This window comes from Thermobia domestica, chromosome 9, assembly GCF_964235325.1.
Source record: "Thermobia domestica chromosome 9, izTheDome1.hap1.1, whole genome shotgun sequence".
Taxonomy (NCBI): domain Eukaryota; kingdom Metazoa; phylum Arthropoda; class Insecta; order Zygentoma; family Lepismatidae; genus Thermobia; species Thermobia domestica.
The window spans coordinates 184,385,989-184,530,167 of NC_137462.1; the positions used below are offsets into that span (position 1 = coordinate 184,385,989).

General features: G+C 36.0%; 1 protein-coding gene across 1 annotated transcript; it reads right to left on the bottom strand.

Annotated features, from left to right (window-relative positions):
* Positions 1-110,706: 110,706 nt before the first annotated feature.
* Positions 110,707-111,099, bottom strand: LOC145661103 (uncharacterized). Its single transcript, XM_081726547.1, has one exon. The coding sequence runs from the start codon at positions 111,097-111,099 to the stop codon at positions 110,707-110,709; it is 393 nt and encodes a 130-aa protein (XP_081582673.1).
* Positions 111,100-144,179: the final 33,080 nt, after the last annotated feature.

Genomic DNA, 144,179 nt, shown 5'->3' on the forward strand with positions numbered 1-144,179 from the left:
GGCTCTTCAATTGTGGAAAATCTTCAGAACAAAGGTTCATCAACTGAAATAAATTCCTGAAACGGGAGTCATGTCCTCCAAATGCGAGTCCTTGTCTTGCAAGATACTTGAGGTTAATTTTTTTTTTTTTTTTTTTTTTTTTTTTTAAGGAATTTCCTGGCTTTCAGTTGTTCATCTAAAATTTGTCTGTTTAGTTGGTTTTCTATTGGATTTTTTCTCTGCGTGTAGCGCACACCCAGTTTATGGCATTCTGAAGTTTTGTGTATACTTAATTTCTCTTTAGCCTTCTTCCAGTTGCAAAATCCTACAGTAAGAAAGCGTCTTCCATGGTTTTAGTAAGAACTTTTTTTAAAAAAAATGTTTTTCAAGATGTCCACACAGTAAAAACAGAAAATGACGTTAATTTTGTTTAGATCGACGTGCAGCCACGGAAGGAACCAGTTGGCACAAATTTCAATGTTCGACCTTTCAGAGACTGTTGTGAAAAATTTGTAGTTAACACTAAAGTCTAATTGGGCTTTGAATGGTTCGAAGGGTGGGGAGAATCTGAACCACTTACTAGACGTGGAGATTGAGAGGTTTCTTTTATAGATACTGATGGTGATGGTGACCGATACAAGATTTGAATTTCCATTGTCAGTTTCAAATTGTAGATTAATCCATCAGCTGAACTATCATTTGAATTAATTTTTCTCTTCTTTTCTTTAACAATGGCACTGCTTTGGCCCACGTGCTGTCTTCTTTTCTTTTTCTTATGACAAATTGATCCATTTTGTAACCACCTCTCCTGTGAGGGATTCTTCTGTCCTGAACTTGCATGTTTAACGCAAGCAATACAGGTATTTCAGGAATCAAACACTTGTTCGTTTACGAAGATTGCCGGCTTGTGGAAGGTAATTGCTTCAAGATACTCCTGTTCAAAAGTGCAACCTATCATCATACAAATAAGATAGTACACTAAATTTTCATCTGTTTTATTTTATTAGTAAGATTATTTAAGCAGTACAAGATTTGACATGTCTTCCTATAAACATCCAACAAGCATCAGAATTAATATACGTTTTCCTGCGGCAGTTCCTCGTTAGCATATTCAAAAACAGTGTAAGCAAATTTACATGCCCCACATTACATACAACGTATATCTGACGGTATGAGATCCGCGGTACGTATATATATTAATTGACATGTTTGAATTATACAATTATATGGCTAAATATCTGGTTAATACACATATCAATAAGAAATGAAATGAAATGAAATCTTTAAGTTTAACGTCTTACGGTTATGCCGGCTAGGCTAAAGGAGACGTGATAATGAGAAATGAGTGAAATGGGGGAATGAAGAAAGTGGGAGGAAACGGGAGAACCCCGAAAAAACCCACGAGCACGGTGTTTGTCCACCACAAAGTCCACACGGCGCGAGCTGACATCAATATGGGAACAGATGTAAGCAAGATAGATAGGTATTTCACTTTGATGGAATTTCGATCCGGAGGATCGAAGGCAGGATGACTTTTACTTATTTCTGCATTTTGCTATACATTTCCACATAAGATAACAATTTTTAAACATTAGTTATGAGAATTACAACGTTATTCTCTGTTTTGCACTCTCTATATATGTAAATATATTATCCAGTTACAGATCTTTTAAATCAATTTCTATGTTAACAACTGGAACTTTTGTATACAAAATCTTTTATGTATTCTTTTTTTTTTTTTTTTTAATAACGAAGAAATCTGCTTCGAGAATTCTTCTCTGAACGCGCATAGTAACTTGCGTACAGATAAACCTTATGAGGGCAATTCTAATAATAAGTTTAAACAACAAATTAACTCAATAATTCATTCTGAACATAAATGCGATAAACTAAAACAAGGGGAAATAAAAAGAATAAGATTAAATAAGAAAATTCCTTTAAGGAATACAAATAATCCTGTAACGCCATAATGTTACAATTAAAAACAATAAAACAACACTAAACAGAAACAAGAGATAAAAAACTTCATAACAACGTTATATTCACAGTAGCACACATAAACAAAGCTGTCTAAATAACGTTACTGTTGGACAAAACACGCTACAAAACATGCCCTTTCAAAAACAATGGCGCACTTGAGCACAGCCCAATTAACGAAGTTCAACAATACATTAGAAAGAACACGCAAAGAGACCTACGTTACCCGCACACGAAGGAAAAGGTCTTTTTAGGCAGGTTTTGAGTTCTATTTCCGAAACTAAACAGTGTTGTAAGTCTTCCATCGATTATCCAGGTTGGCGCAATAATGGTGGTATTTTTACACGACACCGATACAGCAAGAGTCGGTATATTAAATTAAAAAAAAAAACATTCCACATTTTCTCTTTTCCCTTTGTAATGTTATAAGTGTAGAGGGAAAGGAATATTTTTAGATACCTAGAAAGCGACAATTTTTTTTTCCTTGCAACTAGCGCTTTGTTGGTAAAGATAAAATCTCAAGGCAGAAATATTTGAAACAGCATGAAACTTTGATAAGTACTAAGTCAAATTCGAAATATTTTTGCCTTGGAACCAAGTTGTAAATCCTTCACAAAGCGGTAGCTATTCAAAATGAAAAGACACACTAAGAATTGCGTACTTTCAATTAGAATCTACTGTTTTCATAAAGATACTAGCTCAGACATACAATTAATTATAATGTCAATGATAGGCTATGTGGTGTTCATTGGGCCAAACACTCCAAACAATAAAGATTCATCTTACACTGGAGAAATAGTTATGATTCGTTTTTCATTATCATTTGACCATGAAACAAATGCAGGAAAGATATACTAACCTCGTATACAAATGTGCGGTGTTGGGATGTCTAATTCGTTAAGGTATGATGCTTTACTTTTTAAATTTTCAATACTTCCGCGTACTCCTAAAAAAATGTAATAAAGAAATAATGCCTTTTAAAAAAAATATTCAATTATAACTCAACAATCTTCACAAAATTTGCAATCGATCAGTGAATGCGGCATCTTTCCAGAGCTTGTAGTTTCCGAGATATCATTGTTAAAAGAAGTTGCCACAAACATATAAACTTTTCTTGACCACAAACATATAAACGTAGCATTTTAATAGATAGATATTTCAACATTTTCTTTTGCTGCAAATGAATGTGTGCACGCTTCATGGTAGTTTTTGACGTAGCTAATACAGTGTCGCTACTTTCTGTATTTCATTTATGTACCCTGGTAATTGTTACAGAATTTTCTTCAATGAAACTGTAATTCCTTTCAATTCCAGGAATTATTAATTAACAATCTATGTTCCCATTCCAGTATTTCATTATTTTTCCCGAGATATTTGGGGAAGAATTCCTACTATACAATTTTCTGGTGGGACAATCCCCTCCTAGAAAATTTCTGGGGGGATGCTTCCCCCTCTCCCCCCCGGTTGGCACGCCCATATGGTACGATTATTCTCATCTTTTAGAATGGTCATTGATATTGTAATCTTCACTCATCACAAAGAATAACAAACATATTCTTATTTTAAAAGACAAAGATATTACTTCGCTGCGACAGTTCCTAATACTAGGGTTGGGGAGTAAGTCATGGAGATCCAGTAATATTTGGACAATTGAAGGCAGTACTAAAAATGTTCTACACGTGCATACCGGTACAACTGAAACAGTATCCATCAGCGGCGTATTTACGATTTTGTTTCAGGGGAAACTTTGCTAACTTTATTCCTGGAAATGTGAAAATTCTGCAAGATACTTCATTTACTTTAAACTAGTAAATAAAATTTCGGGGAGCTTAAGCATGGAAACCTCCCTTAAATACGCCACAGGCATCCATAATTGATATTTTGTTCGTAGAAATCATTAAAGAAAATTCAAGCACCCTTGTGACATATGTATTAATAATACGCATGTTACAAACTCGTCTCATTATGATACACCCTAAAAATACGTCCTGGCAATCCAGAAATTTTTAATGATATGCAAATGTGGACAGAAAATACATACTGCAGAAGAAAACCTGACACCAGAACTTTACCCTCTGGTCAGTAGATAGCCCTGTGTATTGTACTAGATAAGCACATGACGCAGGGAAAACAGTTTGAGTCAGTTGTGGTGTAAAATGGAAGTGACCAGAGCGAAACAGCAATCGTACATTAAGGTACCCATTCTTCGGGGGAGAGATGTGAGTGTCACCAACAATTAGTAGAAGTGTTAGGAAATAATGTTTTGCTAATAGAACTATCGCAAGTTTGGTAATAGCTTTTCAGCTAAGACGCCAAGCAACCAGCGACATGGAACGATCAGGCCAGCCTGTGAGTGTGCGGACTGATGTCACATTCTTTGTTGGAACGTTTGTTGGAGAACGAGAAACGATGAACGCTGTGTGAATTAGAGACAGAGACTGGGAGCCTACCATTAATAAAATTTTGAAACAAGATCTTGACCTACATAAAGTTTCATCGAAATAAGTTTTACATGCCCTCACAGAGTTCAAAAGTGGACACGATATGCGGTTTGTTTCGGTCCCTATAGCGTTATGAAATGAAAACAAATAATTTCTTTCCAAGATCATCATCATGGATGAGGTCGGGCCAGAACATATGAACAGGAATTGATATCCCAGGCCTTATACTTGGAGGTATCCAGGATCACCGCGTAGACAGAAGTTTCAGCAGAATCCCTCGCTTACACCATTGATGGTGATTGTGAGATATGACACAAGAGTAGTACTTGCTTGTCACTTCGTTCCTCATGGCACCGCAGTCATATAAGCGTATTACAAAGACTACCTGCAGCGGCATCTACGACGTGCCGTTAGGGATAAGCGTCCAGATCTACTACATAATGCAATCTAATACAAAGTAGTGCAAAACCACTTAAGGCAGCTTGTGTACGGGGCCTATTGCGCCGACGGGCACCCAGTGTATTCACCAGATTTCTCACTGTGTCATTTTGACCTCATCCTTAAGGCGAAAAAACCTCTGCGTTGTAGATTATACACAATCCGCCTGAACATTGAAAACGCTGTGCGCCAACAGATCAACCGCTTCAGACATGGTGCAGAAAATGGTGTTGCCGATTGTATTCGACATATTCTACATTGATGACAACATGGTATGCCGGTGGGGACAATCCGTCGAAAAAGTGTAAAAAAGCTTTTTCAGTCCAGCCACCTGAAAGAGGTATTCCTGGGTTTTCCTCATTCACACCAGGTAAATGCCGGGGTGGGAGAGCGGTGGCTCAGTGGTAGAGCGTTTACCTCCGGTGCTGGGGGCCCCTGGTTCGATCACAGCTCGCGCCGTGTTTATTTTGTTGTGGACATACACCATGCTCGTGGGTTTTCTCGGGGTTCTCCCGTTTCCTCCCACTTTCTTCATTCCACCATTTTCATTCATTTCTCATTATCACCGTCTCCTTCAGCCTAATCGACATAATCGTGGGACGTGAAACTTAAAAATTTCATTTAATCGGCATAACCTTGGGACTATTTGTCATATAAACATTATTTCTTGTTTTGGTGCCATGAATTTGTGCTTTCATTTTTCGCCATTACTTTTGGGACACCCTGTATGTATTTTACTCTATTCATTTGTTTGTTTCATAAAATAGTTGGCACAAAATTAATTGAACGTCTTTGAGTGTTCTGAATATTTCAACTTCCAAAGCAATACACATTTCTAACATATCTAGAAATAAAAGTAAAAGTATATAAACGTTTAAGAAAGGAAAATTCAAAAGGATCATGTCCTTCATTTAAAAATAAAAAGTGCAACATAAGGAAATGCATCTGTTTAAAACATGTCCATCACAGTTAACACTTAAAATGTATATTAATAAAAGTTCATGGTGATCCGTTTTCAGTTTAGTCATCTGTAGAAAAAGCTCCGAAGTTGCAGAGTGTTGTGCATGCTAAATCAACCTTTACATATTTGCGAAGGGTCCCACATCACTTTAGACAAGCGCATTTGAGGATCACTCTTCAAGTTTCTGCAGATGCAGGCGATGTTGTCCATCTGAAAGAAACAATCGCACGAATAAACAATAGCATAGAAGTTAGATTCAGAATTTTGATATCCAAGCCTTTGAATCTGCGGATCGCATCCATCCAAAATTACTGGGAGAAGGAAGATGTTGTATTGGTTGAAGAGTTTGCCCCCATACATATCCTGTTCGGTAGACCACACGAAGAGCGTGCTGTTGCAAAGAATCCTGCGTTGGCGGAAGGTTTTCAATGCCTCTACTTTTTTGTCAAACAGTTTTTTTATGTTGCACAGTTGATGTGTGGTTCTTGCCTGAATCTATCATAAAGCACAACCACAAATCTTTCTAAAACACGAAGTAATTTGACAAGATCTTCCTTGCTTGATAAGCGACAGTGTTGCTACTGCTGGAGTCACGGCTTCGAATGAGTACCATGCCGACCATGCAGACACTTTCTCTTCCCCCACGAATCTAGATGTGGTGTCACAACCGGTTAGGACTTGAAACTCTGGTAAACCCTCACAACGTTCGCTGCTTAAAGATGCAGCAATGCCACTCACGTCGATGATTCTAAAATGTGTACTGGTTCCGAAAGATACAGATAACTGTTCAAACTGAAGTTTAGAAGCGATCCAAATGCCAAGAACTACAATATCCGTACCAACAGTTCATACCAAGACATGGCGACATCCACTAGAAAGACCATGCGCAGCGTGAAGAAATATCCTAGTATCTGCTTCTTCGTGGTTGGAGGGCATAAATCCACTTACCCGTGGTTGGAGGGAATTCGAGCTGAAAGCAGATTGTCCTGAAGTTACAACTGTGCCATAGAAGGAAGCTTTTGATATTTTGTGTGCCAAAAGTGAGAAAAGTTCTTCTTTGTTTGCTTCTACGCGAAGAAGTTTGTTCCATTTGTTTGGAACTTTGTCTAGGGTTGTACTTCACGCGTCTCTGCTTTTAAGCTGTCAGTCCTATGTATGTCAAAAATCACATCAATTCTGAGAATATTTGGATGGCTGACTTTTTGTATCAACTAAATGATGAATTTATCTGCATAGTCTTCGAAAGTGTCTGCTAAAGTTGACTTTATCATGTCGACTAAAGCTGTTCCATCAATGATGATCATATTTACAGAGCAGACTGATCGACCTTTTCTTCTATGATTTGCTCGTCCTTTCTTAGGTAATCTTCTAAACATTTCAGCAGATCAGACTTTCCACCGGATCGCATCAAACCATCTTTTTCTGTCAACGTTGGAGGAAACCGTTGATTTTTATGTCGGAAGAATCCTGAAAGATATCCATCCATCACGTGCTTGACAAGACATGTACATGCGTAGAGAAAGATACGGTCTTGCTTCAGAAAACATAGTTGCTGTTTCTGCTGACGAAAAGTTTTCTCTTATTACTAGGATTACTAGGACATACTAAATGTTCGATGGTCCCCTTCTGGCGAAAAAAGCACTTGTCCCAATCAGTATCACTACTTGATTCACTGTGTAGTGTATCTATTAACTGGAATGTTCTTTTTATTGTCAAAGATTCACACACTACCCATACATAGATATTTATTTCAGTCACTCACAACATAAGTTCCCACATATAAGCACAAAAGCGACTTCTCTAAACACTCTTTCAAGAAGTAATCCATTTCCTGCAGCGATAAGAACAAGAGTTAGTCTTTGACTCATATTACAGAACTCTTGAGCATAAATACGTAAAGAAGATCAACAGATTAAGTGATAATAAAAAAATATCTTGAAAGTGCTAACGGTGATATTGAGATGACATGGAAGTTGTTTTCAAATATCTTCATATTGGGAAATTGCAAATGAAACGTGTAGAACATATTTCGAAACGAAAAGAGCAATACTTCCGTTAGTTTCTTCAAATTGCAATCCGTGATTCTGAAAATTGGCCGACATTTTTGATCGCTGTGGTTTGAAAATAGTTAATTCTTTATACTGACCACCAGCATTCGCAGAATACTTTATCTGAATTTCAAGTTATCAATTTTCCCGTCTATTTCCTGTAATTACCATCTGCCATTTTGAAAATTGTCCTCCATTTTTTATAAGGAGCTTTAAAACCAATTATTCTTTCTCATGTAAAAATTACAAGTGGAATACAAAGAACACACACAGTAAATTTCACTGTATTAGTATTTAAAAAATATGACTTTTGTGTTCTTTCATAATAATTACGTTCAGCTATTTTGAAAATTTACCGCCATTTTGGATTAACGTGATTTTGAAAATGCCTCTATATCTTAAAATAACCAAATGATCACAAAGAACATTTGTACCAAATTTCATGTTGGTATACCAAAATGCATGATTTTTCCGTTATCCTCCGGACTAATTGGCGCAACCGGTGCGTCAAGGCTTTAAACTCCAAGGGTCGTATGCAGAGTCATTTTGACGCGTGATTAGTGCCATACTAAAGAGTTCGACTAACATATGTTTCCTGTAGTAGTCAGGCTCTTAGTACGACGCTAATCATACATCAAAACGACTCTGCATAAGGCGGCAATAGTTTCGCGCCTAATTAAGCTAGAAAGATAATTTTGGTTTCAAATGTGTTTCTGAAGGATGAATCTTTTCACCGATATGCCTATTTTATGTAGATATGTGGAGGTACCACGGCGGAAGAGAAGGGTAAATTTCTGTTTTTCGTTTTTTGAATCAGATCTATCGAGGTCACCCCCACTTAAGAGTACACTCATAAATATTAGTAGTGAGGCAATAGAGTAGTCCGTTACATTGTAATACCCTGTATGTATACTTGTTGCTTATATGCAGGCCCGTATTTAGGTAAGTGCTATTCTGTGCTCGAGCACAGGGCAGCAGAATTTAGGAGGCGGCAAAATTTTGGATTTTTTTTAAAAGATTCATAATAAAGTAATATTTAAAACTAGCAACCTGTAGAATCCTTCGCAAGCGCGAGAAAATATGCTAATGTGTTTAATTCGCTCTAGTTACAGTAGTTACTAATTAGCTGGTTTATCTGATTATTTTTAAAAGATCATCCTCTCCCACTCCCATCCCAAGGGGTGACAATGAACTTGAACGTCATGAAAACTGATACCGTTAACACAGCGACTTCGAAAACTATGAATACAACACTAATATCTGTTGTTTTCGATCATTTTTAAAACATCGCCCCCTCCCTGGGGAGTGGAGTATGACCTTTAAGTTGAATTGGATTAAAACTATCACTATTCATCTCTGCGACCCCAAAAACTATGAATTTAACTCTAGTATTGGTAATTTTCGATTATTTTTTAAATACCCCCATGTTATTCTTATGGGGATTTTGCATAACGCATAAGCCCATTACATCCCTGTAGGCTACTCTCTCTCTCTCTCTCTCTCTTGTGTGTGTGTGGGGGGGGGTTCGGATATGGCTTTTCTTCCACTTCCAAACTATCACGGATTCATCTTGCCCAGCGACCTTTGAGTCAAACACTTACCTTTGGGCAGTACACTACATCATAATCATCATTGAAAAAATTAGGCCATTTAAAATTACGTTGTAACTTTTGTAATACCCAAACTGCTACTCAACAAGAACTTGTATGTTTGCAAAATCACACCTTGTTTCATTGTTTGAGACATAAGTTTATGTGGGGGAGGCGGCAAATTATTTAGAGTACAGAGGCGCACAATATATAAATACGGGCCTGCTTATATGGGAGGAGGAGGGGTGTAGAGTTGGCCATTTTTTTTTTTGAGTCTCAGTTCCTATTTTTATATTTTTAGGACATTTTTGTTTCTTCTTCTTTTTCTACGAACAGGGTGGGAATTGACAAATATTAGCTCGTTGTAATCTGTGTTCCATAAGCTTTGATGTATGAATCATGACTCTGTGATAATTAGGAGGGTAACAAGGGCCCCCAACATCAGAGGCTACGATTTCGTTCAAATCCCTGGCGGGGGTAGAAAGGTTAGGTCAAAACTTCAGCTCGTTTCACGTAGAACATTTCTATTTGTATCAATAAACTAACTTAATTGTAAACAAAGTATGCACACGCTTAACAAAACAGTATACGTCGTGATGTTTCGGTACAATACCAGTATCTTCATCTGACACAAGAACTTCTTCCTTTCTATTAGATCCTGTAAGCTTGTGGCAGCTTTAAATCATGTCTATCATTTTTTATGATTGTGTATTTCCAATTTTTTTAAGAAAAAGCTCTTCACTATGCTTCTCTTGAAAAACAACTATCTCTTGCGTTAAAGTATACTTGTACATGCTTGTTATTTTTCTTCCAACAACACTGAAGGCAATAGGCGTTAATTAATTCAAGTGAAACACGGGATGTGTTCTTGGGAACTGGAAACATGGCATTATCACACCCATCCTCCACAGCAGGTGTCCATATGATTGCAGTAATTATTTCTAGTGCTACTTTTTAATTCTTTCCACTCCTCGATCTCCAAGAAAAAGATTGCCTATTAGGTTTAATGTGAAAACAGGTTTTCCTGTTAATTTTAGCAAGTTCGTTCCACAAAGGAGTCTATTTGTGTACAATCTTGCAAACACTTATAATAATAGAAATACCCGCTCTTCGTACGGGAAGAAATAAGTTTAATAAATATAAAACTGGAAATTTGAATGTTATTGCCTCCTGTCTCCCTTTTTGGAGCGGAATTTTTGGAAACGCCGAAACATTATCTTTAATTTTCAGTTTATATACTGAATTCAACACCGCCAACTTCTGCGAGTCTCCACAATGGGCACTTTCGGGATAAATAATCGAAAATTAGAATTTCGAAAAATAGAATTCAAAAATTAGAATTTTATTGTTCCCTTCCCACTTCCATAAAAGGGGACTTTTCGAAAACGCCAAAAAAAAAAAAAACATATTTTCCATTATTTTTAATTAGGAATTTTATGTACCGAATTCACAACCTCCAACGTAGGCGAATCCTCACATTGAAGATCTTCTGAATGCAGAAAGAAAAATCTGGATAGTATAGAAATTGCTCCCCTTTTTCCCTCTTAGTGGCGAAATTTTCAGAAACTGAAATGAAATACATACTTAGTTATTGTTAATGAGGAGTTGATATGCTGCCAAGTTTCATCTTCCTAGTTTCAAGGTTTCTTCAGACACTTTATTCCAAACCTTAGGATACCTGTAAGAAGTAAAATGATCAGATATAATGTTCTACCTAATTATTGTATTCGTTGTTACGGAGTGAGAGTCGTTGTACAATATTATTATTTTTTTGAACCAAAATCTTAACCAACTTCAATACAGCATCCTTTGAGATGTTCTAGGTTGAGCTCCAAAGATTAATACCAAATCCTAAAGAAATTTATATGGGACTTCCAAGAAAACATACTCTTTCAAACAAAAAAAGTATCTTCAAAATCGATACACCTATGTCGAATTTATATGTGAATATACCCACAACAAATATAAATAGATTGAACGAGAACGTTTTAAAGTCGATTAATAAAAAATGTCCGAAGGTGACGCATATATCGGTCGACTGATCTGATTGAACTGATTAAATTGATAATCTCTGTGTAGTGATAAATAATAAAGTGTGTGTGTGTGATTCTTCGTTTATTTATTTATTTATTTATTTGAGAAATAGAAGAAAAAATATTCCCCTGCCCCTCTGTAAACTTGAAGATTGGTACTGGACGATAATCACTTCGTTATGAGTAACTGGAGTCGAGGTTTATATTAAGATCCTAGCAAGACGATAGTATACGGTATGGTTGTAAGATATTAAACAACATTATGATTAACTACTTAAAATTTAATTTTAGGTTAACTATGATATAATGTTGTCTAAAGCAGTGGTTCCCAATCTTGTATTCATTTGACACCCCCTTCGTAAATTCTGCATACTTCGCGCCTCCTTCCTTCCAGCTCGTTGGTCATACGTACTTTTTTGTCTGAGTAATTCTGTGATTTCAGAAGCATCATTGAATTGTCAATTCTTCATTAATACTTATAATAATTATTATTATTATTATTATTATTATTATTATTATTATTATTATTATTATTATTATTATTATTATTATTATTATACACTGACTGACAAAAGCACCTGGAATTAGTGGTTTAGTGTCGATAATTTTGTACACGTGCATACCATCGGCGGATATAAATTTAGAGTTGCAATGATCAGTGACGGCTAGAATGACCACTAACATTAGAATACATTAGTTTTGTCGCCACGAGACCATTTTATCAGGTCTGATGGGATATATAAGTGGCGTGCTCAGTGTCAGCCAGTTATTGAGCACTGTGAGAAACCACAGAGAAAACAGCATTTTCGTGTATAACAACGTTACAAATTTTTGACAGATTTTGAAAGGGGCTTTATTCTGAATCAGGGTGGAATCGTACAATATCTAGGCATGTAGTGCATTTGGATGTGAGTAAACTGATATTTCACTGAATGGAAACATCGGGGAAAACACGCTCGTCGTCAAGGTTCGGGTCGAGTAACTTTGAGCACACCAAGGGATGATCAGCGTATTGTGTTCCAAGTACATCTGAATTCCTTCACATTTGTCATCTGCGCACAAATAATGGACTTAATATAACACCTCGTGACATCCCACACCATTGGTCGGAAAATACAAGCACCGAGACTACTAAATCGCCGTCTTATTCATAGGTTGCAATTAACACCGTAACACATGCGGCTGCGTTTGAAGCGGTGCCATACCCGGGAAGCATGAATTGCTGATCGATGGCTTAGCATTTTTACCCATGAATCTCTGTTCGGCTTCACCTCGGATGATCATCGTCTGCGAGTATGATTACATAGAGGGGAGAGGACATACTGATATTACTCTTGGCATTAGGGTGTGAGGGGACATCGCGTATGACTAGGTCGCTACTGGTAGGGATTCAGAAAACTTTGGCGGCACAATGGTACGATCTCGTGTGTTACCTCAAATGAGACAGTATCCTGATACGATCTTTCAACACGACAACGCTCATCTACACACACAGCACGTGTCTTTATGAACTAGGTGCATGATATTGAGGTACTTCATTAGCCAGCAAGATTCCTCGATCTGTCCCCGATAGTGTGTGGTACTAGTTTAGACGTCAAATCACTCTCTGTGCCAATAGCCAACATATAGAGGGACAGTTACGACCAACGCCATAACTTGGAACTTTTCCTCTGAAGCCTCTAGAAAAATATGAAGTTAGGTTAGGTTAGGGTTGGTGTGTGTTGGAAGCAGCGTTTTTTTTTTTTTTTTTTTTTTTGTGAGATCTGGTGCTGTAGGTTAGGATTAAAATCGTATAATGCTGGTATACTTTTCCCCAAACCTAAGTCAAGTGTGTTTGTTTAATCGTTGTTGTCAGCAGGGTTGACACGATTATAGCAACTTTGTTTAAACGGGATTTTTTTTTTTTTACTTTATCTCCCCCTGGAAAAATCGCCTAATTCGCACCCTGTTCCGAACCGAATCTATGATGCATCCAATCCAGAGGAGGTACTGAAATAAAATCACATAATCACAATGGTAACAGCACTAATGCAATCTGTTGAGCATTCTAGGGTTGATTTACATACCCGCCGATCAGAAGCGGCGATTAGGGGGCAAGAGGGAGCAGTTGCTCCCCACTGTTTTGAAGTGACCTCTTAATGTATATACTTTCTTTTGGAAATGTAAAATTTTTGTATGTATTACTCGTTCATAGGAAAAAATGGCGCCATATAATATTTGCGTTCCGTGAGTACGTATTGGTTATTCGTCTTCCCGTGGAGTTAAGAAAGCTACAGGAATTGCGTTTTAATTGCAATTCAAAGCAATTAATATTGCAATTGCTTATTTCTTTAAATGTCGTAGCTAATGCTTGTAGTATTTACTGTACTTCATTTTCTAAGAGTAATAACATAGATTTAATGGCATGTGTGAAATTAAAAATATAAGTTGTTCATTAATCCCCAATTTCAATACAAACTTCTACAAAACAAGCCTTATTATTCATTATTATGATTAATATTATCCTTTCTAGTTATTTGTTTTGCAAATTTGTCATCAAATAATCTCATTAAATGTTTTATTAATTAGTACAATAATAAAAATAATTCTCACCAATTTACATATTTCCAAGCAAAGACTTCCGCATACACTGAGAAAAAAAATTGTAGGTGACATACTTAAAAAGATAGGTTACATGCATAATTCCTGTAGTTTTTGGACTTAACGTACAGCAGACGTATAACTGAAAACGCATGTTTTATAATACTTTCTTTATAAGTGTTCCATCAATACGTACTTTCCGTATGAAACAATATAGACGGTCAGCATCTCACATACAAATATACGTATATAACATACAGCTGAGGAATGTAACATAAGTATATGCATGTGAACTACGGAAAACTGTTACATGTCAGACATCCTGCAACCGCATCATGTAACATCGAAGGGCAGTGCCTATGTAGCATATGGATAACGTGTGCTCCGTACTGATTTCTGTAGTAAGCAAGAGGATAACGTATATTTGTACAATATACCGCTGTCCGGAGAACGGATTTTTCTCTGTGTACCATTGTAGTGCTGTATTAGATCTTGTTTTACCAATTTTATTCTTAATAAAACCACAGTACTTACTTAATAGTTCCTTTGTGTTTGTACCAGAGTTGGCGTGGGTCAATGAAAACTTGACCCACGACCCACTGACCCACCACCCACCGTGACCCACTCTGACCCACGACCCACCATGACCCACCACCCACCATGAACCACTGTGACCCACCATCCACATTGACCCACTCTGACCCACCACCCACCGTGACCCACCACCCACCATAAACCACTCTCATCCACTGTGACCTATTCTGAGTAACCAAAACCCATCGTCATCAACTCTGAACACGATCCACGGCCTCTTCTGTACTGACTAAAGAGTTTACACTTATAATAAAACAAGACTGTGAAATTGTCGCTAATCGAAGTTTGAATTTCTAGTCAATCTCTCAACCACCACTCTGTTAGAATAACGGTGGATCTGATCTTTATGATATAAAATGGTAAAGTGTTTGTCAGTGTGGAAATACCCCTGTACAATATGGAAAAGGTTATGGTTTCTCAGTTCACAGTATTTTTCTCACAAAAAACTTGAAAATTTAGTTTTTCATAGTTTATAAAGGTGCTCGGGTACCCTATGTGAGAGCATCTCCATAAAGTAAGCTCATAATTGTAATTTGTGTAATCACTAAAACACCACGTTAAATTTAAGTTACAAATACGCATAATTGCAATTATTATGAATATTTATTCAAAGTAGTTTACCTAAAGCATAGAAGAGACTTACTAAAAAATAGGTACAAAGTTGAATAACACAAATAAGCCATTACTAATACAAGTATATATTTTCTATAACTCGTAATTTTCCACCTTAAAACAAATCTGAAATCGGGTTTATTTCCTGTTGGTAATATTTTCGTTGTAAATCATCCGCAGCGGAATGATGTTCATCCCTTAGCCAAGAAATGACTAGCTCGTGTACTTTGAGCTTGTCTAGCGGTGGGCCATTAACATTGATGAACAACAAGTTAGACAATGTTTGAGCACTTAGTCTACTTCTAATATCAGTCATCTGTAAATTCATAAGGGGAAATCCCCGTTCGCACCCTGTCGTGGAAATTGATAATATTTCTACCCGATTTCTGCAACTCCTCATCGACAGTCTGCTTGTTAGTTTTAAGTCTGATAACGATTTTTCTTAGTCAGTTTTGAAATACTCAGCAAAAAGTATAATCTCTCTATCACCATACAAAATCTTTTCCATATCGACCATGTCAGTTGGCAAATGTCGACTCATGGAGAACAGAAACTTTATCTACCACGCTTTCGATAGGGAATCTTGTGAATAAATTATCAATTAAAGCCTGATAAACTGATGATTTCTTATTTGTTTATAAATTTAATTTTTGCAATTACACATGAAGGTTTGATGCCATTACCAAGTTCCCTCCCCCGTCTAGAAAGCGAAAGGGAACGAGGTTCCTGGAATGTTCAGAAGTGAATGGGAATTTCCCTCCTTCTTCCTCTTCAACTACCACACTGCTGCTTGCCATGTGCCAAATTACGATGAATTTCAATTAAATTATCATAGTATAATTATTTCCTTGTTGAATTATCAATACTTTTCAGTGGAAAAAAGGATGAAATTTGGAAGTTCCAAATCAAGGTAAGTAGACCAACGTAAAGGGAAAAAAGTGTAAAATTTTCCATATAATTATGCGTACATTCCAAACTTAAAATTTCCGCCGTATAATTAAGCTTACAGTACAAATTTTATGCCTATTTTAGTCATAAGTTTTTGGGTTGATTGCCCTGTGCTGAAAGCGCTCCATATAATAAACATAAGCTTCAGCAATTATTATAGTAGAAAGCAATGGATATATGAAGCCAAGCACTGTATTTTTTGTTTCTGATTTTTTTTTCTTAAATAACATCGATCGTTTTCGATCATTTTTACAAACCAACTCACTACCAATTTTCCATATATAGAAAGTGCCCCCTTCCTTTACACACATAAAGGAGAATTATAAAAAATGCTAGGACACATTGTAATGTACCATTACAGTTGAAAGTAATGGCAATTTTTTTTTTACGCACCCTGTACCTAGTAATTTTTTTTTTATTCAATTTCGGTTTAGCTACACAATTTATTTACTCCCTTTACTTCGAATTAAATATAATGAATCGAAAGGTTTCATTAATAACCATATTTCCCACTGTATAATATATTTATTTATATTTTGATTAAGTGTAAATCCCATTTTCTGATATATAAGTTGAAAAGTTTCCAGGTTTACCATTCTGACGTCATACCGAAACATAGTTCTGTCATTGGATATAAATTTTCTTAATTTCAGACCAATGTAGAATTTAGTCAGGTACCTAACCTTTTCCCTCACCCCCTCTCAGTAGTCCTTAGTCACTTTCAGATCCGGTTATATCTGGATTTACCAAATTTCCATTCGCTTTGTAATTTCCGCGGCTAAAGTTTTCTTTCTGATTGGAGGAATTCTCCTACCTCTGGCTTTTTCGGCGCAATGTTATCAGAATAATCAAGAACGACTCTACGAGCACAGCCGTGGAAATCAACTACGCTATACTGGCTGGTAAAGACGTGGATTTCGAGTGTAAAACAGGTAAAATTTAGACTAAATGTCATCGTAAACGTCATGTGATTAATCGGGAGCCAGGAAACCCATATTTTTGTTGAAAGAACTGCAAAACCAGGGGAAAATATTTGATTCAGGATTTCGGTTTGCAGGAAGCCATGTTTGCTGCCCAGCTATAACAGCAAAAGTGAAAGAGTGACTTTACTTTTTTTTCTTGTTATTCCAAATTCAATTAGGGATTAGGGAAATTACGACCTGATTAGTGCATGTTGGTCGTGTATTAAGTAAATGTGATTTATTATTATTTATTTCGTAATTGCATGTATGTAGTAGGTTTGATAGTATTGTAAATAATCATAATGGCAGCTTAAGTTAGCTTAAAAGGGCTCCTATCCCCTTTTCTGAATTGAACCGGTTCTAGCGGGGGAATGGGTTAGTTATTGTTCGTTTTAGGGCCTTTCCCCTTTCAGGGGAAGGGTCCCTACATAAACCTCCTTAAGGTGCCCCCCGGGCATCAACTTTTGGTAGTCATTATGTAAACAATTGGTCAGGTCAATTGGACCTAGTGGTTATCTTTCTCATTTTGCCCCCTCTAAATTTAATAGAGCCGACGGTATATATCAGAAGGGAGTATTTATTTTGTCAACATGCATGTAACTAAATGGTGCATGTTTGGTTTAGTTAGTTGTTTTTATGTATAGTATTAGCAGTGGTGTATGTAGTTAGTAGTCTTGTGTGAGTGTGTGAATTTTTGGTTAGGACAGTGTATAAATATGTGTTAATTTAGTACCATTTTCCTAACAGAAATAAACCAGAGTAAATATTAAATTTCTGATTAATGAGTACAAGTATACATTTCAGTACACGGTAAATTATGCCTCCACTACAGCGCCACAGCGTCCGGTTTCGGTACTCAATTGTTTGTTGACAATACGACATCGCATAACTTAGTGATCTAGGTTGTTGGATTTTAGTCATTTATTCAAAAATTACTTTCATTGGACATGGATTTCGGGTCAGATGAGTATACCTTCGTATAAAATAGCATGAGATCTTACTGTACTGAAAATTTCAGCTTGCTAGGGTTAGTAGAAATTGAAATATCCGCCGAAATAAAGAATACCTATTTTCTTAATAGAAGTAAAGCCCATATGCTGTTACTGTTTGGTTCAAAATGTAGTATTAAATTCTTTTTTCCCGTGGCTGTCGAAAATTCCATTGTTGCTTCAGTTTTATCAACAAATCAGAAATAGATTAATCATTGACAATTTAACTTTCCGTAAATACATGTATGATTTTTTTTAAACCTGCAAGGTAAATACAATTTGGGTGCTTCGAAATAAAGAGTACGTGGTTCGATGAATGTGATCGTGTGGTGGTTTGAGCGTGATAGATTGTGATAGTTATATATATATTTATTACTGCGTAATGTAGATATGTGTATGGCTTGCGTGTAAAATGTACGAAATAGGGTGTTTATAAAATATTACTTCGTGCGAAAATTAGTAGATAATGAATGAACGTAATGATATGTTAATAATATGATATATAATATGAACGAGATGACGACCCCTATATTTAAATGGATAGGCCTAGTGAATTTTATATAGTGAAAATATGAATATGTTTACGAAAAAAAAAAAAAAATCTCTCGCGTTTTGACTTCCACACCAGTGCATTCATCCAACCGAGTTTGCTACTTGAATGTAAATTATAGTTGGGAATTGTGTGTTACTTTGCATTTATGTACCTCATAATAACAGCCCCAGATCTTAAGCCTTTCAATAGATAGAGTAGTATCATGTGGGAATTACTTCTAAAGGATGACAGAAATGATAATTAAGAAAACCAACTGCTATATCCTGTGATCATCGAAAAGTACAGGTTTCGGTCATTTGTATCTTTAGCATTCATAGCCTCTCCGAGATTTTTTTTTTGTTTTTGTTGCTTACCTTATTTATTTATTGTGCAGTGTTCATATAACTCAGTTCGGACTATCCGATTAAATTAACTGCTACTAAATGTAGCGTACCCGGACGTCGACCCCTAGTCCCCTTGAGTATTTTTCATGTCTTTTCTTAGTTTAATTAGATGAGGGAAATTAACGACGTCCCAGACGGTGGCATGTCTGCGCTGGGTAGCCATCGGTGATGTTTCGGTAATTGAAATCACCGATCCAAAATTCAGTTTATCTATTTAATTTTTTTTTTAATTTTGGCGAATTACTAATTAGGGATACCTTAGCTATTACTCTAATTTCATCCCTATTCTGGAATCTTCTAGTTTCCAAGAGGTCGGATGATTTTTTTTTCTCGAAATTCTAAATTAGCGCCTTCTCTAACCTTCCGGACGATTTCCGGGAACCTGCTGGTTTGGGCCGGATACGGGGATCGGATTTCAATCTTACAACCAAACTCTTGTGGGATTGGGATCTGATGGACACAGAACTTGCATCCTTGGCAGCAGGGCGTTCCTTGAGTCTACGTATTTGAGTAGACCACCCTTTTGGCATGTTAAGAATATTTTGGCTATGGATTTGTTGAGATAGAAATTCGACTTTCGTCTTTGTAGCGTTAGTTACTTCTCACTTAAGTCTTTGGCGCCACTATTCTTCGTCTTCCTTCTTCTCTATCTCTCTCTGTCTTCATTACTTCGAGATTTTTTTTTTAATTTTTCAACCTTGCCCCCCCCCCGGTTTCTAAAACTCATGAAAATGTACAATATTCATATCACTTATTTCGATCGTATGTACTAACTGAGACATCGAGGGATGCAATTCGTGGAGGTATTGCAGCACATCTCGGGACCATTTTCGCGATATTCAATCCACCACTGGAGAAATTGATGGGAAGGTACACTATGCTTTCGGATTCCTAGAAACATTCGTTATTCATGGATCATACAAATTATATCCATTGACAACTGATTTCTGGTTTTTATTTCTATTGATTGGTCATATAGTGTGTATGTATTAGTAGTCTGGGCCCACTAGTTTCCAATAACATTGATTTTTTTTTTTATATATACATCTATATATGTGCTTACATAGTTTTAAAAGTTACGTGCCTGCTCAATTTGTTACATTTCCACCTCTTATGTCACTAAATAACACCAACTATTTTTTTTATATATATATGCGGATCTTTAGTAAATTGAAAATGATTATTGATTATCGGGTTTATACATAGAAAGTACAATGTTGCAACCTTATGAGAGAAAAAAGTGAATTTTGATAGTCAGGGTTTTTGTTTTGTCTTTGAGCCAATAAAATATAAACATTTATAAAATATGAATACTTGTCGAATATGAACGGTTATGTAGAATTTAAACGTCGACAAAATACTACGATGGATATTAAAGTGAAATTTATTGTATTGAATAATATGAATATATATATATACGAGTATGTATGTAATGGGCTCGGTATTTACCCTGGTTTTGTTTAGGTTGCCATAGGTTTTTGACACCCGACCGTTACCAACTATTTGTGACATATAGTGTTACCGCGTATATTGTAATAAATTACATTTTGTTGAGTGGTTACTGATGTCTGTAACTATTAAAGTTGAATATAATGTTAAATACCGCATGTAAGTAAAACGAGTAGCAGGTCGTAAGATAAGTAAAATAACCCTAATCCTCATCCAAATTTATTCGCAAGATCAAAGTGAAATTAATAACCTACGAAACAGTGTGCCCCACCAACGAATCTTCTATCAGTAGACTCTGAAACAAATCCTTCCCCTACGATCAGAAATTTAACTATTCAGTGACTAGAATCTTTTGACTACAAGATCTATACTATAAAGAAAATTACTGGTCTTAAATTTAATGAAGAGAAATTTAGTTGATAACTTAATGTGAATACCGGAATATGGAAATATGTTCTCAATATCTGTGACTGGATTCAAAATTTTTTTTAACCTTGATAAACTTTGAAATTTTATATTGAGTGCGTCGAGTGACGAAATGAGAAATATAAATATATATGTGATATGAAGCGACTATTTGTCTATAGCTAAAACAAAAACAATTAAACACTCTCATGGACACAAACCACAGTGCGAAAAGAGAGTTGGAAAAAGGAGCTATTATCGATGTGAGAACAAAGACTCATAAAATCGTCGAAATGTCTCCTCTTGGGACAGAGACCTAATAAAATGTTACTAAAGTGTTTTTTTTTTAGAATGATTAACCAATTATATATATATATATATATATATATATATATATATATATATATATATATATATATTTTTTATTTATTTTTTCTTTCTTTTTCCGCAACGATATATATATATATTCATGACATTGAATCCTAAATGTATTGATCTTTGAATTTTTTTTTTGTCTTTCATTTTTTTTTTGTCAAATTCTCTTTTATGTAATTCAACCTTTAATATATATATAGGAAGAGAAATGTGTTATTTGGTCTTGATAAAATTAGCGAATTTCTATGCATGTTAATGAAACATTCTTTCCATGTATTAAATTTTTTCCCTGTTATGTCCAACTAATTTTTCTTTTATTGAAATGTAATAAATGTATATAGTAATGTAGTTAGGTTAGTTTAATTTAACTAAATACAACCCGAAGTATACATTGTCCTGTATGAATGTGTGTGTGAGTGAAATGTAGGTTCATTATTAAGTGCATCCATTATTTTGACATATATGTGTGACTTATTATAATTAATGGTAGTTATCAATTAAACTCATTGAATGTTAATACTAACTTAAGTTGGCTCTATGAAGGAAGTAAAAAGGACTGAAGTAGCCTGAACGAATGATCAGCATGGGAGAACTGTGAGAGTCAAAATCTTCTACGAATATGTAATACTCTGATTTTTTTTTTCTTTGTGGTCGATTCTAACATGCCATCAACTTCGTCGTTTATTTTTCAAATATTGGATATTAGTGGAAATATTGAATAAACTGTAGAATTAAACTTTCTCATCTATCTCAGATCTAGATCGGGATAATTTGGTAGTTAGGGTTAAATGGATCTAGATCGGGGATGTATGGGTTAACATGCGTCTACCCTTAATCACATGAATACCAAATATTAACCCAATAGCTATTGGAATTCGATAATTATTCACTTTTCTTTACCATATTTTTCAAAATATTCAGTAACAGCTTCCTCTTTATCACCTTCCTACTTTACCTCTTTCCTTTTCCTTTCTTCATCTTTTTCTTCTATTTTTTAATAAAACTGAAAAAGGGGGTCGTGACTGGGAATCCTAGATGTAATAAACACGGTCATGTATTTAGTTATTTTATTTCATTCTCTTTAGAAGTCCGATAAAAAGTTTTCTCGTTTCGATCGAATCTAGTATGTTCAAAATTAAGAAACGGCTAATATATTCCAACGTAATTAGACATAAGCTGATAGATTCATGAACATCCCCACCAGGGGTGAAGGGTTCCCACTTACGACTTATTTTTTTCTTCAAACAGTTTTAGACTGACAAGCAGTGACAGGATTCGTTGTTATGGAAACGGTAGTTTCTATGGCAACGACGACTTTCCCTTTTACAACATTCTGTTTATTTTCAATAAAGAGTTAATACACTGAATTTCAGCTCCGTAAGTTTAACGGTTTGCGAGATACATTTTTTTTTCAAAATTTCTCATCCTCTCTATCTCCTTAGGATATTATGCATTATAATGAAAGCAATATAACATCCCAATTTGGATTAAGTTCTAACTATATACCAAAAGTAATTTCATTTGACTTTGCAATTTGACCGTGATGATCAGACACACATAGTTACATTCAATTTTTATATAATAATTTATATATTACAGTGATTCAAAAATGTATTTTTTCCAGTAGTTAGCTCCTCTAAAAATTCACAGATCTCGAAAGCCAAGTAGTAGTAGAAGTCCTATTGCTATTATTACAATTAAAAATATCAATATCCAAAAGTTCTGAAGTTCTTTTTTCACTTGGTTAGATATACTCACCTCAGGTAAGTAGACAGAAACAAGTGGAAAAGGAAGGGAAATGAAGGCCTTGAAAGTAAAACGAAGACAAATTTACCAGTCTTCAGAAGATACTGTCTACAATGCAGTGAGCAGAGGGGGTCAGTAGATCATACTGAGTCGGTGGGTCGCAGTGGGTCATGGTGGATGGTGGGTCGCAGTGGGTCACGGTGGGTGGTGGGTCGCAGTGGGTCATGGTGGGTGGTGGGTCACAGTGGGTCACATGCTGTTGACCCACGATCCACTGACCCACTCAGAAAACTTGACCCACTGACCCACACCATCTCTGGTTTGTACGGTATTCAGTGATTTATCATCTCTGTTACATTTCTAATATGGTATTTGTTAAATAACCATAAGAAGCAGTGTAATTAAGTATATATTTTGGCTTCTTGTAAATTAGTTATAAATTAATTAAATGTCGTTTTTATATATTTTATATATTTTAAATATTCCAACAACACTGACAACCCTTCCGATAGTAGGAAAATAGTGAATCCTATTGTTAACCAAAAGCTTAGGAGCGAAGAGCTATGGGTAATGTAGAAAGAAGAGCAAGCAGTATTTAGTTTTTAAAGAGTAAAATGGGTGCGTCAACGACGCGGTCCTTTTGCACCCATCCAAAGATACATATGACTTAATCATAAAACATATCCAAACACAAAATAAACAATAATAAAATCTGTAATAAGTTAATTAAAATACAACAAAAACATCCATACACGAGTTAAAATTAAATGGCATGCAAAATTTAGAGCTCTTGCAAAAATAGCAGCAGTCCGTGGAGGAACTGTGTGTCGTCATTCAGGAGCAAGTGTAGGTCTACTGCAAGCTTGTAACGTTGTCGATGTCGAGCCAGTGCGGGGTAATCGACAAGAAGATGAATTGATAAAACATCCCCACAAAATAATAATAATAATACATTCTGGAACTGCATCTCCACGTAATAGATAGACATGTGTCAAATGATTGTCCAATACGCAGTCGAGTTAAAACTATTTCTTCGCGACGAGACTGTCGGAACTTGAGCTCCAGACGCCTAAGTGTGGTTTAACGGCATGCAATTAGTTGACATGTGCGTGATCCCATTCCGACTACCATTGGTGTAAAAGACGAGATATGAACACCGGGTAAAGACGAGTACAAGGGAGGGGCGTCACTGGTGCAACACCATGAAGAGTTGGATCTTTTGCCACAGGATCCGTCTCCTCATTACCAGAAATGCCAACAGTGGCACATGTGGGGTGTATTGTAAATGGTTATTACAAGTGGGTGTTTCATTCATAATTTTACGATTTATTTCTGTCAGTAGCTCCTGCCTCCGTTGATCACTCTTCACGCCTTGCCAGTTTAGGAACTATTGGGCTAAATATTGAGATAAATTCCAACTAAACAAAATAATGTAGTTGTGGGTAAATTCCCCTTGTATCCCGAAAGAAAACACACGGGACCAATTTGGGAACATACGTACAAAAAGCATTGCGTTAGCCACTATTGTAAGTTTTTTTTTTAATTAAACTATCAAGCATAATTTATTTATTATTTAAATTTCTTTCTTGCACTATGAATTCTTACCAGACTCGATAAGCACACACGAAAACTCAGTGGTACAGCGTTCTTCTCTGGTGCGAGGTGTTCCTGATTCGATCCCAGACAATGTCGAATTGTGGTGCACATCATTTCCTTGAGGTTTTACGTTTTCTCCCACATTATTATTTCTCAAATCCTTTCATAATCGCTCACTTCCATTAACTATTACCGCAATCGTTCACTTAACCTACAGACACAATTGTGGGACGTAAAACTGAAAGATTTCCTTTTCCTATTATGATCACATTAATGGAACTTATAAGATTGTTTGGTAGTATGTCAATTTCTCCATATGATAACTTTTGAATGACATATATTTTTTAAAAATCTGTTTTGGTAATAGATAGCTAGATTATCAGCCTATCACCTTAGGCACTCCGCAACACCACACCGGTATTACGAACAGGCACTTTTAATATTTGGTATTAATAGTATTGCCAGTATTTTGTACCATTGTAGTTTAGAAACATTCTGCATACTTAGCCATACGAATTAAATCGTACCCATACCGTGCTCGTAGAAGATTTTTCTTCTCCAGATATCATGATAACGTCACAGCGTCAGAGCTCAGGCATTGGTGAGACGTTATCCGTGGGGGATTGTAAAATGGGTGATTAAAGGGAACACTGAATCTATGTAAATTTTGTTTTAAACTTGGAGAAACGGCTTTAGAGACGGGTGAAATGTTGCAAGCAGCGGTACATTACTTAGCCGTGCAACTATCTTTCAGTGTTTTGCACTTTTCCGAACTAGAAGAATGTCTGTGGAAGACAATTCCTGCTGTAGCGTCCGTAAATATCATTCAATATCTGCCCCCCCCCCATTTTTTCTTTTTTTCTTTTCTTTGCATTTTATTGCAACAGAATTCGCGTCTCATTCACTTCTTTTAAACTCCGAATTCTGTTGGGAACTTTCGCTAGCTGGAAGCCAGACATCCTGTCTGCCTTCAAGTCTCGCACTCGAGTTCCCACTTTCTGACCTGTAGGTCAAGAGCAGTTAAGATAAACATTCTCCCCTTGTTATGCCCCACAATTATTCTTGTTTATACCTTTTGCTTTTCATGTTGTTTGTTTATTTGTATCTTTTGCTTTCCTTGTTTATATTCGTGTTTGTCCATTATGTAGATTTTATTTGTTATATGTCAACCTAGTTCTTGGTCGGTATCAGAAATTAATCTTTGGAAAACCAAATTTAATTTATAAAAATTATCAGAGAAAGAAGGAAGATATATGACAAAAGAAAGAATTAAAAATTGTGATTGGTAATTGTGAATCCGTTAATTCTTAACTGCAAATTTAATGAAAATAAGAATTTCAGAAGTTATTAATGTGTTTGAATCTTTATCTGCTAAAAGTTATATAATTTAATTCGTAATTATTCAAGTTTTGAACGTGTTGTGGATATTTTAACGGTGCCAGTAAAGTAATAAATATGAAGAATTAAATACTTTCTTCTGGGGCTTAGGCCTTATTCTTCCATACCGCCACATCACCTTAAATATGTTTTGATAGAAATTATTATATAATCTGCAAGTATACAATCAAAATTCTAGTAATCTTCTATACATTTACAATAATCATAACGTCTATTATGTTACTGAATCTTTAACGGTATAACTGAATGCAATATGAATCAGCGTAGCATTAAACATAATCTATGCCATTGTATAAAACAGAGTTAGTCAACGAAGTCTGAATATTGAACCATGAAGTTAGATATCATATACAGCAATGCCAAAACGATTACGATATATACAGAGGCTATATAAAAAGGGATAAAAGATATAATTATAAATGAATATTAAAAGATAAACGTATTTATGGAAGTTTTAAATAATGTGCTTAATATATGATAGTATTTATACTTAAAATATGTTGCCTTTGTGGAATCAATGAGCTTTAGGTAATGCTGACTATATAAATAGTAACTTCAGTGTCATAAGAAGATAAACTCTGACAATGTATAATGCTTATGCGAAGATTCTTAATTAATTTCAGTGACCAAACCAGTATTATTAGTTTGTCTTCAAATCAGCTGCTATCTATTTAAATCATATTATTGAAATCCGAAGTTTACTTGAATATTTTTCATACATTCAATCAGTTAGTCACGGTTTCCTTTCATATCGCACCGTGCAATGTGATCAAAAGGTATTCATGATGTTACTTACTTCCGAAATCAAGAATCTGGATCTAAATACGATTTTCCACGTTTTGCATAAACGTGGTGGCGACTCAGTTTTAGGGCTATACATAACTCCTTGATTTATATAAAATAAAAGTCAGATATGTCAGAATATGAAGCGTTGTCGAGCACGACACCCTTTTGGTTCTATACAGAAGCCTGGTTCTTTTTTCTATATTTATGTAGTCTTTTAACAAGTTAGATTATTATTATTATTAGTGGTAGAATACTGTTAAGAAAACCCACATAGTTTTGTGTATCTTTTAAATGTCATTTTCTGCTTCTAAACGAAGATTCTTTTTCGTTCTTCAAAACATTAAATATATATGTATGTCTTTCGTAGAAAACAAGTAGATAAACTGTCGAAGGGTCTTGAGTTCATTATGTATAAAACCTTTCAAGTTTATTACTTGAAATCTTTTATGTTTAGTATCTGTTTTATAGTTTATGATACTGTTTGTACAATTCTCTGTAAATTGAGATGCAAAATCATTCTTCCAGAGAAAGGGGCTCACACACCTAAACCCAAGGACTACACATCACACGCACACGCATGCGCACACACAAAATCTTATCTTTTGCCTGGCTCCGCCCAAGGCACCTTGTTCTAACCAATCTAGATGTTAATGGCATGGCTTGTTCCAATAGCTAGTGTCTCCGCCCCTCAGAGTGGAACTCTTCCGAGCTCCTATGCACCCAAACCGTGTGCAAAGCCAATAATCTTTCTTTTCAGGATACTGGTCCCCCTCGGGCTCCGCCCTAGGTACTTTTTAGATCTCCACGCATGCTCAACCTCTGACCTCACGGTCTTGGTGCAACGTTTGCACACGTTACTATTTTGCACACAGACCGTAAATTGGTGCCGGTTGCACCCCCGATCGAGGCCCTTAGAAACGCGTGTTTTGGGCTCTCTCATCGGACAACGTCCCTCTCCTGAACCCCTCAGAGACGTGCGGCCTACGAGGAGTACGCAATTCGTTAGGTACGTCTCAGTTCAGGAACTTATCACGAAGAAGTCTCTAGTTGTCCAACCCTCTGCCTTCCAACCTCTCTGCCTCCACGGAGGCCTGCCTACTCACTCTCTTGGTTACCTACCTCATTCTCTTGGTTTACCCAGTACTTGGCAATCTGTTTCTGAAAGCTCGATGGCTCAGCCAGGGTTCTCCCATATTTGCTGGTCGGCTTAGGAAACTAACGGTCAAAGTACTACCCTACCTAATCCTCACGGCAACTTGGCAATCTGTTTCTGAAAGCAAGACGGTTCAGCCAGGGTTCTCCCATAATTGCTGGTCTGCTTAGGAAACTGACGGCTAAAGTTACCTCCTTCCGAACTTGGCAATCTACTTCCGCAAGTTTCGCTACAGCCCGGACTCGCTCCAGAAACTGCTGGCAAACTTAGGAAGTTGACGGTTAAAGTTCTGTCGCACCCCTATTTGATGTGTGTTTTGACAGACTCTAAGTTTATTGCTTAGCTGGCTAAACACACGGGTAATCAAATAGTTACACCCTGTTTGATGTCTGTTCGCAGACCGGTAGATCAAACGGTAAATCCTTACACCTTCCTTGTTTGATGTCTGTTCGCAGACCGGTAGATCAAACGGTAACCTTAATTCCTTCTGGTAACCAACTTTGTTTGATGTCTGCTTAGCAGACCGGTAGATCAAACGGTAACCTTTACACCTACCCTGTTTAATGTCTGTTCGCAGACCGGTAGATCAAACGGTAACCTGTTCCTAACCTCTGGTAGCCTACCCTATTTGATGTCTGTTCTGCAGACCGGTAGATCAAATAGTATACCTCTTACCTACCTACCCACTAGGACTGATTTGTGCCCTCCCAATCTAGTGCAGTTTTGTTTTATTTGTGAACAGTGTAACAGTTAACCTCTTTTTAATCAGTGAAGTTATTTAGTGAGTTTATTTTTTGAGTGAGAACTATCTTTGGAACACCGCCGGAAAAATTTTGATCGTCGGAATGAGTGAAAGAAAGCACTAGAAGCTTCCAGATCTTTTTTCTAACCTTATTATTGTTGCAATAGGGGAAAGAACACACTCGAAACTTCTGGAAAGATTGAAGGGTATAAAAAATACTGATGCATTTGCATGATGTGTACATTTAGAAAGAAGAGGGCACCAAGAACATCAAGTGTTAACTTTGCGAAGAAGATATTTTACTACTAGAAGAGACTGGAAGATTGGTAAGTACTAACGTTGTAGTTTTCTTGTATTATACTTGTTCATTTTTATATGGGAAAGGGACATATTGTAATTGTTTGGAGTATAAGGGGACGGAAGTGTTTGGTTTTATCGGGAATTGATTGCGGATTTTCCGGCATTGAAAATGATATGACTCGGTGTACTTTTATGGAATTATAACTTGACTAAGATATAGTATAATGTAATATGTAGGGTAGAGGGAATCATTATTAATGATTGCACCGGGACACGAATGAGTATTCTCCCACGTGGAGAACCGTACGCTAAATTTTATGCTTGCAGTGCGAACTTGTTACTTATATGTAGCTATGAATTGTGTAAGACATAACAGGTATATATAAATTATATCGTACAGAAAGTTAGCAGAATGCGCCCCCGAGACTCGAATTAGTATTTCCCACGTGGAAAACCGTACGCTAAATATTTTGCTTAGCAGATATTGTTACTTATACATAGCTATGAATTGTGTAAGACGTATAACTGGTATTTAGAAAGTATATGGGAAGTTTTATTGAGCAGGGAGCCATGATACTGCCGGAACTCGAACCAGGGCTATCCCACGTGGAGAACCGTACGCTAATTTTTATGCTTGCAGTGTGAACTTGTTATTTATATATAGCTATGAATTGTGTAAGATATAACAGGTATATATAAATTATATTATACAGAAAGTTAGCAGAATGCGCCCCCGGGAATCGAACCAGAGCTTTTCCACGTGAAAAGCCGTACGACAAACATTTTGCTTAGCAGATGTTGTTACTTATATGTAGCTATGAATTGTGTGAGATAAATAGGTATATATTAATTATATTGTACAGAAAGTTAGCAGAATGCGCCCCCGGGAATCGAACCAGGGCTATTTCACGTGGAGAACCGCACGCTTGCTTGCGCTGTAGACTTTTTTCAGTTATAAATGGTATATTTTACAAACTTATATTGGATAGATAGTTAACAGAATCTGCACCGCGAATCGAACCATGGCTCTCTTACATGCAAAGCCAATATGGTTGAGAAGGTTAATGCTACGTTGAATATCATATTTTTGTAATTTAAAAAGTCGTAATAGGGTAACTAAGTACACTTTTTTTCTTTTCTGTTTTAGGTGCTGAAGCAAATAAGTGATAGGAGCGAGAAAAGCAGAGAGCACGAAAGGCGTGGATTTGAATTGGATTATCACTTAAACAGAGATAAATTAATATTCGGTAAGTATTATTATTATTATTATTATTATTATTATTATTATTATTATTGTTGTTGTTGTTGTAAACTGTTGTGTTTTGTTTCATAAACGCTAGTGTAACAATGAGGATATATGGCGACAGAACGTTTAACGTTATCGCAGATTGAACTTAAGGTTTTTTCATGTTGAAAGCTAATGCAATAAAAGGAGACCCGAGATTGTTTGAACATATTACCCAGGACGAAATGTAGTAGTGAAGTTGAAAGGGAAACTTTATACATATATTTTGTAATTGGAAGTTGTAATACATCAAATAACTAATTCTTAATTTCTTTTATTGTTTTAGGTGGTGAAGGAAATAAAAAAATCTTAATAGAAACACTGGAGAACAAACCTTATTTTCCTGAATTGTTCGCTGTTGAAATATAGCGGTGTTTTTAGTGAAAAGGAGTTATAGATTGGTTTTAAAACATGGATTCAATGAAACCGTTGGATTTTAGTACAAGAGGTGAAAGTGATCTTGCAGAATCATCATCTTTGCAGGGGACAGAGGTTTTATTCCAACCGGTGGTGATTTTGCACTTTCCACCACTGGAAACAGAAGTTATTCCGGCCAACTTGGATGTATTACCGGGAACAGAATTTTCATCCCAACCGGTGGTGAGCCCGCAATCTCCGCCACTGGAAACAGAAGTTACCCCGGCCAATTTGGATGTATTACCGGGAACAGATTTTTTATCCCAACCGGTGGTGAGCCCACAATCTCCGCCACTGGAAACAGAAGTTTTCCCCTTACTTGATGTTGAAAACGAAATAGAAGAATATCCCCCTACACCTTCACCAACAGTGAGTAATTTCCCGGTGGAGAATTGGGAGTTGGAAGAATTTTTGAAGTTACCATGTGACTGTACTGTGGAACATACATCATTGGATTGTATAAAAGAGTGTATAATATATTGGAAACCAGACGATATTTGTATTTGTATTGCATGCGGTTTTTTGGAAGGTGGACAATTAAAGCATGATTGTTTGATGTTGGATACGGAATGTCTTGAACGGAAAGCTATAGAAACCATAACAAAAGTTGAAGTTCGTAAAGAATTATTATCAATTTACAGAAAAAAGCATGGACATTTGTTTTTGATTACATGGAACTTTATTGAACGTTTCCGAGATCTTGTGTGTGACTTTGAATACAGGCCCACTCTATTAAAGATTTTACTAGAAAAAGATTTTGGGAAATATACTGATATGGTGTAAAAAATGTACAAGAAGAATGTACGAAAGTACGTTAAAAGTAACCTTAGTGTGAGTAAAAGATTTTTATATTGAATTAGAGTGTAGAATATATTACCAATAACAATAAGACAAATATATATTTTTGCATTTATGTATTTTATTATAATAGAACATACATCGTGATGTTATATTAACGAATTGTTTCTTGGAAAAGATTTATTTTGTATTGCCCTGAAACATATTATTAAACAGACAATTCGAATAAATTATTATTGATTGTAATATAAGACGGAGAATGCATAGAACACTTTATTAAATGTAAGGAAAAAAATGTGTTTTACACATGCGCAGAAGCTTTTATTGTAGGTATATAAATAGATGTATCACACTTGAAAAATTATTGTATTTGATTGTTTTGCTGAAGAGCAGAAAAAATGACTACCATGGAGACTGTTTATGTTTCACCTAGAGAAAAAGAAATTCAGCGTGAAAACGAAAAACCTATACGAAGTGAAATTTCTCGAGTTGCTACTCGCCAAATTTCACAAGTTTCGTGAATACGAGTTTCTTTTTTCTGGCTTGAGAGCAAGGAGAAAACACTTATTCTGGCATGAGTCTTATATACTCATCTACTTGAGACATTTTACAAGTAGGCAACGTTGAACGGTTAATGATTGTAAAAATGTTGGATATGAAGAAAGTGTTAGGAAAGGGAGAACCCCAAGAAAATCCACAGGGTGTTGTCCATCACAAATTGTCATGGTCTGGGATTGAACTAATGGATCCTCGTGCCAAATGGATACACTCTACTAATGGACAAAAAAAAACTGTTTCCGTTCAAAGAAGTATTCCGTACAGTGATAATTATGAATGTTGTCTAATAGTTTTCTTGTAGGTTTTCGTGCGTATGTTGTTAAATAAAACATTTTTTCTACTAATATTACAATGGACAAATGATGAAAGCGAATATGTATAAGAAATAATAAAATATTAAATGGTCGTATAAAATAATCTCTAATATTAAAAGTTAAATAAAATTGAATTATTCGCACACAACTCGTGTTCAAAAATCAATACATAAACTTTTCATCCACACCTGTATCGTCCTCCTATAATGAAACTAGATAGTTCGTTCGTTTATTATAGTTTAAGTTGAATGCATGTTCTGATGAAATTTCAAATACGTATTAAGAGTCCAGATAAAGAAACATTTCGTCTTTTGAAAGTTCATGTATCGTTAATTTTAATACCAACAGATGTTTCGTGAAGTTGTTGTTGTCCACCAGCACCACTACCCATGGAATTTTTGTCCATCACAATTGCACATGTTCTGAGATTGAACCATGCAATACCATTTTACAAACACTACCTGGTTCACTTTTCCAGTTTTAGCTACTGGCATAAGCATACAAACTCATCATCTGAGAAAAATAATCGATATATTTGGTGGTCAATCTCAACCACGGATAGTTTCAGCTTGAAAACAGAAGCTGTTTTCCGTAATTCTTTTGCACGGTGGGAGTTTTCAAGTTTATTTCACCTTAGCATGTTCTTATTTTCTTCATTATGTTTATAGTTTCACATTAAATTTTAAAAAGGTTCCAGCGAAAACATTTATTCCAAGAAGAAAATGAAATGAAATGAAAACTTTAAGTTTTACGTCCCACGGTTATGCCGGTTAGGGTAAAGGAGACGGTGATAATGAGAGATTAGTGAAATGGTGGAATGAAGAAAGTGTGAGGAAAGGGGAGAACCCCGAAAAACCCACGAGCACGGTGTTTGTCCCCAACAAAGTTCACTTGGCGGAAGCTGGGATCGAACCCGGAACTCCCAAGCATCAGAGGTAAACGCTCTACCACTGAGTCACCGCACCCCCTTATTCCAAGAAGAGTCTTATACAACCATCTAATGGCACTAAATTTTTGAATGCATGTGTATAAAGCTGTAAAATTAAAACTATAATCCGTGAACCATAGGTAGTTCTTGAAATCTATCCTTCTGGTCCTCTTAAACATTAGTTCAAAAGAACACAATAAAATTCGTGTAACCTGTATCACATAGTATAGTAAGAATCTCAAACAATTATTGATACTACTGTGGTATTATAAAATATTCTTCATCGCCTTCAAATCGTTCACCTCTGGCGCGTGATGGGTCCATGGCTCGATCTTAGCCCGCCAAAGGTTTATTATGTTTGGCACACAGCATGTAAGCAAGTTTTCTCATGATTCTGACATTTCCTCCCTGAGAAACAATCCATCTCAAGTAATTTTTTTTTATTGTTTCCAAAGAAATCGTGAAGTAAATTAAACCTTCAATAAGGATTATTTAATAATAATTATAAGGTATGATCATAGCCTTGTAATGATTCTATTGCAAGAGAGAAAGATCGAATAAGCTAATTAAGCCAATAAATAAATATAGGAAATGGAAATATCAGTAAAAAAAGATGTTGTCCGCCACAAAGTTCATTTGGTCGGTTTTAAATCACAAACATCAAAATCTCTTCTACCACTGAGTCACCGTGCCCTCCCCCCATATCCGACTATACTTCACTGTGGGTCTACAAGTTTCAACAGGTTACCGTACAATGTTTATTCTTTTTAAAATCATATACCAAGTAAGGGTCTGCACATCCTAAATTTTGTTGGAGGGTGGATTCTGCACTAATAGTCACTGCGTTTAAGCATTATTGAAGTAACATTATTCTAGTTGCAATAAAACGACACGTAATTTTTACAATATTGTCATCTATATTCTCAGCAAAAGAGTACGCTAACTTCTTTTTTTTTATAAGACATAAAGAGTACATGGGTACTATAACATCGACTTTTCTACAGTATATCACGCATTTCTCTCCGACTGCAGTCATATTTCTCTTAAAAAGTATTAAAATGTTTGTTGGGTTATATAGCGTTTTAAAATGTGGTCCGCGTCCAAAAAATCCCTCGCGTGGGTACACCCTTAATTTAATCCGTTTTGTATACAAAATTATATGTTGTTTTCATTTAAAGTAAATGCTTAAAGAAAGGTTTTGAAGTCTTCATAAACACAAGGTATCAAAGTCAGTGCCTCCTGTTCAATGAACAACAGGTCATCATTCACTTACGTTGGTAATGTCTGTAAAAAATCTAAAATAAAGTATTAAATACTTTCAGTTTCCTACCATATTCTTCGAAAACCATTATTTTTTCTTCTAATGCACTGCTTCTTAAACACTAGTTTCTTCATATTGTATACAAAACAACTAAGATTATTTTTTCTAGTATCAGTTTATTTATTTCTTTTAAAGAAAACAATACATTACTCTCACTGACAATTCAGTTGCCAGTAATTCAGTATTTTAGCTCTAACTATTATTTACATGTGTCAGTCCAATGTTTGTAATCTATTAAATTCTTAATATTACAATACTACAAATTTATCCATTTATAAAATAATATAGTTAACAGTTCAATTCTCTGTAACCCTTTGTAATTTCTCAACTTACATCAAAGTATTTAGCCCTAATATATATATGAGGATAAATATGTTCTTCTATACATACACAATCAAATGCATATGCTACAGTGTCTCAGTGTTCATTTACAAATTAAATAATTGTTTATCTTTCTCTAAAAATATTTCTACTATTTCTTTGATATAACAATCACACTCTGTAATGTATTCATATACCAAATTAAATTTTTTCTCCAAAGTATAAGTGTTCTTAATGTTACAACCTTTAAAATGCTTCTTTAAATAAAGTTTATAGATTTTCTCTCTCATTTCACGTTTAATTAAGATCGTCCACACCTTTTGTAATAATTCGTAATCATACTGCAGCAAACAGTTGTGATCTTTTTCATTTTCATTATGTTCAACACATGCTTCACATAATAGTGCTGAATTTGGTGTGTACTCATTAAATAATTGTATAACACATGTATCACTAATAGTTTCACTAGTACACTCACAGTCATTAGCTTCCACTTCAAAACAGTTAATATATGAAACATTGTTATCATCACTTTCCGGGAGTATTTCATCATTATATCTATTATAGCGTCTAAAATAATACACTTCTTCTATTTCTTGTGATGGATATATGATTCTCACTTTATCACGTAATTCATCTGGCAAATCGGGGTCAGACGGGTGAATTAACAGTATAGGTTTTTCGTTTTCACGCTGAATTTCTTTTTCTCTAGGTGAAACATAAACAGTCTCCATGGTAGTCATTTTTTCTGCTCTTCAGCAAAACAATCAAATACAATAATTTTTCAAGTGTGATACATCTATTTATATACCTACAATAAAAGCTTCTGCGCATGTGTAAAACACATTTTTTTCCTTACATTTAATAAAGTGTTCTATGCATTCTCCGTCTTATATTACAATCAATAATAATTTATTCGAATTGTCTGTTTAATAATATGTTTCAGGGCAATACAAAATAAATCTTTTCCAAGAAACAATTCGTTAATATAACATCACGATGTATGTTCTATTATAATAAAATACATAAATGCAAAAATATATATTTGTCTTATTGTTATTGGTAATATATTCTACACTCTAATTCAATATAAAAATCTTTTACTCACACTAAGGTTACTTTTAACGTACTTTCGTACATTCTTCTTGTACATTTTTTACACCATATCAGTATATTTCCCAAAATCTTTTTCTAGTAAAATCTTTAATAGAGTGGGCCTGTATTCAAAGTCACACACAAGATCTCGGAAACGTTCAATAAAGTTCCATGTAATCAAAAACAAATGTCCATGCTTTTTTCTGTAAATTGATAATAATTCTTTACGAACTTCAACTTTTGTTATGGTTTCTATAGCTTTCCGTTCAAGACATTCCGTATCCAACATCAAACAATCATGCTTTAATTGTCCACCTTCCAAAAAACCGCATGCAATACAAATACAAATATCGTCTGGTTTCCAATATATTATACACTCTTTTATACAATCCAATGATGTATGTTCCACAGTACAGTCACATGGTAACTTCAAAAATTCTTCCAACTCCCAATTCTCCACCGGGAAATTACTCACTGTTGGTGAAGGTGTAGGGGGATATTCTTCTATTTCGTTTTCAACATCAAGTAAGGGGAAAACTTCTGTTTCCAGTGGCGGAGATTGTGGGCTCACCACCGGTTGGGATAAAAAATCTGTTCCCGGTAATACATCCAAATTGGCCGGGGTAACTTCTGTTTCCAGTGGCGGAGATTGCGGGCTCACCACCGGTTGGGATGAAAATTCTGTTCCCGGTAATACATCCAAGTTGGCCGGAATAACTTCTGTTTCCAGTGGTGGAAAGTGCAAAATCACCACCGGTTGGAATAAAACCTCTGTCCCCTGCAAAGATGATGATTCTGCAAGATCACTTTCACCTCTTGTACTAAAATCCAACGGTTTCATTGAATCCATGTTTTAAAACCAATCTATAACTCCTTTTCACTAAAAACACCGCTATATTTCAACAGCGAACAATTCAGGAAAATAAGGTTTGTTCTCCAGTGTTTCTATTAAGATTTTTTTATTTCCTTCACCACCTAAAACAATAAAAGAAATTAAGAATTAGTTATTTGATGTATTACAACTTCCAATTACAAAATATATGTATAAAGTTTCCCTTTCAACTTCACTACTACATTTCGTCCTGGGTAATATGTTCAAACAATCTCGGGTCTCCTTTTATTGCATTAGCTTTCAACATGAAAAAACCTTAAGTTCAATCTGCGATAACGTTAAACGTTCTGTCGCCATATATCCTCATTGTTACACTAGCGTTTATGAAACAAAACACAACAGTTTACAACAACAACAACAATAATAATAATAATAATAATAATAATAATAATAATAATACTTACCGAATATTAATTTATCTCTGTTTAAGTGATAATCCAATTCAAATCCACGCCTTTCGTGCTCTCTGCTTTTCTCGCTCCTATCACTTATTTGCTTCAGCACCTAAAACAGAAAAGAAAAAAAGTGTACTTAGTTACCCTATTACGACTTTTTAAATTACAAAAATATGATATTCAACGTAGCATTAACCTTCTCAACCATATTGGCTTTGCATGTAAGAGAGCCATGGTTCGATTCGCGGTGCAGATTCTGTTAACTATCTATCCAATATAAGTTTGTAAAATATACCATTTATAACTGAAAAAAGTCTACAGCGCAAGCAAGCGTGCGGTTCTCCACGTGAAATAGCCCTGGTTCGATTCCCGGGGGCGCATTCTGCTAACTTTCTGTACAATATAATTAATATATACCTATTTATCTCACACAATTCATAGCTACATATAAGTAACAACATCTGCTAAGCAAAATGTTTGTCGTACGGCTTTTCACGTGGAAAAGCTCTGGTTCGATTCCCGGGGGCGCATTCTGCTAACTTTCTGTATAATATAATTTATATATACCTGTTATATCTTACACAATTCATAGCTATATATAAATAACAAGTTCACACTGCAAGCATAAAAATTAGCGTACGGTTCTCCACGTGGGATAGCCCTGGTTCGAGTTCCGGCAGTATCATGGCTCCCTGCTCAATAAAACTTCCCATATACTTTCTAAATACCAGTTATACGTCTTACACAATTCATAGCTATGTATAAGTAACAATATCTGCTAAGCAAAATATTTAGCGTACGGTTTTCCACGTGGGAAATACTAATTCGAGTCTCGGGGGCGCATTCTGCTAACTTTCTGTACGATATAATTTATATATACCTGTTATGTCTTACACAATTCATAGCTACATATAAGTAACAAGTTCGCACTGCAAGCATAAAATTTAGCGTACGGTTCTCCACGTGGGAGAATACTCATTCGTGTCCCGGTGCAATCATTAATAATGATTCCCTCTACCCTACATATTACATTATACTATATCTTAGTCAAGTTATAATTCCATAAAAGTACACCGAGTCATATCATTTTCAATGCCGGAAAATCCGCAATCAATTCCCGATAAAACCAAACACTTCCGTCCCCTTATACTCCAAACAATTACAATATGTCCCTTTCCCATATAAAAATGAACAAGTATAATACAAGAAAACTACAACGTTAGTACTTACCAATCTTCCAGTCTCTTCTAGTAGTAAAATATCTTCTTCGCAAAGTTAACACTTGATGTTCTTGGTGCCCTCTTCTTTCTAAATGTACACATCATGCAAATGCATCAGTATTTTTTATACCCTTCAATCTTTCCAGAAGTTTCGAGTGTGTTCTTTCCCCTATTGCAACAATAATAAGGTTAGAAAAAAGATCTGGAAGCTTCTAGTGCTTTCTTTCACTCATTCCGACGATCAAAATTTTTACAATATTCTCCAGCAGGAGCTGTCGCGTTACTTGTGCTGCATATTAATGAATTACCTTGTTCTACGTGTGTGATCTGCATATTTTATTTCCGAAAAGGTCTTTTCTGTATTCTGTTTGTCCAATTAACATTTCTTTTGACCGGAAACCATTTATTATGTGTCATGTTACCTCCGGCCGCACCTGCATACATTATGTGTCATTAGTATGCGGGGAAAAAGGGTGTATCCATTTTTTCAAACGTGCATTACCAAGTGCTACCATGTCAGAAAAGTACACACTCATGAATATTCATGATTGTTTACTTTTATTTAACATACTACTAAACGCATACCGCCGGCCCGCCACACTGCCTTGGTCACCCGTTCATGAATCAGAAAGAGGAGAAAATTGCCCAATTTAATTGACTTTTTTGCTCCGATCATCGACTAACTGACTCCATGAAATTGCAGGAATATTAAATATTTCATTTACCACATGTTACCAACGCTTATACGAAGACCTAGCCTAGGGATATGGCGTGTATCGGCGAAATTCGTACCGAAGATTCTCGTATAGGACCACAAAGACATTATGTCAAGAAACTAGAAGAAGCAGATGCTAACATCCGACATTCCTGACCTGACCTGACCTGGTTCATCATATTATATCATCACAGGGGATGAATCATGAGTTCACGAATACAACCCGTTAACGTTCAAATAAAAGTCACCTCGATCCCCGAGACCTAGAAAGGCCAAATAACTCTGATCCCAGGGGAAAGTTCTCGTCCCTATGCTTTTACAGCATCCGTCCGGGAATTAAATGAACAACTCTGATATAACTATATAAATGACAGTTTTTGAAAAGGCTTTTAATACTTCAATTATAATGCAAGAGGTTAATATTGCATTGTGTTCTTTTCACTAATGGAATATTTTGCAAAATAATGCCTTTCGTAATTTATACTAATATGAAAGCGTTTAACAGTAAATAACATAATGAAAAAACTTCCTGTTTTTTTCTTTCGTTTTAAAATATTAGTAATACGTATAACCCTTTCATTTGCGCTAAAATCTAACTTGTTTATACATATTTAATGCATACGTATATTGACGATAATTATACGTTGGTGCTGGAAAATTGCATGAGAAATTATTCTGCTTTATTACCTTGAAAACAGCATTAACAGAGGAATAGACATGACGAAAAAAAAAAGAAGAAGAAGAATGGGTTTAATTTAGTTATAAGCGTTTTGTTTCATGCTGTTAAACAATTAAGAAAATCTGTTTTAATATTTATAATGTTCGTTATTTGAAATTTAATCTACAAGGACATAGAGTAACTCCACAAAGATGCATTACACTACATACTTTCACTGAAGAAATAGTAAGCGCTATGTTATTAGTGTGTTGGCGGAGGTTTAAAAAAAAGTATTAATGCTGCTTTTCTGGATTAAATCAAAGAGAGGGAGCCTGAAGAAAAATGCACATAATAGTCAATTAAAATATTTTTTTTTTAAAAGTAATTGTGAAAAATACTTTGTTATCAGTACGAAGGAGTATCGAAAAATCACTTATTCAGTATGTAGCCCTTTGAAATCTCAAATTCGAATTTATATACAGACTGGTTAGTAAAGTCAGTATCCAACAAGGGCGCCCATGTTGTGGTTTCCAAGGGGGCCAAGTATAAGTGACGTTTCAAAAATAGTTTCAAATTTTGCTGTAACTAATGTAAAAATTCTATTGGATTTTCGATATTCTGAAGTACAATTTCCTCTAGGGGGGGGGGGCAAGCGCCCCACCTTGCCCCAACTGATGGGCGCCCTTGTCAGTATCTATTTGTAACAATGAATATTTCAAAAAGTAAGTAACCTGTCACAGTTTTGAAATGAAATGAAATCTTTAACGTCCCACGTTTATGCCGGTTATGCTAAAGGAGACGGTGATAATGAGAAATGAGTGAAATGGTGGAATGAAGAAAGTGGGAGGAAACGGGAGAACCCCGAGAAAACCCACGAGCACGGTGTTTGTCCACCACAAAGTCCATACGGCGCGAGCTGGGATCGAACCAGGGAACCCAAGCACCGGAGGTGAATGTCACAGTTTTGAATACATTATTAGGGAGTAAAATGTGGTTATTAAATTACATTTCAACGTATGCACCATCATTTTCCAGCACTTCTGCAATCTTTTTAGGAATAGAATCCACTGTTCTTTTTAGCATCTCAACTGGAACATTTGTAAACACTTTATGGATATTTTGTTCAAGACTGTTAATATCACTTGGTTTTAATGTGCACTTGTTCCTTAGCCCAATACCAAACGAAGAAGTCGCATGGGGTTAAACGTTGCATTCCTACCTCGCTGTTGCCTCCACCATCTCTGCATTTGCACTATCGACCTCCAAACTCCATACTTGGCGACAATCTTAGCTCTGTCTTCTACGCTGTATACACCAGCCATTTTGCAATTTTCACTGGACCAACTTCTGAAATCATAAATGGTAAACCTCACATTAGTAAACACAGTATTACATGCCAGCTACAGCTGATGGTAGTTTCTAGGATACACACACACACACACACACACACACATATATATATATATATATATATATATATATATATATATATATATATATATATATATATATATATATATATATATATATATATATATATATATATTCCTTCACTACCTTAATGCTATACAAAACTTATAAAGGGATATGCAAATTTAAGTTTGTTTCCAGTTTGCTACACAAAAATCAAATTTAAAAATAATAAAAGAAATTGCAATCGAAGTACGTATACTATTCGAGAGGTAGCTCATACGTTATTACGCCAAAGTTTAGCGTGACCAGATTTCTCAGAAGAGAATGTTGTGAACGAACTTAACGGCCGTGTTAAATACATATTTTATTAATTTATATAGTTACGATCTAAAGAGTGGGTGTCATATATCTTCACAATTTCTGCTCTTACAGAACTTCGAAATGAAAGCAAATCTTTTAACATGTATTTCGAAAATTCTAAAGGGTATGATTTCAATGAAATGTATAGCAAACTATACTCAAATCTCCTCGGACAGTTCGAAGTTTTTTTCAGTAAGGAGACCATACATGTAGTAAATTATAATAATAATAATAATAATAATAATAATAATAATAATTATTATTATTATTATTATTATTATTATTATTATTATTATTATTATTATTATTATTATTATTATTCGAGTTCAACGAAATAAAAAAGTCCAAAGATGAGGCATGTATCAATCAATAAATCTGATTAAGCTGAACAAAATGATGTAGCTTAATGTAAATCCTCATGCGTAGCTCCAGAGAGAAAATACGGAAAATCATTTTTTTATATATAAAAGCCTAAAAAATGTCCTTTTTTAGTTTTATGTCCCATGATTATGCATCGAGGTTACGAAAAACGATGATGGTGAACAATGGTGGAATGGGTAAAGTGGGAGAAAACTCACGTACGTGTTGTTTATCCACCACAAAGCGCACTTGGCGTAAGTTGTGATCGAACTAGGGACCCCACGGGCCAGAGGTGAACGCCTAAAAGTTAATGTTGCACGATAACCATGCCATCTTCTACTGATAATATGAAACTGCTTCTGAAGTATATACCCTCATTAAAGATTTTCATTAACCTTTAACGCGCAGTTTTGCATACATGCAAAGTTTACTTTAAAATTGTATTGCACCATGTAGTTTCTTGTTCGGACATAGAAAAGCAGCTTTGCGTATCAGCTAAGATGCCCTTTCACTAATGAATTTTTGAATTTCCCGCTAGATGTCATAGTAAGCCAGCGCAGGACTTTGTCTTATTGTTGCACGCTAAGTTTCACCATATTGTCATTTTTGAGCTTTCTTTGCTCCTTTAGATGGACAGGTTTTGAACTGTTGACTTTTTCTGTGTTATATAGATGTATAATGAGTGCAAAAGTGCAAGTACGCCGACATTCGTCGCGTTTTATTGGTTCTATCTGGTTTTAGTGGACTTTGCAGATGCCAACGCACAACTTTGCATAGAATCTATATGCAAACACCATAAAATATCGAAATGCCATAACACCATAAAATAGAAATTCCTTTCAGTTTCACAATCTTTAAGATGCTTATAAACCTCTCGTTACATGTATACTCTCCAACCAATTACTAAGTTTTAGAGATATCAACTTTTCAAACAATCTAATCCTGTCGTATCTTTATTCTTTAAAACGCTCTTCATTTTAGCCACTCTATAGCCTCTTATAGTATTCCATGAATACAAAAGACCTTAAGACTGAACACTATTTCCACAAACTCGGCCACTTATAGCTCGCAGCAAATCTGGAATAACTTCAGCCACATCGGATTTACTTTCACCTACAACAATTCATCCATGATAAACATGAGCATAGTTACACCCGTCAATTATTTTTTCCACAAATTAAAACTGTTCAATAAATAGGTAAATAACATCTTTGCCACTACAGAGGTTGATCCAGTTATTCTGAGTCGAATTCAATGCGTAACTGCACGGCGCGTGTGCAAACCATCGCTGTGAAATTGCTATGAGCCAAGCAACAATATATCGTTAGTAACGCAGTAGAGCAGTGTGATCGAGCGTAGTGCGAAGCCGCCGAAACAAACAGATTCTGGGAGGGCTTCATTGCGGCCCTTACAGACACTAAGTGCACGTTGACACGCATCGTAGAAATATGTAAAGTATGTAATTTTCGTGCAGAAAGTGCCACTGTAAATCGTATTATGTGGAAATATGCGAACAGAGTTCTGGGCCCAACACACTGACGCGATCAGCTAGAAACCAGCCTCCCGCGTGGTTCGGCGTATAGCCACTTCCGTAAATCCACCCACAGAGAGTGCGATGGCCAGCAAATGGCGCACGCAACCTACAGCCTACAATCAACCTCGCCATTCACAGAGATTTACGTTTCAGAGCTTCGTAAGAGCAATGTGCACTCTCTGAAATTATATTATGTTGCAAAGCAAAAAGGGAATTGTAGGAGCCTGTATAAATGTCATATCGCTGGTAGTCGGTGGAAGTTTGTTGTTACCCTTGATGAGGCGTGAATTTAGCTCACAGACTGTGATCAAGTTCGTGCCATTACATACAAAGAAAGAGTTTTTCCAAAAAGGTTTATGTTTGTGGCTGGTTTCTTGTTCAGGGATAAACTGCACAAATGTCAACTGCGAAACGTCAAAATCAATTCTGTGTACTTCCAGACTCATGACCTGACTAAAATATACTAGAATGAAATCCCAGCATTGTACGGACAGGACGTGAACCAGGTTGAACTGCACTAAGACAAGGCATCCAACCTGAAATTCTATCGTCGTATGGAACAGGAAACTGGAATTGTGGCAATTCCCTCCCCTGACATTCCTGTCAAGAGTTCAGATGCCAGCTTAATGGGCTATTGTGCTTTCGGACTTCTCTAGTGACGCTTGTCCCATCGTCGAGTCCGCACCGTCTCCGACCTGTGGAAAGCCTGTAAAGAGTAGTGGAGCGCAATACCCATGACCCAACTGCAACTCAATCTCCTGCAATGAAAACTTCTATGCCGGTCAATAATCAGTAGAGGTGGTTGCAGATCGAACGAAGCTGGTAGTGGAAGCCTGGCATTTAGTAGGGAAGACACATTTAAATTCGGCTCAATATTACTAATGAATACTTTATACTTTATTGTCTACTTAAAAATTGTAAACACCTTAGTGAATATTTTAACTACAACCAATATAAGCTAACGTGTAAGTACAACCCCAAGACTTATATAGTGCTTTTCCTACTAAATAGTACTGAAACACCAAAAAAAGATATGGTTCATATTAAGTGTAATGTAAAACTGTTAAAAAAAAAAAAAATCCCATATGCAATATTAAATGGGCCAATAAATGTGTACTATTTACTACAATTTAATGGAAATTTCTTGAAGCGGGTATAATCAGATGGACACGTGATAATGCTGTCATCTGTTGATCGTTAACTATTCACAGATGACATTATGATTTGACCAAATACATTTCCTTGGAACCTTGTTAGTCTAAAAAAAATCGGTGGATATATCTTGTAGCATCTGCTTCTTTTTAAGGTTATTTTGTACAGAACTTATTATTTAAAAAAAAATAATTTATAGGAAAAAGTATATTTATCGAGTTCTTTAGCAGTCTCGGTTCAACCATTGTGAGCCTCATCTTACAGTTGATTGTATACGCGTGGAGTTGTGCATGTTATGTTTTTCGTGTGTATGTTAGATATTTGCTAACTTGGATAGTTTGATTTCACACATTTACTAGAAATGGAAGCTCATAGGCAATAAACAAATTGTCAACAATTTGACGAAGGGTAGTATCTCAAAATCTCACTTCTTCAGACACAAGGAAAGAAATAATAATTACGTGGACAAGAAGGCAGTTGAATATGTAATAACTCGTCACCTATTTCAGATAATAATTATGTGGAATTATTCATCAATTATTGCATATTTAACTTTTTCCTCCTCTGTGGAATTATATTTCTTTCTTTACGTCTGAAAAAGTGAGATTTTGAGATACGACCCTTCGTCAAATTGTTGATGAAATGTAAGATTTAAAAAAAAAATTGTAGTTCTTTTGGTTGGTACAGGTAACTCATAGTAGGATGGTACGGTAACTCAAAAGCTTCATAAGTTTGGCGATCACTGCTCCAAGCCATTTTCAAAAATATAGCATATGCTCACTTCTGTATACGCTCGTTCATTCGTAAATTTGAAGTAAGTATACGCAGAACTATTAAAAACATTAAGTAGGTATACGCTGTATACACCCGTATATGCTCCATTACATTCCTATTTGGAAGTCTATTGTATAGTTTTAGAATGCAGTTCCTAAAACTAATTTATTTAAAAAATAAAACTACTATGTGCAAAATCGTTGTATACAGCAGATTTTTTTTTACATATTAGTCTTTTTAGACTACAGAAAACTGTGCAATCGTTCTTTCTGAGAAAATTTCCTTGTGCTTTTTCTTCTACAAATTAATTTTGGAAGCAAACGAACAAATAGACAAAGAAATTAATATCTAGGATATCCGAAATTAACAATATCCCACGTGGTGTTGTGTATAAACAACCCTTTACGCTAATGTTTACAAACACCACCACATGGTTTAACAAGAGGATTCTACACACCAGATGGATCCACTATCATCTGCAGACGACGGACTTCTGGCTCCTCCCACGGAGCAGACGATGACAAGGGAGCAGCAGCGCCACCAGCACCCAAGGATCCCTATAAATTGGATGGACGATGGCAAATCTGTACCAGTTTTCTCGTGTCCCTCCTACTGTTTGCCACGGAACATTAGGAGTAACCTAACCCAAGGCCTCTAGTCTGCTACGGGACTACGCCTATCCTATTTCCTGGCTTAGCCTGCTACGGGGCTTTGTCTGGGAATCCTAAACTCAGCCGCTTAGCCTGCTACGGGGCTAGGTTGGCCACTTAACCATCCCTCTGCTTGCTACGGAGCATTGGGTCCCCACCTCCACTCTGCTTAGCCTGCTACGGGACTCTGTAGAGATCCTGTCTGCGACCATTACGGTCAAAGACTACCTGTAACTAATCTTGCAAACTTGGAGAGATTATTTGTACAGAATTTTGTAAAATACTTTTTATAGTGAAACTTTTATAATAGAAGCCGGTAGTGGGCATCGATTCCTATATGGGACAAAGGAATCCTCTACCTATAACCTATATGGGACAAAGTTTTACAATATGCAGGTTTCAGCTGCTCTTCTCGCTGAAACTGTGGTGACTGTGGTGCCGTTACTCAAGGGAGTTAGGTACCACGAACTACTAAAAGTAAGAACGAATCAAATCATTCAGAGCACGTGAGTCAGAGAGAATTAGCCAATGATACAGTTAGCTACTGCCAGCAGTGTTGCCAGACCAGTCAGTTGGAAAAGCAGGAGATTCAAAGATAAAAAACAGAAGAAAGCAGTAGACACATACAGTGGTGGCGTTTGTATGTAAATCTGGGAGAGGGCAATAAAATTTGCCATTATTAAGAGGGCAGTAGTCAAAACAAGCAATCCAGAACTCATTTCCGATTAACTACGTTGAGCAAATGAAAGTGAAAATCCCGATTTATATTAATACTATTTGATACAAACATGTGTGAAGTAAAACGTAATGAAAGAGCAAAGTAAAGTGGGAAAATGTCTTTTCATGCACGTAGCGATAACGTAGCTATATTGTGCAGTCACACGTGACCGTGGCGTAACACGATTTCTTGCTGACGATCGCGGAGAAACGATCTAAGCCACTCTTCCAGCCCAAGTCCCAATTTATACAACACTTACTTGTAAATCTTACAGAAAGTCATAAAAACGCTAACCATAATGCATATAGAGAATGACGTACAGTTGTATTCCTTGGATTCATATTATATACAGTCAAGCTCTATAACTATATGCTCTACAGAGCTTTGTGTATTATAACAGAGAAATTTCGTCTTTTTATGTGAGGAAACATTGAAAATTCAATATTAATAATAATAATATTTCTTCAACTTCTCGAAGTAAGGAAAAAGCAGGAGATTGCTCACTTTTCATTTTCTTTCGCAGTAGATCAGTAGAACGTAGGAAAAGCAGGAGATCTCCTGCAAAATCAGTAGATCTGGCAACACTGACTGCCAGTAGCAGACGATGAAGTTAGTTACAACTCTAGTTGTTAGTGTCGCCGAGTCACTTTCGTTGCATTGTGGCAACGATTTGAATTTCCATTGAGAATATAGGGAGTGGTTTATCAGTGTAATCAGTAAATATATGTTGCTCAAGAGATGGCAGAATATTTATAAAGGCAACAATAAAAAAATTGTTAAACCTTAGTGCAGAATTTTTCACCAGTTAGTGTTAAGTAAGTTACCAAGTTTGACGCATTTAAAACGAAAGTAATTCTTTAAATTAAACTATTACTTCCCTGAAACTGTGTATAGTAACATGAGTTCTCAAAGATAGTCTCTATGTAGGTGAAGGCAAATTGTAGTTAAAAAGTCCATTATGTATGCTATGTACTTTGAAGATTTATTTTTGATTGTGGAGGTGATAACTAGAAAGAAACAAAATACAAAATTTTATATTTTGAGCCATTCCTCGTAAGTCAATAAGAACAAGAATCTCGATGTTCCATGGTATTTAGATCGAAATGCCATGTTTTAAGTTTTCATAAAAGTCTTCATATTCTGTATACGTCGTATGCGGTATACCACACTAATCTCTATCTTTGTTGAACCCAGTGCATCAAAGCCCATTTTCGACAGTGTAGTTAACAAACTGGCTTCTGACAGTTCCACAGAGCACATGGTGTAGTGGTGGCGATGGTGCCAAAAAGCTATACAATCACAGAGGCAGCAACTAAGACGACATACTTTGGACGTTTATCAAGTTACAATTCTATAATTGTAATAGTATGAGAGAAAGGCATCATTTCCAAATAATAATAATAATATTACTTAGGACAGTGGGTGTGGGGGTTGATTTCGAGATTCGTCCCCCTTTCAGCAGAACACAGGCCCGAAACCAGCCACAGAGGTTTGGGGGGGGGCCAAGTCATTAAAAATTCTCCTACAAATTGTTTTCTGTATTAATAATAGCATTTTGTAATGAGGTCTGGGGGGGCCGCTAGAAGTTTAAGGGGTGCCAGGCCTCCCTAGCCCCCCTCTGGTTCCGGGCCTGGCAAGACATGGAATATAAACATTTACTAATTATAATTACACGAGAAGAATGGAGATCTTCAGGACGGAACAGCGTGTTGTCGATAGTGAAAATATTACAGATGTGGTAAATGTGAATTCCTACCCGTGCAGGAGAAAACAGATGACGATCATGCGCTATTCGACGGTCCATGACTACTAACCAGTTTAACCACAAAGACAACAAATGAAAATCGTGTAACATTCAGTGCTGGCAACTTACTAGAACAAAAATGGCGGGCATTCAAAAGTTGTTCTTTATAAAACGCCCTTTACTACTATATCGAAATGTAAAGGTGATGAGTCCGTACCTTGCCTTCAAAATAAAAAAAAAAAAGGAGTTCCGCAACTATTGATGTAAAAAAAAAAAAATACAATAAATAAATTTTATAACACTAAAGTTATGTACCGTTCAGAATACATATATGTTGTATAACGTTAGTTAGAAAAGCTATAATGAAAAACTGATTTCACATATTCTAATGAAACTTAAATGTTATCCGACACCGTAACGAATGGTTTTAAAATATTGTACAACATACACATTATATGCAATAAATCTGAATGAAATCGTGTAACAAACGTTCACTGATGAAGCGTAACGTTTCTTATTATTATACATTAAATAATGTTTGTTATTTTGAAAATAGGCAGAAAAGTAATATTTATAACAGATCTATCCATTCTATTTCTTCCCTCCTTCGTAAGAAAGCGATCGAGAGGTGTAGGCATGTTGAAAAAACCTCTACCAGTAGTACAAGTCTTAGCCGCTTGAAGCACTATGTGTAAGCACTAGTGGTGGGCACAAAAACCTGTTTCAAAACATCGGTTTTTTTACAAAACCGGTTCGGATTTCACCGAAACCGGTTATCGGTTTCATCCAAAACCGGTTTGGTTTTTCACCAAATCCGGTTTCGATTTTCTTCAAAACCGGTTCCGGTTATTTTTAAAAATTTGTTCTGTTTCTGACCAGAATAGTATTTCGTTGTTTTCCGGAAACGGATTCCGTTTCCACATAAATAGCTTTGTTTTCCAAAAGTTTTCACCGAAACCGGTTTCGATGAAAAACCAAACCTGTTTTTTGGAGAAAATCAAAACCGATTTCTGTGGAAAACGAACCGGTTCTGTAGAAAGTCGAAACCGGTTTCGGTGAACAACCGAACCAGTTTTTGGAGAAAGCCGAAATGTCGGTTTTTCGGATTTCGGTTTTTCTAGAAACCAGTTTCCGGGTTTTATAAAAACCGGTTTTGCCCATCCTAGTAAGCACCTGCTAGCGTTGCCTACAGGTCGAGGAAAGACAAACATGAAAAGTCTCGTCTTGCTTTCGAGGCGAGAAATTTCACGAATCTTATGGGTGGGGGGGAGTAGTTTACCAAAGTCGTAGATCTCAAACACTATTTTAGTATTACATGATTCATAGCAATAAAACTATAAATTGATAAAAGTGATGGTACAAACACAATGATGAGCATTTGTTGATGTTCACAGATACGCAAGCCATTACATAATGTGTTTCAGTAATGAATATGGTTTAAATGCTGTTGTATTGCTCCTTTAAAGGACCTCTCATGACGCAATGATTTTGTTAACTTCCAGATGGAATTAGAAAAATCAGGCAATATATTTTGTCCATAAATATACAGTACGACACGAGATGATAAAATCTCCTTTCGAGAAACGAGAGGAGATGAGAAAATAATTCGAAAATCGAAACGTAACGAGACTTTTTTTTTTTTTGGTCAATTCTCCTGTCGTAGGCAAAACTAGTACTTGCAGAATAAATGGAAGTTGTACGAATATTGCCAACTCATTCTCCAATGGCGAATAGAGTTATCAATAAAGAACGTTCAAACTGACGATTTGCCAATCAAAATATTCGAATTAACACCCAGAAACTACCAAAATGGCTGCTATATCATTACTCGTATAAATTCCATTTACTCTGGTACCTGCCCTCAGGTCTAACTTACAGTAGGTCTACAGTCGTTTGATTGCTTACCCAGACTACATTTCAATATGGTGAAGCATCTAAAATCAGCTGCTCAGAGAATGTCCGATTATAGAGCACGTATGAATCATGTGAGAAATCAAAAAAGACTTGGAGCTAAACGTCGCGACATAAGAAGAGTTCGAAAGCGGCTGAAATCTTCCCTAGTGATCAGTGGCGAAGCGTAGCGTAATTTCACAAGTAGGGTAGGCCCGACAAACTAATAACACAAATAACATTTAACGCAGGGATGCAAATAAGCAACAGAATTTTACTACTCCAAGAAAAAAGCTACTAGCCCTCATGCCACAATAGAAATCATTTACTTACTTTTGAAATAAATAATAGTGATATTAACAACTCTCCCGTACCGATGAACCACCGCCCCGGGCGAGTGGTTATTTGCATCTCTGATTTAACATATCATAAAATGTTTAAAATTACACTCAGAATTTTATTTTCCTTATTGAGTTAAACAGAAAAAGCTACCAAATCTGTTTATTTTAAAGAATTTTCTTAGTAGTATTTCTAACACTGTTTAGAATTGAATTTATGTGCATTTTTTGTTGTTGTTCTTTAATTTAATAAGAAATAATGAATATATAAGCAAAAGTAGACAGAATGTAGTCTATTATTATTATTATTATTATTATTATTATTATTTATTATTATTATTATTATTATTATTATTATTATTATTATTATTATTATTATTATTATTATTATTCAACAATATTTACATGAGGAAAACATGCAATATGTTTTAATGGAATATTCCCATTTAGCTCTACTACAAATATTTTGAAGTGCAGTTCATACTTTCCCCTGTCTGGGATTTGCGTGGGGGAATGAGGTTAATTTGCTCCTCAGTTGCTGCTTTCATTTCCTGCAAATTTAAAAATGGAGGGAGAGAAAAAGGTAGTACATTCTTATACTTAGCTGTCAAATTTCTTGGATAAGCGTTTCCTACTTGCATCTCTCACTTTAAAGGAAGTGCAATACTGCATTTAATTAATGCATCACGTGATAATGACTTCACTAAAATGTTAATGCTCAGAATGACCTTTATTTGAATCAGCTCAAGATATTTAATATTGTATTCTATGGAGTGGCATATTTAAGGAAGTGGCTTCCGGGCTTAAGCACTCACCGAAATTTTATCGCAATGTTTTATACATATTACAGAATTTTCACATCTCCAGAAATAAAGATAGCAAAGCCCCTCCCGAAACGAAATCGTAAATACTCCACTGATTCTATGAAATGGAAAACTCAACTAAAATTACACACGAATGTAATTATTTTATCCTGTACGTTAGCGTTTGTAAATATATACATACGTTTAATGTATCAGACTTAAATTATATATGCTTTATGGACAAGGCCCCACGTAGGAAATAAAATGCTACTCGGAATAACTCCTGAGAGTTCATACCCAAATTAAACAAGTTATCACTAACAGAAATGCATAATTCTACACAGAAACTTCTTATTCTGTGTTAAGGAAATCATTTTATAACATATTAGCATTGAAAGATGCCTTCAACGTTAAAACTAAACTCTCAGAGGCGAGCCTTCGCACCTTCCCAACAATGCGTGCAATGTCAAGCGAAAATAACTTCGCTCCCTGAGCAACATAGCCCGTAAACCTCTCTAGCGAGCTGGTGAGGCTCGGATGGAAGGAAATCCGAGTGTTTCCAACCTACTATTTTGTTACCAAAAAAATTGAAATTTGAAATATTGACTTTATTTTATAAGAAACCAAAGATAAAGAAAATATACGGTAGAAAACAGAGTAGGCCCGGCCTCAGAGCCTCATAGTACGCTCCACCATTGCTAGTGATGGTGCTCAGCATTTCAATAACCGACCACGCTTGTGTGCCTAAGTAAGGTACACTCTTGAATATAATAGGGTGTGGTGAATGATACTATCTTGAATCGTACCACGGAAAAGGCCCACACCATGGGCAGTCTCCAATGTAACATAAAAAAAAAAAAAACTGTTGCTGCGTCTCCAACTTCTGAGAGACCTGATACAAATGATACTCAAAAATTAGCAGCTGTGGCTATATTCTTGTTAGGTATTCATACAAGAGACATCTTGTTCGACAATTTACCTGTATGTGAAGAACATGAGTTAATAACTAACTAACTCTGTGGTTTATGAAACCCAAGGGTTGAATGCCGCGTTCACAAAAACTCTCCGTTAACTTCTATCCTTAGTCAACAGGATCCAGTTTCTACTTCGTATTCCTGTGTTAACACAACATGAGTTAATGCTTGAGTTGATTTTGAAATTAACATCCCTTTCAACAGCGAGGCTATGTGAGGCGGGACCCACTGATTAACGTGCAATGCGAACCACATGAGCTCCAGCCGGGAATCGAACCTAGGTCTCCCACGCCAAAGGCGCGTATGCTAACCACTTAACCACGAAGGAACTCCGTGTGCAATTCATGCAAAAACGGAAAGAACAAAAAACAAACATACTTTCATTGATGTAATACTAAAATGTGTTGACAGATACATGCTCTCAATCATTTTTAAACATATATAGCGTACTAGCAGCGTTCACCCCGCTTCGCTGCGGTCACCCCGGAACGCAATAAACGTTGTTACTTAGATAATTTTTACTTTTTCGCTTTCAAGTGATATGATAAAAACCATAGAAGATTGCATTAAATGTTAACATTATATCGCCTGTCATTTATGTTAACCCGCCCCGCTTCGCTGCGGTCACCCCGGAACGCAATAAACTTTGTTACTTAGATAATTTTTACTTTTTCGCTTTCAAGTGATTGCAGTAAAGCGCCTGTCATTTATGTTAACCCGCCGAGTGACACGGTCATGCGGGTTGCATATAAATACGTTTATTTTTACCTATGATGATCTAACAAAGGATTTGTACGTTATGCACACTTGAATGGTCAATTATCTCAAGACACTGGTAATTAAAAATTAAAGTGATATGATAAAAACCATCTAGGGTCCAAATCCTAATAACCCCCCAAAAATAAAAGAAATTGGTTCAGCCGTATTAGCGTGATGAGGGAACAAAGGATTTGTACGTTCTCTTTTATATATATAGATTACAATCCCATATACCGGTTCGTTCGTTTTCTCGTAAATTTAAGGTGAGTATACGGTGGACCAAAAAATTATTAGTCCCAACCCCATATACGCCTCATTATATCCCTGCGTACTTTGTATATTCATATATTGATCGAATGATGATGTAAAAAGAGATATTCTCACATTTAATAGTGCGTAAATTGATGAAAGCTATGAATCAGGGGAAGATTTATTTCTAACACAGTTTGTAGTGTTAGTTGTCGACTTGAGCCCGAATTGAAAACATCAGTGCAAGCATTGAACAACTCAAGTTTTGAACCTATATGCCAGTTTAATATTAATTAAACTTTCGCTTGTTGTTAAACGCATATAATAATCGTCTGGTACGCTTATAAGGAGTAAGTGTTACACGATTATTGTAATTTTCGATGTATTTAACCGTATAAAGATTTTTTCCTGGTGAAGATTTGTTCGAAAATCGTCACGTTTCAACAGTTATCTTCAATTGAGAACAGAAAGCATAAGTATTATGAATAAAAAATATCATAAGCGACTCGGTAACGTTTGTTACAATAGGGTAATATTTGTTACGAAGATAATTGTATTGGTTGTTACGAAGATAAATGTTTATAATTAAGAAAAAAATCTTTTATGATCTTTAGTCCTGCTGCTTTTTTTAGATTACAAAAACATTCCGCCTTATGCAGAATCGTTTTGACGTATGATTAGCGTCATACTAAAGGCCTGACAACTGCAGGAAATATATGTTAATCGAACTCTTTAGTATGGCACTAATCGCGCGTCAAAACGACTCTGCATAAGGCTCATTATGTTTATTTCAAACGACAGAGCAGGGTTTTTTTTTTTTTTTTTTTTTTTTTTGTTCTCGAGAATACTTGTTACTGCATGTAATATTCGTTACATATGTTCCAACTTCAATATATCAATAAAACAACACCAAAGACAGCAACATCTTTTAGTTTTAAAGTATCCTTTATTACCATACGCATCTGAAAAGTTCTGTTTCAGATAATTGCAAAAATACATTTACTAACTCTAAATTGTGTGGCGGTGTAACGTATGTTATAATTGAATGACTTGAATGTAGATACGCATATTAGTATCATAGATATCTTTATCATCTTAGTGATCTGTTGCATTTGTTTACCTTTTGCTTTGCAAAATATTAAAAAAAAAATGTTTCTATAACTGAAATGTTTCTTGCAACCATCTTGATTACTATTAGACTGTGTCTTGGAAAATGCACAGAATACTTGAAAAGTTAAAAGTACTTGTATTTTACATAACGAGAAGTTAAATAGCTTTTGCGCACTTCAAATTCCCAAGAAATGTGATCACTTATCACGTACAAATATGACCACTGAATATACACAGTGCGGCAATTAGGAATCGAGATTGAGTATGTAAAAAATAAACAAATCAGAAGTGAAATCAACCTACCTCTATTTATTTAAAATAGGAACCTCCTTTGCCCACATACAGCTTTGAAGCTATATATGGATGCAGTAAGTTATGGAATGATTCCTGGAAGTCATAGACTTTAAAGATATCAGCGTCCTCATCACTGCTTTCTGCATGATGGTAACATAGTGCGAAAAACAACCTTGTATTGGTGCTTTTAATTTGAGGGAAAGAAAAGTCTGACAAATATGCGGAGTGCGGAGGCAATGATTCTCTTTTTCCGATTTCTACTCCTGCGCTAAGGAATGGAGCATGAAAAAAAAAAAACTCCTTATTGTTTAGTGAATACCCTAGTTATTTACCTCCACCAGACTTAATATTGTCTGAAATTTGTGTTTCGGGCATTCAAAATAAGATCCCGAATTTTCTCAACCATTTCAGTTAATCTGATAAACCTAGTTGAACCTGGGCTCTCGAGAGGGCTTGCCATCACTGAGTCGTTTATTCAATTCGGAAACACGTCAATGAGAAATATAATTGTGCCATAAGCCTTTCTTAACATCTCGGATATCTTCGTTGGAGTTTTCCCTAAGTGTACATAGAGCTTAATGTTCACTCTTTATTCCGTTGTTGAAATGGTGACGAGATATCATTGGCAACCGGCCGAGCTGAAAATTTGTACATGAGTTCTCAGGTTCATACGACGGATTTACTGCTATCAAAAACTTTTGTGCCTAAACTAGTTTCGCAGAAAAAATCTAAATTTCGAACCGCCACATTGTGTAGCTGCCAGCAACTAAAATATTACTCTGAAATTACACAAATAAAATTGCAATAGCATGGATAAGTTGCAGTATACATTGTTAGACAACTTTGGGATGCATAGGCAGTTCCAGTAGGGATTCTCTGTATTACCGAAAATCCTACCTCATCGAATAACCATAAAGCTCTACCTAAGTAACGGAGTAACCGTTTGCAGTGAACACTTTAATCAAGAAAAAAAAACCTTTGTGTTACGAGAAATTGCAAATTCTACGTGTTTTACTACGTATAATTAATTTAGGTAAACTTCAAAATCGACTTTTGCCAAATTAGTATACAACAATGTGATCAACGAGTAAAGTCATCCTTTGCATATTTCATGACCTCACTGTAAACAGCAATTGCATACTTGTTTTTATATAATTACATAAAGGTTAGTATGCTTATTTTTCCTACCTTCGTAATACTTTTCTTGACTACTGGAAAAAAAATTATAATCTCCCAAACAGTTGTAAACATTTATAATAATTATTATCAGCATGAATATAGCAGGTAAATGTGTTAAACTGAATATACGAGCACAGTTACTAAGACTGCGAAATTTGCGTACATTACTTAATTTCAAACATATGTATATATGAATTTTTCTACGCACGTTTTTTTTTTTTTTTTTTTATTGTGTTCTGTTTCATTTTCTATTATTTTTTTCCTCGTTGAATTTGAACAGAATAACTAATGATCATTTGCATTTTTAATGAATCGGGTGATAATACACAACGAAAAGGTTCATTTATGTGAGAGAGAAAGTGAGAGTGGGAGAGAGAGGTTTTTAAAAATTGTCACTCGTTGCATAAACGGATATCCGGCTTTGGTAAAACAGAATTAACTGCATTGTATATGGAAGTGTGTTTGCTTTTCATGAAGAGAGAATGTTAACGGTGGTGCAGAAAGGGATCAGGAGGCGGCCTACACTAAATGAATAAACCAATCTCCACTACTGATTGTAAATATTAGACGTCAGGTTGAATATGTTCCATGCTTGAAACCAGAGAAGAGATAATTTACTCTGAGAGAGAAAAAAATCGAGCTGGAAATCTTTGCGGTATTATGTGCTTTACCTAAATATGTGAAATAGGTAGTAAAAAGTAAACGCTGACGTTTCCGAAACATAGGTGAACGTACGCTTTGTTTTTAACGTGTGATTTAACACGACAGAATTCGCTTTTTTTTTACCTCATGAATATCCTAAAATTAATTTTTTTTTCCTTTCCATTCTCCATTAGTTTGAGCGATTAGATAGTACAAATACCATAAAAATGAAAAGTAAAAAGTGAAGTCATGGTATTGACAGACATACACGTTTGAAATAGCACGTATCTAAACTTGGATTCCTACTCTACCAGAGGATTTAAAGCAGTCATATTGCAGTTATTATAACCTCTTCTGCGGAGATGATTCAGACACTGGACCGATGCAGCTTGCGCCTCTACATCTCAAAATTGCTCACGTAGAAAAATATTAATCGGGTTAAGATGAGGTGATTGTGGCATCGTTCTAGAATGAATCTATAGATCACTGATGAACAAACGTTTTTTAAAAAAGGAAATCTTTTTAAGAAGGACAAGAAGTCATAGAAGTTCGTATAATAGTTGTTATGTAGAGATGGCCAATTCCGTAATTTTTACTTTCCGGAATCCAGAAGATACAATAAGCAATACTCCGGAATTTAGAAAATTCCGGAATTCAGAAAAATTCCGGATTTTAGAAACATTTCAGAATTTGGAAAACTTTCGGATTTCGAAAAATTCCAGGATTTGGAAAAATTCCGAAGTTCAAAAAATTCTAGAGTTTACAAAATTCCGAAATTTTCCTGAATTCCAGAATTTTTCCGAAATCCGGAAAGTGAAATTTCCGATTCCGGAAAATAAATTTTGGACATCCTACTTTTATGTAACTATGGCGGATTCTAAATTCTAAACATAACTTGATTCATGCATATATAAATATACTGTAGCTACGTCGTGAGTTAGTTTTAAAAAGGAGGTGTCGATGAATTTATCGTAATCATAAGAATGACATTTGAATACATGTGTCACGCATAACTGTTTGTTTTCTCCGAAGCCTTCAGGTCGCCTAAAATTCCTATACGGTAGCAACATCTTTCGGCGTTAGGTAGAAGGTAGCACAACTAGCGATAACTATTAGACTGACTTAGAACTATCAGGAATTACGGTAAAAGGTGTCTTGCGTTTAGAATTAAGAACATCTAAATAGGATGGTATTTTCACTTGTATGTTGATGCAACCCCTAAATCTTAAATGTTTTGAAGTTTTTATATTAGCGCTGCTCAGTGACTGGGATGTTTTTGTTCTATAAATAGGTTTTCAAGACTGAAACTGAATCATGACTCATATAAAATTTATTATTTATTATAATGTAAATGCCAGGGTGTAGAAATTAAAGATTAATAATACTTTTTTATGTGTAAGGGGCGAGTACGATGAGTGCACTATGACTTCGACGCGATTTGTTTCCGTGTTTCGCAGGCTCGAGTGCGATGAAATTCATAGTGCTTGTGAATTCTAGTAAACGATAGAATACTACATTTGTTTATGTTTACACTGTGCTTATTAAGAGAATACCAATATTTTCTAAGTCATGTTGTAAATTGAGACAGTCATGGATAGTCTTTATCCTAGCGTATATTTTGAGGTAATTCGCAAAGAGCAATTTGTCACTTTATGATATATGATCAGGGAAATTGTTAATGAACAAAAAGAATAATATTGGACCTAGGTTGGAGCCTTGTGCAATTACAGTTGATTTAAACAATACATTCAGCTTATTTAAACTCTTTGGGCCTTATGCAGAGTCGTTCCGATGCGTGATTAGTGCCATACTAAAGAGTTCGACTAACATACTTTTCCTACAGTAGTCAGGCCTGTAGTATGATGCTAATCATAGGTTAAAACGACTCTGCATAACGAAGTTTGTAGATAAAATTTTCTTTAAGTTTGCTTAAATATGATGAGAAGAACTTGGTCAAGGGAGAAGAGAAATTATAGTTACTTAGTTTATGTAATAATACTTGCGATTGACTATCAAACGGCCTGTCAAAATTTACCCATCTGATATCCAACATCTAGTGAGTTTACTATGAAGTCTGTGATAATTGCAAGATTTGTTGTTGATTTGTGTGGAATAAACCCATATTGATATGAGATTATAGGTTGTATATGGTCAATTATCAATTTGCATAGGATTTTTTTTTCAAATACCTTCTCAACGTAGGTAAACCTGATATGGGCCCGTAGTTATTTATTTCATTTTTATTATTGATCTTTGGTATTGAGCAAACATTAGAGTTCTCTTTAAAATATTACTGCAACTTAGATCTAGAATCCGCTGACACTTCAATCCACGAAGCACTACAGCCAACTAGAGACCACATGTTGAACTAGGTGATCAGTGTTCAGCACCTGTGCTTCCAATGTCATAGATGCAGGTTTCTAAACTGAAATTCACCGCCTTTTACGCAAACAACTGCCCGAATTATCTCAGGATTGTGGAGCAATACTTAAAACATCTGTGCCCTTAATAGTACAATCAATTCCTGGACTATATACTCCAAACGCAAACCACATGGTAATTGTTGCCTGTTAATATAGAAAAATAATGTGCTCTCGTACTAGGATAAACAAGTGCTCTACGATGCACAGCAACCCAATGGCCTTGCGCTGAGAATGTCTAAAAAAAAATAAATTAAGCTAGTCGATTCTAATTTGGAGCCGTTTCATGTGACAACGTTCGTTTCTCCTCCTCCTCTCTCTCTCCTTCTATCTATCTCTCTCTCTCTCTCTCTCCACTTGCTTTGTCATTTGTTACGCTAAAATTAAGCGCCACACTGTATTAATCAGTGTTGCATGATTCAGGGAACAGATATGTAATACCTAACTGCGAATATTGCATTTTTATTTTCGATCTGGTGCACAGGCGTTAATCGCTTTATCATGGCTGTAATTTACACTTCATCAGGTCTATTCAACAATCCATTATTTTTTCTTTCTCTCTTTTCTTTTTCCTCTTAATACAACGTGTAGACAAAAGCAAGCTTAATGGGTCCAATTTGTAAATATTTGCGGCTAAGCAACGAGATGGTTTTAAAAAACTCCCATTATCGCTGTTATATTATACTTTGGTAGCACTATTATTGCTTTGCTATACTGCGCGGTTGATTTATTTGAGAGTGATATTACGTTCATGCGTTTACTTCTACCGTAATACCAGATATATATGTATATCTCGCCTAGACATACAGTACATTGAAAAATATAGGCTATGTATGGCAAAAAGCAGACTAAAGCATGCATGTTTAAATTAGCTGCTATTTTGTCATTAAGTTCTTTTTCTTTCTCGATTCGTGCATAACGTTTGGAGTTTGATTTGAGCATCCCTAAACATAACCTGGCAGACATAACACATTTGAAAACTTGGGGAGAAGAATTGCCAACTTAGACGATAGTCATAAGTCTATTGAATTTGTCACACAGATACGTATGTTCAAGCGAAACTACACAGTAAATTAACCAAGTACTTTCTCCAGAAGTCTATAAAATAAAAATGTAATCAATTCTAGTGCCAGAATAATATCAAGAAATTCAAACGAAAACCAGGCACTTGTTGCTATTTCGTTTCCTCTAATATATTATTATTATTATTATTATTATTATTATTATTATTATTATTATTATTATTATTATTATTATTATTATTATTATTATTATTATTATTATTATTATTATTATTATTAAGTTATCATTGTACGAGGGTTGAATGAAATATGTGTTGCCTGAAAATGAAAGACTGAGCGTAGGGCGATGCAAAGGTGTTAGATTTTGATGTAGGACCCTTACATATGCTTTGCCGAGCGCTCCCCCTCCTCTGGTGAATAGAAAGTTTTTCTTCCTGTGTCTGGAAATAAACTTCCACAACGCAAGTGCGACAGCATAATCTATAGCGAATTGAGATTCAGAAAAAGAAAGTTTCTAAGCTGAGGGAACAGATAACGATCTGAAAGTGCCAGATATGGTGAACAAGTTGGGTAAAGGAAATTAGTTCGCTCGGAACCACACTTTTTGAATTTTGTCCGTAGACAAACCTGACGACTGGCCAAAAGGATTATCGGCGGCATGGAACAAAAGCTGTTTCATCATCATTCCTTTTGTTTTATTACATCCTTCAGGTTGACTAAATAGTAGTAGCCACCTGTGCTGTAATGTTACACCTTATACAGTAGATTAAATATATTAAACTCTGCTGAAGACAACAAAGGTGATCACGCGAACTGTATATTTATGAATAAATGGGATATGGATAGCCAATGTTAAAGTTACCGTTACCCTTGACGGTGTTAACGGTTTGACTGCTTTAATGAGTTTGGCCGAGATGATCGCTCTAACTATATCTATACAAAAGAGGGAATACAAGAATTATTTTCGTTCAGGAGCTATCGCGTGGAGTAACGGACCGACGGGCGGACGAACATTACAGTCTTACAGGCCAACTAGCGTGATCCCAATAATATAGTAGCACACTGTAAAGTATGCGAAACATGTCTACTAAACTGGCTAACGCCCCTGGTCAGTGAGTTAAAACATTCAAATTTTCCTACAGTCAAGCTGGGTTTTTTTTAAAGGTTAAAAAAATCGAAACAGACAATTCTTAAAATACGAATCTTATTACACTGTAACTAAAAGATTTGTTTCAGAGAAAAAAATAATTTTGTTAAAGTTTCACATCCACCAGGCAAACATATCACTTTTGTTATCATTATTAAGTATTCTAAGTTTTGGCACGTTCTGTTTCTAATTTTAAGTTTGGGCCCGGAAATATTTCTTCCACGTTTCTTGATCTTCAGCCTCCTCTTTTAACTCCCAATATTTTCTTCTCTTTTTCATATCATCAATCAGTTGTGTTCTTCTTCCTATTCCTCGCTCTCCTTTCATCTTTCTTTCTATGGCAGTACGAAGAAGACAGTTTCTTCGCAAGGTATGTCCAATCCAATTGGCCTTCCTGCGAAGAATGCAGGCTAAAAGCGCCCTCTTCTCCCCTATCCGTTTTAAGACATCTTCATTTGTTACTCTGTCCGTACATATTATATCCTCCATCTTCCTCCAATACCAAATTTCGAAACTCTAAATATTTTTTTAACTTTATAACGTTCAAGTCTCTGAACCATACAGTCCAATATTCCATATATATAACAATTGGAACAACTTCTTCCTTAGCTTTATCATACTTGTAATTTAATATAATTTCCTTAAAATATAATAAAGGTTTCATGTTACCCACGAAACGAGAATTGATCCAATAAGTGTTTTTTTTTTTTTTTTTTTTAATTCGAGACGACACGAGAAATATGGACTTTCTTGTCTTGTTTTTAAGACGAGAATTGAGGCAAAACGAGAAATTTCACGTCTCGCAGACAACACTAGTTCATTCAAGTGTTATGAATCCAGCACTGTTTTAATGTTAAATGATTTTCAGAGTAAAAAAAAACTATAAGTTAAAGAAAATGATTATGTGAACATAATGAAAAGGGTTTACTGTTTGAAGTCGTTACACAATATACTTCAATAATAAATATGGTTTAAATGCTAATATATCACGTCATTGGTGGACTACTCGTGACGCAGAAGAATCCTAAAAATTTCTAGATTTTTTTTTTTTTTAAATCAGAGCATAAATTTTGAACAAATATTTTCAAAACGAGACGAAATTTTCCGAGATGAGATGAGAAAAGGTTTTGTCGAAAATCGAAGTGAGACATCAAGAAATTCTTCAATAATCGAGGCAAGACGAGAAAATCTTATTTCACTTCTCGTCTCGTCTCTTCTCGTAATCAACACAACATGGGGTTTATGGCTACAATAATTCTACAACATTATTAGGGATGTTAGAGAAAAAATGCCAAGAGATGAGACATATACTATTAGATATATATTTCGCTGAACTAATCAAATTATATAATCACCATCGTCATCATCATCATCATCATCATAGCTATTCTGCCATTTTTGGTAGGTCACTTATCGCATACTGAGAAACTTCGATGCACCACGCGGTCGACAGCTAATCTCCTCAACTTGAGTAGGAATTTTTTTGTTTTGATTCTCTCCACCAATCTCAATTCCGTCTTTCGCCCCTCTCTCTCTCTTCACTTTAATCGTGTTTTCCAACATGACCTTCATGATACAGTTCCTTTTCCACTAATCCTCCAATCAGTTTTTCTTCCCTTTCTCAATTACATTAGCTTTTTTTTTTAAAAAAAAAAAAACTATTATTCGTAACACTTCATGATTAGTTTTTGTTTGACCTAATCAATTCTCTTCATTCTTCTTTATATCCACACTTTGAAAGCCTCCAATCTTTTTTTTCATTGCTTTTATGTAATGTCAATGTTTGTGTCCCATAAGGTCCAGTTCCTTACACAAAATGTTTTATATTATTATTATTATTATTATTATTATTATTATTATTATTATTATTATTATTATTATTATTATTATTATTATTATTATAACTATTCTATCCTGGGACTAATGAGTTTTTTTAAATTCTATTTTAGGTTTGGGCCTGAAAATGTTTCTTCCACATTTCACGATCTCCAGTTTCCTGTTTTAAATCCCAATATTTTCTTCTATGTTTCAAATCATCGATCAGTTATGTTGTTCTTCCTATTCCTCTCTTTCCTTCCATCTTTCCTTCTATGTCGGTATCAAGAAGACAATTTCTTTGCAGCTGTGTCTAATTCAATTGGCCTTCCTATAAAGGATGCTGGCTGAAAACGTCCTCTTCTCCTCTCTCCGTTTCAAAACATCTTCTTTGGTTACTCTGTGTGTGTGTGTGTGTGTCTACTTTGTCTTCCCCATCTTCCTTCAACATCACATTTCGATGCTCTCTAAATAATTCTTCTCTAACTTCCGTAATGCCCAAGTCTCTGAACCATACAGTTCAATGATAAAGTGGATAGTTTCAAATATCTAGGATCAATATTAACAGACGAAAATCATATTCACGAAGAAATTAAATGTCGACTAAAAGCAGAGAAATCGTGTTACTATTCGGTTACTATCTCTTGACGTCGCGAATTTTTTCGAGGAATTTAAAGCTTAAAATATATAAAACGAAAATCATGCCTGTTGTTCTGTATGGTTGCTAAACATGGTCGCTTACTCTGAGCGAAGAACATAGACTGAAAGTATTTGAGAACAAGATCCTAAGAAGAATATTCGTACCCAAGAGGAACGGGAATGGGGAATGCCGGAAACTTCGTAACGAGGAACTACATAATTTATACGGTTTACCCAACATTGTTAGGTCGTCAAATCTAGGAGGCTTAGGTGGGCAGGTCATGTAGCTAGAATGGAAGAAAGTAGAAACGCTTTCAAAGTCTTGACTGAAAGACCCATCGGAAAATGACCATTAGGAGGACCTAGGCGCAGATGGGAGGCCAATATTAAGATGAATCTCGCAGAGATAGGAATACAAAGTAGAAACTGGATCCAATTGGCTAAGGATAGAAGTCAGTGGAGAGCTTTTGTGAACGCGGCATTGAACCTCCGGGTTCCATAGGCCATAGAGTTAGTTAGTTAGTTTAGTTAAAAGAGATCTACGAATCTTTTCTTGACTCTGTATTCAGAAGCCCACAAAATAGATTTTTCTTCTTCTTTCTAAATACTCCTCTCGGCTATTCCTATCCTTGTTTTTATTTCACATTCACACTTCGTATGAAAATACTAAACAGGTGTCGCAAATTAGATTTGTTCAAGTCTTTATCGAAATTTCGTACATTTATTTCATTTATAGAGCATTCTGAAAAGAAAGTTGGACCGGATCCAGGCTGTTTTGTAATTTTAACCACTTTGTTGAGAATAGCCATCCTCATGTTCTAAGAGAGAATGAAACAGGATTAAACTACAAGTTCTTATATATACGTCTTCATATGGCCCTAATTTTATACATATACTAGTATCTTTTCTAGCTTTTACTAAAAGGACGCCGTCCTCTTGCGTCTCCCCTTACTTCCACCCCTGTTCGAAAACGAGACGAAAAACACCTTTTAAAATTCGAGGCAAAACTAGAAATATTAGTAATTATCATCTCATTTTAAGAGACGAGACAAGAAATCTCACGAGCCTCGTGGGTAACACTAGTTTACCCAAATCTTAGGTCTCAGGCACTGTTTAGTGTTAACAAGATTCATACTATTGATTGATAAACTGATTGTGCGAACACCATGAAAAGCATTTATCAACGTTTAACTCTTTCGCTGCCTCCTTGATTTCAGTACCCTAGCCTAATGTGCCACCTACTCTTTTAGCAACATTTAGCCTTTTGCAACAAACTAGTTACATCTAGCGGAAACCAAGTGCACTACAGAAAATGATCACACCAACACTATGTCACCAGGTATAAAAGCTCTATACTTGCGTACCACTATACAGAGAATGTTTACAATGAGAACTATCTCTTGACGCCAAATGACGTCAATGCCACACAGCAATATTTATTTATTTATTTAACAATCACCCGATACAGCTCACATGCCATTTTATACTGGATATCTAACAACAACAATGGAAAGGATTTGGGAAGGTATCGGCCAGGGCCTGTTTACTAGGTACCATCCCGGCATTTGCCTGGTAGGACTGAGGGGAACTCTGGAAAACCCCAGACAGAATGGTTGGCAGCGGGAATCGAACCCAGTACCACCCGAATGCGAAGCCAATTCTCTACCACTTGAGCTACTTCGCTCGGTTGAATAGGTGTGAATGACGCCAAATGGTGTCAAGTGGCAGCGAACGAGTTAAAGTTACGCAAGTCTTTATACAATATAAGTTATTCCAATATAATATGATTTAAATGTGGTTATATCACACTGTTCGTGAAGCATTCATGACCCGGAAGGATTCGGTTAACTTGTAGATGAAGTTAAGAAAAAAATCAGTGCAAAAAATTTGTTTTAAAAAAAACGTGACTAGAAAAACTTTTTCCGAGAATCGAGACGAAATCTATAAAATATACGAGACGAGACAACCGTATTTCTCGTCTCATTTCGTCACGTAAACAATACTAATTCTGCTTGAATACATTACCGGTATTTATTTTCTGGTCAGTGAAGTATTTAGGATTTTGTTTCGTGGGGGCTATTTACAACACATAAATAAGTACTTATATTTTTCCTTTTGAGTGACGAGAAATTTTAATGAAGTTGTGCATATATCAAATTTATTTCGGGGGGGGGGGGCTTCAGCTCGATAGCCACTCTCCTAAATACGCCACTGTTTACTGTATATGTAAGAAGTACACTGTTAAAGAGCAAATTGCAATTATTGTTATTTGTATTCTAGTAATGACAAAAAAATAATACCCTAGTGTTATTGCATAACCCGTAACTCAATTCTCTCAACGACGAAGTAATAAGCCACTGGGATGAACTAACTCTGTGCGGATAAGTTTGAATTATGATGTATGCACCTGCCATCTTCTTCACATTATTTGGAGCCCGCGCATAAATTGTGAATGCTTGGTCTTCCGTAAGGACGTAAAGTAAAATATGTGTCAATCAATTAATAATAACTTCATATTCATGAATGTTGCTTGTGATTATGGATGAAATAAGTAGCAATGTCACGTGTACAACACGTGATGGAGTTTGGTTATATTGAAAGTGGTATGTAATCAACCTGACGTTATAATTTTATATATATAATATGAAAAATAAGGAATCGATTTTTGATTATCAATTTCTCGGGACCCACTGGATAGATCACCTCTATCAACATACTCGATTCCTAACTTTCTATCCTCTATTTGTCTCCCGAACAGGAGCGCACCCCCGGGAGTCCACCGAGTCTGACCCCCCCCTGAAAATTTCCTATCTCAACATACATACATTTGTACTGAACATACATTTGTACAATTTCTCAATATAACTATACTTGTTTAACAGGGGAATGATTTATGTGGCATGAAAAATTTGATCCTACATTTCATCTGTACTCTTTTTCTTACAAAAACAAGATAGTTCCATCATTTTCTTTCTAAAAAATATAGGAGGAAATATTTTACAATTACTTCTCGTGCTGTGGGATGGAGAATAATACCCGTTCAATACTACAGAGACGTAGTAGTATCTAGTAGTATTGGATTCCCCCTAAATGTTGGATCCCTCCCAACAAAAGTTTCTGGGGGCGTGGCTACTCCCGGCTGGATAAATAGAATAAATATAGAAAGGAGTTTTGGTAAAAAAAAATTCTTTAAAAATTGTTCATACTTTCGAGAAAATACTTGTTTAAAACCTATATATATTTTACTATTACTACTACTATTACGTACTTCATTTCGCTCAGGATAATTTTAAAGTGCTAACAGAGTTTAAATTTTGATTATATGAGGACAAATATTCGTTGAATCCAAACAGGTTGCAACTTTAGCAAAGTAACCTATATAGAAATAAATATATTACAAAATGTTTCATAAGACAAACGAATTAACTTCTCTTCTATGGAGTTTCTTCCTTTCTCCCCCCTTCCCCTCCCTTCTATTACCCATTTGGTAATATAAAACCCGATTAAAGCAATAACATTAAATCACAGTACATCACGTTTTACAATATAATATTTTTTCTTTCTTTTTTTTCTGTCAGAAAATTGGTCATCCTCTCTCTCTCTCTCTCTCTCTCTCTCTCTCTCTCTCTCTCTCTCGGTTGTATACAGTATTACACTTGCGCCTATAGATATCGACCGAACCCGTTCATGAACACCCATATATTACATTACCAAAGATAATATCCATATCCATGTAGTTTGTGTGCGTATGCGTAACAAAGTGCCCCCGCCTCAATTTCCAGTACATTCCACTAAATGGGGGCAGATTAGATAAATCTTTGTTTCACCATGTCACTTCGGGTGATTTTATAAACCGGAATTTGTGGCTTGGGGTTGTTATAGTGGAGAATGGGCTCGTATATCCATTTATTAGAGCGAAGGTTATACAACAGCAATTTGTTCGAACAGTATAATAATAAAATATTTTTTCTTTGCTTCTTTATATAGACCTATATACTTGGATATGACGTAGTCTTCTGATCTTATCTTCTAATGGGTTAATACTACTTCATTTATCGTGATTAAACACACAGTATGTATTCTATAGTAGTTTTGGCGGTTTCAAATTATTATTTTGACCTTTTCCCTTTGTTTTACAAACACTTGAAATCGAAAGAGATTTTAGATCATGTATATACATAGTTTCTATTTGAAAATGTTATTAGGGAAAAGAATAATCAGATTAAAAAACAAAAATGAAAATGTAATACAATTAAATCTCTTGAAGGACAAAGCTTAATGGTTTCATGTTACTTTGCATTATTCTGGTTTCGTTCCTATTAACAGTCTGTTGGTTTATCAACACGTAATATTTTATAACTTAAACCGAGACATCTTCAATATATATACAGTGTGAGATATAAGGCTCCATGCAAATGGTGAAGACAGTGACTAATATTTATTTTCGTTTTACAAATGGGATTATATTATGCTACAATTCAAGGATATGTTCTAAATGTCGGCCTTTCATGTCCAAACACAATGATATGCTCTCTAACTGATTTTGGCGAACACGCGACAACGTTTCTCCTGTTACGTGATTGCAAGTTTGTGTGATTCTCCTTTTAAGATGGTCAACATTATAGATTTCTTCTGATATAAAATCAACTTCAGATGTCCCTAAAGGTATGCGAGAGATCTGGTGACCCAGCTTTAACATGGATACCACACAAGGGCGCCCATGTTGTGGTTTCCAAGGGGGGGAGCAAGTATAAACAACGTTTCAAATATACTTTCAAATTTTGCTGTAACTAATGTAAAAATTCTATTGGGTTTTCGATATTCCCAACCACAATTCCCTCTTAGGGGGGGGCCTTGATACCACATGATACTGGTTTCCGCTGTGTCAAATTTGGTCGGGCCCCTTTTATCGGTCTCCTGGTCAGCTGCCAGCACCATTGTTGACGTACCTTCATCTGTTGCTGTCTTTGGTCTTCGAAATCTGCGTTCGTCGTCGGTGTAACCTGTTCTTAATTCCTTGGTAAATTTGGCCACGGTGTCACGGGTTATTTGCGTTCTGTGGGTTTAGTTAAATGTAGGTGCTATATGACAAGTGGTATCACTTCCAGCCAACAGAATGATGTTAATCCCTTCTTCCTTCATTAGTAGCATCTCTTTTCCATTGGTTCACCTCCCTGAAAAGGAAAACTAAACATTAGTAACCGTTTTCATAATTTGTATGAAAATTTATGACTCACCATATATATATATATATATATATATATATATATATATATATATATATATATATACTGCAAGCATCCGTTGTATTCAGAACCTGAATAAAAAAGATGATGAATATCCTTAAAGAATTTCCCATAATGATTCCATTCCCTGAGCATTTGTCATCTGCGTTGGACTCAAATCCCATCTTTATTCAGAGCATAGTAAATAATGTAGCATAAGTAAGAGAACTTCAGTGGTTCTGATTCCAACCATGTGAGTTTGTTCCTATAGCTGAATCAACATCCAGATTCGGCAGACAAATGTTATTGAGTTTTAGATTTCCTAATGGAGTTTTCCATTATTAATATAATAAATTGAAACTTTAATGTGTCCATGAAGCTTTCTACGGTAGAGTTGCATTAACATATATCTATCATTAGCATTGATCTATTGTGTCATTTTTTTCCTCTAAAAACTTACACTGGCGGTAGTATTCCAATATTATGAAATTCGGGAGAATAGATCTTTCTATTTTTAAATTGTCTTTGATTGTTTAAGCCTATTCGTTAATTTTTCACAGCAGTTTGAAGAAGCACCCCCTGCGGCAACAGCTGCGTCAGGTGACATAAATTGCTCACACCCATCTTACTTCTCATATGGGGGAACAAAAAGAAATTATTACATGTTAAATCAACTGCGTACGGATAATGAGTCATTAATTCGACACTTTTACTGGACAAAAATGAATGGTCTGGTGTGCTGACTGTAAACTGGCGTTATCATGGTGAAGAATTATGCGTCAGTTTAGGATTGTTTTACGCAGGTCATTAATGACCTCTCGCTAGCAAATTGTTGTCTATCACTCAGTATTTACAATCCTTCGACCTTCTAAAGCTATGGTTACCATATGACTGGTGTAACCGAAGAAACAAGCAATCATTTGATTGGCAGCACTCCTCGAACGAACAACTTGTGTTGCTTTCGCCTCTTTTTGAAACACCCAAACAGTGTGGGTTCTGTTTACTTTCGAGTTCGTATGAATATATTTAATTTTGTCGTTTAAATAACAATGTAGTACACCAAATTTGACTTATTTCCGTTGAATTTTTGAGCATTTCCTTACACCAAATGACACTAGCCTGTTTTTCAGTTTTAGTCAAGTTGTATGGGCTTTAAAGGCTTGAAAGTTTTCATACGTTCAAGTGACCATGCAAACTCGTGTGTATTGCTTTCATGTACCGGTAAATGTGCAAGGATGCCTAAATCTTACGGTATGTCACATGCCTATCTCTCTCAATCATTTCGTGCACAGTATCAACATTACTGTCAACAATAGACGTGGATGGACCACCTTCAAAAAGAATTCATCACTGAGAAGTATGGAACCAAGCTGAAATTCGGAAAATGAATTGTACACAGTCCTATTGAATTGTGTTTCATCCCCAAAATCCAAATGAAGTTAATCGATACATTGTTTAGGTATTAAACTATATTTGAAATGATTGCCCGAGAGTGTTCACGAGAAATTCCCATTTCTCACACGAAACTACTTCTTCAAACTGATCCAAAAAATAAAATCTTTAAAAAAAAAAACGATATTAAGTGACTTCAACAAAAGCGCTAAAAAGTAGAAAATAACAATAAAGTGCTTAAAAGCATAAAATAACTCATTACTATTTTCTATAAAGAGAATTTGAAGTCTGTACCAAGACAAACATATTAACGCCTCATAAAATTATCATTGAAACTAATTTTATATTAGGTATTAATTAATACTAAGCCCCTACAAAGAGAGCTAACCCTCCTTTTAGGTATCTTTTAGGATAAGAATTAGGAATTACATTTCTAGCCATTAGCAGCATATATGACCTTTAAAGCCCATCATATATGAGGGATGACGTCCCTCGGCAATCACAGTATCGGGAAAGTGAGGAAGAAAGAAAGAGACAGCAGCCTGGAATCTTTATGTTAGGTGGATCCTGACATTTTCCTGGTGTGAATGAGGAAAACCCAGAAAACTCTCACTCAGAATGCTTTTACACATTTCTGACCGAGTATCCCCACAGCAAATCAAACCCAAGACTGCACTCACCAAAGGCGGGAGCGTTAGCGACTACGCTACGTGGGGCCATACTACGCCTCTTTTATGTACGCGTTGCAGTAAATGCTCGCAGTAAATGCAGCAAATACTACCGCAGCAGATGCGGTAGTATTTGCTCAACCACTGCGTTTTCTAACTACATTGAGTGAAATAATTCATTTTATTCCTTCAGAAACGCTGTCAGTTACGATTCGCTGCGGTTGGGTGGTTTCTATCTACATTGTGTCATGTGGGAACTTTTATCCATAGCATGTCAATTGACAACTGCCCGCAGCAATGCCAATCCCCAGAATAACAGCTACATTTTCAGTTGCTTGTTGTTTGAAGTTGCCGAATCTAAACATAAGTGGCTTCAGTACATGAGAAGTTATATAAAAACACTCATTTAATAATTTAAAAAAAGAACAATCTGAAAAGTTGAATTCGTGAGTTGAAAAATTTCAAATTTAGAGAGTGAAAATGTGATATTAAAGAAACAATTAGCTGAATACCGATTAGATTCAGCAATACAATAGACGTAATTCTATTAAAATTTATGACGGGAACCAAAATAAAAATTCTTTTGAAACTATTATGAACGTTTGTCAAACTTTGGACGTTGATATCAGGGAAGAACAAGTTGACATTTTTCATAGAATGAAAAAGGTGCCGAATCAAAAAGATAGAGGTATTTGTTAAATTTGTTAGGAGAACGGATAAGGAAAAGACACGAGCTTCGTATGTGACACGAGCTTCGTAACACATACAAATGACAATAAATGATATTGATATATTACCAAAATGTAAGAGGATTAAAACGAATTTTATGTTAATAGTGCCGATGCTATATATGATATAATAATAGTAACATGAAGTTGGTTGCATAGTTATGTCCACAGTTGAGAGTTCATTAGTGATAATTATGTTGTTTATAGAAACGAGTGGATTAACAGAGGTGGGAGAGGCGTATTAGTGGCTATTAATACTTTTTATATGTCTGATAAAATAGAGTTTAAATGTAATACAGAAAGCTCATATCTCATAGTAAATATATATATATATATAATATACTATATTATTACTTGTCTTCAAATTATGATGATTATATGTCATTCTTTAATCATGTGAATCTATGGTAGACATATTCACAAAAAATAAAATTATAGTAGGCGCTTGTAATCTGCCGCATATTAGTGTTTCTACCTATGATCTTAATTAGGATGGGGCATGTTAAAATATACTTGCAGATTTCGTTTATATGAATAGTTTAAAATCAATAGAAGATTTGAGTAATGAAAATGAAAAAAACGTTAGATTTGGTGTTAACAAATATGGAAGAAGCGATAAAATTAACTATAATTTACAATCCATTTGTTAAAGAGAATATATATCACTTAGCTTCAATGTTGGATGTAATTTTATAAATAAAGAATTAACAAACTAAGAGTGAATATGTATCAAAATATAATTTTGAAAAAGCTAATTTTCTACAGATTTATACAATGATTAGGAAGAAAAATTTGAAGTGCTTAAGAATTATAATAATGTTGATGAGATAATAGATCATTTTTATTCTAAAATTAATCACATTTTTATTTAAAAATGTAACATAAGTGATATCTTCAACTAAAAATAAATAGCCATGTTGGTTTGACAGTGAAAGAATTACGATAATTAAGCAAAAAATTAATACATCGAAATAGAATGAAATATTCAGAATATGATAAAATAATGTTTAGACAACTCAGAAAAACAATCTAGTAAATTAATGAAGAAAATAGAACAAGTGTTGAAGATAAATATAACATACTTTTGGAATTTGTTAAGTTTTAAAAAACGTAAATACTAAAAATAATAATAATAGAATTACATATGAAGAAAATGCACTAGATACAAATAATTCAGGGAGCTCCCTCGTGGCTAAGCGGTTAGCGTACGCGCCTTTGGCGTGGGAGACCCGGGTTCGATTCCCGGCGGGAGCTCATGTGGTTCGGATTCCACGTTAATCAGTAGGTCCACGTCTTATATAGCCTCGTTGCTGAACGGGACGCTAAACTAAAATCAACTCAACTCAACAAATAATTCAGTTGCGAATGGCTTTCCTGATTTCTTTAGATCACTTTATGAACATTCAGATGGCTGTAAAAGTAATAATCTAAATCAGTTACAGTTCAGTCTCATACACACTAGTGTTGAATTTCATTACTATTGAAGAATTTAGAAAAGTAGTTAAGAAACTCAAGCCGAAAAAAGATAATTGACCAGATGTTTTCTACCTTATATACTGAAAGCTTGCGCAGAGATATTAAGGAAACCACTATGTATTAATTACAATTTAATCATAAAGGCTAAAGACATATCCAATCTTATGAAAAAAGTCATATTTCATCTATCTTTAAATCAGGAGATGTTAATAAGATTGAAAATTATAGATCACTTGCAATTTTATGTGCTTCGTATGAATTATTGGAACATATTTTATATAATCGTATTCTTGCTCATGTTAATCTACCTATCTACCTTTTAGAGATGAAGTTAGGTTATGATGGGTCATTAAAGGAAAATGGTTAATTCCTTTTTCACGTAAGTATCGTTTGATGATTCCCTGGGTGACACCTTCAATTTCGCCTTGGACTCAATAACAGCAGAATAGATACGTTGTTTCCACAGTAGTAACGTCTAGCATCTAGACTTGAACGCAAGTCTGTCAAATGCAAACTACAATCGAGGAAAGAAAAGGGACAAGAGTTTAAAGTAGGTTCGAATAATAATTCGGTTCCTAACTTCGCCTAATACAAGTACGTTGCCTGTGTAGCCTCCTCCATACAATCATAGTACCGTCTTGACTTTGCAGTAAAATATCTGGAAGAAAGAAAACTAATAAACTCTGATGAAGACACGCGAAACGTACATTTATGAATGGATGGACTTATGTTTATAATCAGGATTTAGAATATTGTAAATATTTTCGCCTACCTGTTTATGAAACCCGTTAATCATATACGTTTAGAGATTTGCATTTTAGTGTTACGCTAAATACACATTTATGAATGAATGGGGTATGGATAGCTACCGTTAGCCATTAAGATGTTAATGAATTAACTGCATTAGCGAATTACAAAAGAAAGAAAAAAATGCAAAAATACACTTTCTTTCCGAAGTTATTGTCTGGAGTGACAGGCGGACGGACAAACGTATTAACACTACGATTATATAAGACCCTTGGGTGGTCATAATATTGTTAAAAAATTAGTCACTTAGAGAATATGGAGTTTGATTATGCCAATGACCAGCACATATTAAAAATGGAGCAACCGAGGGACAAGGTCGTGACCTTAGCTTCTAATGTGTTGGAAATAAGCGGTTCGTGTGGTAGTTTGTGTTATGTATGTAAACTAAAGTTATAAATGAATCTAATTAGTATTGTGTGCGTACGTGCACATAATCTATTTCTACACAGTGGGTGTTCAAAGCCCATGTGGGTAGAATGTGAATACACATTGATGAATGCGTAATAACAAGAATATGTCTACGTATGATTAAAAAAACAGTGCACGTGTGTTAAAATATTTGTTGGTAGGCGTGTATTAAAGCATTGAATATGTAGGTTGTATGGAAGTGTTATCAATATTTAATATTAATAACAGGGTAATTCGATATAATAATGTTAATGTCACTATTCGTCTCATTGTTACCGTTCTATCTGGTTAATTATAGAAAGTCAGTGTGTAAGTCGTTATATAAAGAAACATAAAGATTATACGTTGTACCAGACGGAGAAAAATACAGTATTGGGTAATTGTAATAGTCAAAAAGAATGAGATATGAAAAAAGTACGTGAGCTACCTATCGTACTTTTAAACCTGTTAGAAATTTCTCTGAGATTCAATCCTGCAAATACACATTTATTTGTTTGTTTATTTGGTACATAAACCACATGCTAGAGTCTAACAGATCCCAGAGTACTTGAATGATTTTACATAATATTTTGAAAGTCATTAAATCAAACTGTGTCACTGAACTACGTGTGATACGAATGTAGGAAGACAATAAGAAGGTATGTTGTCTAGAGCATTCATATGAATTTCTAGCCTAGAGAATCGTGAAGTAGGCCTATGATTGGTGCTTGATTTCAAATAAACCCAACTGTGCTTCAGAATACATACTGTATGTAAGTAGACATAATTTCAGTGTTGAGTAACAATTAAAATACTAATAAGAAATTATTCTGCACAACCAGGACTTGGACTCAGTGTATATGTGCTAGTAGTCAGTAACCTTTGACCACTAACTAAACCTTAAGGCTGGTTTACATTTTATGAAGGAGTTTGGCTTACCAAAACTCCTCTATACTGTATATTTACTCTGTCCGTCTGTCCGGGAGACAAAAAAAATACCAAGATTACCATCAATTTTGGCCAGAATGAAGAGGCTCAAAAGTTATGAGCAGACTTCCTTGAAGACTTTGATATGGACTCCATCCACAGGAAGTGAAAGTATCCAACAATTTACAGTTTAAACATTGATCATTATAGAACAAAAGCGGTAATACATACGAGAAGTATTTTTCTGTAATCAATTAAGCATCCCAAGAATACATTTCATCTCTATCCTTAACTCTCTACTAAAACAGGAAGTGAAAGAAATCCATTACAACTTCCGGTTTCAATATTGATCCACCTGGAGCCAAAAGAGAGAGCGGGAAACGGTTTTCTGGAATCGATTTAACGTTTTAAGAATAGATGTCATTTTCTCTCTTAACTCTTTGTTCAAGCCAGAAGTGGTAGAAATCAATCACTTCCGGTTTTAAGGTTGATCACTATAGAGTAAAAACTGTAACAGATAACAAGAAGCGGGTCTCTGCAATAAGTTAAGCGTCCCAAGAATGTATTCAATCTCCGACCACGTTTGGTTTCAATATTAAATGAGAAAAATAACGCGTTGTACAAAACAAACTCTTCCACGTGGTATACACGTTATATTGTTACTTGTTATGTGTTTATATGAACCTAAATTAAACTCGCTGCTAGAAGCTTTACATCATACTTTGAAAAGACTTATCTCATACGGAAATTATGAACAATATTTTCCGAAGCTGAGACTGGGAACTAAATTTACCTTTACCAAGTCTCGTCCATTAGTCACTGTATAAATATAATATGTAATCAAGGTCCTACAAATCTCAGCAGACCCGCAACCAGGGAGGGGCTAAGGGGGAAACCCCCTAAATTTTTCCTGTCCCCTAGACATAATGCGTCGTTATGTGGTTTGGGGATCCTATGGTACAATTTGTACCATACGGGGTGTTTCATGGTACATTGCGTTATAACTCTCCTATTTGAGCTTTTTCGTCCGGTTTTTTTTTTTTTTTTTTTTTTTTTTTTAGTCCAGAGGCATTGTAGAAGACATTACGTATGGTTTCACACCTTCCTGCGTCGAGACATAGGAGGTGATGACGTCATAAGTCTAAAATTTATATTTTCGTGTAATACTTTTTTGGGGGGGTTATGTAAAGTATTTTTGGCGGGCTTATTTTTGCACGTAGAAGATTGAAATTTTGCACAAACATGCAGTCCACCGAGTAGTATTTACCAGATTTTTTTTTGAGATTTCTGCATTAAAACAGAGGGGTACAGAGGGGCTAAACCTTGAAAAAGGGAAATTTTTACCAAAAAATCCCTTTCATGGGCTTTTCCCGCCTTAGATACATGATGGAGACACGTGAGTCATACCGCCTGAAAGGCAGTTCTATTCTGAAGAGAATGATGGGCGAAACATGACCCTAGGGTAATTAGGGATGTCTCAGGAAATTTTTTACCTGAGATCATGGTGTTTTACGTGGTAATTTGGGGCATGGTGGGAATTCCTGATAAAATTTCTCCCGCCCTTGGTATTCAAGATAGAAACTTGAAATTTGGCACTCACATTCAGTATACCAAGTACTATCATCAGATTTTTTTTAGATGGCTACGTTCACACAGGGCCGCTCCAGGGGGGCCAAAGTGCGAGAAAAAATTCCCTCTGAAGTTTTCACTTTGACATCATTTTTCCCGCTCCTGGTATATGGTATAAGCATGCAAGTCATACCACTTGAAAGCCAGCTCCATTCTGAAGAGAATGAGGTATGAACCATGATCCTAGGATAAATAGTGACGATACAGTAGCTGCTGGACTGAAAGTCTAAAAAATAGCCCAAAAACCCATGATCCGGAAAGGGTTAATACAAAAAATACAAATTAGACATTGGGAAGACATATTTTATTTTAAATTCATTTTAATCCTTTTAGTAAAATACAAGAGTAAGAAATATAGAAAGCAACTATGAACGACTGATAGATAGGGAGAATACTAAAAATTTTACACAGATTTCTTGGTAGTTCCTTAATGGCATCATAAATAAAATGCAGCTAGTGAAATTGAATGACGGTAATCGTAGTAAGTGGATTGGTGCAAAACACATATGAATTTATAAAAATAAGGATCAAAATCCGTGAATTTCGACTGAAACAGGGACGTTCTTTTATCTATGAGTAGAATCTAGGACCAAACAACTGAAAATAGATAACTATATGAGAAACAAGGAAGATACATTTTTTTCAAGACCGCTTTTATGTAAGTATTTTTGTTTTTCAATTACTAGAGGACAGAACTTGAAAGTTATAGAGTTTTAAATAGGAGATTACAAATTTCCAAAATTTTGGAAGAACTTGGTTACTTAGGTAAGAAATAGTGCAATTGCACTCTAGTTGTGCAGGTTGATATGACTGACAATGTATGTCTTCCGGAAGGTTTTGTAATCATGTACTTCGTAAAATAAATAGCAGTGAAATTCTTACACACTTCTTTCTACGGCTGGTATTCTTTTATATGCTATTCTACATCTGCATATTTTTGCTTTCAGATGACGATAGGACAGAAGAAACTATGACGATCGTGAAAATAATCGAATTCAACATACCCAAAGTTCCTTGGCGTTGAATTGAATATTACAGCCATCATATAGTGCATTTCAAAGAAATAGATACCAATTTACCAGCAATTTAAAAATCTGACTTTTCCCAAATGATTTTATTTCGAAAAAGTCATATCCGATTACGTAGATGCTTTTCATTAGCAATAAAGAGCATAATGCAGTTTACAGCAATTTGATAATATACCAAACCGTCCCGAAAAAATGAAAAGTGGTAAAGGTTGCAATACTGCTTTTAAAAATGGCGTATTTGTGGGAATTTTTAAAAATAATTGTATTTACTTCTATAACATTACAATAACACTTTTTGGTAGGTGTAATTAAAGTAATATATTGGAATTACATTATTTTAAACGGTACTGCAAACTTTTATAATGACCATCATATGTCAAGGATGATCTGAGATATCAAATTGCTGCAAGTAGTATTATGATCATTACAACCATTGAAAACCATCTGTATGATTGGATGATACTTATTTAAACAGTTTTTGAAATAAAGATTTTCTTTCTGAAAAAAGTTAAATTCTCAACTACTTTTAACTTTGTTCCTATTTAATCAAAATCCATCATACCATAATCGTAGTATCAGACACTAAGGTACTTTGTATGTGCATTCTCCCATCTGTCCCACTTGTGTTATTACTAGTGTACAGTCCTCAGAAATCCGGATGTTTGTGAAATTATAGCGCCAGTATTGCAACACTGAATAATAACTGTAATATTTTAAGTTCTCAGTTTACATGTAGATTTGAAATGTGTAATTACCTGACGTAGTGCCATTTGAGTAAATGTAACTTTATGTTTGAATTGCAACACTGTTAAGGTGATTATATCCAGAAGTATGTCAAACAATGTCCTCCTGTCGATATTTGCATGATACAAAATTTCAACGCTTTTTAACTCTTAGTTTAAAAGTCATAAGACTGTATCAAGATAAATGGATCACCCTGTGTATAGATAGATATGGATAAATAGATAGATATATTTACACATATGAGAGTATTTATTTGTCTTCTTTTTTGTATAATTATACATTATGTCATTCATCTCTTCTGTAGTCCTTTCTATTATCATTCACTCTATTATCGACATTCTTCAGAGCGTATTTCCAGTTTTGCTATTATGTTTAACGTTTTAGTTCACCACTACTGGTTACCCAACAGAGTTTAATCATTACATTACATTTTTAGATTATTTTTTATAAATTCTCAACATTATTTTTTACTGTTTTTTTATTTTCAAAGTTTTACATTGAATTTTGTCATATTTGTTCTCTCTCTACATTTTTCATTTTCTTCCTTTCTTTCATTTGAATTTATATTTTAATATTCACGGAATTGAGTTTCCGTCCTTCTGTTGATACATTTCAATTGAAACCAGCTCATTTTATATGGTTTAATGTTTTCTACGTGTATAAATGTATGTGTGTTATATGTATTTTGTCGTTGTAGTAACATCTCTAATCACTTTCTCCATTGAGGCACTTTTTTTTCTTTCTAATGCGTAATCATAATGAACCATAGTAAATCCTCTACTGAATGAAGGTATCTAAGTGTATAGTATCACTAACTCTTCTTCACGACCATCTTTTTTGACCAAATCCTTTCTCCATTACTTTTCCTTGCGATTGCTCCATTCAACGAATGCTCCTTGGTTTAATCACATTAACTTATATGAGAACGTCCCCTACCTCATTTTTTATTCCTTGGCTTTCAACCAAGAATTGTTTCTGGCTATCAAGTATCATTCTTTCTTAAGATATATCCAGCCTACTGGCACATCAAAGTCTTAATTCTCACAACAATGTCCGTCATTTCTGTCACCTTTTCTGATCCACGTGATACTTCTTCTACCTTTACGGATGATTCTCAGCCTACATCCTTTCCACGTTCCGTTGTATAGTCGGTGAATATCTGATTTTGTTAAGTGTCCAAGTCTTGAATTTATCGGTCAATGTAGATAGAATGCATTCACTAGGAATTTTACGCTTCAGACACATTGGTATATGTTGTCTTAAATAGGTTATAGGGTCTATACAATAAAATCCGAGAAATGATACACGTAAATATCAAATACAGTTCATTTTCTGGTATGTGGCAGCATTGTTTAACCTGTTGAATCAAAATATTAAATTTACTTAGCATCGTGTGTTGGATACGTGTCTTTAGTGTGCATTGCTAAGGATTCGATTATTGTTAGGACATAATTTTTTTTGTATTTACCTTTTTTTAAGCATTCTGAGACAATTTGGGACCTTGTTGAGTTAAGTTATAGCAAACGTTGATTTATGAATACCAAAACAACGGCGGTGAGAGTTGGTGTGAATAGTCGTATAGCACTTGTAATGGTTTTTACTCTACTAACTCTACACTTGTAATCATAAAATACATGGTATTACTTTGTATTTAAATCAATCACCTGCAGAAATTTGTTCCTTATAAATATATGTTCGATCTACAGTGTTTAATTTTATCTGTAAATTTTGCAAAATGTGGTGTGCCTAAACTTAGCATGCACCATATAATATTTGTTAGTGGTTAGTCCCAAATTTGCAGAGATTATAAAACATAGTAAGGTATAAATATATATAAATATACAACCAACGTATTACAGATTGTTATTGTATTCGTTCTCCTTAAGTCAGTGTAGTAGCAATATTTATCTCGATTTGTAGAAATTTCGCTTAAGATTAGTGTTGCCACGAGACGAGACATTTCTCGTGTCTCGTCTCGTCTCGTCTCGTCTCGTAAACGAGACGAGACACGAGACGGGACAGAACCCTCTTAGACGAGACACGAGACGAGACAGACTACTTGTCCCGTCTCGAAAACGAGACGAGACACGAGACGAGACGGGACGTCTCGTGAAATGTCTCGTCTCGTCTCGTGTCTCGAAAATGAAAACACTGGCGGGAATGGCCAAGATTGAAATTGCCAGTGGTCATATAGATTGCAAAAGGAAAATCCCCTTTGTGAGAAAACATGTTGAAAAGCCTTCATAGAAAAGTGTCCTCTGTCTATTGAATGAAACAATCGTGATACATGAGCTTCCAGGAATATCATCCTTAATGTCTTGTCCCCAATTCCCCTTGCTGTAAACTGAGGAATTCTCATTTTTTTTTTATTTCTGGCTGGAATGATGACAAACAAAATCAAAGACAGGGAAGATTTTTACAAGGTCAAGAAACCGAACTACCACCACCATCTATTCAATTTGAAAACTGGGTAAGGTCTACACTTGTCTTTATTCTCTGGTGGCGGTATTCTTTTTGCTATATGAACCGAAAACGGCAATGAAGTATGTCATCTTGCAACTAAAATTTTGTCTTCTCTCTCCCCCCCTCTCTCTCTCACACACACACATACACACACACATAAAAACATACTTTTACCATTTTACCAATCGCTCGCTTATTATACAGCAGTCATGTTGTAAAATTCACCTCTTCGTTTGGAAGGCGGCCGGACGACAAAAGAAGCAAAGATATTATCGACGAACCCTTCAAATTGTTTGCTTTCAGCAAATTTATGATACTAATAATAACACTTTAGGTAAAGAAATTTTACAGAGGGACCTTCGTTTTGTTACGCGGAAATGTTTGATCTGACCAGAGTGCGAAATTGCCCTCTGCTTCCATGTTCAGAGGAGGGGAATACTTCCCTTTCCTAGTCAATAATATTCATTAGGACCTGAATTATCTTCAGAAATTTTTTCTTACAGGCGCATTAAATCTCTAGAACTTGATAAGTGTAAAGAACATTTGGTATAATATTCATGGAACTCCGTTGAAAGCAGAAAATATCATGAGAATGATCAAAATTCGAACATTGAAGAATATAATTAACAGAAAAGAAATAGGATACCCTAACCATGTTTTTAAACCTGCTATAAAATGTATATCCTATATTTTTACTAATTCCTTACTCCCATGAAAGTATCCTGGGGAAGATATTCTCTCCATTTTTTCAGACTGAAATCCTTTTATCCCGTACGATCCCCCCCCTCCCTGACACAGTACGAAAAAACAAATGTTGTTAAAATCCATACACATGACCCTTCCGGGACTCAACCCGGGGCCTTCAAGCAGATGGTCTATCGCCGCAGACCACTCGGCTTGGTATGAAGATGTACGTTGTATGATTGCGAATAGATCCCGACAATATAAGGAACTTTAATCCAAAATGGCCACCCAAAAATCAACTTTTTTTTTAGCCATTAGCTAATCTGGGTGTACTGTCATGAGTTTGTTACGCAAACGGGGCAAGCACCACATAGTAGCACACACCCCGCGGTTATGGGAACAGATTTGAACCATGGAGATGAAGACAGGCCCCAAGCATTCTTTCGTCCAATGTGTCGTTCAGCTCCCATTACTATGGCACTTTAAGTAGAGCTTAGTGTGCAGTAACATATAAAATTTCAATCAAATACTTTCCATTACTCAATAAAATTATTTGGTTCCGAGCTTTTTTTTAAAAAAAAATAATTGCAACAAATCTATATATGCTAAAATGGAAAGTAGTTTTTGGATTGTTATGGGTTAACACTGTGAAACCTAAAGGCTGGAATATATGAAATCAAAGTGTACACACATATCTCTCTCTCTATTTATCTATATATCTTTCCATCTCTCTCTCTCTCTCTCTCTCTCTCTCTATATATATATATATATATACAGTCACTATAAAGCAAGTGGGCTGATAGTATACGATAGTGTCGGGGATGATGACACCTTTACATCGAATTTTGCTTGTCGTGTAAACATTATTTAACATTAGTGTCTTCATCTTCGACGTACCTATGAGCAATTTACTGTATATTCGTTTATTGAAACTGGTGAAACAAATTTCAATGTTTTAGAATAAAAAAAAAAGAAGCCAGGGTCGAGAAGCCTCAGACAACTAACAGCAGAGATATATTATCTTGTAAACTATTTGTCCTTGCCTTGTGAGCTTATTTCAATTTATTTTTAAGACCTTTACGCAACTTTGGCCGAATGGATGATAATGGGAAAATTAGTGGAATGAAGAAAGTGGTAGGATACTAGACAACTTCGGGAAAACACACATTCGAAAAATGAAATGAAATGAAATGAAATCTTTGAGTTTTACGTCCCACGCATATGCCGGTTAGGCTAAAGGAGACAGTGATGATGAGTAATGAATGAAATGGTGGAATGAAGAAAGTGGGAGGAAACGGGAGAACCCCGAGAAAACCCACGCACAGGGTGTTTGTCCACCACAAAGTTCACTTGGCGGGGCTGGGATCGAACCCGAGACCCCAAGCACCAGAGGTGAACGCTCTACCACTGAGCCACCGCGGTCCCCACACACATTCAATGTTTGTCCACCACAAAGCTCACATGGCACTAACCGAGATCGAACCGACTACCACATACACCAGAGGTGAAGGCTTCACGGTGTAGCTATCGTGACATTTCTTGTCTTGTGTGTTCTGGGTAATACTTGTAACTTACAAGGGAAGAGAGGGAGATTATATATCGAAGTGGAAGATGGTTTATATACCAATCGAAAGCACTAATGACGCCTATTACAAAACTGTAATAAAAATTTTCCGAATGCATATACTATGCGAGTTATATGGATATATAGAGTGTCCAGATAATCCGTTACCACCCCTTGAAATCGCAAACGATAAGACAGATGCCAAAACTCGAAAACATGTGTTTGATCATTTTAAAAGTACAACGTATCAAAGCAAAAATTCTTGTCCCAAGGCCACCCGCAGTGTACTGGGCGGGGTCCAACTCAAAAATTACAAAAGGTAAGGGGGTCAAGTAGCATATCGTTCGAAACTTCTTGGGAAATGAAAGAAGACGGAACAAGTCTCAATACTCTAAAATTACCTTGTGCAAAATGGCGGCCGGCCAAACTGTCAGCAAAAACGTCATTGTAAAGTCGATGGCCACCCCCAAAAAAATCCTCAAACGGTGAGGCAGATGTCAAAACAGGAAAACATGGTGTCATCATTTCAAAAGTACAATGATTGGAAGTAAAAATATTTGTCTCAGGGTCCTCCACAATGTCCCAGGCGGGGTCATGTTCAAATTGTTCAAATGGCAAGGGAGGTCAAGTAGCACATCGTTTAAAGCTGTTATTAAATGAAGGCAGAAAGAACAAGTATGGACGCTCTACGATAATACTGTGCAAACATCTTGCATTTTAGTTGTTCTTTCTGTAACCGGGTTTTAGTTTATTTTCACTTTAATTCTTGTACTCAACGGAAAGAAAGGAAATGCCCCTACTGTGAGATTCTGCTCTTTGAGCCTAATAATATCTAAATAAAGAAAAAAAATAAAATAAAAGCAAATTAAGACATAAAGAAAAGAAACGACAACATTTGACATTTTTGAGTATAGAACTGACTAGTTAACATATAATGTACTTCCACGAACATAAATAAGTAGAGGTTGGAGCCATCAGAAGTAAAGACTCTTACCTCTACTTATTTATGTTTATGACTGCACAACAGTGGTACTTATGCTCGTTATCTGGTTTATCAATTATAAAATGATTCAAACGAAAGAATTCCTTGCATCAGGAAGAGTAAATACGTACAAATGTCTCAGAATGAAAACAAGTGCCGATTGCAAAATGGAAAGTGAACGTGCTCAGAAAATCGAAATGAAGATGTACATTTTGACCGGCCGCCATTTTACACAGGTTAATTTTAGAGGATCGAGACTTGTTCCGTGTTCTTTTATTTCTCAACAGCTTTATTTGACCATATTTGCCATTTGAAAATTTTGAGTAGGACCCCGTCTGAAACCTTGTGGAGGACCCTGGGACAAACATTTTTACTTTCAATCATTGTACTTTTGAAAAGATGACACACATCTTTTTCTTTTTTGACATCTGTCTTACTGTTTCAGTTTTTTTTTCTTTCTTTGGAGGGTGGCCATAGACTCTACAATGACGTTTTTGCTGGCAGTCTGACCGGCCGCCATTTTGCACAGGGTAATTTTAGAGAGTTGGGACTTGTTCGTCTTCTTTCATTTCCCAAGAAGTTTCAAACGATATACTACTTGACCCCCTTACCTTTTGTAATTTTTGAGTTGGATCCCGCCTGGGACTCTGCGGGTGGCCCTGGGACAACAATGTTTGCTTTGATACATTGTACTTTTATAATGATCAAAAACGTGTTTTCCAGTTTTGGCATCTGTCTCATCGTTTGCAATTTCAAGGGGTGGAAATGGATTTTCTGGACACCCTGTATATTCATATAACTCGCACAGTATATGCACTCGGAAAATTTTTATTACAGTTTTGTAATAGGCGTCATTAGTGCTTTCGATTGGTATATAAACCATCTTCCACTTCGATATATAATCTCCCTCTCTTCCCTTGTTAGTTGTATCTTGATTAGCATGGCGCAGCCTGCTACATTTTACTTTCGTTCCCATGGTATGCTGCTATATTTTTACGAGACAAGACGAGACAAAACGAGACATACGAGACGAGACGAGACGAGACGGGACAGAACCTCTCGAGACGAGACACGAGACGGGACGAGCACATTTTTTCGAGACAAGACACGAGACGAGACATGCTTTGCACGAGACGGGACGAGACAGCCTGAAGTCTCGTCTCGTCTCGTCTCGTGGCAACACTACTTAAGATAGAGTCTATAATAATTTTCAAGAGTTGTTAGTAGAGACTGGATATTGGGCAACATGCCTATTTTTTAATACTAAAGATCAAAAATAACGTTTTAAAGTTTACATGGGGGGTCGTAGTTTAAACTAAAAGCCAATTGTATTTTGCCTATTTCTCCCCTTACAGCCTAATATTGCCTATTCCATGCATTTTCTTCAAAATAAAACTTTATAGGGAAAAATATATAATTTAGTATTTCAAGAAAGGATTCTACCGCTTCCGAAAAATATAAGTGCTGTTTGTAGTGATAAGATGCCGCAAAAGTTTGGACTGCTATGTGTACTGGTAAAGTGCTGTATAGAATGTATTTACCAAATATACATGGAACGCATATCAAGCTTCGTTTTATATATATATATATATATATATATATATATATATATATATATATATATATATATATATATATATATATATATACAGTGGCGGATCCAGGATATGATCAAGGGAGGGGCTAAACCATAATTTGCCGTTTTATCCAGTGTAAACCTGAGCGTCAAGGGGGGGGGCTATAGCCCCGTAGCCCCTCCTTGGATCCGCCCTTGTTTATATATATATATATATATATATATATATATCGGGTGTTGCAAAATAAGTGTTACAACTCTTGGGAGGTGACTCCTGCCACTGAGACAAGAAAAAAGTTCTCTTGAACTTTCGGCTACTGAACATAGTTTCGGATCTACAAGGTGCCGAAAGCGTGGGAAAATGACTTTCGGACGCCAATAGTTAGGAAACTATTCAACGTAAAGAGGGCGGGTAAAAAATTCACTGAAGAAGTCATACCTGCTGTATTGAATTTTGCATGTTTCACAATCCTACCATGCACGTGCAAGGGATTTCTCAAAGGAACGTAGGGAGTCCCGGATAATCTGCCAAATGAAAATTGGTCTACGTGGATATGATTTGATAGCGTTTCTACCAGGTAACAATAATTCATTTGTATTAAGTCGATATCTGGAACAAATACAAACTGGCGGAGACCTTCATGCCCATTGTGTGTGGTTGCATAATCACCAGGTACGGATGCTGGCCAACAGTGACGTTCTGAGTATTAAGTGTAGCGAATTTGTTCTAGAAAGACATCTGGAGTGTCAGTAGAGAACAACAGATGAAGTAGGGTGATTCACATGTGTGGAAACACGTAACGAAAAATGCCCAGAAATGCACTCATACTCAGTAAACGTGAATTCAAAGTGTCGGAAATGTAAAGATTAGCATCAAGAACATGAAAGCCATTACCGATCCACCAAAAATATTTCCTCAACCCGATGCAATATGATGTGCACGGTTGCATACCAATAAGGATGCAACAACTGAGGCCAAGTTGAAATTGTGCACGGGGACTCACAAAGAAAAGGGTAAAGTAAATAATGTCACTAGTGGGATCGCATGATCGATATTGAAATGTGGCCAATGTGTGTGTCCATATCAACATGTATCTAATGGACAAATGTCAACATGTCCCACTACTGCTGGAACACCGTCCCACGTGCGAAAAATAGGAAAATAACACTCTGGTCTTGAATCTGAGGCCGTGGGCTCCTAGTAGGATTGGAAACTGCGACCACGCGAGCGAAAGCAAGCACTCTAGCCCTGAGGCTTCGAGGGAGCCTCACTTTGTCTGTATTCATTTCTTTGAGGGGTACCGACTTTGTTTGGCAAGCGCTCTTGTACAGGCTCCCGACATGCCTGTGTGTTTCTTTTTGTTACTCCTACTGCACAGTTGTAAACGATCAGAGCTTTAAGACACCGTCCGTTTCTTCCTATTTCTCATGTCGTTTTATTTTCCATATGTATGGTGTTACAGCAGTAGTGTTACATGTGCCAAATTGGTTCATTTTCGTCTTTGTCTTGGCATGTGCACTATGTGTAAGATACGAATTTCTGAAGGTATTTTCCTATATTTCGAGCACGTCATATGTAACAGAAGACGTGGGACATTATACAAGTTTGTTATTTTCACGATTTATCAGAATTTGAACCATGGATTAAGAGATTTCCTTTCATATTTGTCGACTGTGGGACAATGTCCCAAACAAAGAGGGACATTGATACAATCTTGTTCTAGTTACGTTCTACCAAAAATTGCACCAGATATAATAGCAGAATGTACAACGTTATTTTCCTAGTTTTCGCACTTGGGACGGTGTCCCAGCAGCAGTGGGACATGTTGACATTTGTCCATTAGATACATGTTGATATGAACACACACATTGGCCACATTTCAATATCGATCATGCGATCCCACTAGTGACATTACTTACTTTACCCAGTTTCTTTGTGAGTCCTCTTGCACAATTTCAACTTGGCCTCAGTTGTTGCATCCTTATTGGTATACAACCGTGCATATCATATTACATCGAATTGAGGGAATATTATTGGTGAATCGGTAATGGCTTTCATGTTCTTGATGATATTCCTTACATTTCCGACACTTTGACTCACGTTTACTGAATATGAGTGCATTTCTGTGCAATTTCGTTACGTGTTTCCAACATGTGAATCACCCTACTTCATCTGTTGTTCTCTACTGACACTCCAGATGTCTTTCTAGAACAAATTCGCTACACTTAAAACTCAGAACGTCACTGTTGGCCAGCATCCGTACCTGGCGATTATGCAACCACACACAATGGGCATGAAGGTGTCCGCCATTTTGTATTTGTTCCAGATATCGACTTAATACAAATGAATTATTGTTACCTGATAGAAACCCTATCAATTCATATCCATTTAGACCCATTTTCATTTGGCAGATTATCCGGGACTCCCTATGTTCCTTTGGGAAATCCCTTGCACGTGCATGGTAGGATTGTGAAACATGCAAAATTCAATACAGCAGGTATGACTTCTTCAGTGAATTTTTTACCCGCCCTCTTTACGTTGGATAATTTCCGAACTATTGGCGTCTGAAAGTCATTTTCCCACGCTTTCGGCACCTTGTAGATCCGAAACTATGTCCGATAGCCGAAAGTTCAACAGAACTTTTTTTCTTGTCTCAGTGGCAGGAGGCACCTTCCAAGAGTTGTAACACTTATTTTGCAACACCCGATATATATAGTAAAAGAAAATATTAACAAACAGGTATGTTTTTATATTATTTGAACGTTATCTATGACTTCAATTTATTTCTTTAATTATATTGAGTATTTATCTTCATTATTTTGAGTTACATTTTGGTGCCTATTTTACTGTCTCTATCAACACCTTCTAAATGTCACTATGCTCAGTTTTGTAACATCTGTCTACTCATGCATTGACTACCGATCTATTGGAAATAGCAAGCTCTATATTGCAGTCGTATTTATGCGAGGCGTACTAAAGTTTAATTCACATCAAATGATTCTTGAAATTCGACATTGGTTTGTTACATATTGAATTTACACTTTTTTCGTTTGTCGATCAGGCTGTTATTTAAGGTAAAACGTTACCGTGATTGCTGACTCGAGGGAATATATACAAACGACACTAAAATATATATATGATAGTATTTTATTAAGCGCATAGCCAATTATATTATAGATGGCCGGTATAGAATATTACCCGTTATTGTCAATGTTGCTCACGTCTGTGACATGTAAGATGCATTGCTGTAATAGCAACGCTTCAGTGTGATGTGATGTTTAAACTGTTTTATTTTTATTTACGTTGAATCTCATTGGACATTTGTGTTGGAAAGAAGAATAAGCTACTAATCTTAACAATTTTTCAAAAGAGCCTTCGTAACCTTTGACTAATTATTCGTAATTCCCTCCACTATTAGGGTGTAAAATTAATGGCAGATTTCTCCGTGGAACATTTCAACTACCATATTTGCTTATGAATAAGAAATTATATGGATGTTGCTATTCACAAGTAGTTAGTTTGTTGCGTCGAATATTACTAATAAAGATTTATTATTTTTTTATATATAAATAATGTCTTAGTTAAGGATTTACCATTGTATTGGAAAATTTTAAAGGGGGAAATGGTGATTGTGGTCATTTCCGAAGCAAAGGGCCCTGGTTCGGTCCCAGAGTAGATTATGAGTGCTTTATGATGGACAACATCATGTTTTTTGGTTTCCTCAGGTTTCTTCCATTTCCTGCCACAATATTATTCCACCAAATCTTTCATAATAATAATACATTTTAATTGATTATCCATCTCTTTTAGCTTACAGAGCGTAACCATGGGAGGAAAATTACAAAATGTCATTACATTTCTTGGAAAATTTTGAAGATTAGCAATTCGTTTGTTTACATTGGAATTTTGCTTCCCTTTCACCACCGAAGCTTTATGAGGCATGGATCGACAATTTAACGTGGAATCCACACCACCGTAATATGTTCAAATTTCAAGATTCTCCAACCGGGATTCAAACTCGGCAGCCTGTGCTCCAAAGGCGTGCGCACTAGCCACTAGACTAATGGAGAGGGGGGGGGGCATTGAACTTAATAAATATTACTTGTAATTTATTTGTTGATGCATAACTTCGTATGAAAACAAGTTTTCATGAAAAAAAAAGTGGAAATCACTGTAAGTACCTAATGTCCAACGCTGAATGTATTAGTAATACTCAACTGATGTGACCATTGAGAATTAACTCACAATAATCTCCATCGTAGATCCAGATCCAACCTAAAGTTTCTTGGTTTTGACGCGCAAACACTTTGCTTCTTACCACACTACACTTCGTATTATTTAAACCCCGTGGTTTTCTGTGATATGTTCCTTAACTGTAGGGGAAGTGAAGCGATAACAGTTCCAATTCAGGAAACTCCATCAGAAGGGGAGAATTTGAAATAACCTCGACCTTGTTCCACACGAGATATCATTTATTCCCTGAGGAAGGGCAGAGCATAGCACGTATCCCTGCTGATGTTTCTCTGGAGACCATTTTCCTCTATCAGAAGGTGTAGAAGTAGTAGTAGTGGAAGAAGAAGACGACTATAATCCCGGCTCCCGGAGAGTCAATCACAGGGAAACTGGGTCTGAAGTGGACAGACAAGGAGGGCCAGGCCAAGACATTGATGAATCGCCTCTTCGAGACAGGAAGTCGAGCACCCGTCGCTAACATCCTCATTCTCCCTACGGGATAAAAGAGGAGGGTGGAGTGCAATAGAAAGAGGTTATACCTCACCCTGAAGACCACCGAACCCTTCAGAATAAAGCCCTTTCTCTCTCTCTCTCTCTATCCATGAGTTCTCAAAATATCTTTTTTATTGCTTTGAAGACACCCCTTATATCGTTAACTCAATGTTTCTTTCTGTATAAAAGTCTACTCAAAGCTGCCATGGGTTGAGCACTTAGAGATTCTCCAGAATGATGCATACGCATCAAGTATTTTCTTTAGCAATATCTTTCTCTCTTTTAAACTGATAGCCTCTTCAAGGATTTTAACTATTTTCTTTTTTTTATCTTCTTTCTATCACTTGTAAAAATTTTACCTGAAGTAGACTGCTATATATTTAAAGGAGATAATTAACCGAAGAACCATAAAGCACTTTGGATATTAAGATTACCAGCAAAATGAAGAACAGTTTTCTGTCTTATGCGAAAAAAGGACTCAAATTGTGGACAAAAAGGAAACTTCTGGCTCAACTTCCAGTTCCAACCAACTGGCTAGTAGCACTCTTACCTTTGAGTGTGATGTGTGGTCAGCATATCGGCTTCTCTTACCATTAATGCTGGCTTTCTATAAGACTGGAGTTCAGAGTAGATCCTCATTTGTCCTCAATACGCTGGGTTGGCTCCGCAATGCCAACCGCATCTGGTGAGTATGAACAGTCACCTATTTTCCCTCTAATCTGATCACTGATGAGCTTCCTCCTGGCTAAGCGATTAGCGCACGCGACTTTGGCGTGTGAGACCCGGGTTTGATTCCCGGCGGGAACTCATGTGGTTCGGATCTCACGTTAAAGTATAGGTCCACGTCTTATATAGCCTCTCTGCTGAAAGAGACGATAAACTAAAAAGAAATCAAAAGATCGTTGATCTCACAAGAAGGAGTATTCCAGTGCAGTAAAGTTTGGGCTAAATTGTGGACTCTATAGTGAATGTTGTCTTTCGTTGAAGGGAGTAAAAACGAAGAAACGAAATTTACAACGAACTTCTTAGAACATTCATCTCCATTTCCATATTTCCCGTATTGGGTCTTGAAATTTCTAAGGAATAATATTGTTACGCTCGCAAAAGTAAGGTTTCTTTAAAATTTGAGAGTCATATTCCCTGAAGAATAAAGGATTGTTTTGGTGTAAAAAGACAACCGACAAATGTATGTAAAAAGATTTATGGTGCAGGTGAAAATTGCTTCAACTGCCGAAACAAATTGAAAACATCTATCCCATTTCGCATTGCACAGTTGTCAGGATTGTCAATTTTGTCATATACAGTGAAGTCTCTTTAATTCGAAGTCCAAGGAGACACGAAAAAAATTCGAATTAACCAAAAACACTCATTTTAAAGTAAAATCAAGGGAACTAAATAACTATACTCTATATGAAAAACTAATTACCATGCAATGCACATTATCAGTAAAGCACCAGATTTTCGTAAGGAATTAGAATACGCGCCGGCTTCGACATTGCACATAATGCACGCCAATAGATCTCAAACGAATCTGCTTACCTTTGTGTCACTGCTTTTAGTTCAGATATGAAAAAGAACACTGTCATTGAGACGAATGTATTACAAAGTATATAGTTTTTGAGAATATTGTCAAGAACAAGCAACTCAAGGAGTTGAAAGCTAATTAGCATACGAAGTCAGCTTTAACCAGCACGGAAATACAAGAAATATTAACTGGTAAACTGAAGATAGCTAAGGGAAGTGTCAAAAGCAGAGAGTGACATTCCAGGACCAGAAATTGGGAATGGCGTCCCAAAGCTTGAAGCAAGGAGTGGCGTCTCATAGAAGTAGGGAGTGACTCCTAGAGCCAGAAGTTAGGAGTAACGTGCCAGCAAGCGTGTCAGAGCCAGGAACGGAAAGGGGAGCCCCACAGTCAGAAGCAGAGAATGACGTCCCAGAGCCACAAATTGAGGGCGACGTCCCAGGAATGGCGTGCCAGAATCAGAAGCAGGGAGTGTCGTCCCAGTGCCAGAAGTTAGAAATGACGTCTTAGGAGCAGAAGTGGAGAATGGGTGTCACTAAGAAATTAAAGATAATGACACCTCCTGGTTTTTATTCCTTCGTAGGAAGGAGTGAGTGTTAGGAGTTGTAATAGTCTTGGGTTAAGAGTCCTATGGAAGACCAAGTTGCTGTTCCTAGACTAAAAATAATTTCTGGAGCACATGGTAATTCAAAGGTGAAGCATTCGTCTCTAGCATGAAGGGTCCCCACAATCGATTTTAAGCTATGTGACTTTGTGGTGGACGTATCGCATTTGTGGGTTTTTTCAAGGCTCTCGCACATCTTCCCACTCTCTCATTCTATTACAATTTTATAATAATCATTCGCTTTTATTTATCACCTGTCTCCTTTACAGGACATACAGGACATAACAGTGTGATGTGAAACTAAAAATGTCCTTATTGTACAAACATGTATGTTTTCCCCATTCCTGAAACTTTGTTTCGCTTGCTACCTCCTAATTCTTATATCCTACTATCTTGATTGTGTTCTACAAACTTCCATTGATCCCACCTCTATATAAATTTTCATATTGTTCTTTACTCTTTCTATTTCTTCCCTGTTTTCACACTTTTTTGTACATCTTCCTTTTCTCTATTTCTACTTGTAATTTATTATTTAACTTCTTGTATGTCTTCCGTCTTTCTCAGTATTATTATGTTTCTTGTTCTTCCATTTTCCATCTTTTCCTAGGTACTCATTTGAAAGAATCTGTGTGTGAACCCTTGAGCCGCACTTAAGTTCCACATCCACCGGGAATTTAACCAAGAATTGACACCTTACCAGCTTCACCACCACCTACCTATCTGCCTTGCTCCTCTTCAAACTATAGTTGACTATGCTCTGGATGTATAAGCACTCTACCGTTGAGCTTCCAATTTCATTGTCTAGGAGACTCTCGTTGTGTGGTTAGCGTATGTCCTCTCGGCACAGGGCAGCCAGGTTCGTTTCCTGGTGGCAGCTCATGGGGTTGTCATATTAAGCTGTAGATCCACGTCTTAAACGTGAGACACTAAAAGCCAAATTAATTAATCAATCATTTCTTTATTTGCTATTACTGTACTTCTTGTTCTACTACTATTTATAATATAAAAATGTGTCCATACGTGAGCTACGCTAAATCCTAATAGTATGCAATCAAGCTAATAAGATACTTGCGTTATCTGCCTGCCTGATACGAATACATGCTACAAGGTGCATTCAATTTGCACTGTTAAAGCTATTATAATGACTTAATTACAACTTAAAGCCTGGACGTTTCAGTTTAATTATTTCAAAATAGGACAAAGGCCTAAACCACATTAATATTTGAGAATTTTTACAGCAATATGTTGTGACCACTGCCGGATTTACGTATAAGATAAACAAGCTATAGCTTAGGGCCCTACTCTCTTGGGGGCCTCAAAAAACTTAAAGGAAAAAACTGGATGTATATTTTCAAAAATAAGGTAAAAATAAATAAAATCTGCAAACAGCAACAGTGGCTTGTATGATGTAAGTAAAGGGAGCCTCTCCTGCTAGTATACTCCCTAAAGTGTCAGTTGGCAAAGGACAGCTGAATATATAAAAGGCCTGAGTACTTTCAATAGCTTAAGGTCTCATCAGACCTAGATCTGGCTTTGGTTGTGGCGATTAAATTGTACCTTAAACTGCATTATTTGAATTTAATTACTTTAAAATGTATAATGATGAAAGTCAACATAAACGTATTTTGTTGTTTATTATTATTAGAATATGTAAAGAATTCGAGCTTTCAAGTACGCACGGTTTTAATCCATTGTGGTTACAGAGAGCCGAAGGCTTAGGAGCAACAACTAGTATTGATGATGAACTGAAATCAGCTGTCTCTACAGCTGTCCAAGTTTGTGTATTTGCTAGAGAAACCTCAAAGGAAAGCCACGTGAAATAAAAAGTTTTTTTTAAAAAAGAAGAAGAAGAAGAAGAAGAAGTAAGAGATGAAAAGGTTAAAACACACACACACTTGCTATCCTTTTTTAAAAAAAAAAACTCCCTCCTCTTTACCTTAGCGACCAACATATTTCATTTTTCGTAATGTCTCCTTTTAGCCTCCCTTTTTCTCTTTCTACACGTTTGCTCTTCATGTACACACACACACACACACACTCATACCCTTTCTCTCATATACAGACTCATATTCATATATGCATACACAAATTTTTGTCATTTAATTATTATTTGCTACCGTAAATAGCACTGACATAGTCTCACAAAAACAAGTTGGAGTTGAAAGCTTCATTTCATTTCTTCATCCTTCTCTTTATTTCCTTTTTCCTTTTTTTCTTTCTTTTTCTTTCTGTCCCTGACCGTGGAATATTCAGTGAATGCTCTTTAAATGAGGTGAAGTGTCTTTGATGGAGGGTGAAACGGTTGTGTCAAGAATTAAGTTAATATATATTTTTTTTCTCCTCGGTTCATTTCTCTCTCTTTTAAAGTAGGAAAGAAAGAAAAATTAGCTTATGGAAGATTAGAATCTATTCGAGATGATAGATGGCAGCATTAGCTTCATAAAAAAAAAATTCTGTGTCTTCATTATCCGGTGTGGTCTTATTTCTCGTCCTAGTTCAGGATACAACAGAGATCAAATACATTTTACTGTTTTATTTTACTTCAAATATAAGTAGTTTATTTACTCGCAGGATTGAAGTATAAACAAGAAGACAAAAAGTGTATATTGCCATTACCGTCAGTGATTCGTCACTATTTTGTTTATGTCATTTTTCTTACACCTGGTGTTCCACAAGGGTTCATATTATTACCTTACTTTTACAACTAGCATATTTTATATCCTTTTGCAACTAATTTACCACAGCTACCTAAAGTATGCGTCTGTTTCAATACGCTCATAACACAGCTTTCTTCACTTTTGGCAGATCTACTCAGGAAATTCATCTCTCACACTCTCCCCCACCCTCTTCTTGAAAAAAATCAATAGTGTCTTGTAGAAATGCAAAAAAGCCGGCATTTTTGGGAAAAAACGAGAATTTTGGAAATTTTGGCTTGTTTCATTTTCATGATTTTTCTGTTTAAATTGCTTTCTTATAGTAAAGCGTGTTAAATAAGATTCCATGACCTAAATGCCATATTTCGCTCTGGAATTCACCATCATGATGGATGGAGCACATGGTTTATGAATTAAAGTAAACATAAAGTACGTAGTATTTGAAGGCAATTTTAGAAGCTATTTAACTTTATTTTAACTTCTGAATTATCGACATTTTTCTTCTCTAGATCATTTCTTTTTAGTCATCCGTGTTTCACTTCTTAGAGCTTAGTACTCTAGCTTCTAGCACATAATTAAAGTTATGTTTTTCAATATATCCATCAGAGCGTACGTTTTTCAGTATATCTGTCAGAGCGTACTTCCACATTTCCGTTATACTGTAGCTGTGCAATGATTTAACAATAATCTTCCGGACACAACCTTGAATACCAATTGATAGAAATAATCAATATCGGATTTAGAAAACTATTTGGGAGAGTTTTTTCTGAATAATGTTTGTTTTTTCTAAAAAAAAAAAAAAAAAAAATCCTAACTCTTATTTAAGAGGAGCTTAAGTTTATGAGTACAGGCATAACAAATATTCAGCTATAATCTTCCAGATACAACCTGAAGATCATTTTATACTGATAATCAGTGGCGGATTTAGTAAAGTATTTTGGGAGGGGGTTTTCTTATTAATGTTTAGTTTTTCTAAAAATTCCTAAATTTTTATTTGAGGACAGCTTGAAGTTTATGAGTAAAGACACAAAGAATATTTAGTTTGTTTTAGAAATTCCGTAATTTCGGGGTAAAGGCTTCAATCCGAAAGACATCCCCACCCTAACCCTCTTCGCAAATCCATCACTGCTGGTAATTAGTAATAACAAATTTAAAAACGATTAGAAAGGAAGTCGGCCAGGACACGCACTATCTCTACATTCACAGATGGAATTAAGAAAAACTTTTGTCAAAATGGTCGAATGCGGGGTTGAATCCCGGACTTCACGATAGAAGCGCGAAAGCTAACCACTCACTCATGTTTGTTGTGCATAACTTAAATGTATTCTCTTTCTCTATGGCCACAGAAGCTCTCCGTTGACTTCTGTCCTTATCCAATTCAATCCAGTTTTTTCTTTGTATTCCTATTTCTGCTAGATCCATCTTAATATTGTCCTCCCATTTGGGCCTAGGTTTTCCTAATGGACGTTTCCCGATTGGATTTCCAGTTAAAACTTTGAAAGCGTTCCTACTTTCTTCCATTCTGGCTACATGACCTGCCCACCTGAGCCTCCTAGACTTGATGACTCTAACGATGTTTAGTAAACCGTATAAATTATGTAGTTCCTCCTTATGAAGTTTCCGCCATTCCCGTTCCTCTTGGGTCCAAATATTCGTCTCAGAATTTTATTCCCAAATAATTTCAGTCTGCGTTCTTCCCTCAGAGTAAGTGACCATATTTCACAACCATAAAGCATAACAGGTATGATTATCATTTTATATATTTTAAGCTTTAAATTCCTTGACAAAATTCGCGACGACAAAATATTTTGAACTGAATAATAACAAGAATTTCCTGATTTCAGTCGACATTTAATTTCTTTGTAGATATGATAGTATCTGGTCGATTTCGACTAAATCCACACTAATAATCTCCAATAATTTCATCTGCGTATGGGATCAATCTTATTAATAGAATATTAAGAGAAATGTTTCGATAATTGTCCAAGATATTTGAAAGAATCCACTGTGTCGAAAGTATTAATTGATATTTTAACGCATTCATAATTTGCCGTATTACGATTCTTGTGAACTTCCTTGTATTTAGATTTATCTGCATTTACTCATGTCCCTGCAAGCGTTTAATAAGGCCTCTGCATTTCTTTCGATTGTTCTCCTATCAGATTTACATAATCAGCATACACCATAACTTGGTGAATACCATTCAACTCTAGGCCCTGGTTCCTATCTTTGATTTTTCTTATAGCCTACCCCGGAACAAAGCTGAATAATAACGGCGATAACGCATATCCTTGTTTCAGGCCAATATTGACGTGGAACCTCGCATTTTTCTACTCGGACTTTACTCTGGGATTCATTTAAACACTTAACAAATCTAGCTTTTTCGGTATTCCAAATTCTGTAAGAATGTTGTACAATGTTTCCCTCCTAACCGAGTTAAAAGCCTTTATAAAATCAATAAATAGTTATGTCCAGGGTAATATATTCCCATTTCTTTTCGAGTATTTGTCGAATGGTAAATATCTGGACGATTTCGACTAAATCCACACTGATAATCTCCAATAATTTTATCTGCGTATGGGATCAATCTTGTTAATAGAATGTTAGGGGAAATGCTTCGATAATTATTACAATTAATTTTGCCGTCTTTCTTGTGAACTGGAACAGTGATTAATTCTTCCACTCTTTTTTAAATGAATTCCATAGTTTTTCTTTTTTGTAAAAAAAAATCGTAATGATATGTTGAATTTTCTTGTTAAAAATTCAGAAACTTTCAGGACTAGGTAAACCGTTACAACGATAAAGAATCAAAATATGATAAATACCGCTGTATAGCCTTAGTTCGCAACTCAAATTAAATTAAACAAGAGCCACACTAAAATAAATACACTCACTTCCTTTAGTGATTTACTTCCATTTTTATTTATATTCAGTATCTTATGTTGTCTTGCCAACGGGCTGCCACAAACCTTATTATTTTAAACATTGAAAAATCTATATTTTATAAACATTCACATTACATCTATTTTCTTTTTCTTCTTCTGCATATATAAATCAGCAAGCTAGTATTAAATATAATGTAGCATCATTGTACAAGCCTAGTATTAATATACAAGGTACCATTGTACCGTTATATATTATGGCGCCTGAACGGAATTTCCTTTTTATTCGTTAACTTTTATAAAAAGGAAAAAAATTCTGGACCGTTTACATACATATGAGAATTATCCGAGTTTTGGAATGCACCTCATATGTTTAAAAATTATAATTTATATAATTATACATACATATATATCATATTTCCTTCTATAACAATATTATCATATTTATCATCATCTTTATATATTTATACATTTGAACAACGATGAGGGCACATTCGAAATTAGATTAGTAAGTTATTTATGTCCTTTTTCAGGTCCATTAAAAGCTTTTACAAGTTGTTTGATTCCTTTTCGGTGCCATTACATTCATTGTTACAATTTAATAATTATTTATTTAGGCATCATGAAGAATATTTTGAGAAAGATATATGTGATATTCATATAGTTGTTCGTCTAGCAAAGAATGATCGATTATAAGATGTAGTTAAACAAAATATAAATTAAGATTGAAATATCGATAATAATCGTGACATGACATAATAATTAATGTCTTATTAACATCAGAACAATAATAATGGGATTGATATTTTCTTTTGGTAATCACAGGAAAACACATAAATAATATGAAGCGCAAACATTAAGTAATACACATAACATAAAGCAAAATCAATTGAGTACGGGTCCTTTCGGACGCATTATAAAATTGCTTATAGAAAACAAAACTTATTAACTTCAATTTATACTCTAACATTACAAAAATGCTTTCAAATATACTTCAATAACATGGAACATAATGAAATTGATAATACAAAATGTCAAAGAAAACACATAACATTAAAGCAATGCATTTGGTCAAATTAAAAATCAAATTGACGTCTTTTCGGACGCTCCTACATTAGGTTAAGCTACATGACCAACGCATTTGTTTGGGTTGCATTGAGAGTCACAAACATGAATACAATATGTCGCGTTATTTGCATCTATAGTTCTTTGTTTCTTATTTTGAGAATGTTCGTCATCTCCGGTATTTCTACGTAATCTCCGATGAACGTGATTAGATCTTGTACTTACATGCTTCCTAGGCAAACGTAATCGTACTTCACTAGGGTTAGGTTGAGTCACACAATCACATTAACCGTCACTACTAATGTTAGGTTCGGTTATGTTACCGGTATCACATTTACCGAAACTACTAAGATTAGGTTCGGTTATTTTAACGGTAACACTAGGTTGAATTCTCCTTCGTTTCACTGGAGGTGAAATATCATGTCTCCTAAAGGATCGGTATTTGTCCTTTGCGTGACATTCACGGTGGTCTGTCCTGCCATGGTTTCTGTTTCTTCTGTAGTTAAGATTGGTCTTTAAATTGTGATTACACTTTAGTTTCACATGTCCATTTCGAACTTGGTTACGAAAGTTGGTTCGATATAATCTATTACTGTATTGAAACATTGATGTATTTTCTAAACTTTGCAGCATCATATTTGGATGATGGAAACCAACACACTACATCACAGGCTGTGAAAGCATCATCGGATTGTTCACTGACATCATACCGGTCTTTTCGTTGAATGCGCAATTCGACGGATTTAATTCATTCGGCCACTCAATACAAGCACTGTTGAAAACACACGCCTTCTTTCTACATCTCGTGAATATTGAAATCTACTTGTTTCTTGCTAACGGCTAACGCAAACAGTTAATAGCGTTCTCAAGATAAGGATGATCATAGCTTTTCACATACTGGTACATACCAGAGTCTTCGCTACAAACAATATCAGTAAAGCAGTCAAAAACATTCAAACGAGGAAAGAAGTTGGAATAATCTAATACAATCAGAACGGCATTATTCTTCTGTGGAAACTTTGTACATTCCACCCATGCAGATTCGAAATTTGTTTTCTTTGTGGTCTTTATCAAGTCACATTGATCCATTTCTTCATCACGATATCCGAATTGGTCTGTAATCACCTGCTTCATCTGTCTTAGTTGTTTCTGCAGACGTTCCCATTTATCGTCATTACGCCTTGCAAATGCTCAAGCTTTTCCTCAACATGCTGAGCTTGGTCCTGTAATTGTTGGGTCTGGTCCTTAATTTGTTGAGATATCCCTTTCAGAATATGTAACACATTTTCCGGAACATTTCTTTCGGTCTGAGGTATTTGTGTATCTATTGTTTCATTAGCCATAATATTCACTTTCTTTCTAGATATTATTTTCCCACTTCGTAAGAGGGTGAAATCTCTATGAGGCTCTATGGTGCTCGCTTTACTTTACTTCAAACGATACCTTAATTTCTTTACTGTCCCGATGTTTCCGGCACCATTTTAATACAACGATAAAGAATCAAAATATGATAAATACCGCTGTATAGCCTTAGTTCGCAACTCAAATTAAATTAAACAAGAGCCACACTAAAATAAATACACTCACTTCCTTTAGTGATTTTCTTCCATTTTTATTTATATTCAGTATCTTATGTTGTCATGCCAACGGGCTGCCACAAACCTTATTATTTTAAACATTGAAAAATCTATATTTTATAAACATTCACATTACATCTATTTTCTTTTTCTTCTTCTGCATATATAAATCAGCAAGCTAGTATTAATATATAATGTAGCATCATTGTACAAGCCTAGTATTAATATACAAGGTACCATAAGGTACCATTGTACCGTTATACCGTGATGGTGGTTATGTATTCTACAGTCTAGGAAACCATACGCTCAGATGAACCGTCTATTACATGTATGATCCATGAATAGAAAATTCGATATTTTCCCGATTCTGAACAAGCTTAAGGAACTGTCAGTGCATTACAGAATTTGAAACTTTACCGATTTTGCAGATCCGAAGCACCTGATAGGTGGTAACAGATTATTACGTATGTGATCAATCAGTGAAAAATTTGTTCGAAATATACATACAATGTATATGAAAGTTAAAACTTAACCGAAAAATTTCAAGAATGTACAGAACCACCCGAAACGAAGCTCTTGATGTGCAGATTTCATGTTTTTCTTTATTTTGCTTCAAAAAGAGGGTGTGTGATATTTTGAAGTAAAAATACTATATACAATTTTGCTAGATCAATTGTGTATCATTTTTTAAAGTACTTATTGTATATAAGAGGTTAAAATATTATTACATATGTTGATTAATTCTTTGGAATTCATAATTTAAATATGTTAAGAATTTTGAAAAATCCTTTTGAAATTCGTGGTTTATTTTCGAGGTTTCATATTACTATCTGCATCAATCATTAATTAAATGAGTTTTTTGTTGTAGAGAAGCGAAACAAAGTCTGCTTTATCAGTTTAAAGCAAAATTTTCAAAAAAGCCCAAAATTTCCCAAGCAAAAAAGCGAAGCAGAAAAAACAGTTTTTTTTTTCAAAAAAGCCGGTTTTTTTCGAGCCCTTGAATCTCTAGTGTCTTGAGAGACAAGTGGAATAGCACAATCAACGCAATACGGAATCAAAACTAAAGCCGTTCATTTGTTCAACTAATCGTATGAAAGCACGCTGAAATCTGTTATCAGTACGAGTTGATGGTATTTTAATAATACTTGTACGCAGGCTCGTATTTAGGTAAGTGCATATTCTGTGCTCGAGCACAGGGCGGCAGAATTTAGGGGGCGGCAAAATTATAGATTCACTATGAAGTAACATTTAAAACTAGCAACCCGCAGAGTCCTGTGCAAGCGGGAGAAAATATGTTGAACGTGTTTAAATCACTGTAATTACAATAGTTACAAATTAGCTAGCTTATCTGATTATTTTTAAACAGTCATCCTCACCCCTTGCACTCCTACCTAGAGGATGAACCTCAACATCATGAAACCTGATACCGTTAAACTCAGCGACCTCGAAAACTATGAATTCAACACTACTATAATATCTGTCGTTTTCGATTACTTTTAAAATCTCGCTCCCTCCCTGCGGATTGGAGTATGGCCTTGAAGTTGAGTTGGATTTAAACTGTCACTATTCATCTCAGCGACCCCCAAAACTATGAATTCAACTCTAATATTGGTAGTTTTCAATTAACTTTAGAATGTCCCCATGTTATTCTTAGGGGAACTTTGCACCCCACATCTCAGCTCAGGTTTTATCTAGATACATGAAACAGGTCATTTGAATCATTTCTTTGAGAGCTTTAAATCATATTAAGATTTCATATTTTTACCCAGTGGCTTATCCAAGATATGATCAAAGGAGGGTCTAAACCATAGTTTGCCGTGTTATCCCGTGTAAAGCAGGACCGAAGCTCATTTTATCCAGTGTATACTTGAGCGTCAAGGTGGGGAGGGCTATAGCCCCTGTAGCCCCTTTTGGAACCGCGCCTGTTTCTACCTATTATGGTTCTCGAGTTGAAAAGCGCTACAGACAGACAGCTTATTGTATTATTAATATTATTATTAAGTATTCTGCCTTTTGATAGGTCCTGGGACGAATGAGAGTATTTTTTCTTTTCTTCTTAATTTTCAGTTTGGGAATGGAAATGTTATTTCCGTGTATCTCGATTTTCAGCTTCCTCTTTTAACTGCCAATATTTTCTTCTGTTTTTCAAATCATCGATCACTTGTGTTCTTCTCCGTCCTATTCCTCGCTTTCCTTCCGTCTTTCCTTCTATGGCGGTATGAAGGAGACACTTGCTTTGCAAGATGTGTACAATCCAATTGGATTTTCTACAAAGGATGGTGGCTAGAAGCGTCCTCCTCTCTTCTATCCGTTTTAAAACATCTTCGTTTGTTACTCTTTCTGTTCATTTTATATTCTTCATCTTCCTACATCATTACATTTCGAAGCCCTCTAAATATTTCTTCTCTAACCTCCGTAATGTCCAAGACTCTGAAACATAAAGTCCAATACTCCATATATAACACTTGACTAATTTCTTCTTTAGTCCAATATTAAGGCTGCAAATTAAGAGTGACCTTTTGTTGTTGAATGTTTCTTTGGCTATGGCAATTCTCGACCTGATCTCTTTGGTGCAGTACGCGTCTTATATAGATGCTATTAAATCATTAGTAACGGTGAATAATGTAAACAATTATTTTTCTCATCACTTATCTCCACTTGGTGTCTCATGGTGACGTCACCTACCTTCGGGCAGAACACCGCATCATAATCATCATTGAGAGGATTAGGCCATTTCAAATTACGTTGTATCTTTCGTAACTTGTAATATCTGAACTGCCATTCAACAAGAGCTGATATCTTTGCAAAATCACGGCTTGTTTCCGTGTTTGAGACACAAGTTTGTGCGAGGGAGTGGGGGGGGGGCGGCAAATTATTTAGAGCACAGGGGCGGACAATATATAAATATGGGCCTGCTCGTACGTCCCACCAGAACAATCACATACTTAGGCATTGTATTTAATCAACATTAAACAACAAAGCGCCATCTAAATACTGTCAAAATGAAAGCTTACAAGGACTTTCTGATAAGTATCCCACTTTCTTTCTTTCTTTCCGATAAAATTAAGACGCAGGATGGCTACACTGTGCGTACTGGGACTATTTCTCAAAACTACAAGTATTGTAATACTAGTATAAAATTATTCAAACTCGAAAATTGTATAACTGTATATATCATGAATGTGAAAAAGGGTAACATTCATAAGTACTAAACGGCACAAGTCCTAAAAATATAGACACTGGATCTAAATTTTAGGTCTTGTGCCGTTTAGGATCAGTGCCGTTTAGGTCTTGTGCCTTTTTCATTCATCTGCTTTAATTCTGAATTCGCCACCACCAAACGTAATTGCGACGATGCAGTAACTAGTTGGCAATAATGTTCTCCGCCTAGCTCTGACAGCTCCAGTCCGACACTGGCAATGCTCATCTTTTTGGGGGGGGGGGATATCAGGGTTATCATCATGACTTAATGGGTGCCTCAGGGTCAAACTGTGAATCAGACCTACTACAAAGAAGCCCTGATCAAGTTGAGGGAAAGAATAAGGAAGAAGAGACCGGGTCTGTGGAAGAACGATGCATGGATCCTCCACCAAAACAATGCGCCTGCCCATAATGCCCTTTCTGTGAAGCAGTTTTAGCAGCCAAACGCATTCCTGTGCTCGACCATCTTCCGTATTCCCAGATCTGGCTCCCTGTGTCTTTTACGGAACAACGTTCGACTAAGGTTGTCCAAGAGACAAAACGAGACGGGACAGAATTTTCGTGACAAGGTACTAGAAACTAACACACTTTCCAAGATTCACGACGCCTTTTTGGAGACGAGACAGCAGCGTCATTTCAGATTTTGCTAGAGGAGGCAAGATTATACAATTATATAAGAACTTTTTCTCGTTGCCCTACGCAAATGACGCCCTGGAAACAGCCTAAACTCTTGCCTCGTAGCCAACCCTACATTCGATATCCTGCCTGGATTTCCGCACTAACTTGTTATGCTCTTTTCGAATATCACTTTCTAGTCCTACAGATCTGTATTATTTTATATAGTTTTCTTTCTTATGTCTCATTCCAAGGTATTACAAAACGAAATTCATTATTCGGTGCTTTATTCATCACTGACACGTACTCTTTAAGAAGTTTTGGTTTACCGAACCTTCTTTATACACAGAATGAGTTTGTAACTTAATACTGGAAAATACCTGGAGAAAGAAGCTTGGAATAGAAATATGTTCGAAATGGAAAGTTATTATTCTGGAAGAAGAAATTCATTTGTGATAAAATTAGCCCCTGTGTGGATGGGGCGGAGGACAATTTTAAAAACTTAATGAGGATTCTTATATTTTATCGCAGATTCGGATTTTATGGGAAATAAGGAGTAAATTTTTCTAGAAACATTTTTTTAATTCGCATTTAAACATTTTTTTTTTTTAGATGGCATTATAAATCAGTCAAAACTAGTTCCACTAAGGTTTCTTCAATTGGGAGCTCCCATGTTTCATTCCAGAATAAATTTGCGACAAACCTTTTTCTCGACTTGTGGAAAGTGACGTGAAAAATGACTTTTTGTTCGGCGTAAATTCAGATAAGTCAGTCAGGTGCAGCGAGCCACTCGCGTTTGGTTATTATCATGGGCGGCGATTAGGGGGGGGGCAAGAGGGGGCAGTTGCCCCCCCCCCCCACTTTTTAGAAGTGACGCCCTGATTTATATAATTTCATGTGGAAATGTAAACAGGGTGTCCACAAAATTTGGAGAAAAGATCTCTGACTTTTCCCTGACTTTCCATGATGAAAGTTCCAGATTTCCCTGACCCCTGAATAACTTAAAAATACAGAAAAAAGAAAGAAACTCCAGCCTCCACACTCCCCATAGTTGGCCTTGTTCTCTTTCGCTTTTGTTTATTTCCTTTTTCAATTTTCTTTCCAAAGGAATGTAAATTTACAAACATATGCATTAGGCCGATATTGATTAGGCCTACACATTACACAAAATGTAAAGTTAAAAACGGAAGTGTGCAGTACACAGAGTACTTAAGATATGAAAAAATACACATTATATGCTTACACACTATAATACCAATTACACAGTATTATAATATTGCCTATAGTAATAAACAGTTCATACATGATTCATTCAGATTTTTATAATTCATACTGATTATAAAAAATAAAAAAACATTATGTAACACACACTTTTGCTGGTGCAGTTATTAAATACAACCCATTTAGAAATTTGTTTTCATCCTTTCTCGAATAGTTTTCTTCTCATTGATCTGAATATCTTTCTTGTTGTCTCCGCTGTTTAATTTTCTTTTCTTCTTCCTCTTCTTCCTCTTCTTCCTCCAGCTCCTTTACTTGTTGCTGAATCTTCTGTTTCTCTCTCCTCGTCTCCAGCATTTATTTCTCTTTTCTTTTCCAAATACATCTAATATTGTCTCATTGAACTTCTCACTGAATTTATCATACCTGTTGAAATTATTATTCCTGATGATCCACCTAATCTCACCACAGAATCATTTATGATCCGTTGAGCCACTAGAGAATCTTCTTGTAAGTTGTCAACAATGAGAATTTTATTTATTGCGAAACCACTTTCAAAAAATGCGTTTCCATGAAAGAAGATAAAACACAATTTTATAACTGACCATAAGTCAACGAAGTTCTTCCCATTTCCGAGGACTAAGTAAAAAACTCATCAAGTCCAATACCATCTCTATCATTGGCTATGAATTCATTCGAGTGTTCCATAAATTCTTCAGTCTGAGCTTTCACTGTGAGCTGGAGATGCTATTTCTTCGCGTTCTCAGCCACTTGTCCAGATATCTTCTTGGCACCATGCAATTCTTCTAGAACAGCGTCTACCTTTTTGAGCAAATATGCCACGATGTAGTTGGATGTGTTTTTCGCAGAAAATTAGTTTCAACGACTATATCAGAGAACACTGACTCCCTCAATATCATCATTGAGAACACCACATTTTGCATCCATTAACAGTAAAGAAATCAACCCTATTTCATAAATTCAGTAATTGAACAATGGACCTAAAATAGATTTTTTTTCCTGACTTTCCCTGACCAATCTGCCATTTCCCTGACTTCACCTGATACATTTTTACTTCCCTAACCTTTTCCTGACTTTCACTTATTTTCCAGAATGTGGACACCCTGGTAAAGTTTTGTATGTATTACTGTTTCATAGAAAAAAATGCTGCCATATGATATTTGCCGTTGCGTGAGTACGTTTTGGATATTTGTCTTCCCGTGGAATTAAGAAAGCTCAGGAATTGCGTTTTAATTGCAATTCAAAGCAATTAATATTGCAATTGCATATTTCTTTAAATGTCAGCATATGCTTGCAATACTTTCTGTATTTCATTTTCTAAGAGTGAAAACAGTCATTTAATGGCATGTGTGGAATTAAAAGTATAAGTTGTTCATTAATTCCCAATTTCAATATAAGTTCTGCAAAACAAGCGTCATTATTCATTACTATGATTAATATTATCCCTTCTATTTATTTGTTTTGCAAATTTGTTAAATAATCTGATCACACAATTTTCCAGACAGAATTTTAAGATGTTCATGAACAAGAACTCAAATCTCTTCTTACACTTTCGTTGTTTAAGAGTATAAAGGGCTAGTATCTACCTGTATTGCTCTTATGAATTTACTTAATAAAATAGAGATAAGATATACGGCATTTTAAGTGATAATAGATAGTATCCTATTAGTTATACAACCTTTCATCAAACAGTGTTAGAAACAACCAGGAAACCTAACATTGATATACAATTGTTAAGATCATGTCTTTCCCCCCCCCCACTTTTAACGTCCAACCGCCGCCACTGGTTATTATACCAAGAATTTTATCGGTTGCATCGCTCTGTAGTCAGGAAACTAGACAAAACTATTTCAGAAACAACATATGAACGCAGTTGAAAACAAATAAAGCAACTAAACGAATGTAGTAGAAACATATCTACTGCAATGTGGTGTCAGTACTACCCAGAATGTGAAATAAAATACCTGTACACTTCGAAAGTAATTCAAAATAAACGAATGAAGCGACTAATAAACAAACTTCTTGACTAACAATTGTATTAACATCTTTCTCAATTACAGAAGTGAGTATAAAATATTAATAATAAAAAGTATGTATCAGATAGCCTTTAAGGTGCCGTACGCATGGACCACGGAGAGATGGTAGCCAACTACGATTACCACCGCATGTAGCACCTAATTGCACTAGCACATTTGAATTACCTCAATTCACTCCGAATGCAACAAAAGATTGGCACTGTTTATCGCAGATTTATTCTGTAATTTTCTACTATTGAAACAAATGTAGTAGAAGTTATACATCTCGCTACTAGATGACAGCGAGTATCTCTGGTGATTGATATATATCGGACCTGATCCTTTTTACTATACTACAAGAGTTTGTTATCTACTTTTATTTCTGAAATTACTTTACTATATGCGTAGTCTTTAAGAGACGTTCACGTACACAGCATACTGAAAATCAAACGTTTAGGTGCTACTCTTGCTGAGAAATTGTAGTGGTTTGAGGATTTTATCCAAGTAGAAGGCTGTTGAAGTACATCTTTATCTTTTTTGATCATCATCTTTTTCCATTATAACACTGTTTATTTTTCACCGAGGATTTCTTCAGTGTTTTTCTCATTAGTCTTGAGCCGCCTCAAGACAGAAGAGTAACCTGTGTTCGTCATACTTACCAATTTAATTGTTTTGTGTTGTGATGTCAAGTGCACTGCATTCATAATTATCACTCGACTGTCGTTCTTTCAAATTCGACCTTGTTTGAATACCATTATTGCTTGTACATTCATTTCGTCGCATTCTTAGCACCTTCACTGTTCTTTATCATTTCATTATATATTTCATATATATTAGTTAGTTATATTTATCTTGACTTCATTATATATTTCTTATATATTAGTTATATTTATCTTTCATATGTTAATTTTTCTTTACATTTACGTTTTCTCTTATCAATATATATGTTGCTGTAATATATTAGTTTCTTTGATATTTGTTAATTTAATCACCAGTATCTTTCTCTACAGCTCAATGCCCAACTATAAGTAAAATAAAGACACAATTGATGCAAACACACCCTATGCCAAGAGAGAGGGCGAAACCCTCTAGTGGCAGATTAATATCATCTGCTTTTGAAACAATAAAGATGTTCCCCTAACCTGCATCCCTCAAAAAAAAAAAAAGAAAAAAAGAAAAAAAAAAGAAAAAATGTTGAAGCTCACTCATTGTGCATTCTGTAATTTCTTGGTCGCTTCATTTCGTCTCGTTTTGTCAGTGCTATCTTACTCATTGTTTATGGTTTCCAGATGTGGATACGGGGCAGGCTCCTGGACTGTAAAATCCCAGGCCTTGTGCTATCTCTAGGAATGTGGAGAAGCGGAAGCTTCGTTGTGAAAAATCTAAAGCTGAAACCATTCCAGATCGATCTCGATCACCACTTAAGTAGTCCAGTACCGTCGTCAAGATCGACATCTAAGAAACATCATACGAATGACCATATCATCTTTAATTTAGTTGATCATCTTATCGTATCATCTTATAAGGATTTAGTTGATTCCAAAGCTACAACCAAATGTCTACAATTTTCTTCTTCAGAACTGCGATTCTAAGTGCCGGAATTTGAAACTTCTTCTTCAACAAATTCTCAAATACCACCCTCGTTCAGAGATATCACAAATAGTAGAAACCAAGAATGGCTTTATCATCAAACCATCATCAGCAAACTTTGTTACCATCGTCCGAGATAAACATAATTTTGAAAACTTCGGCAAATATGCAACACTACAGTGCAATAGATACTACTTGTCCCGTGTGACAGCTCACTGCGTGCACGTGGTGCTCGATGCTGCGTTGCCAGCTTTTGCGTCGGGTATTGAAACTACACGAGTAGAACGAGTGAATTATTTCTTGTTCCATATCAACGTTTACTAAATGTAGAACGCTTATTTAAAAACGCACTTATAAGGGAGACAAACATTATTGTAAATTTCATTGGTACAATATTAAAGTAAGGTAAATCCAACCATTCCTCCCTCTGACTTTATTTCTATAGGAAACTTTTACTTTTACTGCAGAAAACAGAAACTTCCATATAGCTGTAGCAAAATTACTAACATCAATACTGAACATTGTTTATAATTACTGAACTTACGTTTGTATACCACATATCGCAAACAATACGTCTTCATTTTGAACTCGTGACATTTGTATTGCTATAATTTTAAATATTAAAATATATAGTAGTAAAGAAGAAAGACAAATGTACTTACGTTTACTGTGTGATTGGGGATAGTCCCAGTGAAGAATCACTGTCACTTTCGGAGCTGGAATTAACAGCTATTATCACTTCCTCCACACACTGTTCAAGAATTCCCTCTTTATCCCATTGCTCGTCTAGGAGCTTCTAATGTTGTACAACATTAGCCCAGTCTTCCGCAGTGACACTATCAATTGCTTCTTTTGTAAGTCTTTCCACTTCTGCCACTGTGAATTTTTTATTTTCCTTCGCGACGTATCCTTTTACTTGCGCCCAAATATTTTCTATAGGGTTGAAGTGGGCGTGGTAGGGGGGAAGTCTTATGACCTGGTGACCCTTTTCCCTTGCTAATTCGTCGATTCTGTACAAAGGGAATTTGGGCTTGTATATGGTCACCAGTTCTAGAAGCTCTGCCTTCTTCATGTCAGGCTCTAACTGCACACTGGTATTGCGCTTTAACCAGTCCAAGACCTCAGACTTCCGGGACTGAGTTGTTGGCGTTTTGTCGAGCATAACAGAATGGTATGGGACATTGTCCATAACGATGATGGATTTAGGGGATATGTTTTCCAAAAGATTCTTGGAACCACTTTGTAAATGTATCGAAGTTCATTTCCTCGTGATAATCACCAGTTCTTTTAGATCTGAAAATGAGGAGGCAGTTTGGGACAAAACCATGAGATGTGCCAGCATGAAGAACAATTATTCTTCCCCCCTTCCCTATTGGTGCGTTCATTGTACTATGCGCAGTATGATCGGTCCAGCCTTTTTCTAATGTGTGTCCTGCATTGACCCATGTCTCATCTAACCAAACCACATTATTATAATCACATTTCTTCATAGCTCTGAGGTACCGACAACGCCAAGCCACGATGTCACTTCTTTCCATCAGCACTGTGCGTTTGGAGAATTTATTAAATTCGAACCCCAGATCTATGAGAGCTTCTAAGTGAGAACTTATTTCCGTGGAACAAATTTGCTTCTTTAAGGCTGGCTTGGAACTTGCTTAATGTAGGATGCTCCTTTCGCATATAATAAGATTAATTGTGGCGACGAAGCCATCCCGCTGGAATGAATCGAGATTTGTGACCTTCTTTTCATAGCAGCGATGTTTTCCTGGAGTTTCAAGCAGTACCTTCGATGGTCCAGGCTCGTCCTTTCCTTGTTCTTCCTTCTCCTCAAGTTCCTCCTCTTTCCTTATTTTTTCTTTCCCAATTCGCGCCACTGTTTTTCTGCTAATTTTAAGGGCAGCCGCTGTCCTTTCTGTAACTCGATTTACATCGATAAGAGGACCACAATTTTCTCTTTCCCACTCAAAGTATTCGCGTAGTGAACACACCATCTCGCGAGCTTGGCCTCGTAAAGCGACACCCTGTCCAATTTTTGAATATTTCTTTACAGGTGAGTGAATTCTTCGTCGCCCCCTTCTTCGACGAACAAGATTTGAACTTTCTCCCACTTTATCCATTTTAGAGGACATATACACACATGCACAAAAGAGAGAGAGAGAATCAGAAATAAATAATGCACTAAATACTTAAGTACCGTATACACGAAACACGAAATTATTCACTGCAAGTAAATCTCAGTTTTATAAAATTAAATGACACAAAAGAGAACTAAAACGAATGCTACCAGCAGGTCCACTACTCAAGTTGACATCCGACTAAAACAATGTGCATTTGTTAATATTCAAACTGGCAACGTGCGGAGAGGGTGGAATGTTTACCACTGCAGAGTGAGATAAATGAGTCACTATAATTGGCTGAACGTGCTGTTGCCGTAGAAACAGTCCTCTTGGCTGATTGTTATGACCACGTGCAGGAAGAAAAAAAACAGAGGAAAACAACTGTCACATGGGACAAGTTGTATAAATTGAATTATAACTCCGCTAACTAGTAGCAGGTACAAAGGACGCCCACACCCACGCTAACTATGTACCATGTCAGTAGTTTCTGTGGGGTTGATCCATTGATAACAGATGCAGAGATTGAAAACGAACTCCGCGAAAGAGCCTACTCCTTCAAAAAATGCATCCGCATTCGCAATATCAGGGACCTACTACTTGTTCTGAATCTTGATCACTTCACAAGACACGATTAACCATCTTCTCGGTAAAAAGTGTTTAAATCTTCAAAAAGCGACATCGTGTTGAATCGCCACCACTACTTCCTTTCAGATGCAAAAGATGCCAGGAATACAAGACGCACTCCACTGATCCAATTCAAATGCTTCTACTGCACTGGACCTCATCCGACTCGCACCTGCCCCAATCTTCAACTAGCTCCTACTTGTAATACTTGTCCCGAAAGATCTCATCCAACTTACATTTATAAATGTAAATCTCGACCTACTTCGGAGACGGCAATACCGGAACTAGTAGTATCATTACGTGCGCATGACCCCCAGAATCAAACAGTGAATACGCTATTGGAGCCAAGTCAATTTGTGTCCCTTCATCAACTATTAGCATTTATCACTTTGACACTTCAGAACGTACATCCTTTTGCACGGCCACTAATGTTACAACATATTCAACACGCAGCACACAGCCTTTTTAATCTCGACTTCCATGCCACTTACAATGGCACATACGTCCACTTTCATACATCTCCACTCACAACTACGGTTTAAATCCATCACGAATATGGGTTATACCATAGCTCTCACATTTTTATTCTTCAATATTTGCTCGTTTTACACACAAACGTCTTTACACGTCTTTAAACAGCTACTACATGAAAAAAGGTCAATATTTTCCTTCTCAGTGAAACACATCTCACATCCTAGCTCACTTGCAGATTTTCAGGTTACATCCTTCGCTACGATAGTGCCCTCCCAGCCCGGGGCTGATAGATACCTAACCAGCCAATGGTGGCGTATCCATAGGTTTCTTACTTCACACATCTTACCCTCTTCATTCTGCTTCTTCCAAAATTTTCCAGAACATATCATTACTACTCTTTATTATAAATCATTGTGTGTAGCAGTTGCCACCATCAATGTCCGTCCTGGTCATTCCATTCCACTATCGTTCCTTCACTACATCTCTAACACCTTCCAGCATTATACCATCTTAGCCGATATTTACATCCACAACCGCTCCGATAGAATTAAGACAAATTTCAGAAAAAAATATTGCCACAACCAGGACCGGTATACTTCATCCTTTACCTAAAAGCCACCTATCCGCAATCAAATACCACTCCAGACATTGCCATAACTTCGTCATCTTTATCACACCCCAGTTTCATTGATATCTTAGATCCACTGAGTAGTGATCATGTCTCAATAAAATTCAGCCTCCGAGTGTCTACCACACATTTCACCGACACACCACCCCCTCCACGGCTCATTCCCCGTTATGATAAAATGGATTGGCCGAACTATCGTATTTATTTAACTCATTCCCTTGAGGAACTCGCTGCTCCCGCTACAGAGGATGATTTATATTCTACTCTAGACCACATCACTAATCACATTCAAGTCGCCTTGGAGCAGTTCATTCCTCGTTCCACACATTCACCGCATAAACCTAAACTACCACCACAATATCTTCCTCTCATTCAGCAATCACGTCATCTTTTATAAAGAAAATGTTCGTTCTGGTAACCACGAAGCTCTTCAACACCATAGAGCCCTTCACCGTACAATCTCCAACTATCTTAAGTCTTACAAATTAAGACAGTGGACAAAGGCTTCCAACTCACATCTAACATATTCCATCCCACAAAATATTGATTCTCACAAAGCTCTCACTACCCCGGACACTGATACGAGATTACGAATGAAGTTGCCGGCAAACGCAACATCGCTCCAAGCATTCATAATGTCTTGTATCGATATGTGAAAGAAAGCCCACTCCTTTTGCTCAATATTTTGGCCTCATTTATACTTTTATCTTCCGCACCGGTTATATACCCGCTCAGTGGAAAATGTCTAAAGTTTTTAAGTTTTTCAAGCCACAGAAATCTCCCGACAACGTTTCTTCTTGCCGGCCGACTTAGCTCACCCCGGTTTTCAGCAAAATTATCGAAAAAATAATAGTACAACCTCTTCATCTCCATCTTTTACGATACAATCTTCTACCGCATTGCCAAGCAGAATTTTGTCCACAATTCAGCATCAATGATCAGCTCATGTGTCTTCTCAACCGTATCACTAATCATTGCAATACGGCAAAACCATCCTAGCTGGTACTCTTTGAAGGCTTTTGGTAAAATATGGCATCAAGGACTTTTCTCCAAGTTATTAAATGTTCGTCTTCCTCTCGCATACATCAGATTCATTTATAATTTCTAGTCTGGACGCATATCTTAAATTTTCATCAATCAACAATCCTCACATCCCATCTTTCTATATTCAGGTGTACCCCAGGACTCTTGTTTCTCCCCTCTACTCTACCTTCCATATGTCGCCGATATGCTTCCACTTCCTGTCAAAATTTGTTCATTTCAGTATACTGATGACACAGCTTCTCTTGCCGTCGGCTGCACTGCTTATCAACTAGCAAAGCACTAAAAGAGGCAATAGATAGTTTTTCTCTGGTTTAATAAATGGCGACTTAATATCAGTACCAATAAAACTTAAACAACAGTATTTACGCCACTACGAAACGTTCCACAGTTCACAGTAATCTCCCAAGCGAGAACTTAACTTGCATCTGTCCTCTAACACTCACCCTCGTGTTGTGTTGTTAAGCGCACCTCCTCTCATAATTATTTCACACATCTCTTTGCTTCCATGAAAAAAATATTGTCCAGTCTAAAAATGTTCTATAACCGTAATTTATTGTGTACTACCGACCTTCCCCTATTCTCATGATTGCTATCGCAAATATTGCAATACGTACTTCCCGTATAATATTGTTTTACAAAATAAAGTTTTAATAAAATAATGAAACTCACCTAGACCATCTCCCAGTTCCTTCCTATTATTTCCCACTTACATTCCCCCATGGAGGGCGTAACCCTGGAGGAGTAGCTAGTTTCGGCTAGCACAAAAAATGCTAAATATCTGCTATGCGTCTTCGCTATGTTTGGCTCCATTTATTTTCAATTTTAGCTATTAAGATAATGAAGAACATCAAAAAATTAAGAAAGCGTTAAGATGATGCTTAAATGTCACGTATTCTTGAGATTTATAAAATATTTGTAAAATTGGAATATTATTACATGTGCTAAATTCATGTATAACTTGCAAGATGCGTGTTATAAGAAACGATTTATGTCATATATGAGAGTAATTTTATTAAAATATGCCCAAAAGAATATATTTAACCAATACCATTACAAATTTACATAAACAATATAGTACAAACAATATTATGCAGAATTACAATAGGATGTGCGTAGTATAGTGGTACGGAGATCATATCACAAGGAGACAGTCCTTGAGTTCTCTCGAGCGTTCATTTGATTAAGTGTTCTCTTTTGCACAGCATTAGGTCATGCAATTAACACAAAGCATACTCACATTAAGCAAAGTCCCTCCATGTCTGTCAGCTTGGGATGCACCGTGCTTCCACAGAGATGAAAAATCGTTGAAAGATTCATGGTTGAATGATCCATAGTTGAATGAAGAATGATCGAATGATTATTTCTGTTCAAAAACTGCTAGTTTTTTCATACTAGTCTGAAAATTATTTTGAAGGACACTTGTTATTCATCAAAAGGAAAAATATGTTTTTCTTTTTGTTAAAATAGTCACTTTGAGAGTGTTTATGTAATGTATTTTGATTTTCTCGGAAATTCATTTACACACTCGTTCCTGGCAACAAGTTCCTGGGACTTGTTTTTCGTCTTATTTTGTTCTTGGACCACTTTTAAAATTACTAAAATTAAAATTTCACTGAAGAAACATCACAAATTCACGTTAGTAGGGCCTATAGCAATTTTTTAACTTTTTCATCACACATGTCCATTGGAACATGATAGTGTGTTACAGATGAAAAATGCTAATAAATGAAATAATAATAATAATAATAATAATAATAATAATAATAATAATAATAATAATAATAATAATAATAATAATAATAATAATAATAGTTGCTTTCTACAGTTTTCGCACATTACAGAAGTTTTAAGTATGACGACATAATTGCAAACAAGCTTATGGTATAAATAAGAAAAAGCTCAGGAAAGCAATTATTATTTTATTTCATGGCAACAGTGGCATATCGCAGATCGGGAGATTATATAGGGTGGCCTAAAAGTAGATGTACACCCCTGCATTGATCTAATTTAATATTCTAGTTTATGGGTTTGTTTGCTTCGGCTTTTCCGAGTTTAAGGAATAAGTAAAAGGACATTAAGAACAAATACTAAAGAAACTAATTCTCCCTGATGGATAACAATAAGAAATGACATAAAATGCAATGAGCTAACCAGTGCGTTACTGTATACCTACTTTGGGGCCACTCTGTATAAAGTTCCCAAGTTTATGAAATCTTAATACGGTAGAATCTCCAAGTTCCCAACTTGAAGATGTATAAAATCTTAATACAGTAAAATTTTCTTTTAGATAATATTGCTCAAATATGAGGGTTAAAAATCCCAAAACTCCCCTTGCCCCTGATTCCCCACACAAACCAATGTCCTAAAAAGAATAAAGACGGTGTAGGGATCTGGTGTACCTAGAGGAAGTAGAAAACACTATTCAGCTTTGAGATAAGGAGAGAAAGTCTCATGGGGCAAATCATTGAAAAGGAAGGAAAGAAATATTTCATAAGACTACATACTGTTAATATATGTATATTTGAATTCTCTATAGAGAGTTGTTTATTTTTTTTAATAAATAAACTCTGCTAAGATATTAAAGGAGGTTACACGATTGCATATCCTTTATTATAGGCAACCAACATGCATTTGCTACTCTGCAGGTTGCATAGAAGGCAGGAATTGTTTTGTTTTAAACGGGATATGGATAGCCACTTTTAAAGTCACCATTACCGTGAAGATGTTAAAAGATTGACTCCATTAATGAACTTGGGAGAGATCATTACTCTAGCAGTATATTGTAAAAAAAAGAAAGAAAAAACAAAAAAAAGGAAAACGAAAAAAGAAAAAGAAAATGTGTTTGTTCAAGAGTTATTGTATGGAATAACTGACGGACAGAATAGTAACAGCATAATTTTACAACTCTTACTGTGTGGTCCTAATAAATAAATTTTTCGTTAAGTACAGTAGTTGGTGGCCATGGAAAAGTGAAAGTGGAAATTAATGAAGAGCAGATTACCTAAAAAAAATACGATTTGTACGACTCTTAAATGTGTGTGGGTGGTAATGAAATATCCAGTGTTTTTGCGCGGGTGATAGGTGTTTTTGGAAAACTTTTTTTTTAACTTTGACTCTCCACTCATGATACTATTTCTCTGTTCCTTCCGCTAATCTTGCCCTTCACCTCTCTCCGAGCGCTGACTTGAAAGAGAGGAGTCATCAGGCGAAATGGCCTCCCCTGAGGTGACGGCTGATTGCTTTGGGACGAGGAAAACTAATAGCCCAGCTCCTGCTTACAAACGGAATCAACTTGTATAACTCGACAGCCGCTCGATCGAAACGAGGTCTGAAGGGGCGACTTTATATTAGGTTTAGCCCTTTCTTCCTTTCTTCCAGATAAGTATTTTCCATTTAACGTGACATCATATATCATTTTTAGTAGATTACGTGTCAAAACTGAACAAAGAAAAGATTTGGGAGAAAACGACGACGTTTTATTTGTGTTTCATGTTGCATAAGCTGCCTTCAGGCAGTGTTACAATTAAAGCCAGTTTTAACAAAGATTTCTTATTAGAGTGTAATTTCTATAACTACTACTGTTACTCGAATAAAATTTATCCATCCATTTGTTTCTATTTCAAGTAACACGACATAAAGTATATTTTTCAATCACTACTTTTTTTCAAAAGAATAGAACACTATATGAAGTATCTAAAGAGTCTAGACTAGTCATTTCTAATTGGCAGATGTACAGCGTCAGTCCAAAAAGTAGCAGGACTGATATATTTTGCCAAATAAAATGTGAGGTGGTCTTCATGGCTAAGGACGTTGGCACGACATAAAGTATATTTTTCAATCACTACTTCTTTTCAAAAGAATAGAACACTATATGAAGTATCTAAAGAGTCTAGACTAGTCATTTCTAATTGGCAGATGTACAGCGTCAGTCCAAAAAGTAGCAGGACTGATATTTTTTGCCAAGGAAAATGTGAGGTGGTCTTCATGGCTAAGGATGTTGGTAGGAGATGTCAGGTAAACAACCCTATCCGGTTCATTTGCCTGAGCCTTTGCAGAGTGTGGATCGCATCCGGGGTGAGCAGTTGGGGTGTCATCAGGAATCAAGGTGTCAGACAATAGAAAGATTTGTCCGGACAATAAAAGAAAGCCTGTGTGTCGATTTGGCACGAACTGTTGGAAACGTGCAAGCTTGACAGAGATTTTGGACAATGTTATAACCGGTTATGAATTTCTGGCGTTATACAACATGACAACGATGCTTTAATCTCCCTACAGTACAGACTTGGCCCAGCCCGACTTCCTTCTCTTTCCTTAGAAGAGAGCATAGCGAGCTTCTTCCATTTGTTTCAACCAGCATTTGTGTATTTGACTGTCCGTTGGTCTGTCTGCTCCACAAGGTAATAAGTATATTGTTTAAGAGTTGAAATCCATCAACAATGACTGACAGGCAACATCGGGTCCATTTAGTTGTAGTGCGAATCTTCAAATTTTAACTACCTTAGAATTTTGTCCCATTTTTGTCCACCCAAGAAAAAATTTTTGTACCATTCAATTAAACGAGGGAGGGCCATTTCAAAATTGAGACCACTTCGATGACCAGTAGTGTTACATATTCAAATTCCAATTTTAACTAGCTCAGAATTTTATCCACTTTTTGGTCATTTTTGTCCACCCAGAAAACAATTTTGGACAATTTGGTACAATTTTTTGGGGGTGGACAAAAATGGAAAAAATGGACAAAATTCTGAGCTAGTTAAAATTCGAATTTGAAGATGCCACACTACAACTAAATGGACCCGGCAACGTCTATCCCATGTTGCAGTTTGAATTTTCTAGCAGCACCATTAGTACAAATAAAAAATAAGTATTACTTCTATATTAGTAAATTACTATCGTTAGATTATAAACTATCACATCGTTCACTGTAGAAATGGAAATTCATATTATAATACCATAAAGAAACTATTATTGTTATTGATTTACGACGGACCGTATGAAGAAATTTTTATATAAAATATTTAATGCTATAATTTCATGCCAATGACAAACTCAACACTGTCGGATAATAGCAGAAGTACATCATCAATTTTGAAGGGATTAAATAGATACAGTTAATTGTAATGTTGATTTTCAGATAATATTTAGAGCCAAAATCCAGAGCTTAACAAATCACATGCATTAAACATGTTTGCATTAATTATTTCACACACATATTCGCTCCATCATAGCCATCTATATCCACTTTAAATCTTATTATAATCATGAATATAGTCTTCATTTTGGATACGCATTCCTATTCAACTAATATTACCATAATGGATATAGGATATATTTCTCTTCCTTGTTAAATATAGTACAAATTCACACAGACACATGAATTGATATATTTTTCCTACTTCAAATTGATTTTTTCTTTTTTTGATAATTATGTATTCTCTAGCTGCTCTAATCAGGATGGGTAGGGAGAATTAGGATAACGCAATCAAACGATGTAGATGTCGTTCGAAAGAATTCTTTATGGCTTCGCACTACTTTCAATCTCAGCCCGTTTGATTGCATTCGAATTTTCTGAATTTGCTTTATTTTCTATATTTCTTCGAAACTAAAACAGTTTTGACAACATCAAAGTGTACCACTGTTAAGAGTGCACAATAATTTATTAGGATTAGGAATTAGATTTCTGGGCTTTCGACATCTATAGCCAAGTTAGCCTGTCATCTATGAGAGATGACACCCTCGGCGATCACCCTACCTAGACAACTGAGGAGGAAGAAAGAAATGGAGAATGAAGGAAGCTATCTGGGACCATTGTGTGAGGTGCCATTCCGGCATTTGCCTGGTATGAATGAGGAAATGTCACGAAAACCTCACTCAGGATGAATGACCTAAAAAGCTTTTAACACTTTTTCGATTGAGTGTCCCTGCCTGGAAATTGCTCACACCAAAGGCGGGAGAGTTAGCGACTATGTTACAAGAGACCATGCACAATAATTTATGTAGAAGAGAATGTAATAGATAATAGCAAGAATATATACCGTATATTTATAAATGAAACGACTCCGAATCCAAGACGATTCCTCATTTTTTAAAAAAGAGAGGGGGAACAAAGGATTTAGAAAATAGCACACAGTGAGTATATTTTCATAACTTACTCTAAAACTACAATAAAAATCAAAGCAAATGCAGACCTCCCTTAGTTTTCGTCACTGGAAAGGTCCGCTGAGTCTCCGAACGTTCAAGGCTAAAGCGGTAGGCGAGGAAGATAGTAAAGTTAGTTAAAACTAGAACGGAGCCAAGGTAGACGTCTGGTGGGGGGGGGATTGGGCGATGAAAGACACTGTTTTCTTTCTCACCAGGCTTTAGCAGCACTGGTGCCCGTGATGCTCAGGGGTTGGCAAACGACCCTTCGGCTTCTTCTCTGGTTCAGCCTATGTCTGGAGTGGATTTGACTCCTTTGTACACTAAACGCCCTATTTGAGAAATATATACAGGGTGACTGGTAATTCGGTGCATTCCTTGCAAGGGGATATTCTACAAGTACTTTGGAACAATTTCACCTGTATAAAGTGGGGGTCTCTAATTAATAGTTTCTGAGTAATTTTGACATGTATTCTATGTTTTTTTTTTTTTTTTTTTTTGAAATTTGCCGACTAACGAGTAATGCGCCAGAAAATTTTACTCTGACGCACTTCAACATTTCGTAAGTGATGAAATTTTACATGTGTAATCCTGCATATCTGTGTTGTTCATGTGGTAATATACAGCTCATAACTCAGCACCGTTGCTGTGTTATAAGTCCGAACGTGAAGTAAGGGTAATGGTCCAAAATCCATTACTGCACCTCAGAAAGCAGCCTGTCAACATCGCAGAAGTACTTGCCTCTAGGGAATGACTGCATGGTTGAGAAGAGGTGGAATGAAAATGGTGTGCGGTAAAGAGAAAACGCTAACTATGACGGATTTCATATCCAGGATCGTGCATCTGTCTGGGCAACATTCCAGCAGTGAACGGATGCGTTATTTTTCTAGAGGCGGACACATTTTGTCAGCATACCTCGCTCTGGGATTTCACATAATCCTGCAACGCACTCAGCAGTGAGACACAGTATATATATATATATATATCCTGGTAATTGCAGTACCCTTTACCTGGAAAGCAATATCCCCCCCCCATGCTGATCCCAAATAAACGTGATCATCACTCGCTCAGATTTGAAAACGCCTTCCTTTGGTGGTGGTACGTCGGCACGCTGTTATTAGTTTGACTATGCTTTTCATGCATGTCTTTATGCAAGGGAATGATTCAAGGAAGGGTTCGGACCTCGAATCCGGGGTCACATTGTCTTTTAGGTGGGTCTAGGATTGGGAAGAACTGACCCTGGTCTTTGCCTGGTGGGAGTGAAGAAAACCAAGGAATACCTATTCAAACCAATGACAACGTCCGACGTACCACCAACAAAGGAAGTCTGTGTTCAACTCTGAGCGACCAAAGTGATGATCGCGTTTATTTGAGATCAGCATGGGGTATTACTACTTGCTTTCCAGGCAAAAGGGTACCATAATTAGCAGGATATACTATGCTTCACTGTTGCGTTCGTTGCGGGAACCCGTGAAATCCCAGAGCGTGGTATCCTGTCAAAAGTGTCCGCCTCCTGGAAAACAACGCACCCGTTCACTGCCCGAATCTTGGCCAGACAGATGCACGACCCTGGGTATGAAATCCGTCATAGCTCGCGTTTTCTATCCGTCATAGTACGCACACCTTCTTTATTCCAGCTCTTCCCAACCATGCAGTCATTTCCTAGGAGCAAGTATTTCTGCGATGTTCCCACGCTGCTTTCTGAGGTGCAGTAATGGATTTTGGACAAATACACCTTACTTCACGTTCAGATCTATAACATAGCAACGGTACAGAGTTACGAGTTGTACATTAGCACATGAACTACATAGGTGTGCAGCATTATGCATATAAAATTTCATCACTACGATATGTGAAAGTGGGTCATGGTAAAACTTTATGTTGCACCTCTCGTTAGCCGGTAAATTTTAAAGAAATCATACATGTGCAAATTACTCAGAAACTATTGTTTTGCGAGCCCCGGTTAATATGGGTGAAAATGTTTCAAAGTACTTGTAGAGTATACCCTTGCAAGGAATGCATCGAATTACGAGTCACCCTGTATATATAATATAGAATGGTGATTACATAAATACGCTGTTCATTAGTTTCCCTTTTATTGTTTGTTTGTTTGTATATAACTACTAAAGTCATCATCTCTTGAATTCAAGTATAACAAAGTAAGGTTATTGACTAATTTTCACCACGCCATAGAAAACTAGCGCCATTGTATTATTAAGTGATCTCTTAAAGTAATTACACTCGTAGCATTTTCAGTTAAGATGATTTACTACACAGAAACAAGTATAATGAATTAGCTATTTACCTAAGTACTCGCTACAAAATGACTTATTTCAAATATTTCACAATAAGAATGAACTATGTTCCAAATAAAATTTGGGATAGTAAGTTTTTCTTAACGTTTTACAAAAGTGGTGAATCATATATCACATAGAAACTGGGATTGATCATAGTTCATAATAAAAATTGACCATGTCTCAAACAGAAGTCAATAAAAAACACATCCCAGCAAGAACTTGTGTTTTATTATTATATTATTCTCGGTAATGAATAACCATGTCTCGTATAGAATCTGAAATTGCTACTTTCTCAATTGCAAATCCGAAAAGTATGAAAAGAAAACTTTGTAACAGAATTAATATATTAAAGAAAATGTCTTATTAAATACTATGTTTCAAGTTCTCTTTATCTAGCATTTTTTTTAAAGTCGTATACGGAGCGTTTACTGCAGAAGGAAATCAATTCATCTTTTGGTCACTTTGTTTAGTTTTCACCTTTGACATTAAGATCTCTGTCCGAGGCTCTTTTCAGAGCTTAAAAGATTCATGTTCAGATATTGTAAATAATTTCTCTAATATATATATATAATATACCGAGTGCGTCATTTATAATGTCAAATCTCGATGACGGAGAAACCAAAAGAGAGAGAGAAGCGAAACTATGCACGAAGCAACTATACAAAGGGGCACATTGGTAGACGTATTATTTGACGTCACCGGATGAACAGTATTGCCAACCCAATATAAAGTTATGATTTTTTAAAATGGAACGACCTGAATTGTATTTCATAATTGAAGTCAACACTAAAAAGGAAGGCGAAAGATATGCCACCCGCAGGTCAGTGTGGCAAATTTCTCGAGAAATAACGTTAAATATGTGTTACATTTAAACACGTTTTGCACACACACACACACAGGGAATGAGGTACATACTAGTTTTGCACAATAATTTAAATATTGGCCAGAACGGTTTAAATTGACACCAAGTTTAGATGGGTCCGTTAAACAGTGTTGACATAACAGAAAAGACAAAAGTCGAGTTTGGATATGGTGCAATAACTCGAAAAAGGCCATAAGTACCTTACGGTTTAAAATTTATAGGACAATTTGGTATCTCATAAGAAGCATTCTCACGTTTATTTTAAGTCGATAAGTCAAGTACTTACCGAGATATTCGGAATTTTGTAAAAGCTGACAGCGTTACCAACTCCTAGAGTGCAAAATTCTCAGCTTTAATTAAATCAATTACCAACATTGAGCATTAATATTGCATATTTATTTTTAAGTACCGAGCCATCTAAGGAACTATTGCTTGAACTACTAGTCCCTCCCAGATATACATGAACACGTTGTAATCAGTTAAAGTTAAGTCCTAATCCTAACTATACATAAAACTACATGAACTGACTGGTATAAAATAAAGAGGTACTTCCGGTTGACGTGGGAAGTTGAAATTTGGCATCATTCTAGCTTTCCGGGACTAACCCACACGAAAACTGCCAAAAGTGATTTTTTTTTAATTTTGGGGGATATAAAGGGCAATTAAAAATTTCTCCATGTTATTTATATGGAGGACCTATAATCTTATATTTTAGGTACTTGAAATTGGACTAAAAACTTGAAATTCGGTACGCTTGTACCTTTTCGTTAGCGTTACCTAATTAAACCACCAAAAATAAAAGTTTTCTACTTTAGAGTGTTTATACGGAACTGAAAAATCTTTCCCATGTTATTTATATGAAAAATTTTCTACACCCCAAAATGTTTAGACACTTCTGGTCGGATTACAATGATGAGATTTGGCATGATTGTAGATTTCAGGGACTTATCTACAGAAAAACTGCCAAAAGTGAATATTATTAGTTTTTAGTGGGTCTAAAAGGGGAATGAACAAATTCCTCATGTTATTTAAATGAGTCTTTTTTTAGACCTATAATCTATTGTTTGAGGTACTTAAAAAAATTGCAATTCGGTAAAATTTGTTTAAAAGATGCGAGCCTGTAGGTCGAGCTAAAACGGGTATAACAGAACGTAATCGTTACCGTTGTTTTGTGTTGTTACCAGTGTTGTAAAATTTTCGGAAATGTTGAACCTGTTGGTAAAAAAAAAAAATTCGGTTTCTTTCCGGAAAATTTGGGAAAATAACAAAAATCTTTGTTATAGGTTAATTTTACTAGTAATGTGACCCCTAGTAGCAGAGACAATTTGCAAACCGCTTGCTGTAAGTTTGAGTTGCAAGTCGACCAAGCTTGCATCCAGTTTGATTGGGAAGCGTGCAAGCATGCCACAAGCTGGATTCCAGTAACGAAGTTACATGAAGGTAACCTCGCATTCAATGTTTCATTCAAGCTTGACGCAAGTGTTTTACAAGTCAAATGAGGTCAATAGCCAATGAACGGCCAGTGATGCATACACATCTACCATTATGAAGCGTTTCTGTTGCAATAAATAGGGCTCTTGAATGAAACTGAGTTATTAATGTGCTTTTGGATCTGGTAAAATTTTGTTGATTTTAACCAAATTACTTCTTAAAAGAGAGAGCACTACGCAAATTTCACTAATACTGGTGCAGTGAAACATATAATTACTATTATTTAATTTTCTAATATAGACTTTTATATAAACTTGAGGGAGGAAGTACGGGTAGATATATAAAAATGATCGAAAATGGCCGATATTAGTGTCGAATCAATAGTTTTTGAGGTCGCTGAGGTGAACAGTGACACTTCCGATGCCGTTTAAATCCAAATTCAACCCCCACTAATACACCTAAAGGGGGAAGATGACGTAAAAATAATTGAAAATGGCCGATAGTAATGTCAAATTCATAGTTTTGGGGGTCCCTAAGTTCATTGGTGACAGTTTTGGTGCTTTTTATGTCCAAAATGAAACATATTCTCTCCATGCAAAGAACAAGTATTCTACCAGTCTTTAATAATAACGAACGGAAGTTTCACATGTTAACTTCTTTTAATATATTTTTCACTGCTTAAATTTGTGTAAATAAGAGCACCTCACTTTTTGAGTTGTTCGAAAAATATACAAAGAATGAAGAGGAATTTTACCAGAAATAAAAAAAAAAACTAAAATGGAAAATTAAAACCTACTGTTTTAAGTACTTTTCCTGCTAGCGAAATAGATCTACATTATATACATGCTGCAGACACGTTACAGCAAATAAGATTAGCATCAGCTGAAGAAATAGTTTTAAAATTGTTTTTTCCGGTTTTTGTCAATATTTCTTAAGAAAAGATTTTTCTAATGGGTTCTAAATTTCCGGAAATTTTACACAGTACAAGAAAGATACGTATCTTCATAAAATATATATATTTGATTTTAACATACCAGTATTAACTGAAATGATTCTGGACCCGTTATTTTAACACTTCCCTGCCATAAAGGGGAAACTTCATAAGACTGCGTAAGATAATTTAGATGCGTCAATATTATTTAATCTAACTGGGATTATATTTTCGTATCTTTTGTAGCCATAACTCCATTCCATCATGTTGATAACTTTAATGGAGAGAGGCATATATTTGTTGGTACAAATTTTCCCTATTCTAACACAAGAAACAAGTATTCAGTCTTAACTGTAAACTAGTAGCCGTAAATATAAAATAATTTTCATTTTAAAAGCATAATGTAGAAAATATTCGAAATTTCAATTTTTCCCAAATTTTCCATCTTTTTCCAGGCTCGAAAAAAAACGGTAAAAAAAATGTTTTTAACCGAAAATTTCCGTTTTTTTCTTCAGGCCTTTACAACACTAGTCGAAACCATATTGTTAAACTGCACGGTTATTGCTATCTTAAGTTATCATTATGACAGTTACTGTTATATATGGGATTGGAGGCCGTAGACCGAGCAAACGTTGGGTCTGAGGACAAAGTCCCCAGCTGGCCAAATTTCTTATTGTAAAAAGAAAACAATTCAGTTCTGTGAGTAACGCTAATTTCTAATAGATAACATTCGACGCTCCGCTGCGTTCCTGTTTGCTAACGGAGCGGCTAGTGTTAACAATTAGAAACTAGCGTTACTTACAAACTGAGACATTTTCCTTTTGTAATAAGGATATTAGAATTGGCTTAAGTAAAAAAAAAAAAAAAAAAACATTTTTGTTACATTCGCAAATGAAAGTAAAATTAAACATCAAACCCCATTTCCCCTTATTTTTATTAATATTAAGCGGACAATGATGGCTATATATCTATAAAATATTATAGTACCTGGTACCTCAGTTACAGTATCGCTCCCGCAGTCCTGACGTCACATTCCAGGAAGGTTATGATTAACTTTCTTTGAAAGTTGAAGTTCATTGACAATTAAAGGGGTGGTTATCAGTGATTGGGGCAAAGTTATATAATTAGTTGAAACACTACGTATTATTTTACAATAGAATAGTAAGCAAATTGAAAGCTTTTTGTTATTTACTTTGCTAAATTGATTGGTAAGTAATTAGAATGCAATTCACTCCCATCTAGTGTTGAGAATAATAATAATAATAATGCGAATGTAATTACTTGTAGGTCGCATCTGTCGAAAAGTGTTGATACTAATGTACTTTCTTTACTTTCTTTTTGTTTCAGGTGAGTAACCGACTTTAACTCAACGCAAATATGAAGAATATAGGACTATGAAACTCTTACTTTCATTCGGTAACATGCCAGAATGACAAACAAACTTTTGAGTTAACGAAAGAAGTCTGTAAGTAGTTGAAGGCAAGAGAGCATATATATATTATTTCTAGAGACTTATTTGACTTCAGTGCCATAGCAACGATTGAGTGAATGGAGTAGCAACATCAGACGACGTTAAATAGGAACAGAAAATTAACACAAAATTTCGATCAGAAAAAATGACATGTTACTACAGATTCCATAACTAGCATTATTAAATGTGTGCTGTTGCTCCGTATTTTTTTTTCCTAGTGAGAAATTAGACGTGTTTTGGCCATACTAAGGAGAAATCAATTTCAGTACTTTTATAGAAGCCAAATTTGATTTAATGACTGGGGCGTCAAGTGATTTTGCTACTCCATTATTTATAGAACCGCTTAGTGTTCTGTGGGTAATTATAACGTGTGCAACTATAATTCTGTGAAAAGTATATATACATTTCCTGCATCTGGGTAATTCCCTTTTATAGAATGCATAATTATTTATAAGGTTTTTATAAGTTAGTAGGAAGAAAATATTATTATTATTATTATTATTATTATTATTATTATTATTATTATTATTATTATTATTATAGCAACTAATTCCTCACACACTATTAACAACGCAAATATAGAAAATATTTCATTCGTTTTACAATGAGCACACAAGATGGCACTTGCTGTTAGATCTTACTAGAAGTGCTCAGTTTTATGAAATGGTTGTTTGTATGTGTAAAGTATTACAGCAGATTTCAGATGAGAAGCGGCATGGCCTTGAGTTGGCTTTACGCGGCGTCCAATTGGCTTTGAGCGGTGTTGACAATTCGCGACAAGCAGTTCTGCACGCTGACTTCTCGCGCTACTGCGAATCTTGACAATAGCAGAGGCGCTTATTAGAAATATTGTATTAGCACATTAACTGCTCACTTTACGAAGTAGAGAAAAGAATTACGAACACATACGTGAAAACTACATCTTTTTATGACAACTGGTTGTCATGATACACGCTTTGAAAGGTTTCCATATAAAACAATTAGTAAAACGAGCGTTGAGTCCCGTCTAATTTCCAGTGGATTTTTCTTCGATTTGGAAATGGAACTCAACTTTTATTAAAGGATAATCAGGGGTATAACCAACAGGTTGTTCTAGGGGAACATTACTTTCAGGGGGAGGAAAGCTTTTCACACATTAAAAACAGAACAAATGACCTTTTCAGAATATGAAAGCATTTTAACTCACCATGCATACTATACACATATTATGTTTTCTCGATGGTACCTTAACAAAAGACGGATCTTGACAGTACTGAAGTTGAAAAGCGGATTGTAAGAGATAAATCAATAAGCTATTCATAAGAAAACAAATGCTGTTTCTAGCAGTCTGTTTATCCGACTTTGTGTTTATGTAGGTTAAAATACTAAAAGGAAAAAAACTCAAAAAAATATCAACTCAGATATTATCTATATATATAAAAGAGAACGTACAAATCCTTTGTTCCCTCATCACGCTAATACGGCTGAACCAATTTCTTTTATTTTTGGGGGGTTATTAGGATTTGGACCCTAGATGGTTTTTATCATATCACTTTAATTTTTAATTACCAGTGTCTTGAGATAATTGACCATTCAAGTGTCCATAACGTACAAATCCTTTGTTAGTTCATCATAGGTAAAAATAAACGTATTTATATGCAACCCGCATGACCGTGTCACTCGGCGGGTTAACATAAATGACAGGCGATATAATGTTAACATTTACTGCAATCTACTATGGTTTTTATCATATCACTTGAAAGCGAAAACTTCCGGGATGACCGCAGCGAAGCGGGGCGGGTTAACATAAATGACAGGCGATATAATGTTAAGATTTACTGCAATCTTCTATGGTTTTTATCATATCACTTGAAAGCGAAAAAGTAAAAATTATCTAAGTAACAAAGTTTATTGCGTTCCGGGGTGACCGCAGCGAAGCGGGGTGAACGCTGCTAGTTATGCAATAATATAGTAGTGAGAGATCCTGGGGGGACTGAGGGAGCCAGGGCCCCTCATTTTATTTGTAAATGTGCAATATTAGGCATAATTTGAATGCAATTTGTCTTAAAATCATCATATATGCTTTCTGCATCTGAATGCACCCCCCCCCCCAATTTACAGAGCAATCAGCGTCCTTGTAATTAGGTATAGAAACTGTATTGATGATGTTTTCTTTTTCTTTTTTTAAAAATCTTATTTTATTATAAACGTTCCTAATTTGCATTAACTATTAAATAAGTTTACTAAACATATACTAGATGAACCTCATTTCGGGGCTGGAAATAGTTTGGAAAGTCAAGGCCCTCTTTTCCCCCGTTTCTACACCCTTGAGAATAGTAAGCGATCGAATTAAATAACAAGCCTCTGCAATTTGATAATATATATATATATATATATATATATATATATATATATATATATATATATATATATATATATATATTCGATTCCCGGCGGGAGCTCATGTGGAAGAACAGAAGGTATGGGACATTCGTAATATTGTTTTGAAATTGCCTTCATGCAAGATTCTTCCTTATTCGACAGAAGAAACGCAGTATGATTTTTTTTTCTTCGTTTCAATACCTTACGTATGTGTGGCCAATTACGTACTCCTTCTTTACCCCTCTAGCAGGGATGCAAAAGCACCAGGCGTCTGAGTGGTGTCATAAATTATTGTAACCCAAAACAAACTCGACCATATCGTGTTGCTTACGAATCAGATGGATTGTTGTTGTGAGACCTACATCAAGTATAAGAGTATGTTATTATAGGAACAGACATGGAAGCAAAGGAGCTGATTTTGTGTGTAGGAACGCAACTTCTCTTCTTCTAGCATAAACAGAATTCATCAGTGTCTAGGTTGCTTTCTTTCGTGGTAGTTCATTTGTTCTCCAAAATTATAGTTGACAATGTCTTTAAGGAAACCGAGTACAAGTGCGGAATTTTCTTTTTTTTTAAAAAAAAAAAAAAAGTGCTACGAAGTGAAGCTCGAAGAATTATTTTTTGTGTTTACAATTTTTGGAACTCATAATAAAAAAATTTACAAGAGTCAGATTCAGACAATAGCGAAATATTAATTGACATAGACGATAGTGAAAGTAGTGTTGAAGACGTTTAGCAGTTCCACTGGAATAAGTTAATAGGTAAGTTATTCAGTTGCTATATATACTTCTAGGATACACAGCCAAAATCTTTGAGTTTGCTGGAATAGTATATTTACATTGTGAATAATGTTGCCAATGTATGTGTAATAATCTCAACTAGAGGAAGAGCGAGAAGGGAAAGGGGAGTCCGAAATCCGGCAACACCGCGCGGAATATCGCACAGCATTGGCTACTGCCCGTGATGCTTTACATCTGAAAAACACAATAAGTAAAGTAACGGTCTTATTATGAAATAGATATATTGTTTGACCGTTATTCGTGTTATGTTTCACATTTTATTTAAAAATATTAATTTACGGAAATATATATTGATTTAAGGAAAAGAAACTTGCGCAAATGCGTTGTTGTCAATTTGTACGTTTACTGTGGTAGTGACAGTAATAAAATTCCTGGACTTTAGCGTTACAGTTTGAGAAGCGGAACGTAACTCTGTATTGCGGTAAGGGTCGAATACTAATTTCTCCAGCAAGTATCCAAGCAGAATTCCATGATTACTTCCTTTATTATCTGGAATCAGTAAACACTTGACACTATCTGGCAACGCCGAACTATTTAAGCAGCATTTAGCATAGTACACCGATAACACCTAGTGATCCACCTTAAATATATTTGAGTAAAATCTGGGGGGCGCACCCTTCGACCCCCCTCCCGCTAAAGACGCCCGTGTCTCTAGGTTCAAACTTTTCTCCAAAATTACAATAAAAAGGATCCGTTAATATCCGTACAACAATCTCTGTGTGCTATTTATTTGAAATCCAAACATCCTTCCTCGCAAAGGAACACTAGGTTCCGCACTCTCAATGAAATGTATAAACATATATATATATATATATATATATATATATATATATATATATATATATATATATATATATATATATATATATCCCTCCCTCACTACAATACCATGTATACCTATATTGCTAAATTATACCTATCTTTATAGCTAACACACTGCTGTGTCCTAGTTGGCTAGTGCTCACTTTGGCCTTAATCTCACTCAAATTCACGCTCACGCCATCAATCCTACATCGCGTTCACTCGACCTCATACATTATTTCATCATACATCATATATCACACTCACTTAACCTCACATTTACATCATTTCAACATGGCACTCATATCATCAGTCTGTCATCACACTCACTCGACCTCACATTTATCATATCATGTCGACATCACACTCACTTCGTGAGGTTGATACCTAATGAACTTGACTTTTGAACTTGTGCCTTTGGTTAGGACTTGGAAATTCGTATGAATATCATGAAGTAATATAGCTTAATTCACTCATTGTTGATTAGGCTAGAAACACAAATGAAGATTTGAAATACAAGTACATTTAATGTTCTCTTGTTGTAGAATTAAATAGACAATCTTTTACTGTTTCAAAATACTTCTTTAACAAGTGTTGAGATATTGCCTGTACATTAGTCTATTGAATTTCCTTCTTTCCTTCCTTCCTTCGGTATGGGTTTCTTCTCCCTTTCTTTTTCTGACAGCCAATAAATTCAGTCTTAAATTCGCTCGTAAGGGCTTTGAGACCTGGAAATGGGATACGAAAAGAGATTGAAATTGAAACTTAAAGAAAGAAAGAAAGTGAACGAAAGTGCAGAGAGAGAGAGAAAAGAAGAAAGAAGCGGAGAATATAGGAGAGCGAGTTCGAAAAGTCGACAAATACGGGTTTGCGAAGAAACTACCAAAGCAAGCAAAGTCTCTCTCTCCCTCTCTTGGTAACGTGGGCCTTTCTTTCTCTAGTGGCTGAGCGGAAGGGCATTAAGAAGTATTAAAAGAGTTGGTGATGAAGAACCGAAGAGTCGAATCGATGAATGCCATTAGTAGTTGAATGAAGATGCCAATAAGATCATGGTTTACTTTCGACCTTCTTCTTCTGCGCTCTCTTTACTCAAGGTCGCAACGATCCGCTACTCGAACTTGTTAGAAATCGAACTATCGTCTGCTTTTTTTTAAAAAAAAGAAAAGAAAAGAAAAGAAAAGAAAATCGTGGATTTCATATATAACACATATTTGCTATCACCGTACGTTCGTTTTCTGTGCTCGAAAAGTTTTGTAAACTTCATTTTAAAAATCCGTGCAGTGCAAATTGAAGAGAAGTCATAATTAAAATCATTGTCTCCTTTCAATCAACTTTACTTGATATTACGTAAGTATTAATGGTCGGGGTGCCAACAGGAAACAAGTATTTTGTGTGTAGTTGTACGTGCTTCCCGAATATTCTCGCTATCACTCTTCCTTCCAATGTTTTCAAGTTTTTATTCATCCAGTGACGGCTTCAGAATTCTACAAAAGGGAAAAATCACACCAACAGTGGCGGTAAAACAAGCTTTTCAATTTTCTACAAACCTCCCTCCCGCCTTTGGAGTCTGTAGCGAATTTTCATTTCGAAGATATTCTTTCTTGAGGTCTCTCGCGATTTTTCACTTTGAAGGTATTCTTGGCGTCTCAAGCAATTTTTGACTTTGAAGGTATTCTTTCTTGGGATCTCTAGCGATTTTTTCTTTTTTTACTTTGAAGGTATTCTTTCTTGGGATCTCTAGCGATTTTTTCACTTTGAAGCTATTCTTTGTTGGGATCTCTAGTGATTTTTCACTTTGAAGGCGTTCCTTGTTGAGATCTCTAGCGATTTTTCACTTTGAAGCTCTTCTTTGTTGGGGTTTCCAGCGATTTTTCACTTTGAATGCATTATTTAAAGCCTGATATGAGGCACAAATATTAAAAAAGAAATTACAACGAATTTGCATTGCGTAATGATACAGCATGCCTTACATGTAGAATTACTTAATTTAATTTTAAATACTTTACACCCAAGAAATGAAAAACAATTGATACTGCTAATACTGCTCAACCTATTTCTTCATTTTGAATGTAAAAATCATTCAGTTACATACCAATCAGCATACATATTTATTAATAGTGTAATTTTGAAAGTGGTACGTGACCTAAGTAGTGGTAAAAAGATAACTATAGCTTCATTCCTCGTATATTTATAGTATTTATTAAGATGTAAAATAGAAACATGATAATATTTTCATGATGCATTGAAATTCAAGTATGCATGTAATTTCGAGCATATGAGTAATTCATTCAACCATTCATTTTCAGCACAGAGCCGTTGTAAACTTCAATCACACGTGCTTCTACCGGGAATTGAACCCTAATATCTCACGCCGAAGTAAGGTTGTCACCTTTTGGTAAGCAAAAGGCAGGATCCATTTACTGAACATGTGAAGATCGCCGATTTCTCATTCCAAATTTGAACATGGAACAATTAATTAAAAAAATAATTTGAAGGTGCAAGCGAGAGACAAACACAATTATTTAACTTCAAGAAGGAACAAAAGAAAAAAGGAAATGGAAAAATAATAAAAACTGATTTTCAATAAAACTATATATTTAATGTTTGGTATTTTCGAAGTTTCTCATCAACCCCTTTTTAAGAGAGAAGAGAAAATATCCCGTTCTCTTTAAAAAAGGTACCGGTACGTAGTACCGTTGCGTACCCCCAGAAATATGTATACAGGGGCGGATCCAGGATATGATCAAGGGAGGGGCTAAATCATATTTTGCCGTTTTATCCAGTGTAAAGCAGGATTGAAGCCCATTTTATCCAGTGTATACCTGAGCTTCAAGGTGGGGCTTTAGCCCCTATAGCCCCCCTTGGATCCGCCACTGAATATATATATATGAAAATTGCAATGAAAGTTTAAATAAAAACAGAAAAAACAAAACTCGTTGCGTCAGCTTGGCGGTTAGTTGAACAAAATTATGAACCATTAAATATATATGGTTGTGTTTGTTTGGTTACTAATATCATTGGTGGTTGTTTCACTGTTGCCAACATTGAAAAGTTTTAGCGATACAACCATATCGATATCTCGATAGTCACATTCGCAAATGTCATGGGTCGAATATACAAATATCACTCGCATATTTTGTGTGTTTTCGATAATCCGAAGTTCCACCATATGAAGACTGATTCATACATAGAGTGCCGTGCCCATGCCGTTCCCTGCGATTCTCCGTCCGTGTTACGGCCGTGACTACTCGAAAACATCATGTCACGCCGTTCCCTGCGATGCTCCGTCCGTGTTACGGCCGTGACTACTCGAACACATCATGTCGTGCCGTGCCGTGCAGTCCCGCAACTGCTTTTTAACACCATTTCCCAATATGGATTGCAAGGAGGGTCAACTTCGTGCTGCTTCGAGTACTCCGAGAAAAACCGAAGGATGGCGGCCTCAAGTCGCGATCAAGGTGATTTCTCTTCAAGGCACCCTATCGGGACACGTCGTGAGAACAGGGCACGCACGCACGTCATGTGTGAATTTAAAAAACAATCCAATGAAGTAACAATGTCAAACTCTGAAAATATGCTTCGTGGACCGCAGAGCACTAAACGTGCGTCTCTCTTCGTCGGAGTGTTCCCCACCTTAAACCTAAGGTAAATGACCTGACAATTCACTCAAATCCTAGAGAATTCTGATCTTCAGGCTACTAACAACAATAGAAATTAATGTTTATATATATCGGGTGTTCTAAAAATGGCGCCCACGGACCACAGAGCACTATTCTACAGGTCAAAATAAAGCGAAAATGTTATATGGCGGTTTGCTCTCCGGGGCTTCCTTCAGCCACTATATGGAATCAAAATTTCACAATCTGGCAACGTTGCACATTAACTTGGAACAATTAGCGTCACTCTACAAATACATCAAGCAGTTAAATCGATTGCTACACTAATAAGTGATGCTAGTATCAATATATAGTTACTTTAGCTGCCATCTGAAAATAATCGATGCAACTATTTGATGGATTAATAGATCTAATCTATGGTTCTTTATTTGCGACGTTGCCACATAGCGAAGCTTGACCATTCCCATGCAGTTCAATGTAAATGACACATAGCAAACAACCATCCTTTGTCATCTGCAGTTACATTTCCGAAATTGAACTACCTACATACTGTTCTGTGATTTGATCCCAACCCATTCCGCCTAATAACACAATTTCATCAGAAGAGGGGCTAACCATTATGTTTGTCTGAGCCGCTCATTTGTCTCTGGCTTATGCATGTTCTCACAGTAACGTTTCAGAGGTAAATCGGTAATCAATTTAAACTGTAGTTCCTTAACCCTTTGGGGATCTTATCGTACATTTTGTACGATACGCATTTTTCATCGTACATTGCGTTATTTCTCTTCTATTTGAGCTTTTTCGTCCGGTTTTTTTTTCAAGTCCAGATACATTGTAGAAGACATTACGTATGGTTTCAGACCGTCCTGCGTCCAGACATAGGAGGTGATGACGTCATAATTTTGAAATAGAAATTTTCCCTTATGAAGCCTATGTTCATTATTTTTTGGCGGACTTATTTTTTCACGTAGAAGATTAAAATTTTGCACAAACATTCAGTCCACCGAGTAGTATTTACCAGATTTTTTGTTCCGATGTCAGTACTAAAACAGGGGGGGAACCAGAGGGGCGAAGGGTTGAAAAAAGGGATACTTTTACCCCAAAAAATCCCGTTTTTCAGGATTTTCTCGCCTCACATACATGATGGGGACACGTGGGTCATACCGTCTGAAAGGCAGTTCCATTCTGAAGAGAATGACGGTCGAATTATTATCCTAGAGTAATTACGAACGTCTCAGGGATTTTTAAAAAATATACTTCTATATAGGGAAAATGGGACATGGTGGGTATATTTTTTTTTTTTGGCGGGCTTACTTTTGCACCTAGAAGATTGAAATTGTGCACAAATATTCAGCCCACCTAGTAGTATTTCTCAGATTTTTTCAGATCTTTGCATTAAAACAAGGGGGGTCCAGAAGGGGAAAAAATTGAAAAAAGGGATTTTTAGACAAAAAATCCCGTTTTTCATGATTTTCCCGCCTCACATACATGATGGAGACACGTGAGTCATACCGTCTGAAAGTCCGTTCCATTCTGAAGAGAATGACGATCGAATTATTATTCTAGGGTAATTAGGGACGTCTCAGTGAATTTTTTTCAAAATATATTTCTGTATAGGGTAACATGGGGAATTTTCTGATTTTTTTTTGGCGGGATTATTTTTGCACCTAGAAGATTGAAATGGTGCACAAACATTCAGTCCACCGAGTAGCATTTAACAGATTTTTTTTCAGATTTCTGCGTTAAAACAGGGGGGTCCAGAGGGGCTAAAAGTTGAAAAAAGGGAAATTTAGACCAAAAATACCTTTTTCTGGAATTTTCCGCCTTAGATGCATGATGGAGACATGTGAATAGTACCGCCTGAAAGGCAGTTCCATTCAGAAGAGAATATGGGCGACACATGTTCCTAGGGTAATTAGGGATGTCTCAGGAAATATTTTCCCTGAAATCATAGTGTTTTGTGGTAATTTGGGGCATTGTGGGAATTTTTGATAAAATTTCTCCCGCCCTTACTATTCAAGATAGAAACTTGAAATTTGGTACACGCATTTAGTTTACCAAGTACTATTTATCAGACTTTTTGGAGGTCTCTACGTTTACACAGGGGGGGCAGGGGGGCCCAAAGTTGGACAAAAACTTTCCCCCTCAAAATTTTCCCTTCGACATCAATTTTCCCTCTCCTGGTATATGATATGGGCATGCAAGTGGTACCATTTGAAAGCCAGCTCTATTCTGAAGAGAATGAGGTATGAACCATGATCCTAGCATAAATAGTGACGATGCAGTAGCTGCTTGACTGAAAGTCTAAAAAATAGCCCAAAAAGCCAAGATCCTATAAGGGTTAAATGCTTGCAAAAATAAATAAATATATATTTTTTTAGTTACGTACACATACATCAGGTATATTAAATTCAAAAATCGTAAAGTGCATTAAGAAAGTATTTTATTTATTTATTTATTTTGTTCCTTAAATGCAGCGCGCAATCAGCACAGAGCTTAGAGACTCCACTCTATTTTCTCTTTTCCCGCCTGTCACAAAGAAGTAGAAAACAAAACGTTTTACAGTCACAAAAGGTGTGTGATTATATTGTATGTAAAGTCCAGGGGTTTAATGGTGTTTTAAATAAAATATAAAAATATTATATGTTCAAATAACATTTTTATATGTGATATTATGTATTTACTATGATAATCCACGTATAATCATGTTCGAAAAAACTTATTGATAAGAATATAATGTCCCTTGTTAACAACCGGGTTGTATAAGACGGAACCTAATATTTAAAGACTAAACGGAACTACTGCATGTTTGTATCCGAGATAAATATTCCAACCTGGGACTCGAAGCAAGGACCTTACGCGCCTTACAAGGTAGAGCGTTCACCTTCGGTGCTTAGGGTCCCTGGTTGGATCCCAGCTTGCGCCGTGTAGACTTTGTAGTGGACAAACACCGTGCTCGTGGGTTTTCTAGGGGTTCTCCCGTTTCGTCCCACTTTCTTCATTCCACCATTTCACTCATCTCCCATCTTGACCGTTTCCTTTAGCCTTACCGGCATAAACGTTGGACGTAAAACTTAAAGATTTCATTTCATTTTCATTTCAAATGCTCATCAGCTAAATTAAATCTGTAATTTTTTTATATACATATTTCGTTTTAGAGAAGATTTTTCGCACTGATAAATAGTTCAGAAAGTAGAAAGAATACCACAAGCAAATTTATGCAACTGACCAATCAATCTGCGTGAGTATAAGACTTCTAAAATTCCAGCAATGATGAATTTAAATACCTTTCTTTTTAAAAATATCCCTACACTCCAAATCAACCATTTGAAGTTCGGGAGATACCAGAGTTTCTATGTTAGCAAGAATTTTGGGGCAAGGATTTTGAAAAATCTTGATGTCGTTTGCAGTTGCATCAAAATCTGAAAAACGAGACTCAATTTATTTTAAAAGCACCAATCTACCGGAAATGGAGTCTCAGTTTGCTGACTGAATTTTTGGCACGTATTAAAATGCGTGAAACTTTTTAATAATTAGGGTTTAAAACATTTTTTTTTCTTGTCAAAAGAACATTTTTTTCTTGTGAGTATATAAATTAGGAAGAAGCTGGCTTTCTTGTTATTTTAAATTAAGGTCATTCAGAAGGGCGTCCATCAGGGGGGCAAGGTGGGGTGCTTGCCCCCTTCCTCTAGAGGAAATTGTACTTCGGAAGATCGAAAACCCAATAGATTTTTTAAAAAATAATTGCAACAAAACTTGAGACTACATTTGAAATGTCGCTTTTACTTGCCCCCGCCCCTGGAAACCACAACATGGGCACCCTTGGTTATTCATATGTACTGTTGCCACGAGACGAGACGAGATGAGACTTCAGGCTGTCTCGACTCGTCTCGTGCAAAGCATGTCTCGTCTCGAAAAAATGTGCTCGTCCCATCTCGTGTCTCGTCTCGAGAGGTTCTGTCCCGTCTCGTCTCGTCTCGTTTGTCTCGTTTTGTCTCGCCTTGTCTCGTAAAAAATATAGCAGCATACCATGGGAACGAAAGTAAAATGTAGCAGGTTGCACCATGCTAATCAAGATACAACTAAGTTACAAGTATTACCCAGAACACACAAGACAAGAAATGTCACAGTAGCTACACCGTGAAGCCTTCACCTCTCGTGTCGGTTCGATCTCGGTTAGTGCCATGTGAGCTTTGTGGTGGACAAACATCGAATGTGTGGGGGGACCGCGGTGGCTCAGTGGTAGAGCTTTCACCTTTGGTGCTTGGGGTCTCGGGTTCTATCCCAGCCCCCACCAAGTGAACTTTGTGGTGGACAAACACCGTGTGCGTGGGTTTTCTCAGGGTTCTCCCGTTTCCTTCCACTTTCTTCATTCCACCATTTCATTCATCTCTCATCATCACTGTCTCCTTTAGCCTAACCGGCATAATCGTGGGACGTAAAACTCAAAGATTTAATTTGATTTAATTTCATTTTACGAATGTGTGTTTTTTCTCGAAGTTTTCTAGTATACTACCACTTTCTGCATTCCACTAATTTTCCCATCATCATCCATTCGGCCAAAGTTGCCTAAAGGTCTTAAAAATAAATTCAAATAAGCTCACAAGGCACGGACAAATAGTTTACAAGATAATATATCTCTGCTGTTAGTTGTCTGAGGCTTCTCGACCCTGGCTTCTTTTTTTTTTTTAACATTCTGAAACATTGAAATTTGTTTCACCAGTTTCAATGCACGAATATACAGTAAATTGCTCATAGGTACGTCGAAGATGAAGACACTAATGTCAAATAATGTTTACACGACAAGCAAAGTTCCATGTAAAGGTGTCACCATCCCCGACACTATCGTATACTATCAGCACACTTGCTTTATAGTGTCTATATATATATATATATATATATATATATATATATATATATAGAGAGAGAGAGAGAGAGAGAGAGAGATAGGGAGGGAGATGGAAAGATATATAGATAAAAAGAGAGATAGATATGTGTATACACTTTGATTTCATATATTCCAGCCTTTAGGTTTAACAGTGTTAACCCATACTAATGCAAAAACTACTTTTCATTTTAGCATCTTTAGATTTGTTGCAATTTTATTGAGTAATGGAAAGTATTTGATTGAAATTTTATATGTTACTGCACAGTAAACTCTACTTGAAGTGCCATAGTAATGGGAGCTGAACGACACATCGGACGAAAGAATGCTTGGGGCCAGTCTTCACCTCCATGGTTCAAATCTGTTCCCATAACCGCGGGGTGTTTGCTACTATGTGGTGGTTGCCCCGTTTGTGTAACAAACTCATGACAGTACACCCAGATTAGCTAGTGGTCTAAAAAAAAAGTTGACTTTTGGTTGGCCATTTTGGATTAAAGTTTCTTATATTGTCGTGATCTATTCGCAATCATACAACGTACATCTTCATACCAAGCCGAGCCGTCTGCGGCGATAGACCATCGGCTAGAAGGCCCCGAGGTGAGTCCCGGAAGGGTCATGTGTATGGATTTTAACAGCATTTGTTTTTTCGTATTGTGTCAGGGCGCGAAATCGTACGGGATAAAAGAATTTCAGTCTGAAAAAATTGGAGAGAATATCCTCCCCAGGATACTTTCATGGGAGTAAGGAATTAGTAAAAATATAGGATATACATTTTATAGCAGGTTTAAAAATATGGTTTGGGTATCCTATTTCTTTTCTGTTAATTATGTTCTTCAATGTTCGAATTTTGATCATTCTCATGATATTTTCTGCTTTCAACGGAGTTCCATGAATATTATACCAAATGTTCTTTACACTCTGTAAGAAACCATTTCTGAAGATAATTCAGGTCCTAATGAATATTATTCACTAGGAAAGGGAAGTATTCCCCTCCTCTCAACATGGAAGCACAGGGCAATTTCACTCTCTGGTCAGATCAAACATTTCCGCGTAACAAAACGAAGGTCCCCCTGTAAAACCTCTTTATATAAAGTGTTACTATTAGTATCATAAATTTGCTGAAAGCAAACAATTTGAAGGGTTCGTCTATAATATCTTTCCTTACTTTGTCCTTCCAAACGAAGAGGTGAATTTTACAACATGACTGCTGTAAGCGAATGGGAAAATGGTAAAAGTGTGTTTTTACGTGTTTGTGTGTGTGAGAGAGAGGGGGGGAGGGGGGAGAAGACAAAATTGTAGTTGCAAGATGACATACTTCAATTGCCGTTTTCGGTTCATATAGCAAAAAGAATACCGCCACCAGAGAATAAAGACAAGTGTATTCTGTTCTGTTCTCTTCCGCCATCTCAGCCAGAACTTTCAACTACAGCCTGTGATGAGTGTAGACCTTACCCAGTTTTCAAATTGAATAGATGCTGATGGTAATTCGGTTTCTTGACCTTGTAAAAATCTTCCATGTCTTTGATTTTGTTTGTCATCATTCCAGCCAGAAATGAAAAAAAAATGAGAATTCCTCAGTTTACAGCAAGGGGAATTGGGGACAAGACATTAAGGATGATATTCCTGGAAGCTCATGTATCACGATTGTTTCATTCAATAGACAGAGGGCACTTTTCTGTGAAGGCTTTTCAACATGTTTTCTCACAAAGGAGATTTTCCTTTTGCAATCTATATGACCACTGGCAATTTCAATCTTAGCCATTCCCGCTAGCCTTTTCATTTTCGAGACAGGAGACGAGACGAGACATTTCACGAGACGTCCCGTCTCGTCTCGTGCCTCGTCTCGTTTTCGAGATGGGACAAGTAGTCTGTCTCGTCTCGCGTCTCGTCTAAAAGGGTTCTGTCTCGTCTCGTGGTAACACTATTCATATGTTTAGTTAAATCTGTATAAAAAGCTCATAACCACTCATTGTTGTGTAACTCAACTAGATGACGATTCTTTTCATTCAAGAAGATTTTTATTATTATTCGGAGGTCAAAAAACCGATAAAACTTATTCGCGGCAAAGCTTGTTGTGTTCCAGAACATACAAGTCATGTTCTGCAATCTCTTCAATAAACTCACGGAATTGATTATGATTGAGAGCATGTGATCTGATCTAATTAACAGTTGACATGATTGTCTTTAAAACTTCTTACATATCTATGCATTTTACATAGAAAGATTGTTGGTGAATCATGCAATGTATTATATACCATCAATGGTTTTGAAGCACTGTCTGGGGGCCGCGGTGGCTCAGTGGTAGAGCGTTCACCTCTGGTGCTTGGGGTCCTGGGTTCGATCCCAGCCCTCGCCAAGTGAACTTTGTGGTGGACAAACACCGTGTGCGTGGGTATTCTCGAAGTTCTCCCGTTTTCTCCCACTTTCTTCATTCCACAATTTTATTCACCACTCATCATCACCGTCTCCTTTAGCCTAACCTGCATAACAGTGGGACGTAAAACTTGATTTCATTTCATTTTTTTTCGAATCACTGTCATTTTCTACGGCCCTAGAAAATGACAGTGGTACGAGAGCAAAATGACACCTTTATTTTTTCCACACATCTTTTTGCCAGCACCAATGATGATACGTTTCATTTTTTTTTTTCATTGAAAATTGTTTTCCTGAAGACCATGTTCAACTTTTTTTAAAATTCTTCTCCAGTGGTTATGCCGTGAATGCTATGAACATCAAGAAGCCCTTTATACATTTTTTTTTTTTTTTTTTTTTTTTTTTTTGTAGTATCTGAAACATCTGTCGACTCATCCCGGGCTAAAAAGAACCTCTTTAAGTGTCAATTTTTTATAAGACAATTGATTTAATATATTTTCTGTAATATCGTCTACTCTTCGAGCACCACGGGCTTGCTGACAAACTGACGTTTTTAAATAAATTAGCTTTTGTGGACACATTTCTTCTGCTGCAATCATACAATTCTTGATTAGTTCGCCGACAGTAAATAGTTTCCTATGTTTCGCTATTGAATGAGCCACCTGGAAACTAGTACGAGTTGCCGCTTCTATTCTGGGTGGAAAGGCGCGGTGGCTCAGTGCTAGAGCGTTTACCCCTGGTGCGTGGGGTCCGATTCGATCCCCGACCAAGTAAGTTTGTGGTGGACAATATCGTATGCGTGGGTTTTTTTCGCGGTACTCCTATTTCCTCCCACTTTTCCATTTCACCAATTCTTCTATTATCATTTACTTGCTTTAATCATCCGTCTCCCTTAGCCTAATGGGCATAATCGTGGGACGTTAAAGATTTTGCTGCTTCTTGCTCAGTATTTGCTTTCTCAAACAAGAATTGCTGAGGTTTCAACCGTCTCTTCATAGATTCATATTTTTCTAATCGTCCCGTTGGTTCCCTGTAAATTTGGAGTTACTCTGAGAATGTTTACTCTGACGATGACGTTTTATATCGTATTCCTTGGAAAGTTATATTGTTTCATTGCAAATTGCACGCATTGCCTTATTCTTATTGCTTGAATTAATCACGAAATATCTTTAAATGTTCTGCACTCACTATCTATCTTTCACTTCTTTTCCATATTTATACAAATCCATACAAGAGGCATATAAGTTCAAATCAAAATGATGTTAATGAATACAATTACACGCCACGGTTGTGAATAAATAAAATGTACTGGTTTTATCTACCCACAATCAAATACACTGTATTTTCACTAACGAACTATAGTCACAAAACACATTAATCGTACTATATTTCGGTTTTTAGATCGCACTTTTCGC

Coding starts and splice junctions, on each gene's coding strand:
- LOC145661103 (XM_081726547.1), bottom strand. CDS start 111,099: ATGGACAATGTCCCATACCATTCTGTTATGCTCGACAAAACGCCAACA.